The sequence below is a fragment of the Cervus elaphus genome, chromosome X (assembly GCF_910594005.1).
Source record: "Cervus elaphus chromosome X, mCerEla1.1, whole genome shotgun sequence".
NCBI classification, from domain to species: Eukaryota; Metazoa; Chordata; class Mammalia; order Artiodactyla; family Cervidae; genus Cervus; species Cervus elaphus.
The window spans coordinates 117785577-117929755 of NC_057848.1; the positions used below are offsets into that span (position 1 = coordinate 117785577).

Genomic DNA, 144179 nt, shown 5'->3' on the forward strand with positions numbered 1-144179 from the left:
AAAAACCCTCCAGAAAGCAGGAATAGAAGGAACATACCTCAACATATTAAAAGCTATATATGACAAAACCTCAGCAAACATTATCCTCAATGTGAAAACTTGAAAGCATTTCCCCTAAAGTCAGGAACAAGACAAGGGTGCCCACTCTCACTACTACTGTTCAACATAGTTTTGGAAATTTGGGCCACAGCAATCATAGCAGAAAAAGAAATAAAAGGAATCCAGATTGGAAAAGAAGTAAAACTCTCACTGTTTGCAGATGACATGGTCCTCCACATAGAAAACCTTAAAGACTCCACCAGAAAATTACTAGAGCTAATCAATGAATATAGTAAAGTTGCAGGATATAAAATTAACGCAGAGAAATCCCTTCATTCCTATACACTAACAATGAGAAAACAGAAAGAGAAATTAAGGAAACAATTCCATTCACCATTGCACCAAAAAGAATAAAATACTTAGGACTATATCTACCTAAAGAAACAAAAGACCTATGTATAGAAAACTATAAAACACTCGTGAAAGAAATCAAAGAGGACACAAATAGATGGAGAAACATACCACGTTCATGGGTCAAAAGAATCAATGTAGTGAAAATGAGTATACAACCCAAAGCAATCTATAGATTCAATGCAATCCCTATCAAGCTACCAACGGTATTTTTCAGAGAACTAGAACAAATAATTTCACAGTTTGCATGGAAATACAAAAAACCTCGAATAGCCAAAACAATCTTAAGAAAGAAGAATGGAACTGGATGAATCAACCTGCCTGACTTCAGTCTCTACTACAAAGCCACAGTCATCAAGACAGTATGGTACTGGCACAAAGACAGAAATATAGATCAATGGAACAGAATAGAAAGCCCAGAGATAAATCCACACACCTATGGACACCTTATCTTTGACAAAGGAAGCAAGAATATACAATGGTAAAAAGACAACATCTTTAACAAGTGGTGCTGGGAAAACTGGTCAACCACTTGTAAAAGAATGAAACTAGAACACTTTCTAACACCATACATAAAAATAAACTCAAAATGGATTAAAGATCTAAATGTAAGACCAGAAACTATAAAACTCCTAGAGGAGAACATAGGCAAAACACTCTCCGACATAAATCACAGCAGGATCCTCTATGAACCACCTCCCAGAATATTGGAAATAAAAGCAAAAATAAACAAATGGTACCTAATTAAAAGCTTCTGCACAACAAAGGAAACTATAAGCAAGGTGAAAAGACAGCCTTCAGAATGGGAGAAAATAATAGTAAATGAATCAATGGACAAAGAATTAATCTCAAAAATATACAAGCAACTCCTGCAGCTCAATTCCAGAAGAAGAAAAGACCCAATCAAAAAGTGGACCAAAGATCTAAACAGACATTTCTCCAAAGAAGACATACAGATGGCTAACAAACACATGAAAAGATGCTCAACATCACTCATTATCAGAGAAATGCAAATCAAAACCACAATGAGGTACCATTACACACCAGTCAGAATGGCTGCTATCCAAAAGTCTACAAGCAATAAATGCTGGAGAGGGTGTGGAGAAAAGGGAACCCTCTTACACTGTTGGTGGGAATGCAAACTGGTACAGCCGCTATGGAGAACAGTGTGGAAGTTTCTTAAAAAACTGGAAACAGAACTGCCATACGACCCAGCAGTCCCACTTCTGGGCATACACACCGAGGAAACCGGATCTGAAAGAGACACGTGCACCCCAATGTTCATCGCAGCACTGTTTATAATGGCCAGGACATGGAAGCAACCTAGATGTCCATCAGCAGATGACTGCATAAGAAAGCTGTGGTACATATACAAAATGGAATATTATTCAGCCATTAAAAAGAATACATTTGAATCAGTTCTAATGAGGTGGATGAAACTGGAGACTATTATACAGAGTGAAGTAAGCCAGAAAGAAAACACCAATACAGCATACTAACGCATATATATGGAATTTAGAAAGAAGGTAATGATAACCCTGTATGCGAGACAGCAAAAGAAACACAGATGTATTGAACAGTCTTTTGGACTCTATGGGAGAGGGCGAGGGTGGGATGATATGGGAGAATGGCATTGAAACATGTAAAATATCATATGTGAAACGAATCACCAGCCCAGGTTTGATGCATGATACAGGGTGCTCAGGGCTGGTGCACTGGGATGACCCAGAGGGATGGGATGGGGAGGGAGGTGGGAGGGGGGTTCATGGTGCGGAATACATGTAAAGTCATGGTGGATTCAAGTCAATGTATGGCAAAACCAATACAATACTGTAAAGTAAAATAAATAAAGTAATTAAAAAAAACTCTAGTTCCCTCCATGTTGCTACAAATGGCATTATTTCATTCTTTTTTGATGGGTGAGTACTATTCCATTTGGTATATATATTTATATAGCACACATCTTCTCTCTTCATTCATCTGTCTACATAGTCCTCATTTTTAGTAAATAATACAGTGAACATGGTGAATTGCAGAAATTTCAATTATATTTTCTTCTACAAAATGTTATATTATGTATTTGGCAATATGCATACTGTTTTATACTAGGATTAAAACTCATTAAGGACTTTGCTGGTGGCACAGTGGATAAGAATCCACTTGCCAATGGAGGGAACACAGGTTTGATCCCTGATCCGGAAAGATTCCTGGAGTAGGAGTAGGGGAATGTTGGATCTGAGCTATAGAGATCTGTGGTATTTATAGTGCCACAGTGGTGTCCTCAGTTTGTGGCTTGGGAGCAAGATAGAGAAATTATCTCCTAAGTGACACAACTGTGGGAGAGGGCAAAAATTCAGGATGGAAGAGTCCCCTTCTGAGATATACCACTGGAGGAATGGAGGAATGTGTAAGTCAGGGAGATTCATAAGCTACCAATGGTAAAAGAGCATTAGAGAAGAATGGGTGGTGTCAGACTGGTCATGAGGGAGTTCAGGATGTTTCAACACTCAGCACATACAGAGGGCTTCTCTCCAGTATGAACATTCACATGTACAATGAAGTGAGACTTTTGGGTAAAGATTTTCCCACAATCACTGCATTCATAAGGTTTTTCACCAGTATGAATTCTCTAATGTGTAATCAAGACTGACTTGTAAGTGAAGTCATTTCCACATTCACTATAAACATTATCTCTTTGTCCAGTCCAAGTCTTCTGGTGTACAAGGAGATCTGATCTTTAGTGAATACCTTCCCTTGTGGCTCATTGGTAAAGAATCTGCCTGCAATGTGAGAGACCTGGGTTTGATCCCTGGGTTGGGAAGATCCCTTGGAGAAGAAAGGCTACCCACTCCAGTATTCTGGCCTAGAGAATCCCATGGACTGTATAGTCCATGGGGTCACAAAGAGTCAGACAGGACTGTGTGACTTTCACTTTCCCACATCTGGTGTAGGTATGGGTTTTTTCTCTGTGTGAGTTTTTCTATGCTCATGCATTTATGATTTGGAAGGGAAAGATGTCCCATAGTCACTGCATTCATATGGTTTCTCTCCACTATGAATTCTTTGATGTGCAATCAAGTGGGTCTTCTGGATAAAAGCCTGCCTACATTCAGTACATATGCAGGGTTTCTCTCCTGTATGAATTCTCTGATGCAACCTCACTATTGACTGATGAGTGGAAGTTTCATCACATTCATTGCATTCATAGGGTTTTTCCACAGAATGACTAATCTGATGGACAAAGAGGTGTGGCTTCTGAGTGAAGACCTTTCCACATTCACTGCATACATAGGCTATCTTCCCAGTAGGAAATTTTCAATAAGGAATGTGTTCTTATTTCTGGCTGAGGGCTTTCCCACACTGATTAGGTTCACAGAATTTCTCATTTAGATGAGAATTAACATAGTATAGAAAAAGGAATCAGTAAAATTTGACTACAACCAATGATCTTCTGAAGGTTTTACTCATGGTACTTCTATTAGGACTTGTTAGTTTAACCTATACTTCAGACCATTTCCAAATGAATCACATTTAAGGTGTTGTTCTTATGAACTAACTGTGGGCTCATGTAAGTTATTTTTTCCAGTATACTTATGTTCACAATCTCTATACTTATTCAATGTGTTCTTACTGATGAAAGCAACATGACACAGAGGTCTATTTTGGTTTTCCTTATGTTTATCTGGTCATCATATGGCTACAGTTTTTTTAATTAAAAATGAATAACCAGTTTAATTAAAATGAAACAAGGAATAATTCCTCTTGAATTGACCTACTTTCTCATTGTGAAATGAAATTTTTACAATAATTATAAACTGTAAAATTTCAATCCCATGCTTCTCTTCTAAAAGGAGAAAAAGAAGGCAAAATTCAAACTTAGTTAGCCAAATATAGAGGAACTACATGCAACTTATCCAGGTTGGACACAGGGAATCCAGATGATGATGATGACAGAGAACACTCCTATGGTTCTTACTATATGCTATGTACTTATAGCTTTTAAGATATGCCAGGCACTGTTCTAAGTGACACTTAACTATGTACATACATATAAACTCATTTAATTCTCACAGAAAACATATGAGATAGACACTATTATGCATATTTTTAAAAGAGGAAACTAAAGCCCAAAGCAGGTAAATAATTTTTCCAAGGTGACATAGGTTATATGCAGGAGAGATTAAAATAAGGCAGCATGTCTCCACTTACATAGACTATCTGGTACCCATTTAGTTCTTCCAGCAGCTCAGCTTTACCCTAAGTAATGTACCAACTCACCTGGAAGGGGAAATCTGGTGATTTGTAGAAGATGAAATACAATAGGTTTTAAACATTAAACAGAATGAATAAGTTATGATATTAACCATATACCAAATTTTAAAATACTGAGCCTGATTGGATCATGAAATCCAATCTGTGTTCCTCTTTTGGTTAGGCCAAAATAGTGAAATCTAGAACTTTGTCTTATCCTTGCCAAACTTCACTATTCTTTCACTCCTATGCTGTACTCTATATCCACAAGCCTCATTTCATTTACTCTATAGATTGTAAGCATCCCAATTCATAGCCATGGATTGAGAACTTTTTCCAACTTTCTACTTCATTTAGTATATATGTACAAAATTCACTGGAGCCAAAAATACTTAGTTACAGCTACCACTGTTCAATGTAAAAAGTTAATACCTGTGCTGAAAATAATTATCTTTAGCATTCTGAGTCCACAGAATTACTTATCAGCACATAAATAGAGTCATCAGTCTGGAAACATAGCTAGACTATGAGTTTGCATTCTGCTAGTCATGAACATGTCTTCAAAAAATCCAGTTTATTTCCCAATCCAATAATTATTCACATACACTTCTTCCATTAATTTGGCTCTTTCTGCTCTTTGTGCCAGTTCAAAATATATATGTGATTCATAGATCAGTTAAGAGCATTATGCTATGAAAATAGTCCACAGTCTCACCACAACTTTAGGGAGACATAATTTTCTCTAAATTTTATTTATTTATTTATTTAAATTTTCTCTAAATTTTAAAAGCAGGCACTATCTTTGTGGCCCACCTTGATGCTTTTTGAGTATGAGTTGTCTGCTTCACTGGAGTGACTAATGAACAAGGCTGAATTCTTTTTTGTTTTCAAGCCATTTCCCCCTTCCCTCTAACAATCTGTTTCTTTGAACTCTTTTTGACACACTTTAAAAAAATAAACCCACTGAAACATCTCCACAAAACTATTAATGGCAGTACTTGAACTGGTTTCTTCATTTTTCCACTAGAAAATTTAAGAATAAAATATATTACTGTTCTTATTCTTAAAGATTTTTCATAGATAAAGGATGGAAAATAATCATATACCACCCAATCTAAAAACATTATTTGTAGAGAAATATTTCTGGAAGGAAATTAATAAATGATTAACACTGGTAGTCCCTGGGGAAGAGAACGGCAGAGCAGAGGTGAGAGTGAGATATTTTACTGTGTACTCTTTCACAATTTTTGATTTTCAAAGTTTGTGAATGTATTATCTCTCAAAAAAAGTTTAAGTTCAAAATTAAAGGGGGAAAGTTTTTACTTGTTCTGAGTTTCTTGGGATGGTGGGGGCGAGAAAAGGAAAAGAATATTAGATATTGGAATGATTAAAGGCCCAATTTCATGGAATAGCTGAAGCCTGTATCTAAATAGAGCTCTAAATAATCAAGAGCCTAGACACAGAGAAATTTCCTATGTAGGAAACAATAAGAAAACTGGAGTTAAACATGAGTTGTGGAAAATATACAGATATAAATTTGAGTTGGAAATAAAGGGTCTGCTGTCATTAAGAGGAAAGTTTAATTATCATGTGCTACATAATAGGGAATAACTGCAATTTTATTTCATAAGGCTAGTACAAGATAAATGTCATGGTTTAGGTAATTGGATCTGTCAGTAGCACCTAAAATGAACTTGTTAAAAATGGAATCTGTTAATCCCATTAAGAACAGAATAATCCAAACATGATAAAATATGAACTTGCTTTTGGGTGACATATATGGAACTTGAAAAAAAGGCATTTAAATAATATTTTAAAAAGGAAAAAAAATAGGATTGCAGAGTGAAGAATATTGAAGAGGAGAACAATATCTGATTTCGGCAATGATGATTCCAGTTAATAATATATTGAGAATGAAGGAACGGCACAGCTTTGAGAAATGTCGTTCTACATAGGTAAAATATGGTACTAGGGTACAGTTATAATGTAAGGACTAAAGGGATCACTATATGTGTCAGTAAAATAGGAAGAAAAAAAAAAAAAACGTGTTCAGAATGGATGGAACATCCCCTTAAGGAAGGGAAGAGCAGAGGACAGTAGACAGGGCCCTTCAGTTAGAGGGAATGGAAGGAAAAAAGTTTGTAAAAAGAAAACAAGGTACTCATCAACAAGGAAAAGACCAAAAAATCTACAGTTACAAATGGATAGAACAGTAAGAACAAGCACTTCAAAGAATGGAATCCCACATGGATAACAAATACAATTAACATGCAAAGTAGCTGATTATAAGAGAAACTGAAACACAAACACCACAAAGTTAGCAGCTGAGGATGAGACAGGGTGATGAACAACAGTATAGGATCTGATGTCAGTGTCGATATTAGTGAAACAAAATGAATCTGGTTCTAGATGACAGTTGAGAAGCTGCGGAGGAAATGGAAAGGGATTGGCAGGACCAAGAGCAGGACTTGGTGGTTTTGAAAGGAGGTAGATCCATGAAATCTGAATATATAAGGATAAAAAGTATGCTGGGGGTGTGGCAGGACAGAAGAAGCACAAAACAGTAGGGAAGGAAAAAGTAACTAAGAAATCAAGGTGTTTGAGAAGGTAGCGTGGCAAATGATCTAGAGCACAGGGATATGGGGAGAAGGGCAAACAGCACTCCAGCCAAAAAGCCAAGCAAAGAAGACAGTGGATATTGGCAAAGGTCATACTAGGAGATCATGTTTAAATATTAAAGGGGCTTCTGTCAACTTTAAGCAACTCTAAAAGTTTAGAGAATTTTTTTTACAGAAGCAATTTACAGTTTTTAATGAATCTGTAAATCAAAAAGCTCCCATTTCAAAATAAAAACAAATTCCAGATCATGTAGATGTTTATAGTGACTACTTTTATCTAAACATGTACACATGTTCACTTGTAAGATGTTAACTAAAATTCTGTGACAAATATGCTTTTTATTAATACCAAGAACATTATATAATTAATACAGAGTCCTAAGGATAATCTAGTCATCACTAAGTTTTTCTTAAGTCTTCACTTAAGATGCTGTTATTTCTAGCACAAGTAAGCAGGCAGTCTTTCATATGCTCAAACACTGGAATTTTTGATGCCACCATATCAGCTGGCTTGCAAACAAGAAGCCAACCGTTTTAAGAATGTTTTAAGTGAACAATTTGCAAACTCCAGGGATGGATAAACCCTCAGGATGTATTTACAACCATCACAACTGTGGCTGAAGACTGTGCATGCCCTTCTTCTGATAAGAGATCCCAAAGCAGTATAGTTCAAAACAAAAGATTTTAATGAAAAATTCGCATATGCACAATTTCTCCACCAATTTGTATGTGTCAACCATTTAGTGAACTTTTCCACTTGAAAAAATGGAATAGAAAACTGGACACCATGTTTCACTATCTCAGTTAATATTCACAATTAAAGAGGCTACAATTCAGGACACAGCATCAGCAGTGCTGATCAGAGCCAGTTTATAGTGAAATTAAGTCCTTTACACCAAGTAAATGGTTGTCAACAAGCACAGGCTAGTGTACATATGAACTCAAATTTCTAGATTTGGGGAGAAACAAATGCTGATCCAATTATCTGCTCTGCTTCTTCTGTTCCTTGAATCATGCTTGGAAACCTGTCACTTTACTTTTGGTTTTGTCAGTTTGCTTGCCTTTGGGGGTTTGGGCCTGCTGACCCTGACCACTTGAAGAGGCTGCCTGCTGTGCTGCTTTCTGCTTTAACATTGTCCAATCAAATGCATAGTCACGCTGGTAATCCAGGGTGCTGAAAAGAAGGCGGAATAGCAGCCTCAAGTACATGTAATCCGGGGCTTCCTCAAAGCGCAGCCCACGACAATACTTTAAGTACATGGCAAATTCTACAGGAAACCCATTACATAAACCTTCAACAGGTGTGGCCATCTTCTTTTCACAAATCTTTTCATATTTTTGTTTCATTGTTGCAGCCTTTAGTCCTTGCCATGGCAGGCTGGCTCTATTAAAATACATCAAAACATATCCTAATGATTACATGTCATCTCGCCGACTCTGTTCAATACCAAGATGTGTATTGATGCTAGCATAACGAGCAGTGCCAGTGAGATTTTTACCTACTCTGTATGGTATGTGCTGTCTTGTACTGTTATCTATGTACTTTTTGGCCAAACCAAAATCAATAAGGAATACCTTCTTCCACTGTTGCCCAGTGCCCATTAGGAAGTTATCTGGTTTAATGTCTCTGTGTATCAGATTCTTTGTATGCACATATTCTATTCTGTTGATCATCTGTTCAGCTAACATAAGTATAGTTTTCATTGTGAACCTTCTTGAACAGAAATTGAAAAGATCTTCGAGGCTGGGTCCAAGAAGATCCATGACTAGCACATTACAGTCCTCCTCCGGACCATACCACCGTATCTGGGGGATGCCAACCCCACCTTGAAGAATGTTATAGAGTTCACTCTCCTACAGTAATTGGGGTTGCCTCACCCTCTGAGATTCTAGCTTCACTGCCACTTCCTCGCGGTTGGTAATGCTGATCGCCAAATAAATGTCCCCGAAGGAGCCAGACCCGATCTTCCGTACCAGTTTATATTTCCCTCCGACAATGAAATCGGCCTTGGAGCCGCAGCAGCTTGCCATCCTGAGAGACAAAGATGGCGCTAGGGCTAAATCCCTACACCTCTAATGGAAGGATGGAGGCCCCTAGGGCTCGTCCACGGAGCAAGGCTGCGAAGGGCAGAAGGAAACAGAAAACGCTGGCTGTTTCTCAGCGTTAGAGGGCCCAGAATCGGCCAAGGGGAACCTGACCACCGCTACTGTCAGGTTTCTTTTCACCGGGCCGCAAATTGTTGAGGGGGGTTCTCACCGTTAGCAGGCTGAACCTCTGGCTTCTGGCGGCAGCCGCGGCCTCGCTTTCGTGGCGACTTCGGGGGCTGGTAAAGGGGAGCCGTGAAGTTAGGGTGGCGATACCACTGCCACAACTGCCACTGGCTCCCGTTAGGAGGGACCCCCGGTCACTCCGCTGACACCGCCATCTTGTTACTTCAGCTCTAGCTGACACAAAATTCCCCCAGTTCCCAGAAGCCGCTTCATGGCGCTGAGCACTCTGGGAAAGAAATCATCGGTAGGCCACAGCCCATGGGGTCGCAAAGAGTCGGACACAACTGAGCGACTTTGCTTTGCTTTGCTTAGAACCTTTAAGACAGGTTATCTTCACAGCCTTTAAAGGAATCAGCCTCTCCTAGAAAAACAGATCTACTCCACGTCCCCTATCTGCTCAGGTCACACTCACTCACCTGAGCAGCTGTGATGTGGGGTTTCCTCCTCCAATGTCCATGGGCCCTCTCCTGGTTCCAGCTTGAAGATGACCTCTGGTTTGGGAACTTGGTTCCCTGTGAACAGGACACGTTATAGGATTGGGTCCAGTTAACTGGGTTTCAGGGCCTTTCAACGACACTTCTATTGGCTCTTCAGGAAAGTAATCCCATTTTCCTGGGAATAGAGTAATAATCAAAGAAGTGTAAAAGGACTGAAGTATCTCAGGCAAATCAAAGATGGCACCATTACACACTTCAGATGCTCCAGAGCATTCAGCAGCTGAGAATGTAAGCAGCCTCTCTGAGGCCCTTGGCAGGTGCAGAGGGCAGCTGTGCTTACTTACCCATTGCACACAGTTGGCTGTAGGTCTCCAGTGTCGCATCCTGGCCCAGGCACCTCTGTACAGGGTCCAAGTGCTGCTACTCCTCCCTGCTGAAGTCCACAGTGACGTCCTGATGACCCCTGTTACAATACAGTCCCATTCAAGGTGACATGGTCAGCACTGGAGGATTGAGGGAAGAGGACTAGGAAGTTAGTTGTTTCTAATAATTTTCAACATGATATGGTGTGCTTATCAAATACCTAGTTATACCTAATATTTTTCAGGTTACAAATATCTGATATTAATTTCTCTTATTCATCATGTGTTAAATTCAATCAGTAAATCACTATTCAGAAATTAAGATTAAATTAGCTTTTCTAAATCTTCTAGTTCTTTTAGGAAATACCTAGAATTCATTTCTTAAACAGGTAGGTACCAGACATGCTGGGTTCTTTGGCCAGTGCTGTGTCCTAATTTGCTTCAGTTGTGTCTGTTTGTGACCCCATGGACCGTAGCCCACCAGGCTCCTCTGTCCGCTAGACTCTTCAGTTAAGAATACTGGAGTGGGTTGCCATTTCCTTCTCCAGGGGATCTTCCTGACCAGGGATCAGATCTGCATCTCCTGTATTGGCAGGCAGATTCTTATCACTAGCACCACCTAGGAAGCCCATCTGAGGCCTCAGCAAAAACAGTTAACATTCCTATTTCTTCCACTGGTTTTTCTGAGGCAATCTAGACTTTTTCTATCAAGCACCTACAAATCTTTACAGCCTCTACCTGCTGCCCAATTTCAAAGCCCCTTCCATGTTTTTAGGTCTTTCTTATAGCACTCCACTTCCCAATACAGAAAGCTGCAGTTTCCTAGGGCTGTTGTAACAAAGTACCACAAATCCAGTGGCTCATAACAAGAGAAATTTCTTGTCTTGCAGTTCTGGAAGCCAAGAGTCCAAAATCAAGATGTCAGCCAAGCCATGCTCTTTTTGAAGGTGGTAGGGAGGGGAGTGTTCCATGTCTCTCTCCTCATTTGTGGTGGTCTCAGGCATCTCTTGTCCTATAGATGCATCACTCCAATCACATGGTCATCTTTTCCTTGTGTGCCTCCACATGGTCTCTCTTGTGTGTTTTTGTGTCTCTGTGTCTAAACTTCCCTTTTTTATAACAATGCCAGTCATATTGGTTTAGGGCCCACCTAATGACCTTGTTTTAGCTTGATTACTTCTGGCAAGACCCTATTTCTAATTAAGGTCACATTCAGCTGATGGGGTTTATGTATGGATAAGTGTGAAAAGAAGGCTAAAGTGGCCCTGTTAAGCCAATTCAATGTACACTTGACCCTTGAACAACATGGTTTTGAGTTGTGTTGGTCCACTTATGCATGTATTTTTTTTTAAAAATCTGTTGAAAAATACTTGGGATTTGCAACAATTTATTTGAAAAATTTGCAGTGAACCTAGAAATATTTAAAAACTTAAGAAAATGTAAGGTATGTCCTGAATTCATAAAATATGTGGTCTCTTTTGCCATTTACTACCATAAAATATACAAAAATTTGTTATAAAAAGTTAAAATTTATCAAAACTTAAGCACATGCTTACACTACACGGCACTGTTTACAGTCAAGAGAAATGTAAGCACAAGGAAAAAGTCAGTAATATATTATAACTGCATAAATTTAACTGTGGTCCATACCATACTGCTGTCGACATTTCATAGCCATCTCCTTTTGTAATTGCAATGAGCTCAAGAGGTGCAGGTATCCACTTGAAACACCATGTGATATTAATCATCTCTGTGTGAGCAGTTTGTCTTTCCAATAAATTGTGTATTGGAGTAATAAGCCAATTCCTGTGGCTCTCATGTATTTTTCATCATTCTTAGTGCAATATTGTAAACCTTGAATAACACCATGAACCAAACCAAACCACTAGTGATGCTGGAAGTGCTCCCAAGAAGCAAAGAAAAGCCATGGTGTTACAATAAAAAATTGAATTCCTTGATATTTGCTATAGGTTGAGGTCTGCAGCTGTGGTTTCCCACCATTTCAGGACAAATGAATCCATCATAAGGACTATTGCTTAAAAAAAAAGAAGATTGGTGAAGCTGTCACTGCAGCTACACCAACAGGCATGAAAACCTGGCACTTTTTGTGAAATACCATATCTCATTCTGAAAATGCAGCTTTAAGGTAGATGCAGGATTGCCCTGAGAAAGGCATACCAAAAGACTCTCATATGATTCAAGCAAAAGCAAAGTCTTTCTACAACAACCTAAAGCAAAAGGAAGGTCAAGAATCTAAAGCTAGAGAATGTCTAGATAATTTTAAGAATTTAAAATGAAAATTTTAAAATTTAAAATTTAAGAATGGTCTGATAATTTTAAGGAAGAGGATTGGCTTTTAAAATGTCTATTATACAAAGTGAAGTAGTCAGAAAGAAAAATACCAATACAGTATATTAACACATATATATGGAATTTAGAAAGATGGTAACGATGACCCTATATGAAAGACAGTAAAAGAGACTCAGATATAAAGAACAGACTTTTGGACTCTGTGGGAGAAGGTGAGGGTGGGATGATTTGTGGGAGAAGGCGAGGGTGGGATGATTTGAGAGAATAGCATTGAAACATGTGTATTACCATATGTGAAATATATCACCAGTCCAAGTTCAATGCATGAAACAGGGCAGTCAAACCCCGTGCACTGGGACAACCCAGAGATTTGGGTGGAACCTAATTAAACTTAAAAGCTTTTGCACAACAAAGGAAACTATAAGCAAGGTGAAAAGACAGCCCTCAGATTGGGAGAAAATAATAGCAAACGAAGCAACAGACAATGGATTAATCTCAAAAATATACAAGCAGCACCTGCAGCTCAATTCCAGAAAAATAAATGACCCAATCAAAAAATGGGCCAAAGATCTAAACAGACATTTCTCCAAAGAAGACATACAGATGGCTAACAAACACATGAAAAGATGCTCAACATCACTCATCATCAGAGAAATGCAAATCAAAACCACAGTGAGGTACCATTACACGCCAGTCAGGATGGCTGCTATCCAAAAGTCTACAAGCAATAAATGCTGGAAAGGGTGTGGAGAAAAGGGAACCGTCTTACACTGTTGGTGGGAATGCAAAGTAGTACAGCCACTATGGAGAACAGTGTGGAGATTCCTTAAAAAACTGGAAATAGGACTGCCATATGACCCAGCAATCCCACTTCTGGGCATACACACTGAGGAAACCAGATCTGAAAGAGACACGTGCACCCCAATGTTCACTGCAGCACTGTTTATAATAGCCAGGACATGGAAGCAACCTAGATGTCCATCAGCAGACGAATGGATAAGGAAGCTGTGGTACATATACAAAATGGAATGCTATTCAGCCATTAAAAAGAATTCATTTGAATCAGTTCTAATGAGATGGATGAAACTGGAGCCCATTATACAGAGGGAAGTAAGCCAGCAAGATAAAGACCAATACAGTATACTAACAACGCATATATATGGAATTTAGAAAGATGGCAATGGTAACCCTATATGCAAAACAGAAAAAGAGACACAGATGTACAGAACAGACTTTGGGACTCTGTGGGAGAAGGCGAGGGTGGGATGTTTCGAGAGAACAGCATTGAAACATGTATATTATCAAGGGTGAAACAGATCACCAGGCCCAGGTTGGATGCATGAGACAAGTGCTCGGGGCTAGTGCACTGGGAAGACCCAGAGGGATTGGGTGGAGAGGGAGGTGGGAGGGGGGATCGGGATGGGGAACACATGTAAATCCATGGCTGATTCATGTCAATGTATGGCAAAAAAACCACTACAATATTGTAAAGCAATTAGCCTCCAACTAATAAAAATAAATGGGAAAAAAAAGAAAAGATAAGAGGAGAAGCAGCTTGTACCCACCAGGGGGCAGCAGATGAGTTCCAGATACCATGTAGAAAATCATTGAGGAGAGGGATATCTGACCGAACAGGTTTTGAATACAGACAAAAGTGCCCTATTCTGCCGGAAAAATGCCAGAAAGGGCATTTATCAGTGAGGAAGAAAAGCAAGCACCAGGATTTAAGGCAGTGACAGATAGGTTAACTCTACAGTTTTCTTCAAATGCAGTCGAATTTATATCTATATAGCATGTATAAAGATGCTAACTCCTGAGCCCTGAGTGTGTTAGTTGCTCAGTTGCATTTGACTCTTTGTGACCCTATGGATTGTAGCCCTCCAGGCTCCTCTGTCCTTGGGATTCACAACGCAAGGATACTGCGGTGGGTTGCCATTTCTTTCTCCAGGAGATATTCCTGACCTAGGGATCAAACATGGGTCTCTGGCATTTCAGACAGATTCTTTGCCATCTGAGCCACAAGGCAAGCCTTGAAGGGAAAAGATAAACACCAGCTGCCAGTCTTTTGATTGTACAACAAGAACCCCAAAAGAACCAGAACTCTTCCTGGATTGGTTCCATCAATGCTTTGTCCCTGAGGTCAGAAAGTACTTTGCCAGTAGAGGACTGCCTTTTAAAGTTGTTTTGACTTTGGACAATATCCCCTGGCCACTCGTAACCCAGGTGTTCAACCTGGAGGGCATTAAAGTGATTCAAGTGCCCCCAAACGATATATCTCTAGGTCAACCTCTAGATCAGGTGGTCACAAAGACTTTTAAGGCTCATTACACACAGTCCTCTATGGAAAGGATTGTCAACACTATGGAAGAGAACTCAAATAGAGAGGACATTGTTAAAGTTTGAAAGGATTACACTATTGAAAATGTCATTGTTGTTTTAGAAAAAGCCATGAAAATCATTAAGCCTGAAACAATAAACTTCTGTGGGAGCAAAGTCTCCAGATGTTGTGTATGACTTCACAGGATTTATGACAGAGCCCATCAAGGAAATCAGGAAAGAGATTGTGGATGCCACACACACACACACACACACACACACAAGGCAGGTGATAAAGTTTTCAAGATACAGATCCTGGGGAAATTCAAGTGCTAATAGACACCACGCCAGAGGAATTCACAGAAGACTACTTGATGGAGCTGAGAGCTTCCCATCCAGTGCCTGACAATGAGGAGGAAGAAGATGTAGAAGAAGCAGAGTCAGAAAACAAACTGACATTGGACAATCTGGCAGAAGTATTCTGACTCCTCTAGACTACTTTTGACTTCTTTTGTAACAGGGAATCTTCTGTGATACAGGCACTGAAACTAAAGCAAATGGTGGAAGAAGGGTTGGTACAGTATAGAAACATTTTTGGAAAAATGAAAACGCAAAAAAGTCAGATAGAGATCATGATGTGTTTCCATAAAGTTACACCATGTGTACCTGCCTCTCCTGCCTTCCCTTCCACTTCCTTCACCTCTGCTGCCCTGGAGACAGAGACAAACTCCTCCTTTTCTTCCTCCTCCCCAACCTACCCAACACGAAGATGAGCATGAAAACCTTCATGATGATCTACATCCACTTTAGCAAAGAATCGTCATGACTTATGGTTATGAAACATATCTGATGTGTATGTGTTTTGAGTGTCTTCATGTGAAAATCAAATAACTGTATGACAAGACACATTTGGAGATGTTTCTGTGCCATTCTTATCTCCTAGGTATGCATCATATAGAATATTGTGTGCAAGATGTAGTGCAGTGGACAGCCTATCCTTACATATACATGAGATGAGTGATATTTAATATAAAATAATTAGTGTGTTAGTTTTCTTACTGTTTCATGACTTTGCTCTCAAAGAATTACATTATTGTACAGTATGATGCTCTCACTCTCTTCTAAATGGAGAAACTGCATATGAGCCTGTTATCAGAGGTTTGTTTAAAGTAAAAATGCTCCCAATACTGTATTAAGAATATGACTGTAATACTGTATGCCACAAAATTTTTATAACCATTCATTAATGTATAGGCTAAGCTACCATGAAGCAATCATTTGGATTACACGAGGCTACCATAAAGCAATCTTATTGCTGCTTCTTCATTATCAGGGCATGAATCATAACTGTAAATAAATATGAATTTTTTACATTATCTTTTCATTTTTGATATCTAGTGTTAATAAAATGTAAAACATCTATAGTGTTTTGTATCATATAAAACAATATGGATAAAGGTACAGACAGATAATTCCTCTTGTAAACAGATGACATAAACTTACAGTATCAATAAATACAGGTCAGTACTGTGGATGTATTTTCTTTTCCTTATGGATTTTTTTTGGGGAGACACTGCCTTGTTTCTTTATTCCAGGCTTCTGGAGGGACAGTGATGGCATTCCCTGCCTTGACAGAAGGCAATACCTGGTCTTATAAAGACTACGCTAACTAACACTGCAAATCTAAATGAGACTTAGTTCTCTTAGAGGGACAGAACATCCAGGCACCCACTGTGGCTTCTGGAGGCTTTTGTGTAGCTACCCTGAGACAAGGCTGGAGGAGAGGCACAGGGTGGGAATGGCCTCTTTCCTGAGCTGTGCGGGTGGAGGCTCCAGTCCCCTTCTGCTCTTTACTGCTTTCCCAACAGGCCAAAATCACTCTCCTGCTGGCGGCCAGGGCACATGGAGGATACCCCCCACACCAGATAGTCTCGCAGGGGCGGGTTCTCTAGTAGGAACACTTCATAGCCTTCCACACCCTCAGTAATGGGAGACCAAGATTTTGTACTACCTTATCCAACAACCTGTTCTACAGATCCACCATCTTATCTAGCTGACTCAGTGGATTAATAGTGTATCAATAATTGGAATTGTCTCAGGGTGATGTGGATCCTGGTTTCCAAGCATCTAAAAACACTACAGACACTTGGGTTGTTTGCCACACACCTGTGCCCACTTGTGTGATTCGTGAGGCAGAGGTGACCTGCAGTTTGAACTCAGAAATTGTGAAAATCAAACTCCAAAGCAACCAAGCTATTAATAGCTCTTGTTGTGTGGGAAGTGGCTGGCAAGCCCAGACCTTCGTATTTGGCCTGCTACTCGTTTGGAAAATGACTTCTCTTTCTAGTGAGGATGGAAAGTCAGGCGGTCCAAGTAAAAGGCGAATGAGTCAAGTGTTCAGAAAGATATGGTCACCCTTCCTTCTGTGGGGGAATGTTACCTCCTGAATTCATCACAAAATATAGCTGACTGTTGCTGGCTATGGCCATCTCAGGAAAGATAAAACCCTTGCCGCATGAAATGAACTTAGGAAACCTGACACCAAAATCGTTTTTAAAAAGTGTAGGACAGCAAAACCTCCTGCACCACAACTGTAAGCTTCATGTGCCCGAGCTTGCACAGTCGCATCTAACTCTTCGTGACCCCATGGACTGTAGCCCACCAGGCTCCTCTGTCCATGGGATTCTCCAGACAAGAATACTGGAGTGAGTTGCCATTCCCTTCTTCAGGGGATCTTTCCATCACAAGGATCGAACCCACATCTCCTATGTCTCTTGCACTGCAGGTGGGTTCTTTACCACTGAGCCACGTGGTAAGCACCAACTCCCCTCCACCAGGTAAATAAACAGAACACCAAACCACAAAAGCTACCCAAGGGGCTGGTGGCTTGGGGTCAGAGAGTCGGACTCACAGCAGGGCAGAAGGAGCAGGTGTAAATGTGCTGGAAGGGTTGATTCTCCCACTTTGCCCCCTCAGGGCCTCCAGTTCTAACATTGCCCTGGGTGGATGTATCTATCTTGTCTGATACATAAGAGGTAGAGGCTGAACCCAACTCTCAGCTTCTTCTTGTGTTTCTCTTAGGGGAGGAAGGTGATGGCTTCAATCCCTCTGCCCCGGGTCAGAGGCAAAATTCTCTGAAACTCAGGCAGATGGGATGTGTGGGAGGTGGAGCATCTTCTCTTTGTGGAGGATGAGTGCGTGGACTCCTATATAAAGTTAGTTCTCTGAGCACATGGTCCCGAATCTTCTATCACCAACAGCTCATTGATTCTTGTCCCCTCTCCTTGATGAGGGGAGGGGGCTATGGAGGCCCGCGCTCCCTTTCTGGTTTTCAGCCAGTGTTCCCCAGAGAGGATGGGGACAGGTGTGGGCCCCACCCTTCCCAGGTTCTCCTCTCAAACCCCTGTCAGTGCAGCTGGATGAAAGCCTCCAGCTTTTAGGGAATGAAGCCCTTGTAGGGGATATTGTTCTTATCCAGGGTGCAGGCCGCAAGGCACTGTGGGGTCACATAGTTGAAGGGCTGAATGGTGTTCTTGGCCAACAGCTTCTCATGCAGCAACTCATAAGCTGTCTTCTTTAAGATGCTGGTGGCATCCACATGGGCCCCTGCCTCTATCAGGGTGTTCATGATCCCCAGGCAGTTGTTCTGCTTTGTGATGCACACTGGGGTGTTTGTTGTCAAATTCCTGGCTGTCTGGGTCAACTCCACAGTTGAGAGCACCTTTACCACCTGGAGAGAGGGAAATTTGCCCACCTAGAAGTGGCCCAATTTCGTGGTCAGTGGCCACTGCCATGTGCAGGAGTGAAGCCATTCTTGCTGCGAGGGGAGCAGTTAAGCAGACCGTCAGGTGCTTCATGTCTTCCTGGTTGGGCCTGCACTCCACTTTCTCCAGTAGGTAGAGCAGGTGGAGAATGATGGTCAGGGCCTTGGTGAACTGGGCCGAGTCCCTGAGCTCCTTGGGCCCACTCCACTTCCCAGACCCCACGCACAGCACCCATATTAGATCTGCAAAGCTGATTGGCAAGCCCAGACTGCCCTTGGCCAAGTGATTCTGTAGTACTAAGGAAAAGAGTTTATCAAAGAATAGGAAGCTTCTGGCGGTCAGAGGCTCCAAGTTGTTCTGCTACATGTCCAAGGCATTCTTCCACTAGTGGATGCAGCACTAGAAGCTGTCCAAGTTGGCCCAGTAATGCATATAGTAGGAAGAGTCCGGATGGGAGGGACCCAGGACCACTCTCAGATCAACAGTGCCTGCATGCCTATCTCATACTGTTGAGTGATGAGCGCCTCTGATTCTTCAGTGGTGTTCACCTCCCTGGAATATTCAGAGGTGAGGACCAGCTGGGGGCTCAGGTTTAGGCAGATACGTGCCCCCTGGTGATGTAGCTGCATGGCCACTACCAAGAGTTTCAGGACCCTAAGCAGATCCTGCTTCTTAGCCATGCAGGTGGCTCCCAGCAACTCCAAGGCTTTCAGGCGGCTTCCTGACTGGTGCTCAGGGGTTCCTCTGTGGAGGAGCTGCAGCAGCAGGTACACTGGGGCTGCACACGTGCCTGGCTGGTGGAGGGGCCTTTTGGGACCAGTCCTGGCTGTGAGTCCTCCCTAGCAGGCTGCTCCTGGCTGAGGTCTTCCACAATGCTGGTGTGGTCTGTTACGTGGGCCACCAGCAGCAGGGTCATGCCATAGCTGCCTCATTCCCTGTGGGCCTAGCACCTGCAGCAGCTTCAGGACACCCAGACTGCTGGCCTTGGTGCAGTCACACAGGGCCATGTTATGCTTGATGCTACACAGGTGCACCTGGGCGCCCTGCAGTAATAGGTAGTGGGTGATCTGGCAGTGGCCTGTGTAACAGGAGATCATGAGGAACGTGTACCCGCACTTGTTGGCCACCTCCAGGTCCACCTGGTGTTCACCCGCCGAGTAGCACACCACCTCCAGGTGCCTACAGAAGCAGAGCGCAGGGGCTTCGAGTAGGTGCAAGTGGCGCAGCTCACCAAGGCCCCACAGTGCAGCAGGCTCCGCACCAGGTCCAGGTGGTCAGTGGCTGAGGTGGCTCAGGGCGGCTGTGTGCCCTCGATGGTCTCGTCATTGTGAAGTGTACCAAGCTGCCTGCCTCCACGCTGGTGCCGCACTGGTCTGCTGGGTACTTGGCCACATCTAGGTGGCTGAAATGGGAGGTAATGACAAGTGGCATCCCCACCTTAACCCCCCACCTCCGTCCTCTGCTTGCCAACTAGCCCATCAGCTCGTCCACCTCCTCCTGGCTCCAGCCACTAAGCAGCATCTGAAGCATCTGAGGCTTGTCACTGCAGACTGTGCTGTATATGGCAGTGTGGAGGTCCACCATCTGGGCCTCCGCCAGGACATGAGCTGGCCACTGGAAGGGTTGGGGGGACAGGGGACCGAGGACTAGAGCCCAGAGGGGCAGGCTGCAAATTTCACCATCTCTCCCACTGCCATACTAGGTGTGTCTCCTTATGAATTTTCTTAATAACATTTTTTCCTCTGGCTTACTTTAAGAATACAGTATTTAGGGGCTTCCCTGGTGGCTCAGTGGTAAAGAATCTGCCTGGCAATTCAGGAGTGACTGGTTCCATCCCTGATCTGAGAAGATCCCACGTGTTGTGGAGCAAACAAACCTGCATGTGCCACACTATTGAACCAGTGTTCTAGAGCCTCAGAGCTTCAACGACTGAGCCCGCAAACCCTAGAAGCTGTGATCCACAACAACAGAAGCCACCACAATGAGAATGGTGCGGCCCGCCACTAGAGAGTAGACCCCGCTCACCCCAACTAGAGAACACCTCCATGCAGCAACAAAGACTCAGCACAGCCCCCTCCCCAAACACAAAACAAATAAAATTATTTTTAAGAAAGAATACATTATATAAGGCATGAGTGAGTATGCATTGCCAGTTGTGTCTGACTCTTGGTGGTCCCATCGACTGTAGCCTGCCAGGCTCCTCTGTCCATGGGATTTCCCAGGCAAGAATACTGGAGTGGGTTGCCATTTCCTCCTCCAGGGGATCTTCCCCACCCAAGGATCAAACCCACATATCTTGCTCATCTCCTGCCCTGGCAGTTGGATTCTTTACCACTAGTGCCCAGGTAATGGATATAACATACAAAATATGTGTTAATCAACTGTTTATGTTAACTGTAAGGCTTCCAGTCAACAGTAGACTATTAGTAGTGAAGTTTTGGAAGAGTCTAAAGTTATACTTAGATTCTTGACTCAGAGCGGGGGTTGGTGCCCCTAACCCCTACATTGTTCAAGGGTCAACAGAACTGTCATTGCTGCTTCCACAACCTAATACTTCACTGGGACAGTGTTTTGCATGTTTGTTCTAGGAATGCTGGATAAAGACCAAAGGAAATTCTCCAACTAAGGGACTGCCACGTTCAGAGAGATGACAGCAGAATGTGCAATTGACTCCCCAACCCATCTCCCTATCCTCTCCCAGGTGTCCGAAGAGAAACAGCAGAGAATCCCTGGAGGACAAAGAAGTCACAGCCTTCATTAGGACTAAAATGCAGCAGGTAGATGACGACAGTAAAGCATCAATACAATGGCCCAGTATGGCCAGTGGAAAAAACTAGCACGGGGTGCAGGCTCACTGTGGATTACCGCCAATGGAACGTATGTTGCTCCAGTGGCCCTGGCCACGGAGAGTTTGTGGCTGTAAACGAAAGGACAGCACAGACTGACGGCACTGGGAGTGCTGTGTCACTGCCTAGGCCTTCTTTTCTGTCCCACTGGACTTGGAAGACACTCCTCCATGGGGCTCTTGTGCTCCTACACATCTTGCTGAGTGTGACAGGAAAGCAAGGCCCCGAGTGCTGTTTCCCTGGCATGTCTCAGGTTTGTGCTTACAGCAAATGACTTGAAGGCTGGTTTCCAGGCTTCTCTTAGGCAGCAGGTTGCCCAGGCTCAGGGGTCTTTCCTGTAATGCAACTCAGTGCACATGCAGGCATTTGTCAAGTATGATCTGCGTCACATCTGTGGGGACTCAGGCTTAGGAAACTCACAGCCTTTTAAAACTCACAGCCGTTTTTTAAAAAAGGGAATCTTCCCTGTGGCTATAAGAGAAAGAGACCTTTCCCTCCTTCCCTTTTCTTAGAATATTTCCTTGAGAAAACTGGCATTTGTAAACCCTTCCTCTGCCCCTTGGATACATAAGTTAATCTTGAAAGGGTAAATAAGCCTTCTGTCAGCAAAACAAACCAGGAATAATTTTGTTTTGGGACTAGGAGCCATCTCCTTGAAATATAAACACCAAAGAAGACAGTGTTCTGTCTCTCTGTCATCCTGGGAGCTTAGCCTCATGGCCTGGCTCTAAGCTGGAACTCAGTTCAGTTCAATTCAGTCCTTCAGCCCTGTCCGACTCCTTGTGACCCCATGGTCTGCAGCATGCCAGGCTTCCCTGTCCATCACCAACTCCCAGGGCTTGCTCAAACTCATGTCCATTGAGTCAGTGATGCCATCCAACCATCTCATCCTCTGTTGTCCCCGTCTCCTACAGCCTTCAATCTTTCCCAGCAACAGGGTCTTTTCTAATGAGTCAGTTATTCACATCACATTGTTCACACCTATTCACATCAGGTGGCCAAAATATTGGAGCTTCAGCTGCAGCATCAGTCCTCCCAATGAATATTCAGGACTCATTTCCTTTAGGATGGACTGGTTGGATCTCCTGGCAGTCCAAGGGACTCTCAAGAGTCTTCTCCAACACCAAAGTTCAAAAGCATCAATTCTCTGCCCCTCAGCTCTCTTCATGATCCAATCCATACATTACTATTGGAAAAGCTATAGCTTTGACTAGATGGACCTTTGTGGGCAAAGTAATGTCTCTGATTTTTAATATGCTCTCTTGGATTGTCGTAGCTTTTCTTCCAAGGAGCAAGCATCTTTGAATTTTATGGCTTCAATCACCATCTGCAGTGATTTTGGAGCCCAAGAAAATAAAGTCTCTCATTGTTTCCATTGTTTCCCCATCTATTTGCCATGAAGTGGTGGGACCAGATGCCATCATCTTTGCTTCTTGAATGTTGAGTTTTAAGCCAGCTTTTTCACTCTCCTTTTCCACTTTCATGAAGAGCCTCTTTAGTTTCTCTTTGGTTTCTGCCTTAAGGGTGGTGTAATTTGTGCATCTGAAGTTATTGATATTTCTCCCAGCAATCTTGATTTCAGTTTGTGCTTCATCCAGCCAGGCATATCCCATGATGTACTCTGCATAGAAGTTTTTTTCTTATTTTATAAAATTATCACAGATATTTAATATGAAATGCTCAATATGCAGATTACTATACAATTGCAATAAGTTATTTAAAAATTTTTATATTGTAGAAGCAAGAGTTGGCAGTTTTTAAAATAATCTTATTTAGATATCATCTGCCTCATGGGAATTTTTTTTTAAATTATTTTTTGGAGGCTAATTACTTTACAATATCGTGGTGGTTTTGCCATGCATTCACATGAATCATCTATGGGTGTACATGTGTTCCCCATCCTGACCCTCCCTCCCACCCCCTTCCTCATCCCATCTCTCAGGGTCATCCCAGTGCACCAGCCCTGAGCACACTGCCTCATGCATCAAACCTGGACTGGCAACCCAGTTCACATATGTTAATATACATATGTTTCAATGCTATTCTCTCAAATCATCCCACCCTCACCTTCGCCCACAGAGTGCAACAGTCTGTTCTTTACATCTGTGTCTCTTTTGCTGTCTCGCATATAGGGTCATTGTTACCATCTTTCTAAATTCCATATATTGCATAGAAGTTAAATAAGCAGGGTGACAATATACAGCCTTCACATGTCCTTTCCCAAGTTTGAACCAGTCTATTGTTTCATGTCCAGTTCTAACTGTTGCTTCTTGACCTGCATACAGATTTCTCAGGAGGCAGGTCAGGTGGCCTGGTATTCCCATCTCTTAAAGAATTTTCCACAGTTTGTTGAGATCCACACAGCCAACGGCTTTAGCATAGTCAATAAAGCAGAAATACGTGTTTTTCTGGAATTCTCTTGCTTGTTTTATGATACAGCAGATGTTGGCAATTTGAACTCTGGTTCCTCTACCTTTTCTAAATCCAGCTTGAACATCTGCAAGTTCTCGGCTCATGTCCTGTTGAAGCCTCGCTTGGAGAATTGTGAGCATTACTTTGCTAGTGTTTGAGATGAGTGCAATTGTGTGGTAGTTTGAACATTCTTTGGCATTGCCTTTCTTTGGGATTGGAATGAAAACTGACCTTTTCCAGTCCTGTGGCCAGTATATATTATAAAACGGCCTTATTTTAGTTTTGTTTATTATATGGATTTGAAATAGTTAAATGTATTTTATATTATTATATAAATTCATGTATGTATATAAATATGTAAAATTGTATATTTATATATATGATTATATAAAAATAACTATTTTTGGAACAGGAAGTCATACACTCTAAGTAGAAAGAAGAAAATTAAAGTGACCTCTAACTCCATTATCACCTAACTATCAATTCTATTAACATTTTGATGTTTATGGTTTCAGACATTTTTTTCTGGGTATGTGCATGTGTGTCTGTCCATGAGAGTTTAACATATTACTAATATATGCACACTTAGTTTATATGAAAAATAGAATTGTTAGTTTACTTTTGTTTTTTGCTCTTTACACTAACTTACACAATTTCTCCATGCTGGCAAATATTTTTATATACAATATGAGTAGTGGCATAATATTGAGTTTTTGCATATATCATCATTTTTATAATCAATATACTGTTAATATAGGAATCATTTTAGGAATCAGTGAACTAAAATAGACTGGAATGGGTGAATTTAACTCACATGACCATTATATCTAACACTGTGGGCAAGAATCCCTTAGAAGAAATGGAGTAGCCCTCATAGTCCATATAAGAGTCTGATGTGCAGTATGTGGATGCAGTCTCAAAAATGATAGAATAATCTCTGTTCATTTTAAGGCAAACCAGTCAGTATCACAGTAATCCAAGTCTGTGCCCCAACCAGTAATGCTGAAAAAGCTGAAGTAGAACAGTTCTGTGAAGACCTACAAGACCTTCTAGAACTAACACCCAACTTCATTATAGGGGACTGGAATGCAAAAGCAGGAAGTCAGGAGATACCTGGAGTAACAGGCAAATTTGGCCTTGAAGGAGAAAACAAAGCAGGGCAAAGGCTAACAGAGTTTTGCCAAGAAAACGCACTGCTCGTAGCAAACTCACTCTTCCAACAACACAAGGGAAGACTCTACACATGGACATCACCAGATGGTCAATACCAAAAGCAGATTGATTATATTCTTTGCAGCCAAAGATAGAGAAGCTCTATATGGTCAGCCAAAACAAGACTGGGAGCTGACTGTGGCTCAGATCATGAACTCCTTCTTGCCATATTCAGACTTATATCGAAGAAAATAGGGAAAACCACTAGATCATTCAGGTTCAGCCTAAATCAAATCCCTTACAGTGGAAGTGACAAATAGATTCAAGGGATTAGATCTGATAGAGTGCCTGAAGAACTATGGACAGAGCTTCGTGACATTGTACAGGAGACAATGATCAAGACCATGCTCAAGAAAAAGAAATGCAAAAAGGCAAAATGGTAGTCTGAGGAGGCCTTACACGTAACTGAGGAAAGAAAAGAAGCTAAAGGCAAAGGAGAAAAGGAAAGGTATACCCACTAGAATGCAGATTTCCAAAGAATAGCAAGGAGAGATAAGAAAGCCTTCCTCAATGATCAATGCAAAGAAATAGAGGAAAACAATAGAATGGGAAAGACTAGAGATCTCTTCAAGAAAATTAGAAATACCAAGGGAACGTTTCATGCAAAGATGGGCACAATAAAGGACAGAAATTATATGGACCTAACAGAAGCAGAAGCTATTAAGAAGAGGTGGCAAGAATACACAGAAGAACTATACAAAAAAGATCTTCATGACCCAGATAACCACAAGGGTATGATCACTCACCTACAGCCAGACATCCTGGGATGTGAAGTCAAGTGGGCCTTAGGAAGCATCACTACGAACAAAGCTAGTGGAGGTGATGGAATTCTAGTTGAACTATTTCAAATCCTAAAAGATGATGCTGTGAAAGTGCTGCACTCAAATGACAGCAAATTTGGAAAACTCAGCAGTTGCCACAGGACTGGAAAAGTTCAGGTTTCATTCCAATCCCAAAGAAAGGCAATGCCAAAGAATGCTCAAACCGCTGCACAATTGCACTCATCTCCCACGCTGCCAAAGTAATGCTCAAAATTCTCCAAGCCAGGCTTCAACTGTATGTGAACCGTGAACTTTCAGATGTTCAAGCTGCATTTAGAAAAGGCAGATGAACTAAAGATCAAATTGCAACATCCGTTGGGTCATAGAAAAAGCAAGAGTGTTCCAGAAAAACATCTACTTCTGCTTTATTGACTATGCTAAAGCCTTTGACTGTGTGGATCAGAACTAACTGGAAAATTCTTCAAGAGATGGGAATAGCAGACCACCTGACCTGCTTCCTGGGAAATCTGTATGTAGGTTGAGAAGCAACAGTTAGAACTGGACATGCAAGGACACACTGGTTCCAAATTGGGAAAGGAGTACGCCAAAACTGTATACTGTCACCCTGCTTATTTAACTTCTATGCAGAGTACATCATGGGAAATGCCAAGCTCGATGAAGCACAAACTGGAATCAAGACTGCGGGGAGAAATATCAATAAATTCAGATGTGCAAATTACACCACCCTTAAGGCAGAAACCAAAGAGAAACTAAAGAGCCTCTTGAAGAAAGTGGAAAAGGAGAGTGAAAAAGCTGGCTTACAACTCAGCATCCAAAAAATGAGGTTCATGGCATCCTGTCCCATCACTTCATGGCAAAAAGTTGCGGAAACAATGGAAACAGTGAGAGACTTTATTTCTTGGGCTCTAAAATTACTGCAGATGGTGACTGAAGCCATAAAATTCAAGGACACTTGCTCCTTCGAAGAAAAGCTATGACAATCTAAGAGAACATATTAAAAATTAGCGAAATTACTTTGCCTACAAAGGTCTGTCTAGTCAAAGCTATGGTTTTTCCAGTAGTCATGTATGGATGTGAGAGTTGTACCATAAAGAGAGCTGAGGGGCAGAGAACTGATGCTTTTGAACTTTGGTGTTGGAGAAGACTCTTGAGAGTCCCTTGGACTACCAGGAGATCCAACCAGTCCATCCTAAAGGAAATGAGTCCTGAATATTCATTGGGAGGACTGATGCTGCAGCTGAAGCTCCAATACTTTGGCCACCTGATGTGAATAACTGACTCATTAGAAAAGACTCTGTTGCTGGGAAAGATTGAAGGCTGTAGGAGACGGGGACAACAGAGGATGAGATGGTTGCATGGCATCACCAGCTAGATGGACCTGAGTATTAGCAAGCTCTGGGAGTGGGTGATGGACAGGGCAGCCTGGTGTGCTGCTGTCCATGGGGTCACAGAAGTTGGACACAACTGAGCAAATGAACTGTGCTGATACTGTTAGTAAACATGTATGAAGGATAGTCCTGGTTTTGACAATTAATACCACTGTAGTTGCATTTCTGCATCTAAATCTTTGTGCATATACGTGGCTGATTTCTAGAAATTGAAGTCTTGGGTCAGGGTGTAAGGAAAGATATTTAGTGACTTGGGAGGAGATAGTTGGTACACTTGGTCCCAGTCAGAAACTTGCCTTTTCTAAGTGTCACACAGTCATATCAGTTGCAGATACAAAGCTTGTGACCATAGAAATGTGGTGCTCCTTGGGTCTACCACAGGATGTGACCCCCAGCTGAAGTGTGGGTGTTTTCAGGCTGGTGGATCTGATCTCTACAATGCTTCTGACTTCAGAGACCAAGCTCCTTCCCAATAAAAGCAGGAAATAAGCAAGTTTTTAATGAGCTATCATTAATTCATGTATTTGTGTTTTTTTGCATCCATTGCTTTCCCAGTGTCTTCAGGGGGCCTTTAAAAATCCCTGAAACAAAATGTCCAGGTATGACTCTATAAATTGAGGTCAGAGCAGATATAGAGAGAATGAACAAAGTCAGCACCAGCATCTATTTTGACTGTAGACATCTGTGCCCGATAGTCCTGCAGAGTAAATACAATTGAGCTATAAGTTTCTTTCTTACCTTCCTATTAGATGTAGCTGGAAAAGAAATGCAGTCATTTGCAAGAGTAACATTGGTCACAGGTAGAAAATATGCCAATTCTTCCAGGATAAATGTTTCCTGATAATTGAGTTTAAAAAACATGTTTGATCTCCTTATGGAGTGTAGCTGAGTTAACCTTATACTTTATCATCTAAATCAGGACACTTTAGAATGGGAAAGGGGCATCATTAATAACTGTGTTGGGGGACTATCCAACACACTCAGTGCTGAGGATCTGAGTTCAATCCCTGGTCAGGGACCTAAGACCTCACAAGCTGTGCAATGCAGCCATTAATAATAGTAATAATGGTTATACCAAACAACAGGTGTAAACTGGATGGCCTAATGAAAAAGACAGAGTGTTATCGACAGTAATCTTGTTGAAAGTGTATTATAGTAAGATCTGCCACAGCCGTCTTCTAGAAAATGGTTCTCACATATATATGTATCTCACATATTCTCTATCCATTCATTTGTCTATGTAGTCCTCATTTTTAGTAAAGAACAACTATTACTGCATGAACACTGAATTTCAGAAATCTCAATTATATTTTCTCCTACAAAATGTTATTTTATATCAGGTATTTAATAACAGGCATACTATGTTTTATACTAGGGTTAAAACTCATTTGGACTTCGCAAGTTGTCACAGTGGATAAGAATCCACTTGCCAACACAGGGGACACAGGGGACATAGGTTTGATTCCTGGTCCAGAAAGATTCCTGGAGTAGGAGTAGGGGGGGTGTTTGGATCTGAGTAGAGAGATCTGTGATATTTATAGTTCCACAGTGGTACCCTCAGTTTATTGCATGGGAGCAAGACAGAGAAATTATCTTCTAAGACATACAACTATGGGAGAGGGTGGAAATTTAGGATGGAACAGTCCCCCTTCTGAGATGTACCACTGGATGATTTGAGGAATGGGGAAGTCAGAGAGGTTCACAAGCTACCAATGATAAGATAGCATTAGAGAAGAATGGGGAGGTGTCAGAGTGGTCACGAGGGACTTCAGGGTATTTCACATTCAGTACATACAGAGGGTTTCCTTCCAGTAAGAACAGTCAGGTGTCCAATGAGGTGTGACTTCTGGGTAAAGATTTTCCCACAGTCACTGCATTCATAAGGCTTTTCACCAGTATGAATTCTCTGATATGTAATCAAGACTGACTTTTAAGTGAAGCCCTCTCCACATTCAGTTTAAACATAAGTTCTTTGTGTAGTCTGAGTCTTCTGGTGGATAAGGAGACTTGATCTTCTGGTGAAGACCTTCCCACATCTGTGCAGGTATGGGTTTCTACCCTGTGTGAGTTTTTCTATGCTCATGCATTTGATTTGGAAGGGAAAGATGTCCCACAGTCACTGCATTCATATGGCTTCTCTCCACTATGAATTTTTTGATGTGCAATCAAGTGGGTCTTCTGGATAAAAGCCTGCCTACATTCAGTGCATATGTAGGGTTTCACTCCTGTATGAATTCTCTGATGCAACCTCACTATTGACTGATGAGTGAAACTCTCATCACATTCATTGCATTCATAGGGTTTTCCCACAGAATCGGCTGGACAAAGAGGTGTGGCTTCTGAGTGAAGACCTTTCCACATTCACTGCATACATAGGCTACCTTCCCAGGAAGAAATTTTCAATGAGGAATGTGTTCTTATTTCTGGCTGAGGGCTTTCCCACACTGATTAGGTTCACAGAATTTCTCGTTTAGATGAGAATTAATATAGTTAGTATAGAAAAAGGAATCAGTAAAATTTGACTACAACCAATACGTCTCAAGGTTTTTCTTATGTTACTTCTATTAGGACTTGTAAGTTTAACCTACACTTCAAATCATTTCCAAATGAATCGCTTTAAGGGGTTGTTCTTAAGAACTAACTATGGGCTCATATAAGTTATTTTTCCAGTGTACTTACATTCACAGTCTCTATACTTATTCAATGTGTTCTTATTGAGGAAAGCAACATGACACAAATGTCTATTTTGGTTTTCCTTATATTTATCTGGTCATGATATTGTCACAGTTTTTATTTAAAATGAATAATCATTTTAATTAAAAAGAAACAATGAATAATTCCTCTTGAATTCATCCAGTTTCTCATTGTGAAATGAAGCTTTTACAGTAATCTACTGTATGATTTCAATCTCAGGTTTCTCTCTTTTAGGAGAAAAAGAAGGCAAAATTCAAACTTAGAACAGTTAGCCAAATATAGAGAAGCTACATGCAACCGATCCAGGTTGGACACAGGGAAAGCAGATGATGATGATGATGATGATGATGATGATGATGATGATGATGATGATAGAAAACACTCCTATGGTTCTTCATTTATGCTATGTACTTATAGTTTTTAGGACATAGCAGGCACTGTTCTATGTGACACAGAAGTGTGTACACACATATGAACTCATTTAATTCTCTCAGAAACCATGTGAGCTAGATACTATTACATATTATTTAAAAGAGGAAACTAAAGCCCAGAACAAGTAAATAATTTTCTCAAGATGATATGGGTCATATGCAGGAGAGATTAAAACAAGGCAGCATGTCTCCACTTACATAGACTCTGGTACGCATTTGGGGGCTTCCCTGGTGGCTCAGATGATTAAAGAATCCACCTGCTAATGCAGGGGACACAAGAGACATGGGTTCCATCGCTGAGTCAAGTAGATCCCCTGGAGAAGGGAATGGCAACCCACTCCAGTATTGTTGCCTGGGAAATCCCATGGACAGAGCAGCCAGGTGGGCACAGTCCACAGGGTCACAAAGAGTCGGACACGACTGAGTGACTAAACACGCACCTACATAGTACCCATTTAGTTCTTCCAACAGCTCAGCTTTACTCTAAGCAACGTACTGACTCACCTGGAAGGGAAAATCACTGATGCTTTGTACAGAAGATGAAATACAATAGGTTTTAATATTAAATAGAATGAATAAGTTATGCTATTATCCCATTATACCAAATTTTAAAATACTGAGCCTGATAGGATCATGAAATCCAGTTTGTTTTCCTCTTTTAGTTAGGCTAAAATAGTGAAATCTAGAACTATGTCTTATCTCTGCCAAACTTTACTATTCTTTCACTCCTATGGTGTACTCTTTATATCCACAAGCCTCATTTCATTTATTCTATAGATCTTAAGCATCCCAATTCGTAGGCATGGATTGAGACTTTTCCCAACTTTCTACTTCATTTAGTATATATGTACAAAATTCACTAGAGCCAATAATATTTAGTTACAGCCAACACTATTCAATGTAAACAGTTAATGCCTGTGCTGAAAATAATTATCTTTAACAGTCTGAGCCCATAGACTTCCTTATAAGCACACAAATAGAGTCATCAGTCTGGAAACATAGCTGTGAATGTGAGTTTGTATTCTGCCAGTCATGAAGGTGAAAGTCGCTCAGTCGTGTCCAACTCTTTGCAACTCCATGGACTGAACAGTCCATGGAATTTTCCAGGCCTGAATGCTGGAGTGGGTTGCCTTTTCCTTCTCCACGGGATCTTCCAAACCAAGGGATCAAACCCAGGCTTCCCGCATTGCAGGCAGATTCTTTACCAGCTGAGCCACAAGGGAAGCCCAAGAATACTGGAGTGGGTAGCCTATCTGTTCTTCAGAGGATCTTCCTGACCCAGGAATCAGGACACTGTCCCCTGCATTGCAGGTGGATTGTTTAACAACCGAGCTATGAGGGAAGCCACTAGTCATGAACGCGTCCTCAAAATGTCCAACTTATTCCCCAATCCAATAATTATTCACATACACTAATTCCATTAATTTGGCTCTTTCTGCTCTTTGTGACAGTTCAAAATATACATGTGATTCATAGATCAGTTAAGAGCACTGTGCTCTGAAAATTAGTCCACAGTCTCACCACAACTTTAGAGAGCCATAATTTTCTCTGCATTTTAAAAGCAGACATTATCTATGCTGTCCACCTTGATGCTTTCTGAGTGAGAGTTGTCTGCTTCACTAGAGTGATTAATGAACAAGTCTGAATTCTTTTTCGTTTTCAAGCCATTTCCCTCCTTCCTACTAACAATCTGTTTCTTTGAACTCTTTGTAACATGCTTTAAAAAAAAAAAAACCCACTGAAACATCTCCAAAAGACTATCAATGTCAGTACTTGAACTGGTTCCTCCATTTTTCTACTACAAAATTTAAGGATAAAATATTATTAATTTTTTATTCTTAAAGTTTTCTCATAGGTATAGGATAGAATATAATCATGTACCACACAATCTAAAAACATTATTTTTAAAGATATATTTCTGGAAAGAATGTACAAAATGATTAACATTGGTAGGCCCTGGGGAAGAGAACCGGGGAGTAGAGGTGAGAGTAAGATGTTTTAGTGTGTACTCTTTCACACATCTGAAATCAAAGTTTGTCAATGTGTCATCTCTCCAAAAATTTTAAATTAAAAATTAAAATAAAGGGGGAAAATTTTTATTTGCTCTGAGTTCTATGGGATGGTGGGGGTGAGAAAAGGAAAAGAATATTAGATACTGGAGTGATTAAGGGCCCAATTTTTTGGAACAGGTGAAGCCTGTATCTAAATAGAGCCCTAAATAATCAATAGCCTAGACACAGAGAGAAATTTCCTATGTAGGAAGCTTTAAGAAAACTGGAGTTAAACATGAGTTGTGGAAGATACAGAGATATACGTTTGAGTTGGCAATAAGGGGCCTGCTGTCATTAAGAGGAAAGTTTAATTATCATGTGCTACATAATAGGTAGTAAGTGCAATTTTATTTCATAAGGCTAGTACAAGATAAATGCCATGGTTTAGGCAATGAAATCTGTCAGTAGCACCTCAAATGAACTTGTCAAAAAATGGAATTAGTTATCCCATTAAGAACAGAATAATCCAATCAGGATACAATATGGACTTGTTTTGTGGTGACATAGATGGGACTTAAAAAAGGGGGGGGGGTCATTTAAATGACACTTTCAAAAAGAGAAAAAAAGAGGAATTGCAGAGTGAAGAATATTGGAGAACAATATCTGATTTGGGCAACGATGATTACAGTTAATATATTCAGAATGAAGGAAGTGCACAGCTGTGAGAAATGTCACTCTACACAGGTAAATTTTGGTACTAAGGTACAGTCATAATGCAAGGACTGAAGGGATCACTATATGAGTCAGTAGAATAGGAAAATAAAACGTGTTCAGAATGGATGGGAGATTCCCTTAAGGAAGGGAAGAGCAGAGGACAGTAGACAGGGCCCTTCAGCTAGAGGGAATGGAAGGAAAAAAGTTTGTAAAAAGAAAACAAGGTGCTCATCAACAAGGAAAACACAAAATATCTACAGTTACAAATGGATAGACCAATAAGAAGAAGCACTTCACAGAATGGAATCCCATGTGGATGACAGATACAATTAACATTCAAAGTAGCTGATTATAAGAGAAATTAAAACACCACAAAGTTAGCAGCTGAGAATGAGGTATAGGGTGATGAGCAAGAGTATAGGATCTGATGTCAGAGTTGAGATATGTAAAACAAAATGAGGTTGGCCTTAGATGACATTGGGAAGCTGGAGAGGAAATGGAAAGGGATTGGCAGGAGCAAGGGCAGAATTGATTCTTTTGCAAGGAAGCAGATCCATGAAATCCAAATACATAAGGACAAATAGTATGGTGGGTGGGGGGGGCAGGACAAAAGCAGCACAAAATAGTAGGGAAGGAAAAATATAACTAAGAAAGCAAGGTCCTGAGACGGTAGTGTGACATATGATCTAGAGTACAGGCCTGGGGGGAGAAGGGCAGAATACTCTCCTGCCAGAAAGCCAAAGAAGACAATGGGTCATACTAGGAGATGGCATTTAAGTATTAAAGGGGCTTCTGTTAACTCTGCCTAACCAACTCTAAAAGTTTAGAGACTTTTTTTTTTACAGAAACAGTTTTTTTTTTCTGTGATTATTATTATTATTATTTTTTTAATGTTTAAGATTATAAGGATTTTTATTTACCAAATAAGTTTGAGAAATTCCAATTTAAATGGGAAAATATAGGCATAAAATAATAAAATGCAAAATAGGATTATTTTTATTAGTTGGAGGCTAATTACTTTACAATACTGTAGTGGTTTTTGCCATACATTGACATGAATCAGCCATGGATTTACATGTGTTCCCCATCCTGAACCCCCCTCCCACCTCCCTCCCCATACAGTTTTTAATGAATCTGTAAATCATAAAGCTCTCATTTCCAAATAAAAACAAATTCCACATCATGTAGATGTTTATAGTGACTAGTTTATCTAAACATATATACAGGTAAGATGTTAACTAAAATTCTGTGACAAATATGCTTTTTCTTAAATACCAAGAACATTAGAGAATTAATGCAGAGTCCTGAGGATAATCTAGTAGTCACTAAGTTTTTCTTCAGTCTTCACTTAAGAGGCTGTTATTTCCAGCACAGGTAAGCAGGCACAGTCTTTCATATGATCAAACACTGGAATCTTTGACTGCCTCCATAACAACTGACTTGCAAACAAGTAGCCAATCACTCTAAGAATGTGTTAAGTGAACAACTTGCAAACCCCAGGGATGGATAAACCCTCAGAATGCATTAACAACCATAGCAACTGCAATGAGACCTCTCAAAGCAGTATAGTTCAAAATAAAGATTTTAATTAAAATTGGCATAGGCACAATTTTCCCACCCATTTGTGTATGTGAAGCATTTAGTGAACATTTCCACTCGAAAAAGTGAAACAGAAAACCGGATACCATGTTTGACTAACTACAGAGCCTTCAACTGAGGAGAGAATATCTCTGCTGACCAGAGCCAGTTTATAGGGAAATGAATTTGGTGCTCCAATCTTCTGCTTTGTGTCCTCTGTTCCTTGATTCATGCTTTGGAACCTTTGGCTTCACTTTTGGTTTCCTCAGATTGATTGCCTGCGGGGTGGGGGTTGGGCCTGCTGACCCTGCCCACTTGAAGAGGCAGCCTGCTGTTCTGCTTGCTGCTTTAACACTACCCAATCAAATGCATAGTCATATTGGTAATTCAGGGTCCTGAAAAGAAGGCGGAATAGCCGCCTCAGATATCTGTAATCCGGGGCTTCCTCAAAGGACAGCGCGCGACAATGCTTTAAGTACATGGCAAATTGTATAGGAAAGCCGTCACATAAAACATCAACAGGTGTGGTTATCTTCATATCGCTAATCTTTTCAAGTGTTTCCTTCATTGTTGCAGCCTGTAGTCCTTGCCATGGCAGGCTGGCTCTATTAAAATACATCAAAACATATCCTAATGATTCCATGTCATCTCGGCGACTCTGTCGACCAAGATGTGCAGTGATGCTAGCATAGAGAGGTGTGCCAGTGAGACTTTTACCCTTTTTGTACCGTATGTGTTGCCCCGTCCTGGGGTCTCTGTACTTCTTGGCCAAACCAAAATCGATAAGGAATAACTGCTTCCACTGCTGCCCAGTACCCATTAGGAAGTTTTCTGGTTTAATGTCTCTATGTATCAGATTGTGTGTATGCACATATTCGAGTCTACTGATCATCTGATCAGCTAACATAAGTACAGTTTTCATAGTGAACTTTCTTGAACAGAAATTGAAGAGGTCTTCAAGGCTGGGTCCCAGAAGATCCATGACGAGCACATTAGAGTCCGCTTCCTGACCAAACCACCGTATCTGGGGGATGCCAACCCCACCTTGAAGAAAATCATAGAGCTCCTTCTCATATACCAACCGGGGCTGCCTCGCATCCTGTGACTCTAGTTTTACCGCCACTTCTTCGTGGTTGGTGAGGTCTATCGCCGAGTAAACGTCCCCGAAGGAGCCACACCCGATCTCCCGAACCAGTTTATATCTCCCTCCGACAATGGAATCGGCCTTGAGTCCGCTGCTGCTCGCCATCCTGAGAGACAAAGACAGGATTGGGGTTAAGCTCCGACACCTCTAAGGGGACGATGGACGCCCCTCGGGCTCGTCCACGGAGCAAGGCCGTGAAGGCAGGCAGGAAACAGAAAACGCTGGCTGTTTCTCAGCGTTACAGGGCCCAGAATCGGCCGAGGGGACCCTGACCACCGCTACTGTCAGATGTCTTTTCACCAGCCCACCGACCGTTGAGGGGGTTCTCACCGTTAGCCGGCTGAGACTCTGGCTTCTGGCGACGACTTCAGGGCCTGGTAAAGGGGAGCTGTGAAGTTATGGCGGCGATACCACCGCCACCAGTGATGACGATTCCCGCCAGGAGGGACCCTTGTCACTCCGCCGGCGCTGCCATCTTGTTATAACGGCTGCAGCCAACACAAAGTGCCCCGAGTTCCCGGCAGGTGCTTCATGGCGCAGAGAATTCTGGGAAAGGAATCACGGGCGCTCTTAGAACCTTCAAGACAGGTTATCTTCAGAGTCTTTAGAAGGCATCAGCCTGTCCTAGAAAAACAGATCTACTCCACGTCCCCCAGCTACTCAGGTCACACATCTGAGCAGCCGTGATGTGGGGTTTCCTCCTCCAGTGTCCATGGGCCGTCTCCTTGCTCCAGCTTGAAGATGACCTCTGGTTTGCGAGCTTGGTTACCTGTGAACAGGACATGATACAGGATTGGGTCCAGTTAACTGGGTTTCAGGGCCTTTCAACCACGCCCCTATTTGCTCTTCAGGAAAGTAATCCCATTTCCCTGGGAATAGAGTAATAATCAAAGAAGTATAAAAGGACTGAAGTATCTCAGGCAAATCAAAGATGACACCATTATACACTTCAGATGCCCCAGAGCATTCAGCAGCTGAGAACGGAAGCAGCCTCCCTGAGGCCCCTGGAAAGTGCAGAGGGCAGCTGTGCTTACTGACCCATTGCACACAGTTGGCTGTAGGTCTCCAGTGTCGCATCCTGGCCCAGGCACCTCTGTACAGGGTCCAAGTGTTGCCACTCCTCCCTGCTGAAGTCTCCAGTGACGTCCTCGATGACCCCTGTTACAATACCATCCCATTCAAGGTGACATGGTCAGCACTCGTGGTTGGATGGAAGAGAACTAGGAAGTTAGTTGTCTTGAATGATTTTCGCTGTGATATGCTATGCTTATTAAATACCTAGTTATACCTAACATTGTGCAGGGTAAAAATATTTAAAGCTATTCATTTCTCTTATTCATCATGTGTTAAATTCAATCAGTAAATCATTATTCAGAAATTAAAATTAAATTAGCTTTTCTAAATCTTCTAGTTCTTTTAGGAAATACTTAGAATTCATTTCTTAAACAGGTAGGTATGAGACATGCTAGGTTCTTTGGCCAGTGCTGTGTGCTAATTCGCTTCAGTCCTATCCGACTCTTTGTAACCCCATGAACTGTAGCTTACCAGGCTCCTCTGTTAATGAGATAAATCCACATACCTATGGACACCTTATCCTTGACAACGGAGGCAAGGATATACAATGGAAAAAGTCAACCTCTTTAACAAGTGGTGTTGCGAAAACTGGCCAACCACTTGTAAAAGTATGAAACTAGAAAACTTTCTAACACCATACACAAAAATAAACTCAAAATGGATTAATGATCTAAATGTAAGACCAGAAACTATAAAACTCCTAGAGGAGAACATAGGCAAATCACTCTCCGACATAAATCACAGCGGGATCCTCTATGACCCACCTCCCAGAATATCGGAAATAAAAGCAAATATAAACAAATGGGACCTAATGAGACTTAAAAGCTTTTGCACAACATAGGAAACTATAAGCAAGGTGAAAAGACAGCCCTCAGAATGGGAGAAAATAATAGCAAATGAAGCAACAGACAAAGGATTAATCTCAAAAATATACAAGCAACTCCTGCAGCTCAATTCCAAAAAAATAAATGACCCAATCAAAAAATGGGCCAAAGAACTAAACAGACATTTCTCCAAAGAAGAGATACAGATGGCTAACAAACACATGATAAGATGCTCGACATCACTCATTATCAGAGAAATCCAAATCAAAACCACAATGAGGTACCATTACACGCCAGTCAGGATGGCTGCTATCCAACAGTCTACAAGCAATAAATGCTGGAAAAGGTGTGGAGAGAAGGGAACCCTCTTACACTATTGATGGGAATGCAAAGTAGTACAGCCACTATGGAGAACAGTGTGGAGATTCCTTTAAAAACTGGAAATAGAACTGCCATATGACCCAGCAATCCCACTCCTGGGCCTACACACCGAGGAAACTAGATCTGGAAGAGACACGTGCACCCCAATGTTCATCACAGCACTGTTTATAATAGCCAGGACATGGAAGCAACCTAGATGCCCATCAGCAGACAAATGGATAAGGAAGCTATGGTACATATACACTATGGAATATTACTCAGCCATTAAAAAGAATTCATTTGAATCAGTCCTAATGAGATGGATGAAACTGGAGCCCCTTATACAGAGTGAAGTAAGCCAGAAAGATAAAGAACATTACAGCATACTGACACATATATATGGAATTTAGAAAGATGGTAACGATAACCCTATATGCAAAACAGAAAAAGAGACACAGAAATACAGAACAGACTTTTGAACTCTGTGGGAGAATGTGAGGGTGGGATATTTCAAAAGAACAGCATGTATACTATCTATGGTGAAACAGATCACCAGCCCAGGTGGGATGCATGAGACAGGTGCTTGGGCCTGGTGCACTGGGAAGTCCCAGAGGAATCGGGTGGAGAGGGAGGTGGGAGGGGGGATCGGGATGGGGAATACGTGTAAATCCATGGCTGATTCAAGTCAATGTATGACAAAACCCACTGAAATGTTGTGAAGTAATTAGCCTCCAACTAATAAAAAAATAAAAAAAATTTAAAAAAAAGTTACCAGCTGCATTAGCCCCTAAAAGTGAGCCAGCTTGTCCTTAGAAACTTTCAAGTCAGGCATTGAATTCTAACTATGAAAGTCCTAGATGACATCTTCTTCTGCTATAAAGCTGTTTCACTACAGTGGAAATTTGTTGTTTGGTGTAGCCACTTTTATTAGTTATTTTAACTAGATCTTCTGGATAAGTTGCTGCAGCTTCTACATTAGCACTTGCTACTTCAACTTGCACTTTTATGGTCTGGAGACAGCTTTCATTAACCCTCATGATCCAACCTCTGCTGGATTCAGACTTTTCCTTTGCAGCCTCATTCAACCCTCTCAGGCTTCACAAAACAGAAGAGTTACAGCCTTGCTCTGAATTAAGCTTTGGCTTAAGAGCATGTTGTGGCTGGTTTGATCTTCTATCCAAAGCATGAAAACCTTCTCCATATCAGCAGTAAGGCTGTTTCTCTTTCTTATCATATGTGTTCACTGGAGCATCACTTTTAATTTCCTACAAGAACTTTGCCTTTGCATTCACAACTTCAGTAACTGGTATAAGAGGCCTAGCTTTCAGCCTGCCTCAAATTCTGATGCACCTTCCTCACTAAGTGTAATCATTTCTAGATTTTGATTTGAAGTGAGAGACTCTTCCTTTCACTTTAACACTTAGAGATAAATTGTAAGTTTATCAACTGGCCTAATTTTCAATATTATTATGTCTCAGGGAAAGAGAGGCCTGAGGAGAGGGAGCAGGACAGGAAGCAAGGCAGTTGGAACACATACAGTTATCATCTAAGTTTGCCAATCTAGTGTCATGGATTAGTAGACACATCAAAGATCACTGAGCATAGATCGTTATAACAAGTATCATAATAATGAAAAAGTTGGAAATATTGCAAAAATTACTGTAATGAGTCGCAGAGACAGGCAGTGAGCAAATGCTATTGGAAAAATGGTGCCAACAGACATGCTGAATGTCCAGTTGCACACGAACTGTCAATTTGTTTTAAAAAAAAAAAACCAAACCCACAGTACAGAAACAGACTCATAGACACAGAAAACAAGCTTAATGGTTACCAAAGTAGGAGGTGTTAATTGGGAGTATAGAATTAACAGATGTACATTACCATATATAAAAGACATGTGTACTCCAATGTTCATCGCAGCACTGTTTGTAATAGCCAGGACATGGAAGCAACCTAGATGTCCATCAACAGAGGAATGGATAAGAAAGTTGTGGTACATGTACACAATGGAATATTACTCAACCATTAAAAAGAATACATTTGAATCAGTTCTGAGGTGGATGAAACTGGAGCCTATTATACAGAGTGAAGTAAGCCAGAAAGAAAAACACCAATACAGAATACTAACGCATATATACGGAATTTAGAAAGATGGTAATGATAACCTTATATGCGAGACAGAAAAAGAGACACAGATGTACAGAACAGTCTTTTGGACTCTGTGGGAGAAGGCGAGGGTGGGATGATCTGAGAGAATAGCATCGAAACATGTACATTATCATACGTGAAACAGATTGCCATTCCAGGTTGGATGCATGAGACAGGTGCTCAGGGCTGGTGCACTGGGATGACCCAGAGGGATGGGACGGGGAGGAATGTGAGAGGGAGGTTCAGAATGGGGAACACATGTAAACTCATGGCTGATTCATGTCAATGTATGGCAAAAACCATTACAATATTGTAAAGTAATTAGCCTCCAACTGAAATAAATAAATTAAAAAAATGGGTGGGGGAGAAGAGGGAAAGGGTGAGATAAATGGAGAGGGTAGCATGGATGCATATACAGTAACACATGCCAATAGATAGCCAATGGGAATTTGTTCTATGCCTCAGGGAACTCAAACTGGGGCTCTGTAGTAACCTAAAGGGGTGGGAATAGGTGGGAGGTGGGAGGGAGACTTAAGAGGGAGGGGGCATATGTATACCTATGGTTAATATATGTTGATGTATGACAGAAATCAAACCAATATTGTAAAGCAATCAACCAATTAAAATAAATATAAAAATCGAAAGAAAAGCTTATCATATATAAAATAGACAAACAACATGCACCTACTATATAGCACAGGGAACTATATTCAATATCTTGTAATAAACTATAATGGAAAAAATTGAAAAAAAGAAAAAACTCGTGATATCTGTAAAGCACAATAAAGCAAAGCACAAGTAAAATGAGGGGAGTCTGTACTAAGATTTGGGGGAGGGCAGATGTGGCTCGCAACACTTCTTCAGACAATAGTTTCAGAGGTGAGCATCTATACTCAGGGAAAAAGGAGAGAAACTCATGACCAGTATGGGCAGAAGCCAGGCACATGGTGACAGCTTTGGCTGGTTGGTTGAGAAAGGAGCAGGAGGGGATGTGACGCTTGTTGCAAAAGAAGCTGAAATGTCTTACGGCTCAGTCCATCTACAGTCTACCATGTTTACCTCAGATCCACGGAGAAACCACAGCCAAAGGACTCAGAGGTTTCTGCAGTAGATCCTGCCTGCTATAGCTCAGCTTCTTGGGGAGATTTCACCAAGACAAACTTCCATAGGAAACCACAGATGAGGCAATGACTGGCATCCGGGCTCTACTGCCCTATACTGGATCCATAATGCTGATGAAGACGACCTGCTGCCAGGAGAGAAATTGACCCCAAAATTCTAGATAAATTCTTGAGGTCAGCCCCACTGCCCTGAAAAATTTCCCTAGCCTTTATCTTATAAGTGAGCAAAAACTTAAGATATAGAGGTATAGAGGGGCTTCAGGATGTGCTACCCCCAAACATGGCACCTTGGTGTATAGAATACTCTAAGCTGAAAGACTTTGAGAAAACAGCGGAAGCAGTGAGGTCACTCCAACCTTTCCCCCTGCCCTTCTTCCCTGAAGCAGGTCATTGAACCCCCAGGTGAGTGGTTCCCTGGCTACACCCAGACTAAAAGAGCATCCTTATCTCAGAAAATAAAGGGACTCTAAGACACAGTTTGTGCTAAGTCTCTCCCAGTTACTAAACTTATGTCATATTCTCTGACTTATCATATTCCTCCACAACCATTCAGTCTTCACCTAACCCAGCATAGAACTCCTCAGGTCTAAGTGTTGCTTTGGGTCTTCGTTCCCTTAACAAGGCTCCCACACCATGTAAAACTTACAAACTAATGTGTATGTTTTTCTTCTCTTAATCTGTCTCTGTCAGTTTAAATTTCCGCTTCAGCCAGGGACCCTAAGAAGTCAAGAAAACCTTTTTCTTCACCCACTGTAAAGAAAGTGGGTAGCACATGCCCTGAATTAAAGTGAGTATCTTTAAAAGTTGCTACTGCTCTAGTCTTCCCTTCAGGAATCACACACTATATTGAGAGTCCCTTGGACTGCAAGGAAATCAAACTAGTCAATGTTTAAACAAATCAACCCTAAATACTCATTGGAAGGACTGATGCTGAACCTAAAGCTCCAATACTTTGGCAACCTGATGTGAAGAGCTGACTCATTGGAAAAGACCCTGATGCTGGGAAAGACTGAAGAAAAAAGGAGAAGGGGGCAGCAGAGTATAAGATGAATAGATAGCACCACCGACTCAATGAACATGAATTTGAGCAAACTCTGGGAGATAGTGAAGGACAGAGGAGCCTGGCGTGCTGCAGTCCACGGGGTCACAAAGAGTTGGATACGAATTAGTGACTGAACAACAGGAACAACTGCACTAGTAATACCTGAGCTAGCCAATGGGCACAGCTAGAAAGCAATATGGCCATGGCTGCAGAATCAAGGCATCCTCAAATTTGAAAGAGGTGGCATCTGTCACAAGGACCTTGCTGCCCGATACAGAGCTCTGGGCATACTGAAAACATGAGATCCTTTGGTTGAGGCCCAAGCAGCTGTTGCATTGTTCAAAACTAAACATAAAGGTAAAGACCTGCCTTCTGGCATAGAGCCTCACTCTCACTCTACACGTTGTCCCTCCCTTCCCTTGTATTCTGAAATTGGCCATTTTGAAGCAATTATTGGGGTGGAACGGGGGCTCCCTGTTCCCAAGAGTGACCAAAGGCCATACACCCCCCTCTGAGTATTCTGGAGAACTTTGGAGAAGCGAGAGACTTGGACTTTTAAGGATCTGTTGGATACATGCACCTAGACCATTCTATCTGATCTGGAGGGATGAAAGAGCACCCAGATTCAGCTGATAGGGTTGAGGTATGGATAAGTGAAAAGGAATCTAAAGTCGCCCTGTTAAGTTAATTCAACGTACACTTGACCCCTGAGCAACATGGTTTTGAGCTGTATGGGTCCAATAATGCATATATTTTTTTCAAAAAATCTACTGAAAAAATTCTTGGGATTTGTAACAATTTATTTGAAAAATTTGCAGATGAATCATGTAACCTAGAAATATCGAAAAAATTAAGAAAATGTTAGGTACATCCTGAATTCATAAAATACATGTAGATAACGTTCTCTTTTAGGCATTTACTACCATAAAATATACACAAATCTATTATAAAAAGTTAGAATTTATCAAAACTTCAAGCACACGTGTACAGTACACAGTTCTGTTAACAGTCAAGAGAAATGTAAGCAATGGAAAAAGTCAGTAGGACATTATAACTGCATAAATTTAACTGTAGTCCATACCTATTATTGTAATCATTTCATAGCCAGCTCCTTTTGCAATTGCAATGAGCTCAAGACATGCAGGTATCCACTTAAAACACCATGTGATATTAATCATCTCTGTGTGAGCAATTTGTTTTTCCAAAAAATTGTGTGTTGAAGTAATAAGCCATCTCCCATGGTTTTCATGTATTTTTCATCATGCTTAGTGCAATATTGTAAACCTTGAATGACACCATGAACCAAACCAAACTGCTAGTGATGCTGGAAGTGCTCCCAAGAAGCAGAGAAAAGCCACAGCATTACAACAAAGAATTGAACTGCTTGATATTTGCTATAGGTTGATGGACAGGGAGGGCTGGCGTGCTGCGGTTCATGGGGTCGCAAAGAATCAGAGATGACTGAGCAACTGAACTGAACTGAGGTCTGCAGCTGTGGTTTTCCACCATTTCAAGACAAATGAATCCATCATAATGAATATTGCTTTTAAAAAAAGGAAATTTGTGGAGCTGTCATTGCAGCTATACCAACAGGCCTGAAAACCTTGCACATTTTGTGAAACACTGTATCAAATTTTGAAAATGCAGCTCTAATGTCATGCAGGATTTCTCTGAGAAAGGCATACCAAAAGCCTCTGTATGATTCAAGGAAAAGCAGTCTTTCTACAACAATCCAAAGCAAAAGGAAGGCGAAGAATCTAAAGCTGGAGAATGTAATGTCAGCAAAGAAAGGTCTGATAATTTCAAGAGAGGTTTGTTTGGCTTTTAAAATGTCAAGATAAGAGGAGAAGCAGCTTGTACCCACCAGGGGGCAGCAGATGAGTTCCAGCTACCATGTAGAAAAATCAGTGAGGAGAGGGGTATCTGCCTGAAGAGGTTTTGAATACTGACAAAAGTGCCCTATTCTGCCAGAAATATGTGGAAAAAAGACATTTATTAGTAAGGAAGACAAGCAAGCACCAGGATTGAAGGCAGGGACGTCAGGATTGACTGACGGACGATCAGTCGTGTCCGACTCTTTGCTACCCCATGGACTTTATAGTTCATGGAATTCTCGAGGCCAGAATATTGGAGTGGGTAGACTTTCTCTTCACCAGGGGATCTTCCCAACTCAGGGATCGAACCTAGGTCTCCCGTATTGCAGGTGGATTCTTTACCAGCTGAGTCACAAGGGAAGCCCAAGAATACTGGAGTGGGTAGCCTATTCCTTCTCTAGCGGATCTTCTCGACCCAGGAATTGAACCAAGGTCTCCTGCACTGCAGGTGGATTCTTTACCAACTGAACTATCAGGGAAGCGTTAAAATGTCAAGATAAGAGGAGAAGCAGCTTGTACCCACCAGGGGGCAGCAGATGAGTTCCAGATACCATGTAGGAAAATCACTGGGGATAGGGATAGCTGCCTGAACAGGTTTTTAATACAGTTAAACGAGCCCTATTCTGACAGAAATATGTGAAAAAAAGACATTTATTAGTAAGGAAGAGAAGAAAGCACCAGAATTGAAGGCACGGATGGATAAGCTAACTCTACTGTTTTCTTCAAATGCAGTCGAGTTTATGGTCTGGACTGCCCTTATCTATAAAGATACTAACTCCTGAACCCCGAGTGTTAGTCGCTCAGTTGCGTCTGACTCTTGGCGACCCTATGGATTGTAGCCCTCCAGGTTCCTCTGTCCTTGGGATTTATCAGGCAAGAATACTGGAGTGGGTTGCCATTTCTTTCTCCAGGGGTTCTTCCCGACCCAGGGATCAACCATGGGTCTCAGGCATTGCAGACAGATTCTTAGCCATCTGAGCCACAAGGCAAGCCTTGGAGGGAAAAGATAAACACCAGCTGCCAGTCTTTTGATTGTACAACAAGAACTCCTGAAGAACCAGAACTCTTTTCCTGGATTGGTTCCATCGATGCTTTGTCCCTGAGGTCAGAAAATATTTGGCTGGTAAGGGATTGCCTTTTAAAGTTGTTTTGACCTTGGACAATATCCCCTGACCACCCAGAACTCCAGCTGTTCAACACTGAAGGTGATAAAGTGATTCAAGTGACCCCAAACAATACATCTCTAGGTCAGCCTCTAGATCAGGTGGTCATAAGGACCTTTGAGGCTCATTACACACAGTCCTCTATGGAAAGGATTGTCAACACTATGGAAGAGAACTCAAATAGAGAGGACATCGTTGAAGTCTGTAAGGTTAACACTATTGAAGATGTCATTGTTGTTTTAGAAAAAGCCATGAAAATCACCAAGCCCGAAACAATAAACTTCTGTGGGAGCAAAGTCTCCAGATGTTGTGTATGACTTCACAGGATTTATGACAGAGCCCATCAAGGAAACCAGGAAAGAGATTGTGGATGCCACACACACACACACACACACACACACACACACACACAAGGCAGGTGATAAAGTTTTCAAGATACAGATCCTGGGGAAATTCAAGTGCTAATAGACACCACGCCAGAGGAATTCACAGAAGACTACTTGATGGAGCTGAGAGCTTCCCATCCAGTGCCTGACAATGAGGAGGAAGAAGATGTAGAAGAAGCAGAGTCAGAAAACAAACTGACATTAGACAATCTGGCAGAAGTGTTCTGACTCCTCTAGACTACTTTTGACTTCTCTTATAACAGGGAATCTTCTATGATACAGGAAGTGAAACTAAAGCAAATGGTGGAAGAAGGGTTGGTACAGTATAGAAACATTTTTGAAAAAATGAATAAGCAAAAGAACTCAGAGATCATGATGTGTTTCCATTAAGTTACACCATGTGTGCCTGCTTCTTCTGTCTTCCCTTCCACTTCCTTCACCTCTGCTGCCCTGGAGACAGAGAGACCAACTCCTCCTTTTCCTCCACCTCTCCAACCTACTCAACACAAAGACAAGCATGAAAACATTCATGATGATCTACACTCACTTTAGCAAAGAATCATCATGCCTTATGCTTATCAAACACATCTGATGTGTATGTGTTCTGAGTGTCTTCGTGTGAAAATCTAATACCTGTATGACAAGAAACATACGGAGATGTTTTTGTGTCATTCTCATCTCCTAAGTATGCATGATATAGAATATTGTGGGCAAGATGTAGTGCAGTGGATAGCCTATCCTCAAATAGGCATAAGATGAGCAATATTCAATATAAAATTATTAGTGTGTTAGTTTTCTTACTGTTTCACAAGTTTGCTATCAAAGAATTACATTATTGTACAGTATGATTCGCTAACTCTCTTGTAAATGGAGAAACTGCATATGAGCCTGTTATCAGAGGTGTTTTTTTAAGTAAAAATTCTTCCAAAAATGTATTAAGACTATGACTGTAATACTGTATGCCACAAAAGGTTTCTAAAAGTTCATTCATTAGTGTATAGGCTAAACTACCATGAAGCAATCATATTGATTACATGAGGCTACCATAATGCAATGATATTGCTGCTTCTTCATTAACAGTGCATTGGTCATCATAACTGTAAATAAATAGGAATTTCTTTTTCACATTATTTTTTCACTAATTTTTTTTTATTGAAGGATAATTGCTTTACAGAGTTTTGTTGTTTTCTGTCAAATCTCAACCTGAATCAGCCCTAGGTATACATATATCCCCTCTCTTTTGAACTTCCCTCCCATCTCTTTCCCATTCCACCCCTCTAGGTTCATACAGAGCCTTGGTTTGAGTGTCTTAGCCATACAGCAAATTCCCATTGGCTATCTATTTTACATATGGTAATGTAAGTTTCCATGTTACTCTTTCCATACATCTCACCCTCTCCTCCTGTCTCCCCAAGTCTGCAAGTCCATTTTCTATGTCTGTTTCTCCATTGCTGCCCTGTAAGAAAGCTCTTCAGTACCATTTTTCTAGATTCCATATATATGCATTAGAATATGATAGTTATCTTTCTCTTTCTGACTCACTTCACTCTGTATAATAGGTTCTAGGTTCATCCACCTCATTAGAACGGACTCAAAGGCATTCCTTTTTATGGCTGAATAATATTTCACACATGGACATCACCAGATGGTCGACATCGAGATCAGATTGATTATATTCTTTGCAGCCAAAGATGGAGAAGCTCTCTACTGTCAGCAAAAACAAGACCAGGAGCTGACTGTGGCTTGGATCATGAACTCCTTATTGCCAAATTCAGACTGAAATTGAAGAAAGTGTAGAAAACCACTAGACCATTCAGGTATGACCTAAATCAAATCCCTTGTGACTATACAGTGGAAGTGAGAAATAGATTTAAGGGACTAGATCTGACAGACAGAGTGCCTGATGAACTCTGGATACAGGTTCGTGACATTGTACAGGAGACAGGAATGAAGACCACCCCCAAGAAAAAGAAATGCAAAAAAAGCAAAATGGCTGTCTGAGGAGACCTTACAAATAGCTGTGAAAAGACGGGAAGTGAAAAGCAAAGGAGAAAAGGAAAGATATACCCATTTGAATGCGGAGTTCCAAAGAATAGCAAGGAGAGGTAAGAAAGCCTTCCTCAGCGATCAGGGCAAAGAAATAGAGGAAAACAACAGAATGGGAAAGACTAGAGATCTCTTCAAGAAAATTAGAGATACTGAGAGGGTAACAGGCAGGAAGGCCAGGAGTCTCCAAACGGAGGAAATAGGCTGCATGTGTCAGACATTTTTCTCTCTCTCAAGCGGCAGGAGGAAACAAAGCAGCAATATTTTTTCTGTTCTCTATATAAATTTTAAAAGGAGGTTTCTCTTAAAATACTGTGTTGCCACAGAGGAAACCAGATCTGAAAGAGACACATGCACCCCAATGTTCATCGCAGCACTGTTTATTATAGCCAGGACATGGAAGCAACCTAGATGCCCATCAGCAGACAAATGGATAAGGAAGCTGTGGTACATATACACCATGGAATATTACTCAGCCATTAAAAAGAATTCATTTGAATCAGTTCTAATGAGATGGATGAAACTGGAGCCCATTATACAGAGTGAAGTAAGCCAGAAAGATAAAGAACATTACAGCATACTAACACATATATATGGAATTTAGAAAGATGGTAATGATAACCCTATATGCAAAACAGAAAAAGAGACACAGATGTACAGAACAGACTTTTGGACTCTGTGGGAGAAGGCGAGGGTGGGATGTTTCGAGAGAACAGCATCGAAACGTGTATATTATCTATAGTGAAACAGATCACCAGTCCAGGTTGGATGCATGAGACAAGTGCTTGGGCCTGGTGTACTGGGAAGTCCCAGAGGAATCGGGTGGAGAGGGAGGTGGGAGGGGGGATCGGGATGGGGAATACATGTAAATCCATGGCTGATTCATGTCAATGTATGACAAAACCCACTTCAATATTGTAATTAGCCTCCAACTAATAAAAATAAATGAAAAAAAATACTGTGTTGCCATAGTGACACCTGGTTTCACCTGAAGTTAACTATTCTCAAACCTTGAGTTAACCATTGCATGTTTTTTATGGAAATGTTTGTCTTAAACTATGTCAATGTACTATGCATTCACCCCAGACTCTGTCTTCAAGTCGGTTCCACCTAATGGCTCAGAACCTACTTGACAAACCATTATGTTATACTCAGATATTGTTCCCCTAATCTACGTAAACGAAACTATTTGTATGGTAATCTGCCCCTCTACAAGATTCAAGTCAATCGTTTTATGGCCCGGGATGAATCATGTAGTGCCAAGAGTATCCCAAAATACATCTTATGGATGGGGGGCCTGGTGCCATTCTGAGTTTTAAGACATTCCTTTCTCTCATTAACAGACTGCCAGTGACTATATAACATCCAGCTGAAGACTAGCAGCGGGGTACTCTTTCTGCCCCCTTCTGATGCCTATGTCAGAAGTGTTCTCTATCTTCTCTATACTTTAATAAAACTTTATTACACAAAAGCTCTGAGCGATCAAGCCTCGTCTCTGGCCCCAGATTAAATCCTTCTTCCCTGGAGGCCAAGAATCCCGGCATCTTTTTGTTCAACAACCTTTCCTCTTGGGGCTTCATCCGGGATCCTTCCAGACAAGGTAAGGATGCTTGGAGTTCTAGTTCTTTGTTCTCCTAGCGAACACGTTTTCTACTGTACTTTACTAACACTATGGTGTGCTTGTGTGAATGAATGAAATGCCCTGCGAGAAGCAAGTGAAGTGCCCTGCTCTGCGGTTCCATGGTGATCTCGTATGGCTTATGCCAGAAACCTGCCGGGGGTTTATACCAACCTGCCAATGCCAAGAGGCACCCAACGTCTCCTTCTGGGACCAACCAGAAATGGGCAAAGCGTGTGGACTGAACTCTCCTTTCTCGGTCAAACATTTTGGTCTCTTTGACCATTTAATAATTCCTTGGGAATTAGAAGTACTAACCTAATCTATCGGATCATAGACGTTCAAGGGACTTGTGATCTATGCTGTTACTGTGTACTGTGACTTAAGTCCCAAACTTGGATTGGTAGTCAGGAAGTGCCTAGCCTCGCTAGGAGTCGAAAGTTCGGAAGCTGGATGGAGCTCTAGCTCCAAGAACATCTCTGAGGTTAAAGGTTACTCAGATTGGAACTACGGTGGGTTTTTTTCCTCTGGTAATGCTGGCTCTTAGTGGACCAGAGGAGGCTCTTATACTGGTGTGGTGATGCTTGCAAGGAACATCTCGGTTTCATCTTCATATTGGTCTTATTGTGGTCAGGAATATACTCAGGGTTGTGCACAGGCACCTAGGTGATGAATGTTTCCCCCAGCGGTCTTATCTTGGGAGGCATTCCAGAAGGTTATCCTGATTGCACCCCGGGTGGCATCAGAGGCAAGCAAGGTTTTAATGGTGAAGAGCTGGACGTCAGGTAGGGATGCCATCAGGTCTACCCCTGGTGCATCCCCACCCTGTCTCAGTGGTGGAACCGGGAGGGACGAGTATGATGCCTGAGTCAGTAAGGGACAGAGTAAGTCCGACCAAGAGAGAAAAGCTTTTGGTATAAAGTCTGTCTACACCCCCATCAAGAGCAGGGAGGGACGCCTCCAGTAGAAAGATGGCGCTGGTCACTTTTTTTTCCTCTCTTACAGATGGGAGCTAACAAATCCAGCCTCACTCCTTTGAACTGTATCCTGAAAATTTGGGATGGATTTGACCCCCAGGGCTTAAAGAAGACACAGCTGGTCTTCCTATATGATACTGCATGGCCGTGGTACCCACTGGAGGACGGCGAATGGTGGCCAGTTGGAGGGTCTCTTGAGTATAATACTGTTTTACAATTAGACCGGCTCTGTAGAAAACAAGGGAAACGTGATCTTAAAGGATAGATTTCTCACACAGTCGGCTCCAGATATTTGCCGTAAGCTATCAAAATGGGCGTATGGACCAAATCAGTCTTTAGATAATCTGTTACAACTGGCTCAGACAGTCTATTATGGTAGGGAATATGAGGAAAAGAAAGAAAGGCAGAGAAAGACAAAGGAACGGGTGGAAGTCTTCGCAATGGCTATGAAAACTGTTCTTAAACAGCCTGAGAAAAATGCCCAGAGGGACCCAGGGGAAAAGGGGTGGGCTTGCTATTACTGTGGAAAGGAGGGGCACCTCAAACGGGATTGCCCTCAGGCATCTAAGTCACCCCCGGCTCCATGCCCAGTCTGCAAAGGATCATACTGGAAGAGAGACTGCCCCCAGAGGTGTAGGTCTCAGGGCTCAGACTCTCAAGACAATCAGGACTGAATGTGCTGGGGGTCCCCACAAAAGCTCCCGTCCTAATTACACCTAAGGAACCCCAGGTATTAATAACTGTGGAAGGCCAATCCGTTGACTTCCTTTTAGATACTGGGGCAACTTACTCTATGCTTACTGAAGCCCCTGGCCCACTTTCTTCCCAATCTGCTTCCGTAATGAGACTGTCTGGATGAGCCAAAAGGTATTGTTTCAGTTATTCTTTATTTTGTAACTGGGATTCTGTGCTATTTTCACATGAGTTTCTGATCGTGCCAGAATCTCCCTCTCCCCTTTTGGGGAGGATATACTGAGCAAGGTCCATGCCTCTGTTTTCATGAATATGGAGCCCTCCCTTTCTCTCCCTTTAGTTGAAAAAAATGTAAATCCTAGCGCATGGGCTGATGGAAAATCTGTGGGTCGAGCACAAAATGCTATTCCTGTAGTTGTCAAGCTCAAAGACCCACACTTATTTCCACATAAGAAGCAGTATCCACTGAAACCTGAGGTTAAGGAAGGGTTAAAACCCATCATCAAAAATTTAAAGGAGCAGGGACTGTTAGTTCCCTGTAACAGTCCATGCAACACTCCTATTGTGGGTATAAAGAAATCAAATGGTAAATGGAGACTAGTTCAAGATTTATGAATAATAAATGAGGCTGTAGTTCCTTTACACCCCACGGTGCCTAATCCTCATACTCTATTGTCTGAAATTCCTGAAGCAGCCAAATATTTCTCAGTAATTGATTTGAAAGATGTCTTCTATTCAGTGCCTTTGGCAGAGGAAAGTCAACTTCTATTTGCCTTTGAAGACCCTATGCAGCCAGCTTCTCAGTTAACCTGGACAGTTTTGCCCCAGGAATTTCATGACAGTCCTCACTTATTTGGACAGTTTGTCACGGAGTCTCCAAAACTTCAATAGCTCTGAAGCGGTGGTGTTACAATATGTAGATGATATTTTGCTCTGTGGTGAGACAGAGGAAGCTTGTTCACAAGCCTCAGAAGATTTCTTAAACTTTCTGGCAGACTGCGGTTACAAGGCATCAAGAGAAAAGGCTCAGCTTTGTCAACAATCTGTTAGATATCTGGGCCTAATCATATCAGAAGGGATTAGGTCCATAGGCCCTGAGAGAATTAAACCTATACTAAACCATCCCCTACCTATGACTTTAAGACAATTGAGAGGATTTTTGGGAATTACAGGCTACTGTCCTATTTGGATTCCGGGTTATGGGGAACTTGCCCGGCCTTTATATAAACATATAGCTGAAACTCAGCAGGCCCAAACTGACAAACTGGTTTTGTCTCCAGATACTCAAAAGGCTTTTACGGTTCTTCAGACTGCTCTCCTGCAAGCTCCCGCTTTGAGCTTGCCCACAGGGTCAGAATTTAATTTGTTTGTCACTGAAAGAAAAGGTATGGGCTTGGGAGTTTTGACACAACCCGGAGGGCCTCACCAGTAACCTACTGCTTATCTAAGCAGAGAATTAGATGTAATTTCACGTGGGTGGCCCCACTGCCTAAGAGTAATTTGGGCAGCGGCTTTATTAGCACCTGAAGCTTTACAAAATAATTAATGGACGAAACATTACTGTACTGACCTCTCATGATGTGAGTGGAATCTTAAATTCTAAGGTTAATATTTGGATGACAGCAGTAGGCTTCTTAAATATCAGTCATTGTTAGAAGAACCAGTAACTAAGCTTAAAGTTTGTGTAAATTTAAATCCGACCACTTTCCTTCCTGAGAAGGAAAATGAAACACCTGATCACGATTGTTCCCAGTTCCTAACTTTAAACTATGCAGCTCGGGAGGATCTAACGGATACCCCATTAGACAATCCTGATATGGAAATATTTACAGATGGCAGTTCTTTTGTGGGATGGAAAGCATAAAGCATGTTATGCCATGATGACTGCTGAACAGGTTTTAGAAGCAAAATCTCTCCTCCAGGGAGCAAGTGCTCAGTTAGTGGACCTTGTGGCTCTGACCCAAGCTCTAGAGTTAAGCAAAGGACAGCGAGTAAATATCTACAAGGGTTCTAAGTATGCTTGTTTGACTTTTACATGCTCATGCTGCACTATGGAAAGAAAGAAAGTTTAAACAACAACAGGAGAACCTCTGGGGAATGGCCTTACCAGGTTATTCTTTCTTCTCCCACAGCTGTAAAACTGCCAGGAATTGATTCGTGGGTACATCACACTCAGTTAGGAGGTGGCACCCTGACCAGAACTAAGTGACTTAATTTTATGTCTTTACTTTCTGTGCTCTGACTTTGTACTTTTCAGATGAGTCTGATAATCTAGGTGAGCCTATTTCTGCTGACTCCAAAAATCCTGAGTCTGCCGTTTGATCCTCAAGACAATGCCTTCCTGTCCTGGGCTCACTTCTACGCTGCATTCCACAATCGGTCTAACTGCTGAGTCTGCGGAGTGCTCCCCTCTTCATCAGTGGAAGGCTTCCCATGGTGGACATCTCCACTTGAAGGAAAAGACTTTCTCCAAGTCTGCGAATACCTTCGACAACAATCATATGTGATGCCTCTTCTTCATCTGATGACATTTAACAACCCTAAAATGAACTTGTGCAACACTTTGAACTTTAACTATGGACATAGCATGACTTTTAATTTTGATTATACATTGTCTCGGTTTAATGACTATTTCGCTACACATAAGGCAAATAGGTCTAGATCTAATGGTTGTTTACCTGACATTTATCAAATATGGGATGAGGTTATATGGCTAACTCCTGAAAAAGGACGTCTAATATCTACTGCCCCTATATGCTGGGAACAAACAGAGCCATCCTCAAAAGTTAGCCAACAACTTAATTACAATGATTGGAAACAATTGGGATTTTTGCTTCAGGAAATATGCAGCGTAATCATTCCCGTGTTTTCCAACCCCATTTCTGGTCCTCCCTTTGTCTGGCCAGGCACTTATTGGGACTGGATATCTCAGTCACGCTGGTTTGCTCCAAATGGGACTTGTTGGATATGTGGCTCTTACCTATGGGCATGGCTTCCCCCTGGTTGGATAGGGAGATGCACCCTGGGTCTAGCCTTTACTCATGGCTTTATCTATTCAGAGCTTCCAGAAAAGCCTGCTAATTTACCCCACCTTAAAACTCGGTGGGCAAGGTCTATAATTCACTGGTATGATTATTTGGCTGCAGTTTGTGTCCCCTCTTTGGGAACTACAGATGTTATGCTACGAGTGGATGCTTTGACTAATTTTACTCAACAGGCATTACAAGAGTCTCAAAAAGCTATTTCAGCTCTTAATGCTGAACAAGCACAAATTAGAAAGGTGGTTTAACAAAACAGATTGGCTTTAGATATTCTGACAGCTGTGCAAGGAGGAACTTGTGCCACTATTCATACCCAGTGCTGTACATATATACCTGATATGAGCACTAATATTACTCATTTTACTAAACACATGAACAAGATGACTGGGGCTTTGGATACTGCTGAAACCTCAATTGCCTCACTTTGAGAGACATTAACTAGTTCCCCATGGTGGAAAACTATCTTAATTACAATAAGTCTGATTGTTTTGTTTTTGCTGTTTGCTTCCTGCATCTGTAACTGTGTAACTGGGTTTGTTTCTCGTCGCATGAAAACGTTTAAGATACAAATGGTTGCTCAAACTCCTGCTACTGCTGTAGCTTCTTCCAACTACTACTTGGGGCCCCTGGATCAGAAATCCTCAGTATGAGGGTTAAGAGAATATGTTGCCTCACCAATTTAGAGACAACGCCCCTTGTCAGCTCGGAAGCAGTTGTGGAACGAGAATGATGCCTCGTTTCCCTAGGCAACATAATTCTCCCAAAAGGAAAGGGGGGAATACGAGGGTAACAGGCAGGAAGGCCAGGGGTCTCCAAACGGAGGAAATAGGCTGCAAGTTTCAGACATTTTTCTCTCTCTCAAGCAACAGGAGGAAACAAACTAGCAATATTTTTTTCCTCCTCTATACAAATTTAGAAAGAGGTTTCTCTTAAAATACTGTGTTGCCATAATGACACCTGGTTTCACCTGAAGTTAACTATTCTCAAACCTTGAGTTAACCATTGCATGTTTTTTATGGAAATGTTTGTATTAAGCTATGTTAATGTACTATGCATTCACCCCAGATTGTCTTCAAGTCGGTTCCGCCTAATGTCTCAGAATCTACTTGACAAACCATTATGTTATACTTAGACATTGTTCTCCTAATCTATGTAAATGAAACTATTTTTATGGTAATCTGCCCTTCTACTAGATTCAAGTCAATCGTTTTATGGCCCGGGATGAATCGCCTGGTGCCAAGAGTATCCCAAAATACATCTTATGGATGGGGGGGCCTGGTGCCATTCTGAGTTTTAAGACATTAATATTTGTTCTTCATGTTTGATCTTTGTTAATTTGTTTAATATGTGTTTTGGGGTGTTTCACCTTGGGTTTATCCTGTTTGGGACTTCTGGTTTTCTTGGGCTTGGGTGACTATTTCCTTCCCCATTTTAGGGAAGTTTTTGACTATTATCTTCTCAAGTATTTTCTCATGGTCTTTCTGTTTTCTTCTGGGACTCCTATAATTTGAACGTTGGGGCATTTAACATTGTCCCAGAAGTCTCTGAGGTTGTCCTCATTTTTTCTTAATTCTGGTTTCTCTTTTCATCTCTGTTTCATTTATTTCTCCCGCTCTATCTTCTACCTCAGTTATCCAATCTTCTGCCTCCACTATTCTACTCTTGGTTCCCTCCAGAGTGTTTTTGATCTCATTTATTGCATTATTCATTATATATTGACTCTTTTTTACTTCTTTTAGGTGCTTGTTAAACATTTCCTGCATCTTCTCAATCCTTGTCTCCAGGCTATTTAACTGTAACTCCATTTTGCTTTCAAGATTTTTGACATTTTCACTATCATTATTTGGAATTCCTTATCAGGTGGATTCCCTATCTCTTCCTCTTTTGTTTGGTTTGGTGAGCATTTGTCTTTTTGCTTTACCTGCTGAATATTTCTCTGCCTTTTCATCTTGTTTATATTGTTGTCTTTGGGGGTGGCCTTTCCATATTCTGGCAGTTTGTGATTTCTCTTTGTTGTAGAGGTTCCTCACTGTGGATGGGGTTGGACGGGTGGCTTGTCAAGGTTTCCTGGTTAGGGAAGCTTGTGTTGGTGTTCTGGTGGGTGAAGCTGGATTTCTTCTCTCTGCAGTGCAATGGAGTGTCCAGTAGTGAGTTTTGAGATGTCAGTGGGTTTGGTGTGACTTTGGGCAGCCTGTACATTGAAGGGCAGGGCTATGTTCCTGTGTTGCTGGAGAATTTGCCTGGTATGTCTTGCTCTGGAACTTGTTGGCTTTTGGGTGGGGCTTAGTTTCAGTGTAGGTATGGAGGCTTTTGATGAGCTCTTATCGATTAATGTTCCCTGGAGTCAGGAGTTCTCTGGTGTTCTCAGGTTTTGGACTTAAGCCTCCTGCCTCTGGTTTTCAGTCTTATTCTTACAATAGCCTCAAGACTTCTCCATCTATACAGCACCAATGATAAAACATCTAGGTTAGTGATGGAAAGCTTCTCCACAGTGAGGGACACCCGGAGAGGTTCACAGAGTTACATGGAGAAGAGAAGAGGGAGCAGCGAGATAAAGGTGACCAGGATAAGAGGGGGAATCAAAAGGGGAGAGAGCAAACTAGCCAGTAATCAACTCCCTATGTGCTCTCCACAGTCTGGACCCCTAAGAGAGTTTCACGGAGTTACACAGAGAAGAGAAGAGGGAGGAAGGAGACAGAGGTGACCAGGAGGAGAAAAGGGAGAATCTAAAGGAGAGAGACAGATCCAGCCAGTAATCAGTTCCCTAAGTGTTCTCCACAGCCCAGAACCCACAAAGAGATACCAGAGTTGGGTATAGAAGAGAAGGGTGAGGGAGGAGATAAAGACGACCTCCTTTTGAAGACAATGGGCTTCCTTTCTGGATGCCTGATGTCCTCTGCCAGCATTCAGAAGCTGTTTTGTGGAATTTGCTCAGCGTTCACATGTTCTTTCAATGAATTTGTGGGGGAGAAAGTGGTATCCCCATCCTATTCCTCCGCCATCTTAGGACCACCTCCTATGCCCATTTTTTCAGGAGTTTTAATCATAAATGGGTGTTGAATTTTGTCAAAGGATTTTTCTACATCTATTGAGATCATCATATGGTTTTTACCTTTCAATTTCTTAATATGGTGTATCACATTGATTGACTTTGCATATATTGACGAATCCTTGCATCCCTGGAATAAACACAGCTTGATCATGGTGTACAAGCTTTTTGATATGTTGCTGAATTATATTTCCTAAAATTTTGTTGATGTCTATGTTTATCAGTGATATTGGCCTGTAGCTTTCTTTTTTTCTGTGTTGTCTTTGTCTGGTTTTTATATCAGGATGATGGTGGCCTCGTAGAATGAGTTTGGAAGTGCACCCTTCTTTCCTCTGCAATGTTTTGAAAGCATTTTAAGATAGGCATTAGTCCTGTTCTGAATGTTTGATAGAATTCTCCTATGAAGCCATCTGGTCCTGGGCTTTTGTTTTTTGGGAGATTTTGATCACAGCTTCAATTTCACTGCTTGTAATTTGGTTGTTTATAATTTATATTTCTTCCTGATTCAGTCTTGGAAGATGTACCTTTTGGAAGCTGGAACTTGGAAAATTCAATCTGTCCATTTCTTCCAGGTTATCCATTTTATTGCCATTAGTTCTTTACAACAGTCTCTTATTATCCTTTGTATTTCTGCATTCTCTGTTGCAACCTCTCCTTTTTCATTTCTAATTTTGTTGATTTGATTCTTCTCTCTTTTTTACCTTGATGAGTCTGGCCAAAGGTTTGTCCATTTTGTTAATCTTCTCAAAGAACCAGCTTTTCATTTTATCAATCTTTACTATTGTTTCTTTCACTTCTTTTTCATTTATTTCTGCTCTGATCTTTATGGGTTCTGTTCTTCTACTAATTTTGGTTTTTATTTTTTTCCTCTTTTCCCAGTTGCTTAGGTGTAAAGTTAGGTTGTGTATTTGATTTTTTTCTTGCTTCTTGGGGTAGGATTGTATTGCTATTAACTTCCTTCTTAGAGCTGCTTTTGCTGCATCCCATAGGTTTTGAGTTGTTGTGTTTTCATTGTCATTTGTTTCTAGGAATTTCTTTATTTCCCTTTTGATTTCTTTAGTAACCTGTTGGTTATTTATAGACGTGTTGTTTAATGTGTTTGTGTTTCTTACAGTTTTTTTTTTTTCCTTGTAGTTGATATCTAGTCTCCTAGCATTGTGGTCAGAGAAGATGCTTGATATGATTTCAATTTTCTTAAATTTACTGAGGTTTGATTTGTGACCCAAGATGTGGTCTATCCTGGAGAATCTTCCATGTGCCCTTGAGAAGAAGGTGTATTCTTCTGCATTTGGATGGAATGTCCTGAAGATACCAATGAGTTCCATCTCATCCAGTGTATCATTTACGACTTGTGTTTCCTTATAAATTTTCTGTTTTGATGATCTGTCCATTGGTGTGAGTGGGGTGTTAAAGTCTCCTACTATTATTGTGTTACTGTCAATTTCTCCCTTTATGTTTGTTACTGTTAGTCTTTCGTATTGAGGTGCTCCTGTGTTGGGTGCATAGATATTTACAATTGTTATGTCTTCTTAGATTGATTCCTTGATCATTATGTAGTATCCTTCCTTATCTCTTGTAATCTTCTTTATTTTAAGGTCAATTTTGTCTGATATGAGTATTGATACTCCAGCTTTCTTTTGCTTCCCATTTGCAAAGAATATATTTTTCCATCCTCTCACTTTCAGTGCATATGTGTCTTGAGGTCGGAAGTGGGTTTCTTGTAGACAACATATATATGGGTCTTGTTTTTGTATCCATTCAACCAGTCTGTGTCTTTTGGTTGGAGCAGTTAATCCATTTACATTTAAAGTAATTATTGGCCCATTTTTTGATTGGGTCATTTATTTTTCTGGAATTGAGCTGCAGGAGTTGCTTGTATATTTTTGAGATTAATCCTTTGCCTGTTGCTTCATTTGCTATTATTTTCTCCCAATCTGAGGGCTGTCTTTTCACCTTGCTTATAGTTTCCTTTGTTGTGCAAAAGCTTTTAAGTTTCATTAGGTCCCATTTGTTTATTTTTGGTTTTATTTCCAATATTCTGGGAGGTGGGTCATAGAGGATCCTGCTCTGATTTATGTCAGAGAGTGTTTTGCCCATGGATGAAACTGGAGCCCATTATACAGAGTGAAGTAAGCCAGATGTTAGTATAGCACACTGACATTAGTTATAGCATATTATAGCATACTAATGTTACTATAGCATACTAACACATATATATGGAATTTAGAAAGATAGTAATGATAACCCTATATGCAAAACAGAAAAAGAGACACAGATGTACAGAACAGACTTTGGGACTCTGTGGGAGAAGGCGAGGGTGGGATGTTTCGAGAGAACAGCATTGAAACATGTATATTATCTATAGTGAAACAGACCACCAGCCCAGGTTGGATGCATGAGACAAGTGCTCGGGCCTGGTGCACTGGGAAGACCCAGAGGGATCGGGTAGAGAGGGAGGTGGGAGGGGGAATGGGGATGGGGAATACATGTAAATCCATGGCTGATTCATGTCAATGTATGACAAAAACCACTACAATATTGTAAAGTAATTAGCCTCCAACTAATAAAAATAAATGAAAAAATAAATAAAAATAAAGTAATTATTGATATATATTTCCTATTTCCATTTTCTTAATTGTTTGGGGTTCATTTTTGTAGATCTTTTTACTTGTCTGTATTTCTTGACTATATAAGTCCCTTTAACATTTCTTGTAAAGCTGGTTTGGTCGCACTGAATTCTCTTAACTTTGCTTGTCTGAAAAGCATTTGATTTATGCATCAATTTTGAATGAGATCCTTGCTGGGTAGAGTAATCTTGGTTGTACATTTTTCCCTTTCAGTACTTTAAATATATCCTGCAATTCCCTTCAAGCCTGCAGAGTTTCTGCTGAAAGATCAGCTGTTAAAAGTATGGGGTTTCCCTTGTATGTTACTTGTTGCTTTTCCCTTGCTGCTTTTAATATTCTTTCTTTGTGTTTATTCTTTGTTAGTTTTATCAGTACATGTCTTGGCCTGTTTCTCCTTGGGTTCATCCTATATGGGACTCTTTGTGCTTCTTGGACTTGATTATTTCCTTTTCCATGTTGGGGAAATTTTGAACAATAATCTCTTCAAAAATTTTCTCATACCCTTTCTCTTTTCTTCTTCTGGGACCTCTATAATTTGAATGTTGGTGCATTTGATATGGTCCCAGAGGTCTCTGAGACTATCCTCAGTTATTTTCTTTCTTTTTGCATTATTCTGCTCTTCAGAAGTTATTTCCACCATTTTGTCTTCCAGCTCACTGATTTGTTCTTCTGCTTCAGATATTCTGCTATTGATTCTTTCCAGAGTATTTTTAATTTCAGTAATTGTGTTGTTTGTATGTTTATTCTTTAATTCTTCTAGGTTATAGTTAATTTATCCTTGAATTTTCTCCATTTTGTTTTCAAGGTTTGTGATTATCTTTACCATCTTGATTCTGAATTATTTTTCAGGTAGTTTTCCTATTTCCTCTTCATTTATTTGGACTTCTGCACTTCTAATTTGTTCCTTCATTTCTGTAATATTTCTCTGCCTTTTCATTACATAATTATTGTGTTTGAGGTCCCTTTTCCCAGGCTTCAAGTTTGAATTGCTTCTTTCTTTTGGTTTCTGCCCTCCTAAGGTTGGCCCAGTGGTTTATATAAGCTTTGTATAGGGTGAGATTTGTGCTGAGTTTTGTTATTGTTGTTGTTGTTTCTTTGCTTGCTTTTCCTCTGATGGGCAAGGCTGAGTGAGGTGGTAATCCTGTCTGCTGGTGATTGGGTTTGTATTTTTATTTTGTTTGCTGTTTAGATGAGGCATCCTGCACAGGGTGCTACTGGTGGTTGGGTAATGCTGGGTCTTGTATTCAAGTGGTTTCCTTTGAGTGAATTCTCACTATTTGATACTCCCTAGGGTTAGTTCTCTGGTAGTCTAGGGTCTTGTAGTCAGTGCTCCCACTCCAAAGGCTTGATCTCTGGTCAGGAACGAAGATTCCACAAGTAGTTTGTTATGGCATTAGGTGAGATTAAAACAAATACCCAAAAATGAGAACCAAAGATGAACCCCAGACAAATGGTAGTTGCAAAATCAGGCAAATAATAATGGAAATAATAGAATATACACATGTACATACACATCCATAAGCAAAGTCAAAACAGTCCAACTAAAATAAAGTACAGTAGATTGACTCAGCGAACAAAGCAAATCAAATATCATATTTACTGGTTAAGAACAGAACTAACTAAAGCACAAACTGGAAAACAAAAGTAAAGCAAGGTGCCAAGTGGGGAATAAAGCAATGAAAAGAAAACTAACAAATATGTTGTGAGGAAAGGAATGAAAGAAAAGAAAGGAAGAATAGATATGCAAAGTTAAATGGAAATAGATAAAGACATTTATATATATTAAAGATTAACTGCAAGGGGAAAAGAACAGTAGGAAAAGCAAACAAGGAAATAAATGCAGCAAAAATAATAATTGGTTTAAAAATTTAAAAAAGAGAAAAGAAAGAAGAAATGGAAAACTCCACAGAACTCCAAAAGTCCAACATAGAGGCAGAGGTTTATAACAGCAATTAAACTGTGATTGAGGGGGGAAAAAAGCTCAAAGGCTTAATTAGGTTTCATAATGCCAAAAAAACTGACAACTACAATGGGTGGAGTGGGGGGAAGGAAAACAAAAAAAAAGAAGAAAAAAATCCAAAAGGATATATTAGAACAAGTCAAAACATAAGAATAATAAATGCTTTTATTGAGTCACTGTTGTCAGAGTCCTTTCCCTCGCTGGGAGTCACAGTCCACCTCACCTCCCTAGGATGCCCTCCCACATTGTGCTGATCTCTGAACCTGCTGTGGGGGCAGCTCAGATTCTAGTCTGGCCCTACTCCTGTGTGTTCTTGTCTCCAATTTCCACAGCTATTAAAACTAGTGCGTTTTCTTTTGTGGGAGCTCTCAATGTCCTTTTATATATTTCATAGACACAGGGTCTGCCTGGTTGATCATGTGGATTTAATCTACAGCTTGTACAGTTGATGGGAAGGTTTTCAGTCTTCTTCCTTAGCCACACTGCCCCTGGGTTTCGATTGTGGTTTTATTTCCACCTCTGCATGTGGGTCATCCACTGGGAATTGCTCCTGAGGCTGCCCTGGAGGATTTGGGTTTGCCCCTGTGAGGTCCAGGTGTGGTGGTGGTGCAGCTGCTTGAGTCATAGGTGTTCTGTCAGCACCAGGTACTCAGGGGAGTTGGCAGCTAGGGCAGGAGGAAATATAGTGCACTAGAAGGGTATGGCAAAGTAATGTCTCTGCTTTTTTAATATGCTATCTAGGTTGGTCATAACTTTCCTTCCAAGAAGTAAGTGTCTTTTAATTTCATGGCTGCAATCACCATCTGCAGTGATTTTGGAGCCCCCCAAAATAAAGTCTTCCACTGTTTCCACTGTTTCCCCATCTATTTCCCATGAAGTGATGGGACCAGAGGCCATGATCTTAGTTTTCTGAATGTTGAGCTTGATGTCAACTTTTTCACTCTCCTCTTTCACTTTCATCAAGAGGCTTTTCAGTTCCTCTTCAGTTTCTGCCATAAGGGTGGTGTCATCTGCATATGTGAGGTTATGATATTTCTCCCAGCAATCTTGATTCCAGCTTGTGCTTCTTCCAGCCCAGCATTTCTCATGATGTACTCTGCATATAAGTTAAATAAACAAGGTGTCAATATACAGTCTTGACGTACTCTTTTTCTATTTGGAGACATTACTTTGCCAACAAAGGTCCATATAGTCAAGGCTATGGTTTTTCCAGTGGTCATGTATGGATGTGAGAGTTGGAATGTGAAGAAAGCTGAGTGCTGAGAAACTGATGCTTTTTTCCTCAATTAGTTTTATTAGTTGGAGGTCACTTACTTTACAATATTGTAGTGGGTTTTGCAATACATTGACATGAATCAGACATGGATTTACATGTGTTCACCATCCCGATCCCTCCTCCCATCTGCTACTCCATCCCATCACTCTGAGTCTTCCAAGTGCACCAGCCCTGAGCACTTGTCTCATGCATCCAATCTGGGCTGGCTATCTGTTTCACCATAGATAGTATACTTGTTTCAATGCTATTCTCTCAGAACATCCCAGCCTCGCCTTCTCCCACAGAGTCCAAAAGTCTGTTCTGTACATCTGTGTTTCTTTTTCTGTTTTGCATATAGGGTTAGCGTTACCATCTTTTCAAATTCCATATATATGCGTTAGTATACTGTAATGGTCTTTATCTTTCTGGCTTACTTCACTCTGTATAATGGGCTTCAGTTTCATCCATCTCATTAGAACTGATTCAAATGAATTCTTTTTAATGGCTGAGTAATATTCCATGGTGTATATGTACCACAGCTTCCTTATCCATTCATCCGCTGATGGGCATGTAGGCTGCTTCCATGTCCTGGCTATTATAAACAGTGCTGCGATGAACATTGGGGTGCACGTGTCTCTTTCAGATCTGGTTTCCTTGGTGTGTATGTCCAGCAGTGGGATTGCTGGGTCATATGACAGTTCTAGTTCCAGTTTTTTAAGAAATCTCCACACTGTTCTCCATAGCGGCTGTACTAGTTTGCATTCCCACCAACAGTGTAAGAGGGTTCCCTTTTCTCCACACCCTCTGCAGCATTTATTGCTTCTAGACTTTTGGATAGCAGCCATTCTGACTGGTGTGTAATGGTACCTCATTGTGGTTTTGATTTGCATTTCTCTGATAATGAGTGATGTTGAGCATCTTTTCATGTGTTTGTTAGCCATCTGTATCTCTTCTTTGGAGAAATGTCTGTTTAGTTCTTTGGTTCATTTTTTTATTGGGTCATTTATTTTTCTGGAATTGAGCTGCAGGAGTTGCTTGTATATTTTTGAGATTAATCCTTTGTCTGTTTCTTCAATTGCTATTATTTTCTCCCATTCTGAGGGTTGTCTTTTCAGCTTGCTTATAGTTTCCTTTGTTGTGCAGAAGCTTTTAAGTTTCATTAGATCCCATTTGTTTAGTTTTGCTTTTATTTCCAATATTCTGGGAGGTGGGTCATAGAGGATCCTGCTGTGATTTATGTCGGAGAGTGTTTTGCCTATGTTCTCCTCTAGGAGTTTTATAGTGTCTGGTCTTACACTTAGATCTTTAATCCATTTTGAGTTTATTTTTGTGTATGGTGTTAGAAAGTGTTCTAGTTTCATTCTTTTACAAGTGGTTGACCAGTTTTCCCAGCACCACTTGTTAAAGAGGTTGTCTTCTTTTCCATTGTATATCCTTGCCTTCTTTGTTGAAGATAAGGTATCCATAGGTTCGTGGATTTATCTCTGGGCTTTCTATTCTGTTCCATTGATCTATATTTCTGTCTTTGTGCCAGTACCATACTGTCTTGATGACTGTGGCTTTGTAGTATTGTCTGAAGTCAGGCAGGTTGATTCCTCCAGTTCCATTCTTCTTTCTCAAGATTGCTTTGGCTATTCGAGGTTTTTTGTATTTCCATACAAATCGTGAAATTATTTGTTCTAGTTCTGTGAACAATACCGTTAGTAGCTTGATAGGGATTGCATTGAACCTATAGATTGCTTTGGGTAGTATAGCCATTTTGACAATATTGATTCTTCCAATCCATGAACACGGTATGTTTCTCCATCTGTTTGTGTCCTCTTTGATTTCTTTCATGAGTGTTTTATAGTTTTCTATGTATAGGGTCTTTCGTTTCTTTAGATAGATATACACCTCAGTATTTTATTCTTTTTGTTGCAATGGTGAATGGTATTGTTTCCTTAATTTCTCTTTCTGTTTTCTCATTGTTAGTGTATAGGAATGCAAGGGATTTCCTTGTGTTAATTTTATATCCTGCAACTTTACTATATTCATTAATTAGCTCTAGTAATTTTCTGGTAGAGTCTTTAGGGTTTTCTATGTAGAGGATCATGTCATCTGCAAACAGTGAGAGTTTCACTTCTTCTTTTCCAATCTGGATTCCTTTTACTTCTTTTTCTGCTCTGATTGCGGTGGCCAAAACTTCCAACACTATGTTGAATAGTAGTGGTGAGAGTGGGCACCCTTGTCTTGTTCCTGATTTCAGGGGAAATGCTTTCAGTTTTTCACCATTGAGGATAATGTTTGCTGTGGATTTGTCACATATAGCTTTTATTTATTTATTTTTTTAATTTCCATTTGTCTTTATTTTTTTTTAAATTTTTTTATTAGTTGGAGGCTAATTACTTCACAACATTTCAGTGGGTTTTGTCATACATTGACATGAATCAGCCATAGATTTACACGTATTCCCCATCCCAATCCCCCTTCCCACCTCCCTCTCCACCCGATTCCTCTGGGTCTTCCCAGTGCACCAGGCCCGAGCACTTGTCTCATGCATCCCACCTGGGCTGGTGATCTGTTTCACCATAGATAGTATACATGCTGTTCTTTTGAAACATCCCACCCTCACCTTCTCCCACAGAGTTCAAAAGTCTGTTCTGTATTTCTGTGTCTCTTTTTCTGTTTTGCATATAGGGTTATCGTTACCATCTTTCTAGATTCCATATATATGTGTTAGTATGCTGTAATGTTCTTTATCTTTCTGGCTTACTTCACTCTGTATAAGGGGCTCCAGTTTCATCCATCTCATTAGGACTGATTCAAATGAATTCTTTTTAATGGCTGAGTAATATTCCATGGTGTATATGTACCACAGCTTCCTTATCCATTCATCTGCTGATGGGCATCTAGGTTGCTTCCATGTCCTGGCTATTATAAACAGTGCTGCGATGAACATTGGGGTGCACGTGTCTCTTTCAGATCTCGTTTCCTCAGTGTGTATGCCCAGAAGTGGGATTGCTGGGTCATATGGCAGTTCTATTTCCAGTTTTTTAAGGAATCTCCACACTGTTTTCCATAGTGGCTGTACTAGTTTGCATTCCCACCAACAGTGTAAGAGGGTTCCCTTTTCTCCACACCCTCTGCAGCATTTATTGCTTGTAGACTTTTGGATAGCAGCCATCCTGACTGGCATGTAATGGTACCTCATTGTGGTTTTGATTTGCATTTCTCTAATAATGAGTGATGTTGAGCATCTTTTCATGTGTTTGTTAGCCATCTGTATCTCTTCTTTGGAGAAATGTCTGTTTAGTTCTCTGGCCCATTTTTTGATTGGGTTATTTATTTTTCTGGAATTGACCTGCAGGAGTTGCTTGTATATTTTTGAGATTAATCCTTTGTCTGTTTCTTCAATTGCTATTATTATCTCCCAATCTGAGGGCTGTCTTTTCACCTTACTTATAGTTTCCTTTGTAGTGCAAAAGCTTTTAAGTTTCATTAGATCCCATTTGTTTAGTTTTGCTTTTATTTCCAATATTCTGGGAGGTGGGTCATAGAGGATCTTGCTGTGATTTATGTCGGAGAGTGTTTTGCCTATGTTCTCCTCTAGGAGTTTTATAGTGTCTGGTCTTACACTTAGATCTTTAATCCATTTTGAGTTTATTTTTGTGTATGGTGTTAGAAAGTGTTCTAGTTTCATTCTTTTACAAGTGGTTGACCAGTTTTCCCAGCACCACTTGTTAAAGAGGTTGTCTTCTTTTCCATTGTATATCCTTGCCTCCTTTGTCAAAGATAAGGTGTCCATAGGTTCGTGGATTTATCTCTGGGCTTTCTATTCTGTTCCATTGATCTATATTTCTGTCTTTGTGCCAGTACCATACTGTCTTGATGACTGTGGCTTTGTAGTATTGTCTGAAGTCAGGCAGGTTGATTCCTCCAGTTCCATTCTTCTTTGTCAAGATTACTTTGGCTATTCGAGTTTTTTTGTATTTCCATACAAATTGTGAAATTATTTGTTCTAGTTCTGTGAAAAATACCGTTGGTAGCTTGATAGGGATTGCATTGAACCTATAGATTGCTTTGGGTAGAATAGCCATTTTGACAATATTGATTCTTCCAATCCATGAACACGGTATGTTTCTCCATCTGTTTGTGTCCTCTTTGATTTCTTTCATGAGTGTTTTATAGTTTTCTATGTATAGGTCTTTTGTTTCTTTAGGTAGATATACTCCTAAGTATTTTATTCTTTTTGTTGCAATGGTGAATGGTATTGTTTCCTTAATTTCTCTTTCTGTTTTTTCATTGTTAGTATATAGGAATGCAAGGGATTTCTGTGTGTTAATTTTATATCCTGCAACTTTACTATATTCATTGATTAGCTCTAGTAATTTTCTGGTAGAGTCTTTAGGGTTTTCTATGCAGAGGATCATGTCATCTGCAAACAGTGAGAGTTTTACTTCTTCTTTTCCTATCTGGATTCCTTTTACTTCTTTTTCTGCTCTGATTGCTGTGGCCAAAACTTCCAACACTATGTTGAATAGTAGTGGTGAGAGTGGGCACCCTTGTCTTGTTCCTGATTTCAGGGGAAATGCTTTCAATTTTTCACCATTGAGGGTGATACTTGCTGTGGGTTTGTCATATATAGCTTTTATTATGTTAAGGTATGTTCCTTCTATTCCTGCTTTCTGGAGACTTTTAATCATAAATGTATGTTGATTTTTGTCAAAGGATTTTTCTGCATCTATTGAGATAATCATATGTTTTTTATCTTTCAATTTGTTAATATGGTGTATTACGTTGATTGATTTGCGGATATTAAAGAATCCTTGCATTCCTGGGATAAAGCCCACTTGGTCATGATGTATGATCTTTTTAATATATGGTTGGATTCTGCTTCCTAGAATTTTGTTAAGGATTTTTGCATCTATGTTCATCAGTGATATTGGCCTGTAGTTTTCTTTTTTTGTGGCATCTTTGTCTGGTTTTGGTATTAGGGTGATGGTGGCCTCATAGAATGAGTTTGGAAGTTTGCCTTCTTCTGCAATTGTCTGGAAGAGTTTGAGTAAGATAGGTGTTAGCTCTTCTCGAAATTTTTGGTAGAATTCAGCTGTGAAGCCATCTGGTCCTGGGCTTTTGTTTGCTGGAAGATTTCTGATTACAGTTTCGATTTCCTTGCTTGTGCTGGGTCTGTTAAGATCTTCTATTTCTTCCTGGTTCAGTTTTGGAAAGTTATACTTTTCTAAGAATTTTTCCATTTCATCCAAGTTGTCCATTTTATTGGCATAGAGCTGCTGGTAGTAGTCTCTTATGATCCTTTGTATTTCAGTGTTGTCTGTTGTGATCTCTCCATTTTCATTTCTAATTTTGTTAATTTGGTTCTTCTCCCTTTGTTTCTTAATGAGTCTTGCTATTGGTTTGTTAATTTTGTTTATTTTTTCAAAAAACCAGCCTTTAGCTTTGTTAATTTTTGCTATGGTCTCTTTAGTTTTTTTGCATTTATTTCTGCCCTAATTTTTAAGATTTCTTTCCTTCTACTAACCCTAGGGTTCTTCATTTCTTCCTTCTCTAGTTGCTTCAGGTGTAGAGTTAGGTTATTTATTTTACTTTTTTCTTGTTTCTTGATGTAAGCCTGTAATGCTATGAACCTTCCCCTTAGCACTGCTTTTACAGTGTCCCATAGGTTTTGGGTTGTTGTGTTTTCATTTTCATTCATTTCTATGCATATTTTGATTTCTTCTATGATTTGTTGGTTATTCAGAAGCGTGTTATGTAGCCTCCATATGTTTGAATTTTTAACAATTTTTTTTCCTGTAATTGAGATCTAATCTTACTGCACTGTGGTCAGAAAAGATGACTGGAATGATTTCAATTTTTTTGAATTTACCAAGACTAGATTTATGGCCCAGGATGTGATCTATTCTGGAGAAGGTTCCGTGTGCACTTGAGAAAAAGGTGAAGTTGATTGTTTTGGGGTGAAATGTCCTATAGATATCAATTAGGTCTAGCTGGTCCATTGTGTCATTTAAAGTTTGTGTTTCCTTGTTAATTTTCTGTTTAGTTGATCTATTCATAGTTGTGAGTGGGGTATTAAAGTCTCCCACTATTATTGTGTTACTATTAATTTCCTCTTTCATACTCGTTGGCCTTACATATTGCGGTGCTCCTATGTTGGGTGCATATATATTTATAATTGTTATATCTTCTTCTTGGATTGATCCTTTGATTTTTATGTAGTGTCCTTCTTTGTCTCTTTTCACGGCCTTTATTTGAAAGTCTATTTTATCTGATATGAGTATTGCTACTCCTGCTTTCTTTTGGTCTCCGTTTGCATGAAATATTTTTTTCCAGCCCTTCACTTTCAGTCTGTATGTGTCCCTTGTTTTGAGGTGGGTCTCTTGTAGATAGCATATATAGGGGTCTTGTTTTTGTATCCATTCAGCCAGTCTTTGTCTTTTGGTTGGGGCATTCAACCCATTTACATTTAAGGTAATTATTGATAGGTATGGTCCCGTTGCCATTTACTTTGTTGTTTTGGGTTCACGTTTATACACCCTTTCTGTGTTTCCTGTCTAGAGAAGATCCTGTAGCATTTGTTGGAGAGCTGGTTTGGTGGTGCTGAATTCTCTCAGCTTTTGCTTGTCTGTAAAGCTTTTGAGTTCTCCTTCATATCTGAATGAGATCCTTGCTGGGTACAGTAATCTGGGTTGTAGGTTATTCTCTTTCATTACTTTAAGTATGTCTTGCCATTCCCTTCTGGCCTGAAGAGTTTCTATTGAAAGATCAGCTGTTATCCTTATGGGAGTCCCTTTGTGTGTTATTTGTTGTTTCTCCCTTGCTGCTTTTAATATTTGTTCTTTGTGTTTGATCTTTGTTAATTTGATTAATATGTGTCTTGGGGTGTTTTGCCTTGGGTTTATCCTGTTTGGGACTCTCTGGGTTTCTTGGACTTGGGTGGCTATTTCCTTCCCCATTTTAGGGAAGTTTTCAGCTATTATCTCCTCGAGTATCTTCTCATGGCCTTTCTTTTTGTCTTCTTCTTCTGGGACTCCTATGATTCAAATGTTGGGGCATTTCACATTGTCCCAGAGGTCCCTGAGGTTGTCCTCATTTCTTTTGATTCTTTTTTCTTTTTTCCTCTCTGCTTCATTTATTTCCACCATTTTATCTTCTACCTCACTTATCCTATCTTCTGCCTCCATTATTCTACTCTTGGTTCCCTCCAGAGTGTTTTTTGTCTCATTTATTGCATTATTCATTTTTAATTGACTCTTTTTTATTTCTTCTAGGTCCTTATTAAACATTTCACGCATCTTCTCAATCTTTGTCTCCAGGCTATTTATCTGTAACTCCATTTTGTTTTCAAGATTTTGTATCATTTTTATTATCATTATTCTAAATTCTTTTTCAGGTAGATTCCCTATTTCCTCCTCTTTTGTTTGACTTGGTGGGCATTTTTCATGTTCCTTTACCTGTTCGGTATTTCTCTGCCTTTTCATCTTGTTTAGATTGCTGTGTCTGGAGTGGGCTTTCTGTATTCTGGTGGTCTGTGGTTCCCTTTTATTGTGGAGGTTTCACCCAGTGGGTGGGGTTGGACGACTGGCTTGTCAAGGTTTCCTGGTTAGGGAAGCTTGCGTCAGTGTTCTGGTGTGTGGAACTGGATTTCTTCTCTCTGGAGTGCAATGGAGCATCCAGTAGTGAGTTTTGAGGTGGATCTATGTGTTTGGTGTGACTTTGGGCAGCCTGTATGTCGACATTCAGTGCTATGTTCCTGCATTGCTGGAGAATTTGCATGGCATGTCTTGCTCTGAAACTTATTGGCTCTTGGGTGGTGGTTGGTTTCAGTGTAGGTATGGAGGCTTTTGGGTGATCTCTTCTTACTTAATGTTCCCTGTAGTCAGGAGTTTTCTGGTGTTCTCAGGTTTTGGGCTTAAGTCTCCTGCCTCTGTATTTCAGTCTTATTCTTCCAGTAGCCTCAAGACTTCTCCAGCTATGCAGCACTGATAATAAAACTTCTAGGTTAATGGTGAAAAGATTCTCCACAGTGAGGGACACCCAGAGAAGTTCACAGAGTTACATGAAGAACAAGAGAGGGAGGGGGGAGGTAGAAATGAGCAGGAGGAGAAAAAGTGGGACTCAAGGGGAGAGAGACAGATCTACACAGTACTCTTTTCCCCAAGTGTTCTCCGTAGACCAGAACACCCACAGAGATTCACAGAATTGGACTGAGAAGAGAAGGGGGAGGGAGGAAATAGAGGTGATCTGGGGGAGAAAAAGGCGAGTCAAAAGGGAGATAGAGTAAGCATCACACTCCTGAGTAAAGATGGGTACTGAAGGTTGGATTCTTAAATGTCCAAAATTGATATGAAATACTGAAAAGCAAAGATTAAAAATCTAGAGTAGAGGTTAGACTCTTTAAAATACAATATTAAAAACAGAAACAAAAACACAAAAAATTTAAGAAATATATTTGAAGTTCACTTTAAAAATAGGGTCTTTTCTTTGCAAGGTTATAGTGAAATGAAAATGAAGATTAAGGGGTAATATAGGAGTAATAGTGGACTTCTAAAAGAAAATTTAAAAAATTAAAAAAATTTTTAAATTAAAAAGAAAAATAGTAAAAATATACGAAAATTGATATGAAAATTAAGGAGTAATAGAGGGGTAATAGAGGACTTTAAAAGAAAATAAAAGAAAAGAAAAAAAAGAAAAAAGTTTTTTTAATTAAAAAAGTAAAAATATATGAAAATGAAATTTAAAGAGTAATAGAAGAGTAATAGAGGACTTTAAAAGAAAATAGAAAATGAAAATTAAGGAGTAATAGAGGAGTAATAGGGAATTTTAAAAGTAAAAAAAAGGAGAAAATTTTTAGTTAAAAAAATAGTAAAAATATATCTAGGAAATTCTCTGAAGCTGTTGTGGGCAGTGTGTGTTTGGTTCAGTTTCAGATAGCTCCTTGTTCCAGCTTACACTTCTTGATATCTATAGGCCCCTTCCGGTGTAGTCGGTGTTAACTACAGGGACTTTAATCTGTTGCACCTGTCACTTCTGAAGCAGTTCCCTTTGCTTATTTGGCTTCTGTTTGCAGGTCTGTTCAATGTCTAATTTCCGCCCTGACACAAGTGGGTGGAGGTGGTCTCTTGTTTAGGTTCGCTTGTTCAGTCGTGCTGCGGGGAGGGAGGGGCACTGCAGACAAATATCACTGGCCTGTGTGAGGAGTACTCACAGTGTTCTGGCCACACTGGGTTGTCCCCGCTTGCTGCGTGTGTGCTTTCCCCGTCTACACTGCTCAGGCTCTAGGCTGCCCTATAGGGAGTGGGCCCTGTGTTGCGTGCAGTTCCAGTTTTCGGGTACTCCACAAAAGCGCTGACTCGGTTGGGCCTGCGTTTTGTGCCTTCCCCGGCCCAAGCAGCTCAGGCAGCCAGGAGCTTGATGAGTGCACTCTCCCCGGGTGCGGTGCGCCTTATCCCCTCCGCAGTCCCAGCCTCAGTTTCTGTGCGCGCCGGTCCGGTGCGCCTTGTGTCTGTTCTGGGGAGCTGGTCTCTAGCTGCGACCCTCCCGGCAGATGTCAACCATCCAGAATCTCAGGAAGTCTTTGGTTAGAAACTGGAAGCCTGTTTGCAGTTTGGTAGGGGATGTCTCTCTGGGGCCTAGTTTGCCCCTTTCCCCTCCCTCCTGCCTCCTGCCTCTGGCGGGGGATGGGCCGGTCCACAGCCAGCTAGCTCTTCTCTGGAATTGCTCAGTCCTTCCTTTGTTCCTAAGCAATGCCGCCCCCTCCTCTCCGTTCAGCCCCCATTTGCTGGTGGCGGATGCGAGTGTCTGGGGTACTTTTCTGCTGGGAGTTGCTTTTAGGCAAGTAATCTGTGGGTTTTATTTATTTTTCCTCCCAGTTAGGTTGCCCTCCGAGATTCATAAACTTCCCCCGGACCCGCCAGTGTGAGGGTTTCCTGGTGTTTGGAAACTTCCTCTATTACGACTCCCTTCCTGGGACGGGTCTCCACCCCTAACTTTTTTTTTTTTTTTGTCATACATTGATATGAATCAGCCATAGATTTACACGTATTCCCCATCCCGATCCCCCCTCCCACCTCCCTCTCCACCCGATTCCTCTGGGTCTTCCCAGTGCACCAGGCCCGAGCACTTGTCTCATGCATCCCACCTGGGCTGGTGATCTGTTTCACCATAGATAGTATACATGCTGTTCTTTTGAAACATCCCACCCTCACCTTCTCCCACAGAGTTCCAAAGTCTGTTCTGTATTTCTGTGTCTCTTTTTCTGTTTTGCATATAGGGTTATCGTTACCATCTTTCTAAATACCACCCCTAACTTTTTTATCTCTCTTTTTATCTTTTATATTTTGTCCTACATCCTTTCGAAGACAATGGGCTGCTTTTCTGGGCACCTGGTGTCCCTTGCTTGTGATCAGAAGTTGTTTTGTGGAGTTTGCTCAGCGTTCAAATGTTCTTTTGATGAATTTTTAGGGGAAAAGTGATCTCGTCCTATTCCTCTGCCATCTTATCTCCGCCTCCCAAAATCTTTTTTTCAAACGTGTAGGGCAGCAAAACTTCCTGCAACACACCTGTAAGCTGCCTGTGCCTGAGTGTGCACACTTGCATCTAACTCTTTGCAACACCATGGACTATAGCCCACCAAGCTTCTCTCTCCATGGTATTCTCTGGGCAAGAATGCTGGAGTGAGTGGTCATTCCCTTCTCCAGGGGATCTTCCCGACACAGGGATCCAACCTGCATCTCCTGTGTCTCTTGCTTGAAGGTGGATTATTTACCACAGAGCCACCTGGTGAGCACTAGCTCCCCTCCCCCAGGTAAATAAACAGAACACCAAGTCACAAAAGCTACCCAAGGGGCTGGTGGCTTGGGGGCAGAGAGTTGGACCCACAACAGGGCAGAAGGAGCAGGTGAGAATGTGCTGGAAAGGTGGATTCTCCCACTTTGCCCTCTCAGGGGCCCCAGTTCTAACACTGCCCTGGGTGGCTGGGTCTATCCTGTCTGATAGGTCAGAGGTAGAGGCTGAACCCAACTCTCAGCTTCTACATGTGTTTCTAGTAGGGGAGGAAGGCAATGGCTTCAATCTCTCTGCCCCAGGTCAGAGGCAAGATTCTCTAAAACTCAGGCAGATGGGATGTGTGGGAGGTTGAGAATCTTCTTGTGGAGGATGAGTGCAGGGACTCATAGAAAGCCAATTCTCTGAGCACGTGGTCTGGAAGCTTCTACCACCAACATCTCATTGATTCTTGTCCCCTCTCTCTGATGAGGGGAGGGGGCCATGGAGGCCCATGAGCTCTTGCCTGGTTTCCAACCACCACAAGTGTTCCCCAGAGAGGGCGAGGACAGGTGTGGGCCCTGCCCATCCTGGGTTTTCCTCTCACACCCGTTTCTGTGCAGCTGGATGAAAGCTTCCAGCTCTTAGGGAGTGAAGCCATTGTATGGGATCTTGTTCTTGTCCAGGGTGCAAGTTGCAATGCACTACAGGGTCACGTGGTTGAAGGGCTGAATGGTGCTCTTGGCCAGCAGCTTCTCATGCAGTAATAGCTCGTAGACTGTCTTCTTGAAAGTACTGATGGCATCCACGTGTGCCCCCACCTCTGTCAGGGCATTTGTGATCCCCAGGCAGTTGTTCTGCTTTGCAATGTGCACTGGCGTGTTGTTATCAAACTCCCAGCTGTCTGCGTCAGCCCCACAGTCGAGGGTACCTTGACCACCTGGAGGGAGGGGGATCTGCCCACCTAGAAGTGGCCCTCATTTGTGGTCTGTGTCCACTGCCATGTGCAGAAGTGAAGACATTCTGGCTGTGATTGTTGCGGCTCACCAAGGCCCCCCAGTGCAGCAGGCTCCGCACCACGTCCAGGTGATCAGCTGCCGAGGTGGCCCACGGCAGCTGTGCACCCTCGATGCTCTCGTCATTGAAGTGTATGGAGCCGCCAGCAACCATGCTGGCACCACTCGGGTCCTCCGGGTACTCAACTATATCTAGCTGGCTGCAATGGGAGGTGATGACAAGCAGTGTGCCAACTTTAACCCCCCACCCCTGTCCCCCTCTGGCCAACTAGCCCGTCAGCTCATCCAGCTCCTCCCTGCTCTGGCTGCTGGGCAGCCTCTGAAGCATCTGAAGCTTGTTAACATGGCCTGTGTTGTATACGGTGGTGTAGAGGTCTACCATTTGGGCCTCCGCCAGGACATGGGCTGGCCACCCAAAGGTTTGGGGGGACAGGGGCCCAAGGACTAGAGCCCAGAGGGGCAGGCTGCAAATTTCACCATCTCTCCCACTGCCATACTAGGTGTGTCTCCTTATGAATTTTCTTAATAACATTTTTTCCTCTGGCTCACCTTAAGAATACAGTATTTAGGGGCTTCCCTGGAGGCTCAGTGGTAAAGAATCTGCCTGGCAATTCAGGAGTGACTGGTGCCATCAATGATCTGAGAAGATCCCACGTGTTGTGGAGCAAATAAACCCACGTGTGCCACAACTATTGATCCAGTGTTCTAGAGCCTCAGAGCTTCAACGACTGAGCCCGCAAACCCTAGAAGCTGTGATCCACAACAACAGAAGCCACCACAATGAGAAGGGTGCGGCCTGCCACTAGAGAGTAGACCCCGCTCATCCCAACTAGAGAACACCTCCATGCAGCAACAAAGACTTAGCACAGTCCCCCCACCAAACACAAAACATATAAAATCATTTTTTAAAAAGGATACAGTATATAAGGTATGAGTGAGTGTGCATTGTCAGTTGTGTCTGACTCTTGGTGGTCCCATCGACTGTAGCCTGCCAGGCTCCTCTGTCCATGGGATTTCCCAGGCTAGAATACCAGAGTGGGTTGCCATTTCCTCCTCCAGGGGATCTTCCCCACCCAAGGATCAAACCCACGTATCTTGCTCATCTCCTGCCCTGGCAGTTGGATTCTTTACCACTAGTGCCCAGGTAATGGATATAACATATAAAATATGTGTTAATCAACTGTTTATGTTAACTGTAAGGCTTCCAGTCAACAGTAGACTATTAGTAGTGAGGTTTTGGAAGAGTCTAAAGTTATACTTGGATTCTTGACTCAGAGCGGGGGTTGGTGCCGCTAACCCCCACATTGTTCAAGGGTCAACAGAACTGTCATTGTTGCTTCCACAACCTAATACTTCACTGGGACAGTGTTTTGCATGCTTGTTCTAGGAATGCTGGATAAAGACCAAAGGGAATTCTCCGGTTCAGGGACTGCCACGTGCAGAGAAATGACAGCAGAGCATGCAATTGACTCCCCAACGCATTTCCCTCATCCTCTCCCAGGTGTCCGAAGAGAAACAGCAGAGAATCCCTGGAGGACAAAGAAGTCACAGCCTTCATTAGGACTAAAATGCAGCAGGTAGATGACGACAGTAAAGCATCAATACAATGGCCCAGTATGGCCAGTGGAAAAAACTAGCACGGGGTGCAGGCTCACTGTGGATTACCGCCAATGGAACGTATGTTGCTCCAGTGGCCCTGGCCACTGGAGAGTTTGTGGCTGTAAACGAACGGACAGCACAGACTGACGGCACTGGGAGTGCTGTGTCACTGCCTAGGCCTTCTTTTCTGTCCCACTGGACTTGGAAGACACTCCTCCATGGGGCACTTGTGCTCCTACACATCTTGCTGAGTGTGACAGGAAAGCAAGGCCCCGAGTGCTGTTTCCCTGGCATGTCTCAGGTTTGTGCTTACAGCAAATGACTTGAAGGCTGGTTTCCAGGCTGCTCTTAGGCAGCAGGTTGCCCAGGCTCAGGTTCAGGCAACTCAGTGCACATGCAGGCATTTGTCAAGCATGATCTGTGTCACATCTGTGGGGACTCAGGCTTAGGAAACTCACAGCCTTTTAAAACTCACAGCTGTTTTAAAAAAAGGGAATCTTCCCTGTGGCTATAAGAGAAAGAGACCTTTCCCTCCTTCCCTTTTCTTAGAATATTTCCTTGAGAAAACTGGCATTTGTAAACCCTTCCTCTGCCCCTTGGATACATAAGTTAATCTTGAAAGGGTAAATAAGCCTTCTGTCAGCAAAACAGCCCAAGAATAATTTTGTTTTGGGACTAGGAGCCATCTCCTTGAAATATAAACACCAAAGAAGACAGTGTTCTGTCTCTCTGTCATCCTGGGAGCTTAGCCTCATGGCCTGGCTCTAAGCTGGAACTCAGTTCAGTTCAGTTCAGTTCAGTCCCTCAGTCCTGTCCGACTCCTTATGACCCCATGGGCTGCAGCATGCCAGGCTTCCCTGTCCATCACCAACTCCCAGGGCTTGCTCAAACTCTTGTCCATCGAGTCAGTGATGCCATCCAACCATCTCATCCTCTGTTGTCCCCTTCTCCTACAGCCTTCAATCTTTCCCAGCAACAGGGTCTTTTCTAATAAGTCAGTTATTCACATCAGGTGGCCAAAGTATTGGAGCTTCAGCTGCAGCATCAGTCCTTCCAATGAATATTCAGGACTCATTTCCTTTAGGATGGACTGGTTGGATCTCCTGGCAGTCCAAGGGACTCTCAAGAGTCTTCTCCAACACCAAAGTTCAAAAGCATCAATTCTCTGCCCCTCAGCTCTCTTTATGGTCCAACTCTCACATCCATACATGACTACTGGAATAACCATAGCTTTGACTAGACAGACCTTCGTGGGCAAAGTAGTCTCTGATTTTTAATATGCGCTCTTGGATTGTCATAGCTTTTCTTCCAAAGAGCAAGCACCTTTGAATTTTGTAGCTGCAGTCACCATCTGCAGTGATTTTGGAGCTCAAGAAAATAAAGTCTCTCACTGTTTCCATTGTTTCCCCATCTATTTGCCATGAAGTGGTGGGACCAGATGCCGTTATCTTCGTTTCTTGAGTGTTGAGTTTTAAGCCAGCTTTTTCACTCTCCTTTTCCACGTTCATCAAGAGGCTCACTAGTTTCTCTTTGGTTTCTGCCTTAAGGGTGGTGTAATTTGTGCATCTGAAGTTATTGATATTTCTCCCGGCAATCTTGATTCCAGTTTGTGCTTCATCCAGCCAGGCATTTCCCATGATGTACTCTGCATAGAAGTTTTTTTTTTCTTATTTTATAAAATTATCACAGATATTTAATATGAAATGCTCAATATGCAGATTACTATACAATTGCAATAAGTTATTTAAAAAATTTTAAATTGTAGAAGCAAGAGCTGGCAGTTTTTAAAATAATCTTATTTAGATATCATCTGCCTCATGGGAATTTCTTTTTTTTAAATAATTTTTTGGAGGCTAATTAGTTTACAATATCATGGTGATTTTGCCATGCATTCACATGAATCAGCCATGGGTGTACATGTGTTCCCCGTCGTGACCCTCCCTCCCACCCCCTTCCCCATCGCATCTCTCAGGGTCATCCCAGTGTACCAAACCTGAGAACCCTGCCTCATGCATCAAACCTGGACTGGCGATCTAGTTCACATATGTTAATATACATGTTTCAATGCTATTCTCTCAAATCATCCCACCCTCACCTTCGCCCACAGAGTGCAACAGTCTGTTCTTTACATCTGTGTCTCTTTTGCTGTGTCGCATATAGGGTCATTGTTACCATCTTTCTAAATTCCATATATTGCATAGAAGTTAAATAAGCAGGGTGACAATATACAGCCTTCACATGTCCTTTCCCAAGTTTGAACCAGTCTATTGTTTCATGTCCAGTTCTAACTGTTGCTTCTTGACCTGCATACAGATTTCTCAGGAGGCAGGTCAGGTGGCCTGGTATTCCCATCTCTTAAAGAATTTTCCGCAGTTTGTTGAGATCCACACAGCCAACGGCTTTAGCATAGTCAATAAAGCAGAAATACGTGTTTTTCTGGAATTCTCTTGCTTGTTTTATGATACAGCAGATGTTGGCAATTTGAACTCTGGTTCCTCTACCTTTTCTAAATCCAGCTTGACCATCTGCAAGTTCTCGGCTCATGTCCTGTTGAAGCCTCGCTTGGAGAATTGTGAGCATTACTTTGCTAGTGTTTGAGATGAGTGCAATTGTGTGGTAGTTTGAACATTCTTTGGCATTGCCTTTCTTTGGGATTGGAATGAAAACTGACTTTTTCCAGTCCTGTGGCCGCTGCTGAGTTTTCCAAATTTGCTGACATATTGATTGCAGCACTTTCACAGCATCATCTTTTAAGATTTGAAATAGCTCAGCTGGAATTCCATCACCTCCACTAGCTTTGTTGATAACGATGCTTCCAAAGACCCACTTGACTTCACTTTCCAGGATATCTGACTCTAGGTGAGTGATCACACTATCGTGGTTATCTGGGTCATTAACATCTGTTTTGTATAGTTCTTCTGTGTACTCTTGCCACCCCTTCTTAATATCTCTGCTTCTGTTAGGTCCATACCATTTCTGCCTTTTATTGTGCACAATTTTGCATGAAATGTTCCCTTGGTATGTTTAATTTTCCTGAAGACATCTCTAGTCTTTCCCTTTCTATTGTTTCCCTCTACGTCTTTGCATTGATCACTTAGGAAGGCTTTCTTCTCTTTCCTTGATACCTGCTTGTCATAAGAGAGAGGAGAAGTCTGACTTTGCCTTTGGATAAAGGCAATTAACTGGCACAGATGCCACTCCCATTTCCAGCAGAGCTTAGGATGAACTATGATCGAATGTAGAGAAAATGGTGGTCTCATGTCCTCTTGCAGGACCACTAGTTGTCATTCTTCTTAACAACATTCAGGTACTGGACTGTATCTGCTCAGTTAAGCAAAAGGTTGATTTCTTGCTACCTTTGTGGTCTGATTAGCAGATTGCCCATGATGCCAATCAGCCTGGTTTAATACTCAGGAATGAAATCATTCTGTTTCTATTCTCCATTTGTCGAGAAGATGTCCTGGGCTTTCAGGAGATTGTATTTTTAATTTTCTCAGTTTGTTGATGAGGACAGGATGGCCTGAAAGTTCCTGAACTGAGCAGACCAGAGAAGGTGAATTATAAAATGCCTCACTCTTAGCACTTTGCTCTTTTCAAATACGACCTGGATAGATCTCACTCTCCAAATTCTAGATTTTCTCTTTGAGTAAGCATGCATAATACAGGACCTAAAAATCCATCAGGGTCACCATCAGCTTTAATGGTGGGAAAGATGGGAAACCCAGATGTTGCCTGCAGATCTTCTCTCTTGAATGGCCAACACAGCTCTATATGACATTTGGAAGGGGAAATGCAGGCTTATATTGGCCTGAGCATACTTCCATTAATTTGGATGAATTAACATATATGGTGGTTTTTAGAAGAACCTCTTGCCCAGTTTTTCCTGGTGGTTCAGATGATAAAGAATCTGCTAGCAATGCAGAAGACCTGGGTTTGATCCCTGGGTCAGGAAGATCCCTTTGAGAAGGGAATGGCAACCCACTCCAGTATTCTTGCCTGGAGAATCCCACGGACAGAGGAGCCTGGCAGGCTGGGGTCCATGGTGTTGCAAAGAGGTGGACACTGACTGGTCGACTAACACTTGCACTTTCATCTCCAGTAAAGGACATACTTGAGTTTACAGGATGAATATCATCCTAGGAAGAAGGTTAAACATTATTTGGGAAGATGTAGGAAAATGGAAGAGGAAATGGGAGAACTAAAGTCACTTTCTCTTTCTCCAAACCCTCCTCCTCCTTTCTCTGCTGTCTCCCTTTATTTTGGTCCCTTTCCATGGCATCTCTTCATCTTCATGCCTCAGTCCGACTTCTAGTAAGGGCGAAACGATGATCTTCAAGATAGGCGGTTAAGTCGATTTCCCTGCAAAGAAGGACAAGGAGACAGTAATGAATTATCTGCCCTGTGTGAGATGTGTGTGTCTCATGCCCTAGCTGTGATTCCATTTCAGGCTTAGCCTAGATCTCGACCTTCAAGAGTATTTTCTTACCTACAAACTATATAGCTAGGAAAGCAGAGATGATAAAGCAATACTATTAAGGAGTAACTGGGAACTTTAATAAAAGACTGTCCCCACCCCACCTCCCATGGTGGCTACAGGATGGAGAGTGGTTGCAGCAGTCACTGGAATAGACAAAAAAAAGTGGTGTTAGGCTGAAAAACACAATGTGGGAAAGGAAACCCAAGAGTCGTCTAATTCTACATTTTTCCTGACTCAATGACAAGACAGTTAGCCTTCCCTTACCACTTTGCCAATAAAGCTGATGCCATTAAGTGGCTACCCAGACTTGAAAGAGTACAAATCTACATGCTGTTCAATTTCCCTACATTATTCACAGAGGGATTCTTTTCCTGGGTCCGGGAAAGACCCACAGAAGTTTGCACAAGTACCTGGCAGTGTGTTTTCAGTTTACAGCCCCAAACATGGGATGTGCCCTGATAGCTGCACAGAATTCTGCATGCAGCAGGCTTTGGTTGTTTGATGGAGCAGGCATGTCAGGACCGGAAAGCAACCCACCATATCAGGGGGACAGGTGGCCAAAAGACTCAGACTATATGCCACCTCCCAAAACCATGGAAGAACTAACGGCTTGAGGGACCCACTGAGAGGCCTGCAGGTGGCCATAGTTGAAGCCCTCTGACGATAAGTGAGCTAGGAGAAATCACAGCAGTGTATTCAGAAAACTAGTGATTTCTTTGTTGATTTTCATTGGCAGTTTTTTGAGGCTTTCCACAACTTACTGGCATGGATCCAGAGGCAGTTCAAAATCATGCACTAGTCTTATCTACATTTGTTTCAACCTAGAACAGATTATTACATAAAACTTAGCAGCAGCTGCTCAATTTGGGGGCATGCTAGAGAAAAAAGAAGGAGAAAAGGAGCAGTTAAACATCACTGTGTTAGCCACTTGGTTACACCTATTTTCTAAGGGAAGAACTCCTACTCTGGATAGCATGTGAAGGGAGCCAAGTTAGGTGGGAAGACTGTATGTCATTATTACATTATGCCAAGACACTGGACGAGGGACTGGAGAGAGACTCCTGAGAATGCAGACCCTGCAGGAACAAGGGAATCAGGAAAGCCCAGGATGAAACCCTCAGCTAGGGAATAATAGGCAAAAGACTCAAAGTCAACAGATTGAGGGAATCTTGGAGGTGGAAACTGGTGAACCACAAGTTGCAATAACTTGTCCTGAGGCTAATCTATGCTTGTCTTTTCTGGTAAATGTTCATGCTGCAGAAGACTCTTGAGAGCCGCTTGGTCTACAAGGAGATCAAACCAGCGAATCCTAAAGGAAATCATCAATGAATATTCATTGGAAGGACTGATGATGAAGCTGAAGCTTCAAAGGCATGATGTGGACAGGATCAGGAGCAGGGTGGGCAAGATCAGGGGCAGGATGTGGGTGGGCTCAGAGGCAAAAGTGGGTGAATTTGGGGCAGGGTTTGTATGAGGAGCTGCCAGGGAAGCCCACTTGGGTGGGACTGGGAGAAAGTGTGGCCTGGGTTCAGGATGAAACCACCCTTCTCTTCATCTTTAGCATCTCACTTTCAATCTCTCCCCAGAGCCACAAGGCTCTTCTGTGATGTTTACAACCCACAGAGTAAGAGGTACTATAAGCAACTCCCGGTGTTAGGCCCCGAGCACTCAATGGACCCCAAGGTGAGACTTTTCCTTCTCTATCTCATGACCTTCCATTTCCCCTCCCCCTTCTCCCTACCTGACCACCTTCTTCTTCTGGTTCTCTGTGCTTGAATTGCCTCCTATTCCTTCTTCCCTCTGCCTGACTACTTTCATACCTACTGACCAATCTCAGTGGGTCCCCTCCTTGCTTTCTGACTTCCCCTACACTCCCCCACCTTAGTGATCAATCATCTTCTAGTCTTTTTCTTTCTACGTGGCTGCGGTTTCTTTATTGATAAACTCCTTGCCTGACCACACCTCCCAACATTTCTCTTTCTGCCTGTCTAGCCTCCATTCCTCTGCTCCTCAGTATAACCATCCCATTCCCCCTGTCTCCTTGCTTGCCCATCTACTTTCTTTTCCCAGCCCCTGCCTGACATTCCACCCCAACCATCCCTGAAAGGCCACCCTCAATTCCTCTCTTCTGAATTTCTGACTTCCCTTCATTTTTTTTTATTCTTCCTGCCTCACTTCCCCAGTCACCTTCTCACCACTTCCCATCTCCAAAATCCCTTCTTCTTTGTTTGATCAGCCCTCATTGCTCCACACTCCTGACCCCATTCCTCACCTCCTCTATGTTTTACCAACTCCATTCATCTCCTGTGGTCCAGCTAGTAAAGAATCCACACGCAATGTGGGAGACCTCAGTTCAATCCCTGGTTTGGGAAGATCCCCTGGAGAAGGTAAAGGCTACCTACTCCAGTATTCTGGCCTAGAAAATTCCATGGGTCCATGGGGTCACAAAGAGTTGGACATGACTGGGCGACTGTCACTCACATTCATGTACTTCTTCCTGTCAGACTTCCCCTCCATCCTTCCTCTCCTTCCTGTTTGATCTCTTTCTACTCTTCCATCCATCCTACCCGATCACACCCGTTCCTACATCCCAGCTTAACTTCTTCCTTCATCCTTCATGCTTGATCATAGCCCCTGTGTCCCCTTCTTCTTTACCTAGTAATCACTGAATTCCTCTCTTCCTTCCTGCTAGGTCATGTCCCATCCCTCTCCTTCTGCCTGACTGCCCTCCAATCCCCCTCTTCCTCTCAAACCTGCCTGATCCCCCTTCACAGCCACCCCCATCCATACCTCTACATCATTCTTTCTGCCCACAGGCTCCAGATGATGAGTTGTGTGGTTGTCCACTATGCACAATGTCTTTGAGGTCACTGATGATTTCTCTCATCTCCCAAATGCTTCTGCAACCTCCACTATTGCTGGGCGAAGCTGAGGCGTGCTGAAGTGGACCTAGAGTGTGTTCGTGTGGTAGGTTACAAGGCTGAGTGTGGCTGAGGGGCAGCATAGGATCCTACAAGCCCCTTCTCACACTTACCCCCACAGTTGCATGAGCTCGTTGAGCAGGATTACAAGGTGCACACAGCCATGATGAATCGGACAGGACTGCTGGCCCTGATGCTTCACCAAGCAACGCAGCATGATCCACTCACCCTGACCTATGCTCCAGAGTAGACAGCTGAGCTCTGCTCAACTGAGGTCCTATGCCCGATACCTGGTGCAAGAGAGCCACTACGAACTTCTCACACACCCGTTCCTCTAACCATGTCTTTCTCAGGGCATCTCAAAGTTTCTCTGTGCTTCTCTGTTCCCCATTTAGTATCCTGTCTCTATGCCTCCTTAAGGTGGACTGGTCTTTACAACTTCCCCATTTCTGTCCTTTCTCTTATTCCCTGGTTCTCTCTTTCCTGAACCTGGGCAGGGCCAAAGGATCTGCCCTGTGCTCAACGCCCACTGGCCAGAGTTTTGTTTAGAAACTTGAGATTGGCAAGACATTTTAGTATCTCCTGGTGGCCCCTAATCCAGTCTCTGTGCCCACAAACTCAATTCCAAGCCTCCAGCGGTGGTGGGTGACAGTGCAGCTTTACTTGGGTGGCAGGCCCATTTGGAGTTGGCTGAGAAGTGCTCCACACTCAGCTCAGTTTGTCCTTTTCTGTCAAGGGAGAGGTGAGGTTACAAACTGGGTACCAGTGACCCTGAGTCCCCCATCCCAGGCCATCAGGTCTGTCATTGTCACCTGATTTGTGCACTTTGACCAACTTCTGTATAACTGTTGGCATTCCCCAGGCCAGAGGTGCTGGAAAAATGTTGCAATGGAGGGAAAAGGTGATGATTCCATTTTGGGACACTGAGCAGAGTTCAAGGTGTCAATGCAATCGTGCCCTTGCCCCTGCCCATCTTATTCCACCCCTCACCACACCATGAGGTCCCAGCCCTTCTGTCAGCCTTGGCCCCTGTCAGTGCAGTCCTGGTCTATGCACATGCCACCGCCCTCCCCTCCCCACCCCACCCCAGATCTCTGATCCTGTCTTGTTCTCCTCTTCCCACTACCCTTCTCTGGGTCTACTCTCTTGAGCTGGCTCTGTCTACCTAATGCCTGTAAGGTTGCCAGAAGAGGATGGGACCTCTGCCACATCTGCCTTTGCAAGAAACTGCCAGGCCAGTGGAGGTGTGTCCAGTAAGGCTGCCTGTGGGGACTGGTATGCCGCAAATGAGAGACTTCAACTACTCTTCCTGTTCTTTTTATACTCACTAGACCCTCAGAGATTTTTTTTTTTTTTTAGTAATTTTCACTACTGTTTTTTTTTTTTTTTTTTTTTGCATAGACTCAGATATTTCACCTACATATTTCAGGATGTTGCTCTAGACTTACACCTCATATTCCACCATAACTAGTATATTAGTTATCTAATGCACTACCTTGGAGAAGGAAATGGTAACCCACTCTGGTCTTCTTGCCTGGAGATTCCATGGTCAGAGGAGCTTGCCAGGTTACAGTCCATGGAGTCACAAGAGTCGGGCATGACTTAGTGACTAAACCACCACCACCACCAATGTGCTATGTATCTGGTGCCATATCTCCTCTTTTTATTCCAGGTATTGTATTTTTTTCTTTAACTTGATCATATTTTCTAGGAGCTAATCCATATAAATAATTATAAGATTAAATTTTAGTTTTACTTATTCTCCCTACGTTGATATTTATGTGAATTTTCATTTTGTTAATTGCCACCTTGATTTTTTTGTTTTGTGTTTGATTTTTTATGTTTGCTTCATTTTGTTCTTTCGTGAATTGAATTCCTAACATTATTAATTTTGTTTTCCAGTCTATTATAGTAGCAAAAGATTTGAAACTATACACTTTTTTCTAATGCAGCTGTATCTCATAAACTCTGGTCTGAAAAGTGCAAGTTCAGAATTGATTTCTCACTCTGATTCTACCTATTGAAGAATGTTTCTTAGTTTCTAACTGGTTAAGAAATTTTGGCAATTTTTCCTTTCTATATTTGTAATTATGATTCTACTGTGATCAGACAATGTAGCTTGTTGAATCCAAACTCAAAATATTACTCAATATTTTCTTTGTGGCCCAGATTACTCAAGTGAGTTTCATAAAACTTTCAAGGATATAAGAAAATATATTTTCTGCTAGGTTCAGGTTACTCAGTAGGACTTTTCTATCTAGTTTGACAGTTATTGCTTCTTTACTCTGACTTTTGTCTTTTTGTCTGCTCCAGTTGTTATGTTATCAAAAGATAGAATAAATGATGTAATATTTTAAAACAAATTTCTCTTTGTAGTTGTGCTTTTGGCAGGTAGAGGTGGGAAATCCTAAAGTACGTATCTTAGGCTATTTTGCACAATGCCACTATGGGTTTTCTTTGTTTTGCTTGTTTAGTCCTTTTGACCTTGAATTTACTTTGCCAAGTACATTATCACTGCTTCTTTTATGTTGCAACCACTAACCTTGTGTGTGGGTTTCCCCAGTGAATCAGTGGTATAGAATCCACCTGCAATGCAGGAGAGGTGGGTTCGATCCCTGGGCTGGGAAGATCCCCTGGAGTAGGAAATGGCACTCCACGCCAGTATTGTTGCCTGAAAAATTCCATGGACAGAAGAGCCTGGGGGCTACAGTCCAGGACTTGCAAAGAGTCAGACATGATTGAGCAACTGAGCATGCACCACCTTGTGTATCATTGCCTAAACCTTTTTTGTATTTTTCTCATTGATTAACATATACTTCTTTTCAACTATATATATGGTTTGCTCTCATTGCACACTTGTGTCTTCTGATTTAGTCCATTTAAATATGTATAAGTATGATAATCTTGTCTTTTGTATTCTATTCTCCTTATTATCAATTTTACTGTTTCCTAAATGCAACTTTTTTCCTTTCTTCTTCCTAATACTTTGACGCTTCTGTTCATTTTTGCCCCTCCCCTTACCTCATTAATGCTTTTCATGTTTACTAACTGTACAATTATATACTGTGTCACTTCTAACAGGCATCATTTCTGTCTTCTCTCTTATTTGATCAGAATATAATTAACCTTTCTTGGTAGGCAAAGATATTTATCACCCATATTTGCCTCAGGATGATGAACAGTATTATTTTTGTGTTTTTCTAGAAATATTAAAGCTGTTCTTTTGAAGAGTGTATTTTTCTTAGGTTAAGTCAATTCTGCTTCAAGAAAACTTACTTAGTATTTATATTCAAAGTTCCCAATTACTTTCTTTAGGTATCATAATTTAAGTCTAGCTATACGAATGGGCAATTGCAGGTCTATGTTTTACCACAACAGTTATTGCTAAGCATTGTTTTCCTCTCTTATTTTGAGATCTATCTTCTCATTCACTATTCTTTTGTTTAGAATACTTCCTCTAGTGTTTTCATCAAATAGAGTAAACTGGTGGAATAGTCTTCAAATTATTTAATGTCTGAACCTGTTGGTCTTTTGCTCTAAGGAGTGTTTTTTTGGGAGTGGGTATAGGATCTCTGCGTTAGAGTCCTTCTTTTTAACTACATTTTTATTTTTGTATTGGAGTATAGCAGATTAATAATGTTGTGATAGTTTCAGGTGAAAAACAAAGGGACTCAGCCATACATATATATGTATCCAAGAGTCCTTCTTTATTGATGGCCTATGAGAAGTGGCTTCTAAGATGACTCCCAATGATCCCAGACTCCTGGTATTGAAGGCTTTGTGTAATTCCCTCCGTTTGTGTGACTCACTTTTAAGCAGTGAAGTGAGTCCTTTAACACTCCTCACCTTTAACATTGAGGAGATGCCACCTTGTGATTAGCTTACAAGAGATTTAGCTTCTGTCTTGCCAACAGGCTCTCTTCCTTGTGGACTCAGTGAACCAACTTGCATGTTGGGGAAGCCTATATAGCAGGGAACTCAGGATTGCCTTTGACAGATAGTAGGAAACTGAGGCTCTCAGTCCAAGAGCCCAAATGAACTGGATCCTGCAAACAACCACGTAAATGAGCTTGGAAGAACATCCTTCCCCAGGTGAGCCTTCGGATGAGGCCCCAAGTCTAGCTGAGAGCTTGATTGCAGCCACATGAGAGACCCTGAAACAGAGGATCAAGCTACGCTGTGCCTAGGATTTTGACCCACATAAACTATGAGATAATTAGTGTGTGTTGTTTTAGACAACTAAGTTTATGGGAATGTGGAGACAGATAGGGCCTGGAGGGTCAGTGATTTTGTGAAAGATACTAGGTTGGTTTCTGAAATGAAAACCATAGCATCCATCAGGTAAGTCCAGTGTTTAGCTGCTCAATGAGTCCATTTTAGAAACTATGTGGGTCATTAATTGGCAGTCTGGGAAGATGGATGGTTGGAAACCTGCATGGGATGTGGCACTGCTGTACTTGTGTTGGTTATTATTCAATGATGTCATAGTCATCACTGTGGCTTAATAATATGAACAGGCTGGCCAAGCTAGTGATTAGGGGACTTTGAAGTGTCCTCTGGCAGTTCCTGTAGTCCATCCATGGGTGGATTCTGCTGGTCAGTGATTGATTGGCAGCGAGAGGAATCAGGGGTATAGTTCCAGGGATGTGAGGTGTGCAGAGACTAATTTTTTTGAGTTGGTCAGTCACTGGGGGACTTGGTGCACACCTGGATCCCAGTGAGTAAGAAAGGAGGGAGGATGAGTTTGAGTTTTCGCCTTGGTCAGAAGAGGGAAATTTAGATAGGTTGCTGTGGATGTGCACTGAAATATGCAGAAGCTCAGTTTATGCCCACTAGATGTCCTCCTTCAGCCTGAGCATTTTGAAGATGATGGATAATAGGAATATTGTTTATTGGGAGCCGACCCAGTATGGGGTATAGAATCACAGACTAACTTTGGAGTCAGCTGATCTTGGCTTCCGTATTTCCTGGTCTTTCTACTTGCTAGTAGTGGGACCTTAGGATAACTGACTTAGCCTCACTGTGCTTCAACAGCTTCTGCTGTCAAATGGTTCTAATGATAATCATTGTCATGTGGCTGGCAAGGTTACAGTGAAAATTAAATGAGGAGCCTGTTATTGATCAGCAGGGCCTCAGGGCAGGGCAAGTGTGTCACAGGAGGGGCAGATTCCAGACTTGTTGCCCCTGAGATGAATCACCATCCCACTGCTGAGCGTGAGTACCACGTGGCTGGTGTCTCACATCCAGAGCCCTGCCGATTTCAGTGAAAAATGTGATGTCATTGATGGAGCAACGGTGGGATGAAGGGTGAGCACCATAGCCTGGGAGAGGGAGATGTCCAGGGTATCTGCAGGCAGGAATGTCCAGGTAGGGGTGACCAGCAGCCCCAGCCTGGGAGACATTGCCCCCTGATGTCCAGCACTCCCCACTGGCTCTGTGCAAATGCTCAGCTGATCACCACCGGCTTTTCCATTTTCCTGATACTTGAGGATTTGCTAATTTTCCCTCTACCCTGATCTAGGGCAGAAATTGCCCCACCCCCTTTTGGAACTTGGAGGATGGCCAGGTCTTAGGGTGCGCACAGTCTCTAGGGCCCTTCTAGTTCTTCCTCCTCTTCTCAAAGATGAATAAAGTGGCCTGAGAAGGTACATGAGTTGGCCAGGTTCCTGGGGTTGTGACAGTAATGAACTTGAGCCAGGTCCCCTGACTGTGTGTTTCACCCTTCCCACACTCCAGCCAAGACCAGCTTTCGCACTAAATTTCTGCTTGAAATTTTGGAAACAGAGGAGGATGAGGGAGCCAGAGCCTGCCCCACTGCTGCCTTCTTCTGAGAGTCCTGAGTCTGCTGTCAACTCCGGGGACAGGCTGGTTGTCACAGGGGCTCATTAAGACACTATATATTATAAAACTGCATTACTTTAGTTTTGTTTATCATATGGATTTAAAATAGTTAAATGTATTTTATATATAAATTCATGTATGTATATAAATATGTAAAAATGTATATTTATATGTGATTATATAGAAATAGCTTTATTTATTTATTTATTTTTTTAGAAATAGCTTTATTTTTGAAAGAGGAAGTCATACACTCTAAATAGAAAGAAGAAAATTAAAGTGACCTCTAACTCTATTATCACCGAACTATCAATTCTATTAACATTTTTGATGTTTATGGTTTCAGACATTTTTTTCTGGGTATGTGCATGTGTATCTGTTCATGAGTGTTTAATATATTATTAATATATGCACACTTAGTTTATATGAAAACTAGAAATGTTTGTTTACCTTCATTTTTTGCTCATTACACTAACTTACACATTTCTCCATGTCGGCAAATTTTTTTGTATACAATTTGAGCAGTGGCATAATATTGAGTTTTTGCATGTATCACCATTTTTATAACCAATATACTGTTAATACAGGAATCATTTTAGGAATCAGTGAACTAAAATAGACTGGAATGGGTGAATTTAACTCACATGACCATTATATCTAACACTGTGGGCAAGAATCCCTTAGAAGAAATGGAGTAGCCCTCATAGTCCATATAAGAGTCTGATGTGCAGTATGTGGATGCAGTCTCAAAAATGACAGAATAATCTGTTCATTTCAAGGCAAACCAGTCAGCATCACAGTAATCCAAGTCTATGCCCCAACCAGTAATGCTGAAGAAGCTGAAGTTGAACAGTTCTATGAAGACCTACAAGACCTTCTAGAACTAACACCCAAGAAAGATGTCCTTTTCATTATAGGGGACTGGAATGCAAAAGCAGGAAGTCAGGAGATACCTGGAGTAACAGGCAAATTTGGCCTTGAAGGAGAAAACAAAGCAGGGCAAAGGCTAACAGAGTTTTGCCAAGAAAACGCACTGCTCATAGCAGACACACTCTTCCAACAACACAAGAGAAGACTCTACACATGGACATCACCAGATGGTCAATACCAAAAGCAGATTGATTATATTCTTTGCAGCCAAAGATGGAGAAGCTCTATATGGTCAGCCAAAACAAGACTGGGAGCTGACTGTGGCTCAGATCATGAACTCCTTCTTGCCAAATTCAGACTTACATCAAAGAAAGTAGGGAAAACCACTTGACCATTCAGGTTCGACCTAAATCAAATCCCTTAGGATTATCAGTGGAAGTGACAAATAGATTCTAGGGATTAGATCTGACAGAGTGCCTGAAGAACTATGGACAGAGCTTTGTGACACTGTACAGGAGACACTGATCAAGACCATGCTCAAGAAAAAGAAATGCAAAAAGGCAAAATGGTAGTCTGAGGAGGCCTTACATGTAACTGAGGAAAGAAAAGAAGCTAAAGGCAAAAGAGAAAAGGAAAGGTATACCCACTAGAATGCAGATTTCCAAAGAATAGCAAGGAGAGATAAGAAAGCCTTCCTCAATGATCAATGCAAAGAAATAGAGGAAAACAATAGAATGGGAAAGACTAGAGATCTCTTCAAGAAAATTAGAAATACCAAGGGAACGTTTCATGCAAAGATGGGCACAATAAAGGACAGAAATGATATGGACCTAACAGAAGCAGAAGCTATTAAGAAGAGGTGTATTAAGGTGTATTAAGAATACACAGAACTATACAAAAAAGATCTTCATGACCCAGATAACCACGAGGGTATGATCACTCACCTACAGCCAGACATCCTGGGATGTGAAGTCAAGTGGGCCTTAGGAAGCATCACTACGAACAAAGCTAGTGGAGGTGATGGAATTCTAGTTGAACTATTTCAAATCCTAAAAGATGATGCTGTGAAAGTGCTGCACTCAATTGCCATCAAATTTGGAAAACTCAGCAGTGGCCACAGGACTGGAAAAGTTCAGGTTTCATTCCAATCCCAAAGAAAGGCAATGCCAAAGAATGCTCAAACCGCTGCACAATTGCACTCATCTCCCACGCTGCCAAAGTAATGCTCAAAATTCTCCAAGCCAGGCTTCAACTGTATGTGAACCGTGAACTTCCAGATGTTCAAGCTGCATTTAGAAAAGGCAGACGAACAAGAGATCAAATTGCAATATCCGTTGGGTCATAGAAAAAGCAAGAGTGTTCCAGAAAAACATCTACTTCTGCTTTATTGACTATGCTAAAGCCTTTGACTGTGTGGATCAGAACTAACTGGAAAATTCTTCAAGAGATGGGAATAGCAGACCACCTGACCTGCTTCCTGGGAAATCTGTATGTAGGTTGAGAAGCAACAGTTAGAACTGGACATGCAAGAACACACTGGTTCCAAATTGGGAAAGGAGTACGCCAAAACTGTATACTGTCACCCTGCTTATTTAACTTCTATGCAGAGTACATCATGGGAAATGCCAAGCTCGATGAAGCACAAACTGGAATCAAGACTGCGGGGAGAAATATCAATAACTTCAGATGCGCAAATTACATCACCCTTAAGGCAGAAACCAAAGAGAAACTAAAGAGCCTCTTGAAGAAAGTGGAAAAGGAGAGTGAAAAAGCTGGCTTACAACTCAGCATCCAAAAAATGAGGTTCATGGCATCCTGTCCCATCACTTCATGGCAAAAAGATGGGAAAAAAATGGAAACAGTGAGAGACATTATCTCTCGGGCTCCAAAATCACTGCAGATGGTGACTGAAGCCATAAAATTCAAGGACACTTGCTCCTTCGAAGAAAAGCTATGACAATCTAAGAGAGCATATTAAAAATTAGCGAAATTACTTTGCCTACAAAGGTCTGTCTAGTCAAAGCTATGGTTTTTCCAGTAGTCATGTATGGATGTGAGAGTTGTACCATAAAGAGAGCTGAGGGGCAGCGAATTGACGCTTTTGAACTTTGGTGTTGGAGAAGACTCTTGAGAGTCCCTTGGACTGCCAGGAGATTCAACCAGTCCATCCTAAAGGATATGAGTCCTGAATATTCATTGGAAAGACTGATGCTGCAGTTGACGCTCCAATACTTTGGCCACCTGATGTGAATAACTGACTTATTAGAAAAGACCCTGTTGCTAGGAAAGATTGAAAGCTGTAGGAGAAGGGGACAACAGAGGATGAGATGGTTGCATGGCATCACCAGCTAGATGGACATGAGGTTTAGCAAGCTCTGGGAGTGGGTGACGGACAGGGCAGCCTGGTGTGCTGCAGTCCATGGGGTCACAAAAGTTGGACACGACTGAGCAAATGAACTAACTGTACTGATACTGTTAGTAAACATGTATGAAGGATAGTCCTGGTTTTGACAATTAATACCAATGTAGTTGTATTTCTGCATCTAAATCCTTGTGCATATACATGACTGATTTCTAGAAATTGAAGTCTTGGGTCAGGGTGTAAGGAGAGATATTTAATGACTTAGGAGGGGGTGGTTGGTACACTTGGTCCCAGTGAGAAACCTAAAGTGAGAATGAACAAAGTCAGCACCAGCATCTATTTTGACTGTAGACATCTGTGCCCGATAGTCCTGCAGAGTAAATAAAATTGAGTTATACGTTTCTTTCTTACCTTCCTATTAGATGCAGCTGGAAAAGAAATGCAGTCATTTGCAAGATTTACATTGGTCACAGGTAGAAAATATGCCAATTCTTCCAGGATAAATGTTTCCTGATAATTGAGTTTAAAAAACATGTTTGATCTCCTTATGGAGTGTAGCTGAGTTAACCTTATACTTTATCATCTAAATCAAGACACTTTAGAATGGGAAAGGGGCATCATTAATAACTGTGTTGGGGGACTATCCAACACACTCAGTGCTGAGGATCTGAGTTCAATCCCTGGTCAGGGACCTAAGACCTCACAAGCTGTGCAATGCAGCCATTAATAATAGTAATAATGGTTATACCAAACAACAGGTGTAAACTGGACGGCCTAATGAAAAAGACAGAGTGTTATCGACAGTAATCTTGTTGAAAGTGTATTATAGTAAGATCTGCCACAGCCATCTTCTAGAAAATGGTTCTCACATATATATGTATCTCACATATTCTCTATCCATTCATTTGTCTATGTAGTCCTCATTTTTAGTAAAGAACAACTATTACTGCATGCACACTGAACTTCAGAAATCTCAATTATATTTTCTCCTACAAAATGTTATTTTATATTAGGTATTTAATAACGGGCATACTATCTGTTTTATACTAGGGTTAAAACTCATTTGGACTTCACAAGTTGGCACAGTGGCTAAGAATCCACTTGCCAACACAGGGGACACAGGGGACACAGGTTTGATTCCTGGTCCAGAAAGATTCCTGGAGTAGGAGTAGGGGGGGTGTTTGGATCTGAGTAGAGAGATCTGTGATATTTATAGTGCCATGGGGGTACCCTCAGTTTATTGCATGGGAGCAAGACAGAGAAATTATCTTCTAAGACATACAACTATGGGAGAGGGTGGAAATTTAGGATGGAACAGTCCCCCTTCTGAGATGTACCACTGGATGATTTGAGGAATGGGGAAGTCAGAGAGGTTCACAAGCTACCAATGATAAGATAGCATTAGAGAAGAATGGGGAGGTGTCAGAGTGGTCACGAGGGACTTCAGGGTATTTCACATTCAGTACATACAGAGGGTTTCCTTCCAGTAAGAACATTCAGGTGTACTATGAGGTGTGACTTCTGGGTAAAGATTTTCCCACAGTCACTGCATTCATAAGGCTTTTCACCAGTATGAATTCTCTGATATGTAATCAAGACTGACTTTTAAGTGAAGCCCTCTCCACATTCAGTTTAAACATAAGTTCTTTGTGTAGTCCGTGTCTTCTGGTGTATGAGGAGATTTGATCTTTTGGCAAAGACCTTCCCACATCTTGTGCAGGTATGGGTTTTTACCCTGTGTGAGTTTTTCTATGCTCATGCATTTGATTTGGAAGGGCAAGATGTCCCACAGTCACTGCATTCATATGGCTTCTCTCCATTATGAATTTTTTGATCTGCAATCAAGTGGGTCTTCTGGATAAAAGCCTGCCTACATTCAGTGCATATGCAGGGTTTCACTCCTGTATGAATTCTCTGATGCAACCTCACTATGGACTGATGAGTGAAACTCTCATCACATTCATTGCATTCATAGGGTTTTCCCACAGAATCGGCTGGACAAAGAGGTGTGGCTTCTGAGTGAAGACCTTTCCACATTCACTGCATACATAGGCTACCTTCCCGGTAAGAAATTTTCAATGAGGAATGTGTTCTTGTTTCTGGCTGAGGGCTTCCCCACACTGATTAGGTTCACAGAATTTCTCATTTAGATGAGAATTAACATAGTATAGAAAAAGGAATCAGTAAAATTTGACTACAATCAATAATTGTCTCAAGGTTTTTCTTATGTTACTTCTATTAGGACTTGTAAGTTTAACCTATACTTCAAACCAGTTCCAAATGAATCACTTTAAGGGGTTGTTCTTATGAACTAACTATGGGCTCATATAAGTTATGTTTCCAGTGTACTTACATTCACAGTCTCTATACTTATTCAATGTGTTCTTAATGATGAAAGCAACATGACACAAAGGTCTATTTTGGTTTTCCTTTTATTTATCTGGTCATGATATTGTCACAGTTTTTATTTAAAATGAATAATCATTTTAATTAAAAAGAAACAATGAATAATTCCTCTTGAATTCATCCAGTTTCTCATTGTGAAATGAAGCTTTTACGGTAATCTACTGTATGATTTCAATCTCAGGTTTCTCTCTTTTAGGAGAAAAAGAAGGCAAAATTCAAACCTAGAACAGTTAGCCAAATATAGAGGAGCCACATGCAACTGATCCAGGTTGGACACAGGGAAAGCAGATGATGAGGAGGAGGAGGAGGATGATGTGATAGGAAACACTCTTATTGTTCTTTATTTATGCTATGTACTTATAGTTTTTAGGACATAGCAGGCACTGTTCTATGTGACACAGAAGTATGTACACACATGAACTCATTTAATTCTTTCAGAAACCATATGAGCTAGATACTATTATACATTGTTTAAAAGAGGAAACTAAAGCCCAGAACAAGTAAATAATTTTCTCAAGATGATATGGGTTATATGCAGGAGATTAAAACAAGGCAGCATGTCTCCACTTACATAGACTCTGGTACGCATTTGGGGGCTTCCCTGGTGGCTCAGATGATAAAGAATCCACCTGCTAATGCAGGAGACACAAGAGACACGGGTTCCATCCCTGGGTCGGGAAGATCCCCTGAAGAAGGGAACGGCAACCCACTCCAGTATTGTTGCCCGGGAAATCCCATGGACAGAGCAGCCAAGTGGGCTACAATCCACGGGGTCACAAGAGTCGGACACGACTGAGTGACTAAACACGAACCTACATAGTACCCATGTAGTTCTTCCAACAGCTCAGCTTTACCCTAAGCAACGTACCAACTCACCTGGAAGGGAAAATCACTGATGCTTTGTACAGAAGATGAAATACAACAGGTTTTAATATTAAATAGAATGAATAAGTTATGCTATTATCCCATTATACCAAATTTTAAAATACTGAGTCTGATAGGATCATGAAATCCAGTTTGTTTTCCTCTTTTAGTTAGGCTAAAATAGTGAAATCTAGAACTTTGTCTTATCCCTGCCAAACTTCACTATTCTTTCACTCCTATGATGTACTCTTTATATCCACAAGCCTCATTTCATTTATTCTATAGATCCTAAGCATCCCGATTCGTAGGCATGGATTGAGACTTTTCCCAACTTTCTACTTCATTTAGTATGTATGTACAAAATTCACTAGAGCCAATAATATTTAGTTACAGCCAACACTATTCAATGTAAACAGTTAATGCCTGTGCTGAAAATAATTATCTTTAACAGTCTGAGCCCATAGACTTCCTTATAAGCACACAAATAGTCATCAGTCTGGAAACATAGCTGTGAATGTGAGTTTGTATTCTGCCAGTCATGAAAGTGAAAGTCGCTCAGTCGTGTCCAACTCTTTGCAACTCCATGGACTGAACAGTCCATGGAACTTTCCAGGCCTGAATGCTGGAGTGGGTTGCCTTTTCCTTCTCCACGGGATCTTCAAAAACAAGGGATCGAACCCAGGTCTCCGGCATTGCAGGCAGATTCTTTACCAGCTGAGCCACAAGGGAAGCCCAAGAATACTGGAGTAGGTAGCCTATCTGTTCTTCAGAGGATCTTCCTGACCCAGGAATCAGGACACTGTCCCCTGCATTGCAGGTGGATTGTTTAACAACCGAGCTATGAGGGAAGCCACTAGTCATGAACGCGTCCTCAAAATGTCCAACTTATTCCCCAATCCAATAATTATTCACATACATTAATTCCATTAATTTGGCTCTTTCTGCTCTTTGTGACAGTTCAAAATATACATGTGATTCATAGATCAGTTAAGAGCACTGTGCTCTGAAAATTAGTCCACAGTCTCACCACAACTTTAGAGAGCCATGATTTTCTCTGCATTTTAAAAGCAGACATTATCTATGCTGTCCACCTTGATGCTTTCTGAGTGAGAGTTGTCTGCTTCACTAGAGTGATTAATGAACAAGTCTGAATTCTTTTTCGTTTTCAAGCCATTTCCCCCCTTCCTACTAACAATCTGTTTCTTTGAACTCTTTTTAACATGCTTTTTAAAAAAAAAAACCCACTGAAACATCTCCAAAACACTATCAATGTCAGTACTTGAACTGGTTCCTCCATTTTTCTACTACAAAATTTAAGGATAAAATATTATTAATTTTTTATTCTTAAAGTTTTCTCATAGGTATTGGATAGAATATAATCATGTACCACACAATCTAAAAACATTATTTTTAAAGATATATTTCTGGAAAGAAAGTACAAAATGATTAACATTGGTAGGCCCTGGGGAAGAGAACTGGGGAGTAGAGGTGAGAGTAAGATGTTTTAGTGTGTACTCTTTCACACATCTGAATTTCAAAGTTTGTCAATGTGTCATCTCTCCAAAAATTTTAAATTAAAAATTAAAATAAAGGGGGAAAGTTTTTATTTGCTCTGAGTTCTATGGGATGGTGGGGGTGAGAAAAGGAAAAGAATATTAGATACTGGAGTGATTAAGGGCCCAATTTTATGGAACAGGTGAAGCCTGTATCTAAATAGAACCCTAAATAATCAATAGCCTAGATACAGAGAGAAATTTCCTATGTAGGAAGCTTTAAGAAAACTGGAGTTAAACATGAGTTGTGGAAGATATAGAGATATACGTTTGAGTTGGCAATAAGGGGCCAGCTGTCATTAAGAGGAAAGTTTAATTATCATGTGCTACATAATAGGTAGTAAGTGCAATTTTATTTCATAAGGCTAGTACAAGATAAATGTCATGGTTTAGGGCAATGAAATCTGTCAGTAGCACCTCAAATGAACTTGTCAAAAAATGGAATTAGTTATCCCATTAAGAACAGAATAATCCAATCAGGATACAATATGGACTTGTTTTGTGGTGACATAGATGGGACTTAAAAAAGAGGGGGGGCACTTAAATAACACTTTCAAAAAGAGAAAAAAAGAGGAATTGCAGAGTGAAGAAAATTAGAGAACAATATCTGATTTGGGCAATGATGATTACAGTTAATATACTGAGAATGAAGGAAGTGCACAGCTGTGAGAAATGTCACTCTACACAGGTAAATTTTGGTACTAAGGTACAGTCATAATGCAAGGACTGAAGGGATCACTATATGAGTCAGTAGAATGGGAAAATAAAACGTGTTCAGAATGGATGGAAGATTCCCTTAAGGAAGGGAAGAGCAGAGGACAGTAGACAGGGCCCTTCAGCTAGAGGGAATGGAAGGGGAAAAGTTTGTAAAAAGAAAACAAGGTACTCACCAACAAGGAAAACACAAAATATCTACAGATACAAAGGGATAGAACAATAAGAACAAGCACTTCACAGAATGGAATCCCACGTGGATAACAGATGCCATTAACATTCAAAGTAGCTGATTATAAGAGAAATTGAAACACCACAAAGTTAGCAGCTGAGGATGAGGTATAGGGTGATGAGCAAGAGTATAGGATCTGATGTCAGAGCTGACATATGTAAAACAAAATGAGGCTGGTGTTAGATGACATTGAGAAGCTGGAGAGGAAACGGAAAGGGATTGGCAGGAGCAAGGGCAGAATTGGTTCTTTGCAAGGAAGCAGATCCATGAAATCCAAATACATGAGGTCAAAAGCTATGGTGGTGGTGGGGGGGTGGACAGGTCAAAAGCAGCAAAAAATAGTAGGGAAGGAAAAAAATAACTAAGAAAGCAAGGTCCTGAGACGGTAGTGTGGCATATGGTCTAGACTACAGGGCTGGGGGAAGAAGGGCAGAATACTCTCCTGCCAGAAAGCCAAAGAAGACAATGGGTCATACTAGGAGATGGCATTTAAGTATGAAAGGGGCTTCTGTTAACTCTGCCTAACCAACTCTAAAAGTTTAGAGACTTTTTTTTTTTTTTACAGAAACAGTTTTATTTTTTTCTGTGATTATTTTTATTAGTTGGAGGCTAATTACTTTACAATATTGTAGTGGTTTTTGCCATACATTGACATGAATCAGCCATGGATTTACATGTGTTCCCCATCCTGAACCCCCCTCCCACCTCCCTCCCCATACAGTTTTTAATGAATCTGTAAATCATAAAGCTCTCATTTCCAAATAAAAACAAATTCCAGATCATGTAGATGTTTATAGTGACTAGTTTATCTAAACATATATACAGGTTCAGTTGTAAGATGTTAACTAAAATTCTGTGACAAGTATGTTTTTTCTTAAATACCAAGAACACTAGAGAATTAATGCAGAGTCCTAAGGATAATCTAGTAGTCACTAAGTTAAGTCTTCACTTAAGAGGCTGTTATTTCTAGCACAGGCAAACATCAAACACTGGAATCTTTGATTGCTACCGTAATAGCTAGCTTGCAAACAAGAAGCCAACCATATTAAGAATGTTTCAAGTGAACAACTTGCAAACCCCAGGGACGGACAAACCCTTAGAATGCATTAACAACCATAGCAACTGCACAGGCTCTTCTGAAATGAGACCTCTCAAAGCAGTATAGTTCAAAATAAAAGATTTTAATTAAAATCAGCATAGGCACAATTTTCCCATCAATTTGTGTAAGGGACGTGTTTGGGCCTGTACAAGAGCAAAAGGAGGCTTATTAGAATACAATCCTGGAAGAAACAGGAACAGGAGCAGGTACAGCTAACTCTTTTGACAGTGAGACTTTGAATAATAAACTTAAGTGTTTTGGAATAATTAAAAAAGCACATAATACAACTGCAAACTGGATGGAATCATGTCATGCAAAATGTTTAAAAGCTGTGGAACCTCAAGTCAAATAAAAATTGAGAACATATGGGAATTGGACTGATTTGGACTACTGCAAGCAGTGGCTCAGAGGCTGGGTTCTTCCTTAAGACTTAAAATAATTAAGTGAAAGTGAAAGTCGCTCAGTCATGTCCAACTCTTTGTGATCCCATGGACTATGCAGTCCATGGAATTCTCTAGGCCAGAATACTGGAGTGGGTAGCCTTTCCCTTCTCCAGGGGATCTTCCCAACCCAGGGATCAAACCCAGGTCTCCCGCATTGCAGGTGGATTCTTTACCAGCTGAGCCACAAGGGAAGCCCCAAAATAATTAAAGCAAATACATTAAGCACTACAAGTTCAATCTGTACCCTTCAAAGAGTGTTTCATAATAATATACTAGAAATGACTATGGGTGTCTTTGTGTTTTGCATCTGGGAAATACTATCTGGGGAGATGGAACCATTACTGCATTGCTAAATTATGTATGTGCGATGCTAATTATTGAAAGACAAGAATTCAGGAGAAATTCATTGGACCTTATAAGAAAAAACTCAATTAAAAATTAACTATCAGGCCTCCAGAGAGCTACTCCTTGGGCTTGGATTGGGTAAGACTTCATAAGTTTTGTTTGATTTTTTTTAGCTGTTCTGTCATGTCCCACTCTTTGTGACCCCATGGACTGTAGCCTGCCACGTTTCTCTGTCCATGGAATTTTCCAGGCAAGAATACTGGAGTGGGTTGCCATTTCTTTAGGAACTACAAAGTAGTACTTAAATAAGTAATCATTTGAAAGAGCAAGCAACAAAGATAACATAACAATTTATAAAAGTAACATATGAGTAACAGAGAACTTTTTCACAATTGCTAATCAAGAAATGTGCTATAACCACTGGTAAAACATATTTAAAGGTTTTTTTCTCCAACATGTATATTGCACTTTTTAAAAAATTGTGGTACAGTTGCTTTACAATGTTGTATTAGTTTCCTCTGTAAAACAAACTGAATCAGCTATATGTATACATATATTCCCTTCCTTTTGGACCTTGCTTCCACAGCCTTCCCCCAATCCCATCCATCTAGGTCATCACAGAGCACCGAGCTGAGCTCCCTGTGCTATAGAGTAGGTTGTTTGCACTGACTTTATTTTTTTTATTCCCCTCTCCCCCAGTGTAAACTTTATTATACGGCTTTCCTCCTTACACCTAGTTGACACCTGCAATATCTGTAAACAAAAACCCTAGTTAACAAAGATAGGAGTGGACAGACAGTATTGTACCATAAGCTATCGTAGTGGAGGTCCCTTCAAACAGTAGACATATTTGTGCTGTCAGAAGAGAACATGATGTTTCTGATCCTTGCAGCTGTCGGAAGAGAGGTATCAGGAGGTGCAAAGATACCTTAGAAAGGTAAACTTTCTCTCTGGTTTTTCAACTATTTTCAATCTGATAAAGGTAAATGGTCTCTCTCTTTTTTTTTTCTTTTCTAAATTTATTTATTTTAATTGGAGGCTAATTACTTTACAACACTGTAGTGGTTTTTGCCAAACACTGACATGATTCAGCCACGGGCGCATATGTGTTCCCCATCCAGAATCCCCCTCCCACCTCCCTCCCCATCCCATCCCCCAGGGTCATCCCACTGCACCAGCCCTGAGCACCCTGTCTCATGCATCGAACCTGGACTGGTGATCCGCTTCACATGATAATATACACCTTTCAACACTACCCTCTCAAATCATCCCACCCTCGCCTTCTCCCACAGAGTCCAAAAGACTGTTCTTTAAATCTGTGTCTCTTTTGCTGTCTCGCATATAGGGTCATTGTTACCATCTTTCTAAATTCCATACATATGCATTAGTATACTGTATTGGTGTTTTTCTTTCTGACTTGCTTCACTCTGTATAATAAGCTCTAGTTTCATCCACCTCATTAGAAATGATTCAAATGCATTCTTTTTAATGGCTGAGTAACATTCCATTCTGTATATGTACCACAGCATTCTTATCCATTCGTCTGCTGATGGACATCTAGGTAGCTTCCATGTCCTGGCTATTGTAAACAGTACTGTGATGAACACTGGGGTACATGTGTCTCTTTCAATTCTGGTTTCCTCAGTGTGTATGCCCAGCAGTGGGACTGCTGGGTCGTATGGCAGTTCTATTTCCAGTTTTTTAAGGAATCTCCACACTGGTCTCCCTAGTGGCTGTGCTAGTTTGCATTTCCACCAACAACGTAAGAGGGTTCCTTTTTCTCGGCATCCTCCCCAGCATTTATTGTTTGTAGACTTTTGGATCGCAGCCATTCTGACTGGCATGAGATGGTACCTCATTGTGGATTTGATTTTCACTTCTCTGATAATAAGTGATGCTGAGCATCTTTTCATGTGTTTGTTAGCCAGCTGTATGTCTTCTTTGGAGCATTGTTTGTTTAGTTTTTTGGCCCATGTTTTGATTGGGTCATTTATTTTTCTGGAATTGAGCTGCAGGAGCTGCTTGTATATTTTTAATTAATTCTTTGTCAATTGCTTTGTTTGCTATTATTTTCTCCCATTCTGAAGGCTGCACTGACTTTTTTTTTTTTTTTTTTTACACTTAAAACAGTTTATTTGAGGGCTTGCACTGACTTTTAAAATTCACCCTATGGTGATTTTCCTAACTACTTTATTTTGCTATTATACGGACTTGCTAGATATTTAGGTGGCAGCACACTGCCCAGACAAAGGTAGAAATTACCATGGAGATAATCAGAAAAATGTGCTGTTATTATTAAAGGGAAAGTGCAAGGATTTTTAAAAATGGAATTTTCCCTGTTACTGAAAGAGATCTCCCTTTTCTTAGAGTATTTCCTTGAGAAAACTGGTATTTGTAAATGTTTCCTCTGCCACTTACATGTATATTAAAATATATGTAAATCTTTTAAACAGTTAAATAAGCCTTTTGTCAGCATTGTAACCCAGGAATGTTTTTCTTAAGGACCTGGGATTTTCTTAAGGGTCTTCTTAAGGGCCACCTCACTGACATGTAAACATTAAGGAAGATGGTACCCTATCTCCCTGTCACCTTATCCTAGGTGTCTGGCTCTAAGCTGGAACTCTCTGATTGTCATAGAGAAAAGAGAAATTCAATTTTGCCTTTGGATAAAGGCAATTAACTAGCACAGATAGCCACTCCCATTATCAGCTGAACTTAGGATGAACTACAAAAGAATGTAGGACAAATCATCCGGTTAAGTCCTCTTGCATGAAGACTTGATAAATTATCATGTGTCTTGAAAACCAGCATGTAATGGACTCTATATGCTCTGTCACAGAAAAGGATGAATGAGATTTCCTTCTGTCTGTGCAATCTCTTTAGCTAACTGCTTGTGATGCACACTGTGGTCTGCTTTGATGCTTGTGTGCTGTGCTGTGTTTAGTCTCTCAGTTGTGTCCAACTCTTTGTGACCCCATAGACCGCAGCCCACTAGGCCCCTCTTTCCATGGGGAATCTCCAGGCAAGAAAACTGGAGTGAGATGCCATGCCCTCCCAGGGGATCTTCCCAACCCAGGGATCGAATCCAGGTCTCCCATATTGCAGGTAGATTCTTTACCATCTGAGCCACCAGGGAAGCCTAAGAATACTGGAGTGGGTAGCCTATTTCTTCTCTGGGGGACTTCCCCACTCAGGAATCGAACTGGGGTCTGCTGCATTGCAGGTGGATTCTTTACCAGTTGAGCTACCCAGGAAGCCCTGCTTTGATGCTTATTCAATAACAAAACCATTTTCTTTCTATTTTATATTTGAAGAGATTTCATGGGTTGCCAAGAGCTTTAACTTTTTTTCCCCTAAAATGCAAACATGCTGACTATGGCTACTGATTTTTCTGCAACTATGAAGTATCCCATCCCTGACTCAGGGGTCTCATGGCCTCTGTCAACATACTTGAAACTGTGGCACACCAGCATGTTAGCTTAAAATCTCCACCCCTTCACAGTTCTTCACACCAAGCACCATGACCAGTTGGCATTCACATGGCAAGACCTTCCATACACGCTGGCAGTGCTTTCCCAGGGGTAATGAGAGCACCATCAGTGAGTGGGTCAGACTTTAGCAAGACTGCCTCTACCCTCTGCTGTCCAACCTTTTCACTGTATAGATGAAGTCTTGGTTAGCCAGTCAGAAGCCTTAGTCTCATTGGCTCCACCCATAGTATTATCATGCCTTTGCCACATCAGAGGTGGCTGGTAAGCCCTGACAAAATGCAAATAAAGTGTCTGGGACCTCTGGATGGATTCATGATGCTCCATTCCTCTTGCAGTCAAAGAAGACCTACCTCTTTGAACCCTACGCCAAAAAAAGGAAGTCCAGCACCATCCTGGGCTCTTTGGGAAAAGGAGACAGTATGTGCCTTGCCTGGACATTCTACTAGATCCTTCATATTTGCTAAACTGCGATGTCCTTTGAGTGGGGCCAAACCAATGGGCCAGTGTAGGATGCTATCTGGCATGCTGTGACACATTCTCTGCTCTCTATCTTCAGGGTCCTCAAAGCCACGGTGACCCTGCTGAGTTACCAGTCTGTGTAACTGACGGTGTTGCCTGTTGGGGCCAGTAGCAAAGGGAAGCCCATCTGGAAAAGCTCCTTAGGGTACCAGCTTTTCTTCTTCCTTACACAGCTACTACCTACACCCCCTATGAAAAGCAGCTATTAGCTTTCCACTGGGCCCTTGTCCAAACTGAACACCTGACCCATGGAGTCCATCTAGCCTGAGAGTCCCATCTGGGGGTAGGTCAATTCAGACTTGATGACTGACAAGGTGGGAAGGACCCAACAAGCCTCCATTTGTCAAACGGAAAGAGTATATTCAAGAGCACAGCTGGCCCGGCTCCAGCAGCATCTTGGCTTCAGAGGAAAATGGGACAGCTATCCCTTTGGGGGAAAATTTATTTCCCACTCTGCCAACCATAGAGCAAGGCTGCTGGGCTTTGTGGGGCACTTGATTCATAGACGATTCCTCAAATGCCTGAACCTGATCCACTAACCACTGGGCTTAGCTGGAATCTAACATTCTACTCTGGGCTCTGTGGCTCTTCAACCTTAGCAGAACTGAGAATAGATGTGAGCGCTCCCTTCAGCAGGCAGAATTCAAGGTTATTCTTATAACTCTGGCCAATACTCCCTTTGATAATCTACTGACTCTGAAGCTACAGCCAACATCCAGTTGTTCAGTCTCCCACTTGGAAGACTACTGGCTGGGAGGCTGGATGGCCCTCTGTAGTATGGTGAGTCATGGAAACAAATCGAGGCTGCTAACTGAATGGTCTGGGTCACCTATGTAGGTCTCATGGTAAGGGTCCATTCTCTGATGCCACTGACTAGAATCATACTGTTGATGGAGCTCTCAGGGCCCAGATCACTGCTATTGCTTTTCTGCATCCATCATCACGTGGACATGGCAACAAACACATCCATCATCACAGACTGGGCACAAATTACAAGACTATACCTTTCTGATGCAGAAGTTACCATGGCCGGCCAAACTGTGACTCCTTCTAAAAAATGGTCTGTTGGAATGAGGAAGAGAACACTGCATGAATTGTGGGCCTGCCTGCTCCTGGAACACAGCATCGCATCTCAAGAACCCGTTCTCAGGGATTTCACTGTATGCTGTTGCATACAACTGTTGATATTTTTTCACGTTGAAGTGTTGCTACTTCAGTCTGCTCAGCTGACGCCAGCCACTCCACTGCGGCCCTTAGAATTAATCAGTGTCAGGTATTCAGCATCCTGGACTATTTATTTGCAGCCTGAGAGTGGTACGCCTTTTACTGCAAAAGTCATGTAATGATAGGCTGATAGTCAAGGTATCTGATGGACTTCCACACTCACTACCATCCACTGGCATCTGGTATGGTCAAGCACTGGAATGGCCTCCTCAAACATGGACTCAAATTAGGAACTGATCAATCAAACCTATGTAGTAGGAGCCCTAAAAACAATAATTGGTACCCTCAGGAGAAAATATGGCAGCCCAGACAGTTCAGTGTGACTAAATGCTGCCTTAGGGGATACTAGAAATGCATAAAAACAACACAGTGCAAATGCCAGTGCTAAAACAACACAGGACAGAATAGAGCTCTGATTCAGTGGGTTCCTGTTAAGGGGAACACAGGAGGAAGTTCAGCATCCATAAACCCGGAGCCTGGCTGGGGGCAAGCCCCTTGAGCTTTTTATCAGTTAAAGAAACAGGGAAAATAAGCTAGTTGATGAGAGAAAGTTCTTCTTTATAGAAACATTCCAGCCAATAAATCCAGAAGGAATGACAGAATTAGAACATCACGATTTTGTAACTCCTAGTGAATTAATGATCTAGGCAATGATAAAAATCAATCATCAGATAAAAAACTAATGAGGAACCTAATAAAGAATGGATCAGGCTAACAACCTCTAATATCACAGAAAGAATCAACCAAACATTTCCTGGAAATTTTCAGATAATTCTTTGGCAGACTCTCCAGGATGAAATTACAAAGAGGCTTTTACTTTCTATGTATTATTAAGCACTTTTTGCAATAATAATGATCATTGGAAAAATAAAATTTATATGTTTAAAAAAAATTTTAAATGGACTCCAAAGGATTTCAGAGTCTACCACCCTTACCTGCTTCTGGTTCATACACCCTATTATGGCAGTTGGGTCAATGAATATGGCTGGAAAGGAATCAGCTCTTTTCAGCTACTCCCTGGGTAGTTAATTAAGATCAGGGGTTACAGGGACATATTTTGACAATGTGGGATCCTCTGTTGAACATCCTGGGTATAATCTTTCTTTTACCGAGTGACCTAGACCAGCCTGGCTGCTAACCCTCTGGATGGCAGCCCAGCCAGCAGTGGGGGAGCCTGAGAGACTGAAATTTAATTCTGGTTCAGCTACCTGGATTCTCTCGTTGGATGGACACTGTCCTAGATCAAAAGACTAATTACTACTTGGTTCAGCACACTGCTTACTATGTCCCCCTACAGCAACCCACACAGGCCAAAGTACACAACCTAACAGATCTCTGTGAATTCATGAAAAACGTCCTTGTCTCTCTTGTACATGATCCATTCAGATAAAAGGTCTGGTAAGTAGTAGGAGAAAATTGGGGGGTTAGGTGAATTCATAGCTACTAGAATGGGCCATAATGATTTTGTGTCAGTAAAAGACGAGCAACAACACAGAACCTGAAGAGGAAACACCTTAGACCTCAGAAGTACAGGAAAGTGAAAGGCATTAATGATCTTTGCCTTTCAGAACCACCCCCTGGAGCCTTCCTCACAAAGAAGAGTAATCCGAGACTTAGCCCACCTATTTATTAGAATCAACTATAAATGCAAAGGAATTAGAATCATATAGACTATGACCATTAGATCAATAGAAGAGAATAAGGTTTATAAACACACACACAATTATATATTATAATGTGTGTATATATGATGAAGTGCGGCATGTTAGTATATATTATAATGTGTGTATATATGATGAAATGTGGCATGTTAGTGGGGAAACTATAGGTTATTCAACAAATAGTGATGGGACAAATATGTAACCATGTTGAAGAAAATGAAGACTGATCCCCAGCTAAGACTTTACAACAACCATCAAAAATCCAGACGGTCACAGAAGTAAAAGCAAAACCAAAGACATGAAAGCACTAAAAAGAAAATGCAGAGGACTTTCCCGGTAGTCTGGTGGTTAAGATGCCCTGCTCTCAATTCACGGGGCACAGGTTTGATCCCTGGTCAGGGAACTAAGATCCTGCATGCCACATGGCATGACCGCCCCCCCTCCCCCCAAAAAAAAGACAGAAGGAAAAAAAAAAGAAAATTGCAGGAATTTTTTTTAAAATATAGATGAGCAATAGGGAAGGCCATCTACTTATGGCACAAAACTTGGAGGACACAAAAGATTGATAAGCACAATTTTGTGAATCGCATGAGAAAATGTCAGAATTTTTCTTTTAAAAGACAATTGAGAAGTTGAGGGAAAATATTTGGGACACACATAAAAGACAAAGAGCCACTGTCTTTAAATATATAAATAGCAACAACCTAATAGAAAAATGGGCAAAGGAAATTTAAAATCAGCTTAGAAAAAATAATATAAATGGGTTTTTAAACACAATTACATGTATTCAACATCAGTCATGATACAAGACATGCAAATTAGATCTGTAGTAAGATACCATATTTTAACCTATTACATGGGCCAAAAAGAAAAATATGACAAGACGCTGTTCTGTCTTGAGTATGCTGAAAACAGGCATTCTTATACAATTGAAAAAACCCACAAAGAAGGTCATTTTGCTATAACAATCAAAAATCAACCCAGGGATGGAACCCAGGTCTCCTGCATTGCAGGTGGATTCATTACCATCTGAGCCACCAGGGAAGCCTGGAAATGTCTTAAATGTCTGTTAACAGGGGGCTGGTTATATTGTGATATATCCATATAATTGAATAAGATTCATCCTTGAAAAGAATAAGGCAACTTCTTACATTTATTTATTTAATTATCTATACATTTAATTATCACTAAGACTTCTTAATAAATGAGAAAAGTGTTAGAAGTTTAGAAATGGATACAGCAGTGTTTGTGTGTGTATGTGTGTGTGTGTGTGTGTGTGTGTGTGTGTGTGTGTGTGTCCTTGTAGCTGCCCTTGGAAAGGGTATATGGGAGATTAAGGTCAAAATTGGAGGGCATGTATTCTCTTTCAAAAGATTTTTACAAAATATAATATTCACACAAAAATTCACGCAACCTGAATATTTGGCCTAACTAATTATTCAAGGCAAATACCTACCTAATTCCCACTCTGGCCTGGAAACAGAACATTGCCAGCTCTTTGCCCAGGAGCCTCCTCATGCCTGAGGTCAAAGAGTTGGACACGACTGGGCGACTGAACAACAACAACCTGGTACACTAGCCAAGGATTTATCTTGGGTATTTTCTAGAAGAGTTTCTTCATATGGTCTACACATGCTTTGATGAAGAAAGCTAAACTGTTTTCCAAAGAGACTGTACCAGTTTACACTCCCACCAGCAGTCTATGGACTGCTCATATGAGATAATACATCAGCAACTATATGTGCTGAGATGACTATATGAGCTACTGATACAAACCCTTATCCTTGCTAACAGTTGTCATTGTCAGGCTTCTTAATTTTAGCCATTCTGGTGGAGGTATGGTAGGATTACATTGTGGTTTCACTTTTGCATTTCCCTGATTTCCCTGCATTTCCCTGAGTACCGTCTCAGGTGTTACTAGCCATTTGGATTTCTTCCTTTGCCACACACCTATTCAAATAACCCCTCTGACTACAGGGTCATCTGCTTTTTCTTACTGTTCTACTGTTCTTTATGCATCCTGGGTACAAGTCCTCTCTTGTCTGTCTCTTCTTCCACTCTGTGGCTTGTGATTTTCTTTTCAATGGAAATAAGTTGTCATAGAAGTCAGGAGAGTAATTATGTTTGGAAGTAAGGAAATTCTGGAATGCTAACAATGGACATTTTCTAGACCTACACAGTGAAAAATTACTGAGCTGTACATGTCTGTTTTGCACACTTTTCTGCACATATGTTATATTTCACAACAAAAATATTTTTTAAAAGATAGGCTGAATCTAGGACCCACTAACTCCATCCCTATGTATACAGTCAAGAGAGGGTGGACACACATACATGACATGAACAAAAACATTCATGGCAGCATGGTTTATAACTCACATTCTATTTTACCAAAAGATTTAAAATTACCAAAAACTGATAAGAATTTGTTTTATGGGATACCTTTCCTGAACTAAAAAAAGAAAAAATAACAGTGTGCGCTCAACTGTTTTTACTTACATAAAGAAATTCATGCAGAGAAAACTAACTTGGTTATATGTATTAAAGAGAGGTAAACAGCGAGTTCACTGGTGGTCCAGTGGTTAAGACTCTATGCTTCCACTGCAGGGGGCATGGGTTCAATCCCTGGTCAGGGGACTAAGATCCCACATGCCCCATAGTGCAGCCAAAAACTAAATAAAAATAAAAAAATAAAGAGAAGTGAATAGATAGGAAAAAGATAAGAGAATTTAGACTGTATATAGCTTTTCATATTTTAAAATGTTATATATATTTAAAATTTTTATTTTTCACTGGGAAGACCCAGAGGAATCAGGTGGAGAGGGAGGTGGGAGGGGGGATTGGGATGGGGAATACATGTAACTTCATGGCTGATTCATGTCAATGTATGACAAAACCCACTGCAATGTTGTGAAGTAATTAGCCTCCAACTAATAAAAATAAATGAAAAAAAATTTTTATTTTTGAGCCATCTGACTATATTATCATTTAAAAATTAAATTTAAAAACTATTACTAATATAAGAATGATAAGATACTAAACAAAAATTCTGAAAAGAAAAAGAGCTATTTAAAACAAAAACATGGGCTTCCCTGGTGGCTCAGTAGTAAAGAATTCACCTGCCATTGCAGGAGACATGGGTTCAGTCCCCGGTCCAGGAAGATTCCACATGCCACAAAGAAACTAGGCCCGTATGCCACAACCATTGAGCCTGTGCTCTAGAGCCCAGGAACTGCAGCTACTGAAGCCCATGCACCCTAGATCGCCTCCTCCACAGCAAGAGAAGCCACTGCAATGACAAGCCCAAGCACTGCAAGTAGAGAGTAGCCCCCACTCACTGCAACTACAGAAAGCCCTTGTAAAGCAACAAAGATCCAACACAGCCTAAACAAACAAATAAATAAAATTATAAATATATAAACATATGTATAGTTGTTATCATAATAGAGGCCATCTTGGGCTTCCGCACTGACCCTGCCTAGGGCTATACTGTGTAGTAAGTCTCTTCTCTGTCACCAAGGGCTTTGTATGGATAGTTAATAGATATTGCTTAATGATCATTAGATCTTGTGGCCTCTAGGCTCTATTAGTCTTTAAATAATAATGAAGACCTTCACTGAGGTATTCCCAGTGCCCATAAGACTACTTGCCCATTCGTAAATCTTGACTTAGGAATGCACGTACCCCACTCAGACTCTGGGTTAACTGTGAAATTGTCCCAATCGTCCCTCAGCTGTGTAGGAGGCAGTTGTGAATACTTCTGGTTCATCGACCCCCTGATCCCACACTGTGAGTAAGTTACCTATAACAATAAACTGATCCATTGATTATATGGAGTTGCCTGCCTCACTTTTCAGTCTCAAGATACCATCCCAGTATCTTTGAGTATCCCTCCATCTTCGAAAAATATAGAATAGCATTAATGAGAGACACAGAAGATGATTTGGGAGATAAAGTTAAAAAAAAAACTTTTAGGAAGGAGAGCAAAAGAGAAAGAAATGGAAATCAGTAGAGCAAAGAATTTAAAATATGGAGGATCAATAACTGAAATAAGAGATTTTTTGAAAAGCAGAAAAAAATGTGTGTATGAGTGGGAAAAGGACTAGACTGGAAACAGGTTTGTAAAATTCTACACAAAAATGATTTCCAACCTAGAATTCTACACTCAGCCTGCCGGGCCAGCCGGAAGATTTCAGCGAGCAACACGACGCGTTCCTTTAGGCTAAGAAATAAGGAGACAGAACAGATGGGGTCGAGAGGATCGCTGCAGTCAATGATGATTCTTTATTTCTCAGGGTTACATATATACTAAACCAAGAAGAGAGGCATCCCAAAGAAAATTCTTCCCCATGTACATCATCTTTAAGATAACAATCACCAGAGCTCTCTCAAGGCGCCAAAGGCATCCTACTTATCTTAAGGGCAGTCGTGCAAAGCCATCTATCTGCACCTTGTGTGCATTCAAGGCTCACTAATGGTCTGTTAGGAGTTAACTTGGATAGTAAATTTCAGAGGGGTGGCGGGACAGAGAGCTATGTCTGTGAACAGACCCTTGATAATCAATCAAGGCAGCTCCCAGAGTCAGCTCTTTCAAGCCGCTCCCCGCATCAGCCAAAAAGATAAATTTATTATCAGGTCAAATAAACATATTTCCATGGTATTTATTACTTTTTTATTTCTATAAATGTATTTACACAGTTAAATATATATTACATAAATACATTTTACATGACATTTTCAGATATGCAAAGCTTCGTAAAGTTCACTTGTCATGCATCCATTTTCAAGGACATACTGAAGGATGTACCCCACCCCCCAAATTAGGGGGTAAACCAAGAAGGAGGAAGACACAGGATCTAGGAAACAGGAAGGAAAAAACTGGATTCTCAGGGAAGGGAATCTGATACAAGACAGAGGTAAAAAGGATTTCCTGATAGATGGTGAAGAGTAGACACCAAAATCATAGCTGTGCATGAACGTGAGAGAGCAACCAGACAAGCCTTCAGCAAGTCAACAAGGTCCAGGGAAGATTTTTTCAAAGAGAAGACACTGATACCCAGAGTTGAGATAGCACTCCCCACTATTACTTGCTGTGTTAACTTAGGCCAGATAGTTTTTCTCTATGCCCCAGTTTCCCCTTGGAAAAGGAAATGTCAATCCACTCCAGCATTCTTGCCTGGAAAATTTCATGGAGAGAGGAGCCTGGGGGGCTATAGTCCATGGAGCTTCAAAGAGTTGGATACGACTCAGCAACTAAACAACAAACAACAGTTTCCCCTTATATAAAATGAGAATAACAATGGTACCTACTTCTCCAGATTGTAACAAAGATGAGTTAGTAGATGTAGTGTGTGTTTAACAGTGCTGGGCTCATAGTAAACATGGTATGAGTATTTATAAGTAATGTCACTATGTGAGTGTCTGACTCTTTGCAACCCCATGGACTGTAGCCCACCAGGCTCCTCTGTCCATGGGATTCTCAAGGCAAGAATACTGCAGTGGGTTGCTAGTCCCTTCTCCAGGGAATCTTCCTGACCAAGGAAGTGAACCTGAGTCTCACACTGCAGGCAGATTCCTTAACGTCTATGTCTGAACATACAGAGAGGAGATTTAAATAACTAGAAAGAATTTTGAGTTGAATTATTGATATGTATATAGTAAAGCAAAGAAATGATCAATCCATTGAAAAATAGTTAATTCCAGGGTAAAGTAAAAGTTGTGAAGAAACCGTAAGCATGGATACTACATGACTCAACTATAAACAGTCACAATAATAAACACGATAGATCTAATCAGAACAGTGATAGGTAGAGGCAAATGTGTATATGAGTGGAGGTGCATGGAAAAGCTAAATCTCTACCTTCCATAGTGGAAAGTCAATAGATAATGTTCAAAACTAAAAAGAAATCCATTAAAAAGTTTAAGAGAGCTTGCTTCTAGGGAGCTGGAATCTGGGAGAAACAAATCAGGGAAGAGTCATTGTTTTAAGAAGACTTTGAGAACTCTTTGGCACCTTTTGTCACTTATAACTAAACTAGAAGCTAATTTCAAATTACAAAGTGGCAAAAAAATATTCACAGAAATATTGGGTTAACCAAAAAGTTCATTTGGGTTTTTTCCATAACATCGTACAGAAAACCCCAAACAAACTTTTTGGCCAACCCAATATATAAGAATGATAAAAGATTATTAACCTTACTCTTCAAAAAAACTCTGTAAAAATCCTTAAGTTAATATAAATAAATCAACAATGGACAGAAAGAAATTCACATACATAAATCAGCAATAAAAATCCCCTGATTATGTTGCCTGATTAAAAAAAAAGTCATATAAATTAAAATAATGAGATATTATCTTTCATTCTGGAGAATTTCTGTCCCTGGGTGCCTCTTCCTACTCCTTACCTCACAGGAGTTGTCCCGTGCCCCTGTAGTCAGCAGCACTCTGATTGCCTGGCATCTTCCTGCTGGGCTTTACCCCCCGGTTCTCTTACTGACAACTCTGCCCTTCCCAGGAACCCGAGGTCAGGTGGGCACCTGTGGACTTAACCACAGCTGCTGATGCTGGAAATGGAAGATCTTGCAGCCTTTACCACAGGGTCTGTCCCAAGGGCTAAGCAGAGATTCCAAGAAACCTGGAAAGACAGTGTTCACGTGGTCAGTTATTCTGCATTCACCCCATAAGTGCTTCCTGAGAGCACCAAAGTATTGTTATGGCACGGAATACTGTGGAGTAGACAGTCACATCAACCTATTCAACCTATTGAACCTATTCACATCAACCTATTCAAGTCATTCATCAAAAGGGAATATGAGTGTGACCATGAGACTTAGACTAAAACTAACAAAAGCTTCATTTCTAGCTCTGTCATCCTTTAGCTATATGAATATGAAAATGTTTCTTCAGGTTTTCTTTTCCCTAAAACAAATCAAAAATATTTATTTCAAGGGACTGTGAGAATTAAATGAGTTGATGTTTTTAAGGAACTCAGCAACAGACAGGCCCAGATAAATATTTAATTCATATTAGCAAGTATGGTTATTACAAGGAATCATGTAATATGAAGAAGGAGATATCTCATTTAATGTGTACATCAATCACATTATTTGTGTCCTGCTGTAATTATTATTATCTCACAGTATGCATATAGAAACAGAGGTTCAGTGATGTTAAATTGAAGTCAGTCTACCTGGCTTCAAAGCTCACGTTCTCAATGGTATACCACATGGTACCTTATATGTGGGAGGCTCAAAATAAACATGGTTCTATTATTAAACAGATGTTGAAAACATTATAATTTGGAAAAAAATGTTAAGTAAAGTTTCTTAAGACAGAAGATATATGCCATAAGGAAATTACTAACAGTCTGGGACTAAAATTTTTAATTACCACAAAAACATGCAGAGGGAAAAACTGTTTCTTCTGTTGAGGGAAATAGGGAGGGGAAGGTGTCTCCCTGTCCAAGCTGAGGTACAATATCATTATGATCAACTAATCCAGGCACTACAGATTTAGTCATCCTTGTTGGGAAAGGGAAAATACCACATAAAATTAGGAGAAACTTAAAAAAAAGGAAGTTAAGAAACAAGATGAAAAAGAAACAAGAAAGTAAACAAAATTAAAAGTAAAATAAAATGAAAAGTATGAATAGGTTAAATTTTAAACACGAAAAGATGACATTGTGTCAGAGAAAGAGAGAATATGCTTTCTTTTCTTATGCTTATAGAACTTTTTACACAATTCTATCAAATAACATGGCCAGAAAAAAACCTGGTAGATGTCTGAATGTTGGGAATGGACATCTTATAGTATAAGATGTTATACTATAGTATATACTTATATACTATATATATACTTATATATAGTATATAAGCATATAGTATATAAGATGTTATCTTCTAGTATAAGATGTTCAACGTCATTATGCCTTAGGAAATACAATCAAAACCAAAAATGTTCTATTCATTAGTAAACCATTTCATATACACTAGGATGGCTAAAAAAAAGACAGTAACTAACATTGGTGAGATGTGAATAAATTTGAGCTCTCAGACATTACTGGTAAAATTTTAAAATAGTACAGCCACTCTGAAAAATAGATTGGGCAGTTCCTCAAAATGCTATCCATATACAGTCATCGTATGACCCAGCAGTTCTACTCCTAGTATCTACCAAGAGAAATGAAAGGCCATGTCCACTCCAGAACTTGTGCACAAATATTCACAGCAGTATTAGTCATAGTAGCCAAAAAGAGGAAACCACTTAAATGTCGACCAACTGATGAACAGATAAACAAAATTTGGTGTGTGCATACAATGGAATATTATTTGGCAATAAAAAAGAAGTACCAATACATGCTATAACATAAATGAACCTTGAAATCATTATCTTAAGGGAAAGAAGTCAGTCACAAAAGACCACATATTTCATGATTCCATATATATGAAATGTCCAGAATAGGCAAACACATGAGACAGAAAACTGATTAGAAGTTCCCTAGGGCTGGGGATGTAGGGTGGCATGAATGATGAATGTCTGCTAATGCGTGAAAAGTTTCTTTCTGGGGTATTGAAAACGTTCTAAAATTATACTGTGGTGTTGACTAAACAACCGTACACTTTAAATTGATGAATTTTAAGGTATTGAATATATATATATAGTATGTCTCTTTTATATAACTAAATAAATAAATCTGCTTTAAAAGAAAAAGAAAGTGAAAGTTGCTCAGTCGTGTCCAACTCTTTGTGACCATGTGGACTATCCAGTCCATGGAATTCTCCAGGCCAGAATACTGGAGTGGGTAGCCTTTCCCTTCTCCAGGGGATTTCCCCAACCCAGGGATCAAACCCAGGTCTCCCACATTGCAGGCAGATTCTTTACCCGCTGAGCCACAAGGGAAAGAGAAAAAAGAAAAAGAACACTTTCCTAAATAACCCAGGATCAAAGTCATGAATACGTTCCCTAACTTCACGTTTGAAGACCCCAAGTTCGAAGTTGTCGAGAAACCGCAGTCTTGAAGCAGTAATGTAAAACTGATCTGGTAATTTGTCCTAGTTGAGCTGTACAGCTACCCAGAAGTAACAGAATAAACATACATTTCACAGCAAAAAAAAAAAAAAACAAAGTCAGAAATCAATACAAAGGCTACACAATTTTTACCAGAAGTCATGGAACATGCTAAAGTTGTATACAGAGTGAGATGTATATATTTTAATGGCTTTATTTTTAAATAAAAATAAATATAACAGGTGCAGATGGCATTACCTGGAGCTTGAGCAGCTGCATGAGGGTATCAAAGACCATGGCCATGGACAAACTAAGAGGGCAGAAGTCCAAGAATGTATTCCATAGAGCCAGCCAAAAAACTTTAAGGTAAAAAATACAGCAAAACCAGTTACCACTAATTTAAAGAAAATAAATATTGTGAGAGATGAAAAATCTAATAGAGTGGGAAAATCTTCTGTAGGTATACAAAAGGAACTTGCACATTTCTCAAAAAGTTTTTATCTTTAATCTCTATAGAAACAGCTGATTTTTCAGCAGTGTCATAAAAATGAACCAGTTAACAGTGGTGAAGCTACAAGATTAATGGCTCAGCTGTAATACACTGGTGATGTATCAAATTGCCCCCAAAGACCAACAAAGTAAATATTCTATACAAATAAATAGATAAAACAAAAGAGAGATACATGTGTCTTTTTCAACCCTGGTTTCCTCAGGGTATATGAGGTGGATGAACCTAGAACCTATTATACAGAGTGAAGTGAGTCAGAAAGAGAAAGATAAATATCATATTCTAACGCACACATACAGAATCTAGAAAAATGGTTCTGAAGAATTTATTTACAGGGAAACAATGGAGAAACAGACATAGAGAACAGACTTAAGGACATGGGGAAAGGGGAGGAGAGGGTGAGATGTATGGAAAGAGTAACACGGAAACTTACACTACCATATGTAACATAGATAGCCGCCGGGAATTTGCTGTGTGGCTCAGGAAACTCAAACAGGGGCTCTGTATCTACCTAGAGAGGTGGGATGGGGAGGGAGATGGACGGAGATTCAAAAGGGAGGGGATGCACGTATACCTATCTATGGCTGATTCATGTTGAGGTTTGACAGAATACAACAAAATTCTATAAAGCAATTACCCTTCAATAAAATAATAAATAAAAAGTGAACAAGAACAAAAGAGAGCTAAATATTCACTCTGAAACATAGGAAAGAAAAAACAAAATTAAGCAACCCCCCCAAAAGGAAAACAGTAATTAAGAAAAACCTTAAATAAATCAAATGAATATAACAGGAGTTTAAAGAAAACAAAGACCTGGTCCTTTAAAACGACCAATGTCACAGATAACTCCCTAGCAAATGAGATAAAGAGTTAAACAACATATATATTCTCTCTATCTCTCTCTCACACACACACACACACACACACACACACACATACACGCACATATATACAGAGAGAGACTACAGAATGAGAATCATTCCCAGATAAGGCAGTGTTTCAAAGTAGTTATTGTAGGATATTATGCATAACTGTATAGCAACATAGTTTATATTGATGTGAAACAGGTGCTTCCCCAGCAAAATTTAAATTTACAAAGTTAATACAGGAAGATACAGATGGAACAGAATAATGAATGTGGAAGAGACCGGGGGGCGGGGCGGGGAAATGACATAACAACAAATACAAATAGAAAGACTCAAAGTTAAAAAGAAAAGGCACGGTCCACAGATCTCAGGGCCTAAGGAACAACTGTAGTGAGTTCCCTGGGTTTCCTTTTCCCTTGCATGTATCACAAACAGGCCACTAGAGAAGCTTATAACTCAAAACCATCAACAGGCACAGACAACAAAGCTCTAAGAAAAGCCTGCACCCCTTAATCAAAGGACCAAGAAAAGAGTCCTAACTGAACATATCCATCCTACTCCAGCCAAACACTAATAGAACACGCATTCTCTTCAAGCACCTGTGTGACACTCTCCAGGGTCATAAAACAAATTGAAATCATACAGCTTATGTTCTCTGATTATAATAGCATCAAACTAGAAATCAATAACATGTAACAGGAAAGTTGCCAAACTTTGGAAATTAAACAATACATTTCTATATAACCCATGGATCAAAGAGGAAGTCTCAAGGGAAATTAAAAAGTAATGAATGAAAATGAAAATACAACATATCACAATTTGGGATGCAGATAAAGCAGTGTTGAAAGGTAAATTTATAATCCTAAATGTTTATATTAGAAAAGAATTAAGGTATTAAATCAATTAGGTAAGCTCCCACCATAAGATACTAGAAAAAGAAGAGCAAAGAAAACCCAAAGCAATCAAAAAGAAGCAAGTAATAAATGTAAGAGTGGAAATCAATAAAATTGAAAATAGAGAAAAATCAATGAAACTAAAAGCCGGTTTGTTGAAAAGACAATGAAATTGGTAATCCTCTAGCAAGACTGACAAAGATAAAAAGAGAGAAGACACAAATTACCAATATCAGAAATGAAACAGGAGATGTAACTATAGATTCTGTAGTCATTGAAAGTAAGGGAATATCACACACCACTTTATGCACATAAATTCAACAACATGGGTGAAATAGTCCAATTTTCTCACAAAACATAGACTCCTACAATTTACCCACTATTAAATATGTAGGTACTCTGAACAGACACTAAATAGATAACTTGAACAGTTATTTAACTACTGCAGAAATTGAAGACATAATCAAAAGCTTCCAAAAGGAAATTTCCAGGCCCAGATGGTTTCACTGGAGAATTCTACTGAACATTAAAAGAAAAAATATCATCTACATAATCTCTTTCAGAAAATAGAAGAGGAGAGAACACTTCCTAACTCAGTTACTGAGATAAGTATTATCCTAATACTAAAACCAAAGACAGGACAGAAAAAGAAAACTACAGACCAATGTCTGTCACAAACTTGGACACAAAAATCCTCAAAAAAGCATTAATTAATAATTCCTGCAATATAAAAAAAGAATTATACACCACAGGCAAGTGAAGTTTATTCCAGGAATGTAAGGCTGGTTCAATATTCAAAAATCAGTAAGTGGATTCCCCCATATTAACAGGCTAAAGAAGAAAAATCATATAAATTCATACGGTATTGACAAAATTCAATGTACGTTCACGATAAAAGCAGACAGACACATAGACAAATGGAACATAACAATGAATCTAGAAGTAGCTGCACAAAAGCATGGCAAATTTATTTTTGACAAAGGTACAAAAGGAGTCAGTGGAGGAACTGCAGTCTTTTTAACAAACAGTGCTTAAGTAACTGAACATCAAATATATGCACCTCGATCTAAGACTCACCGCTTCATACAAAACAACTCAAATTGGGTCATGAACAGCGGAAGAAGAAATGAATAAAATCATTATCACAGTGGAGACTTAATCTCTCCTTTCTCTGTAAGAGAAGAAACAAACAAAAAAGTAAAAATTTTGTACAACACAATTGACAGCTAAACAATTAAATATTATTTTTGAATTATACATGGAACATTCATTAAAAATTCACCAAGGACTAGGCCATGAGTCCCCTCAGATTTCAAGAAATGAGCTTCATGCAGACATTTTTCTAACCAAAGAAAACTTAGAAGTCTAGTAAAAAGATAAACTTTTGTGAAATGAAAGCGCACTTCTAAATAATTCATGGACCAAAAAAAAAAAAAAATCCACTCTTAGAAAACACGTAGAATATAAAGCACCGAACCCTGTGGGTCTCAGAGTGAACTTTAAGATCTTAACATTGATAGGAGAAAAGAGGAAAGCCTGAAAAATAAGCGAATCATCCAGCTATATCCAGACAACCGACTCCATCACTGACCAGACAGAATTCCGCAACACTCACCCTCCCCGGGTCCCCTTTACCTTCACACCGCTAGGACACAGAGCACCGGGATCCTCTTCACAACAACTATCAAATCGCGGCCGAAAACTGCAGGCGCTTCCGGTCACCACCCCTAGCACCGCCCCTTCTCGGGGTTTGGGTGGGAGGTTCACACACGAAGGGGCGTGGCTCTGCACAGGCGCAAAACCGCGTTCGAAGCCGCAGTCAACCAACAGTCAACATCGCCATGTTACGGAGTCGAAGTTTTGGGGCATTCAGTGCCCATCGGCAGCGTGGTCAGGCGGGGAACGTGGCCGCGCCAGAGGTGCGATTCCCCGTGGGGTACGCCATGTTGGAGGAGTGTCCATTCCGTACAGAGGATGAGGAAGCCTCTACTCACGTTGCGGAGCGGTGGCCCTGCCTCACAGGTGGTGGGGAGCAAGAATGGGGGCGTTTCTCTGGCGGGCTTCTTGGAGAAAGGGTCTTTGGCTCTGAACTCTATGGATCTGTGTAATGATGTTCAGAGAAGCTGAGAGGCCTCTGGAAAGACACGGAGATGCCAATGGCTATTATCTCCTGGCAGATAACAGGGGATGAGAAGTCGGACTGCTTGCAGGCTCCTCCTGGAACATACCACGAGGGGCGAAAGGGAAGAAATCAGGGACCTATAGGCCCTCCTAGGATATAGCACTGGAGGAAAAGGGGAAGGAGTCAGTGTAAGCTTCCCCTCTGCTGGGCTTGTGGGGTTGGCTGTGGGATTTGGATGCTCCCAAATCGACATTATCGACATACCCACTCCAGCCACTCCAGCTAAAAGAAGTTTATACCAATTAAAAAAAATTTTTCCCTTACTCTAATACAATATGTCAATAAAAATATTTTAGGAAAAATTGCTTTTATTTTTTCATAAAATAAAATGTATATAGTAATAGTGCCCTTACTTTGCAAATGTAGCTTTAAGACAAGACCGCTTCTGCCCTTTAACCAGTTTGTTGCCCCTTGTCACCTCCAGTAAGGAAATCCTGGAGATGCCCTTGCCCTCTGGGAGATGTCACTGGGGCAGATGAAGAAGAAGTCATGCTGCCTTTCTCCTGGGAATGCCTATGTATTTTTCAAAATCAAGTTCCAATATCTCCTTCATGGAATCCTCCTGACAGAGGTAGAGGGCTCTGTATCCCACTGCAGGCCCTTCTGAATCCTCAAGTATGGAAGGTGTTTGGAGGAGCTCAGGTGTGAACTTGCTGGATGCTCTCAGTCTAGTGACATTCCATCTGGGCCTCGGTTTAACAATATGGAATATACGGGTGTCCTATTCCAATTAGCCTAAGAACATCTGGGATTAATCTGTAGTCTGACAAATTTATCAGTCAGTGAGGGAGACCACACACCAGAGGATCCAAGGAGTGGTTCACTAAACAAAAGAAAAAAATGGAGTTATGAAATTCTGAGGAATGGTGAAGTTCAGATGAAATGTGAATGAAGCAGTGTTTTGGTAAACTCAAAGCAAAGCAGGGCTGTATGTGGACTATAAAGTGAATTCAGAATCCTGTTTCCTTGGAAACCATAAAGTTAAGATAGATATGGAATTTTCTATCTAGATACCCCCTGTCTCTGCACTGGGGTTGGAAACCTTAGCTGCTCTTTTGTGTGTAAGTGACTTAAAATCTTCAGCAAGAGTGGGATGTTTTATCTATACTGATATCAAACAGTTTCTGATACTTTATGATTGTAGAGAACAAAGTTTCTCAGTGAGTGAAAAAGCAGCAGTCCCTCAAAGCAGGAGTTCTTTATGGCATTACAGATACAGGACATCCTTGAAAGAAATAATGTTTCCTATTAATTTTCATCTGACTTTATCTGTGTCTGTTCCCCCAGCCTTATGAATGGCAGAGCATACTTTTACATTCTTAGCTAATTTTTACTTTCTTAGATGGTTAGAGTCTCTGATTATCCCAGATTCTCTTTCTGCCCCTATAGTCTTGGTCTGGGTGTTTGTTGAATGAATACATGAAAGAAGAAATGGAATCAGTGGAAGCATGTTTGGTATGCATACTAGTCTAATACAGCACCAGGAATCATTGTTAATGTCAGTGTCATAATAGTACTATGGTTATGTTTTTAAAAAGCTAAGTCGATTAGACTATTTCAGAGAAGAAAGACGGAGCCAATAATCATATGAAGAGATGTTCAAAGTCATTAGTGATCAGGGAAATACAAATAATGAGATAACATTTTACACCCATTCAACTTGCAGAAATTATGTCTGACAAAACAGACTGTTGGAGAGGATATATAAATACACGATCTTCTTGCCCTGTTGAAGGAATATAAATCAGTGTGACCACTTCAGAAGATAGTTGGCATTTCTTCCTACAGTGAATATTTACAGTCCTCACATTCTATCCTGTCCGTGCTTAGGAATATATCTAAGAGAACCACTTTGCACATGAAACATAGAATATGCATGGTATCTTGTTCATGATAGCAAAACCTGGAAACAAAAGTGAATGGAATCAAAATGAATGAACCAGAACAGTACCCAACAATAGGGATGAATTTAAGGGGAAAAAAAAAACAGACTGTGATTCCCGAAATAGTATAAAAAGCGTAACACACTTTTATAAAATTAAAAAGAATTATTTAGGATGTTGTATAGTTGTGATAAAATTATATTAAAAGGAAATAAAAAATCAGTGAACTTGGTATTTAGGATGATGTTTACCTCAGTTGAGGACAGGCAGGGCCAGGAATTGAGGAAACACGTGGTTAGATGGAATTATTGTTAAGGCCATACCTTTTCTTTTGGGTGGTAGGTGCATCAGTGCTAATCATATTATTAAAACTAACTTAATGTTTCAGTTAGTCTGGAAAATTAAACTGTGGATGGTGAGATGGACAGGGAAGCCGGGAATGCTGCAGTCCATGGGGTCGTGAAGACTCAGGCACGACTTGGTGACTGAACAACAACAACAAACTTAGATAAATATCTAAATGTAAAAAGAGAAAATCTGCATGGAGAAAAGTACAGTTCTGTCCTTGAATGGGCTAAGAAAATCTTTGGCCCCAGCCCAGAGACGCCACCCAGTGGTGGGATGACCAAGAAGGCAGGCACTCCATGGCCTTGACACTTACTGTGGCCCCTGCCAAAGGTGCTCTGCCTCTAAGGCTCACCCCGTCACACCACTCATGTACTTGCTCAAATGTCTTTTTTTCTTTTTAAAAAAATTTATATTGAAATGCAGTTGATTAGCAATGTTGTATTAGTTTCAAGTGCACAGTAAAGTGATTCAGTTATACAGTCATTATTTTTACATTCTCTTCTATTACAGGTTATTACAAGATACTGAATATAGTTAGTTCTCTGTGCTATCTATATAGTAGGTGCCTGTTGCTTATCTATTTTATGTATGGTAATGTGCATCTGTTAATCCCATACTCCCAATTAATCCCTCCCACTTTAAAAGTGAAAGTGAAAGTCAGTCAGTGGTGCTGAGTCTTTGTGACCCCACAGACTATACAGTCCATGAAATTCTCCAGGCCAGAATACTGGAGTGGGTAGCCTTTGCCTTTTCCAGGGGATCATCCCAACCCAGGGATCAAACCCACGTCTCCTGCATTGCAGGCGGATTCTTTACCAGCTGAGCCACAAGGGAAGCCCTCCCACTTTGGTAGCCATTAATTTTGAATCACCTGGTAAATAGGCCAGAGTAGCTCATTCAGATGAGGACTGTGTTGCTTCTGGTGTCCAAAGAGGCCCTAGGTGTTTTCCCTTCTTTTTGCTTATGGAAGAGCCAGATGCAAAACTTATTCTTCAAGAGGTTAGAAGGAGTATCTCCACAAGCCCCCCCACCACTGGACCCCTAGTAATCTCACTGAGATAGAAGGCCCCTACATTTATTTTCAGATTCATTTCCCGTCTTCTGACACACAAATATCTTATCCACAAGTCTAGAGTAGTCACTCACTCTTATCCATTAGGTCTAATCAGCATAATATCCATGTAATGGACCAATGTGGGGTTCCCAGGTGGCGCCGGTGGTAAAGAACCTGCCTGCCAATGCAACAGATGTAAGGGACATGGGTTCAATCCCTGGGTTGGGAAGATCCCCTGGAGGAGGTCACAGCAACCCGCTCCAATATTCTTACCTGGAGAATCCCATGGACAGAGGAGCCTGGCAGGCTACAGTCCATAGTGTCACAAAGAGCCAGACATGATTAAAGTGACTGAGCATGAAGACATGTGATGTGATGTCTTGTGGAAGGGAAAGTTGACCAAAATCCCTACAAACTAAATTATGACATAGGACTGGAGAGTTGATCTACCTCTGAGGTAGGACAGTGAAGGTATATAGCTGGCCTTGCCAATGAAAGAAAACTGCTTTTGCTGGTCTTTACTAACAGTACTGATTTTTAAAAAGGCATTTACCAGGTAAGTATCTACATGCCAAATATCAAAGGATGTGTTCATTTGGTCAAGCAACAAAACTATCTGGTATAGCAGCTGCTGTTGGAGACACGACCTGGTTAAGTTTATGATAATCCACTGTCCTTCTCCAAGATCCGTTTGTCTTCTGCACAACGTGACAAATAGGCACATTGAATGAGGGTGTAGTGGAACCACCATCCCTGCATCTTGTAATAACTTACAATGGAAGAGAATGTAAAAATAATGACTGTATAACTGAATCACTTTCCTGTGCACTTGAAACTAACACAACATGGCTAATTAACTGCATTTCAATAGTTTTTTTAAAAAGAAAAAAAAAAGACATTTGAGCAGGTGCATGAGTGGTGTGACGGGGTGAGCCTTGGAGGCAGAGCACCTTTGACAGAGACCACAGAAAGCGTCAAGGCCTTACTTTTCTCAATTGCCTTCCTCTATTAAGAAATAAAAGCTGTCTTTATCGGTAAAAGAAAAAAAAAAAAAAAGACAGAAAGAAACTGTCAAGGCCACGGAGCACCTGCCTTCTTGATCATTCCACCACTGGGTGGCGTCTCTGGGCTGGGGCCAAAGATTTTCTTAGCCCATTCAAGGACAGGACTGTACTTTTCTCCATGCAGACTTTCTCTTTTTACATTTAGATATTTATCTAACAGCTTGTCATTGTTCAGTCGCCAAGTCGTGTCCAAGTCTTCACTACCCCATAGACTGCTGCACACCAGGCTTACCTGTCCATCTCACCATCTAACAGTTTAATTTTCCTGATTAATATAGTAGAGCTTTGTTCTTTATTTTACTTATAGTATTGTGTATAATTTAATCTCAAACTTCCAATTTAACCCTCTTCCCCACCTCCCTTTGGTAACCATAAATTTGTTTTCTACATCTGTAAGTTTATTTCTGTTTTGTAAATAAGTTCATTTGTATCATGTTTTTAAAATCCACATATAAGATATTATCACTCAAATGTGTTTTCCTCAGATGTTTTTCTTCCCTGACCTATCCCACAACTCTCTAACTCCTCACTATGCATTTGTTTTCTTCATAGCCTCCCTTTTTATCAGAAATTATCTTATTCATTTCCTGTTTGCTCATTTCTGTTCATGCTGATACTGCAGTGATTTCTGCTTCTCACATGTGTATTCAGATGCTTTATTTTTAGTATCTTTACCACACATGTAGAGAGCAACAAAACTCTGTATGTGCTGTATTCATTTTGTTAAAAGATTAATTATTCCCTCTAAAAGACTGCAAGCATCTCTGGATGACACGACTAGTTATAAATTTGATTTTGTAGGGTAATGCAGAAAATACTAGAGATGGAGAACTTCTGAGTATATAAGACCCTATTTATTCATTCAACAATAATCTGTTGATCACTGCTCTTGATACTTGATGTTTGGTTGAACAAAGCAACCCCCAAACTCCTAACTTCCTGGACCTGACATTCTGATGAAGAAGAAAGGCAATAAACATTGTTAAAAGGTGATAACTTCTAAAAAGAGTTGGATAGGACAGAGTGATGTGAATTGAAAGTGCTGGAGAACTGCCACTTTAAATAGGAAGAGCAGTCTCCTCTTAAACTCTACCACTGGCTGCCCTGCATTCTGGAGCAGGCCAGTCTCAAGTCTTCACGAGTATGTGGGCATCTAGTTGAAAACAAGGAAGAATGCAAGGTCAGAATATTTTCACATCTGCAGCTAAGGATGTAACAATGAGTACCTTTTTGTCCTACAGTAGATGCAAGGAGTGGCCTTATCCAATGACTCAGTGGTAAAGAATCCACCTGCAGTGTAGGAGACGAAGGAGACTTGGGTTTGATCCCTGGGTCAGGAAGATCCCCTGGAGGAGGAAATGGCAACCCACTCCAGTATTCTTGCCTGGAGAATCCCACGGACAGAGGAACCTGGTGGGCTACAGTTCATGGGGTCACAAAGACTCAGACACAACTGAGTGACTGAGCACACACACACACACACACACACACACACACACACGCAAGGAGTAATACCCAGGTGAAAAATATTTTACAGTATTTACTGAGCAGGGTTTCCTGGTGGCTCAGTTGGTCAAAAAATCCGCCTGCATTGCAGGAGACCACCTGCAATGTGGGAGACCTGGATTTGATCCTTGGGTTGGAAAGGTCCCCTGGAGCAGGAAGTGGCAACCCACGCCAGTATTCTTGCTGGGGAACCCCATGGACAGAGGAGCCTGGCAGACTATATTTCATGGGGTAGCAAAGAGTCAGATACGACTTAACAACTAAACCACCACCACTGAGCAAGGACCTCTGAACCAACAGCTACGATTATTTACATGTGTCAGCAGATACAAAGCAATGATAGTTTATTTAATTTACACGCAGATTTCTAATGGAAAAATTTCACACTATTATTGGGTAGTCACAAAGTGTAGCCCTCTACTGCCCAGAATGTAGAACTGGGGCCCAAAACAGATGTGACTGGTCTAAGGGCACAAAGATATAAAGAACACCAGAGCACAGGGCCAGATCATTTCAAATAGGATAATTATTAGATTTTATTTTATGAGGAATTATGAATAATAAAATGTCCTAGAAGATGTTTTTATTGACATATTACATTAGACAGAGAAAGCATCCATTGGTCGTATCAATTTATAACTAATTTTGGGGGAGTTCTTTGGTGGTCTTGTGGTCAGAATTCCAGGCTTTAGCTGCCATAGTCCAGGTTCAATCACTGCTTGGGGAACTGAGATCCCACAAACCACACACCAGGGCCAAAACATAAATAAATAAACTAATTTTTGTTGATAGCACTAACTATTTCTTTTGGAGGGACTGGTGTTGATCTTGGCGAGGCAGAAGAGAACAGTGGCATGAAATGAGATCTTAATTCCCTGCCCACGGATTGAACCTGGGTATCCTGGATGAAAACCAGGAATCCTAGCCACCAAACCAGCAAGGGCTAGAGGCTAGAAGCTAATTTTCCCTGGATCTTTGTCCCCAGTGGAAAACGCGTTTATCACGGAGGCAGAAACTGTAAATGCAGGTGCAAAGCTTATTATTAGAGACATAGCACAACAAGTGGGAGAGCACATAGAGAAACAGTTTGTTTATTTGAGCTAGAAGCAAGGCGGAGATGCATACCCGGAGAGAAAGGGTGTGGGCGTCCCCCCTAGTGAGGAGAAGCACAGTAAAGAGGTGGCTAAGTCATTTATATAGGTCAGTTCTTCTGGGTCCTTGGTCTTCCTTCAGGCCAATTACCTGGTTCCTTTTTTCACACCTGAGGTACCCTGGAACCCTCTTCTGGGGTGTGCACATACCCCTCAGCCAAGATGGATCTCGAAGTGAAGGCTTCTGGAAGGAGCAAGACTCATTATGGCCTATAGTTATCCCCCTGACTTTTGACTTCAAGGAGCCTTTCTGTGCATGTGCAGTGTCTCCCTTGTCCTTTACTCAGAAAGGGTTTTTGCCTGTCTTTGTCCTTGCCAAAGTTTTTCATGAGAAACACTGGACTGGAGGAAGCACAAGCTGGAATCAAGATTGCCGGGAGAAATATCAATAACCTCAGATATGAAGATGAGACCACCCTTATGGCAGAAAGTGAAGAAGAACAAAAGAGCCTCTTGATGAAAGTGAAAGAGGAGAGGGAAAAAGTTGGCTTGAAGCTCAACATTCAGAAAAACTAAGATCATGGCATCCAGTCCCATCACTTCATGGCAAATAGATGGGGAAACAGTGGCTGACTTTATTTTGGGGGGGGCTCCAAAATCACAGCAGATGGTGATTGCAGCCATGAAATCAAAAGACGCTTACTCCTTGGAAGGAAAGTTATGACCAACCTAGAGAGCATATTAAAAAGCAGAGACATTACTTTGTCAACAAAGGTCCGTCTAGTCAAGGCTGTGGTTTTTCCAGTGGTCATGTATGGATGTGAGAGTTGAACTATAAAGAAAGCTGAGCGCCGAAGAATTGATGCTTTTGAACTGTGGTGTTGGAGAAGACTCTTGAGAGTCCCTTGGACTGCAAGGAGATTCAACCAGTCCATCCTAAAGGAAATGAGTCCTGAATATTCATTGGAAGGACTGATGCTGAAGCTGAAACTCCAATACTTTGGCCTCCTGATGCGAAAAGCTGACTCATTTGAAAAGACCCTGATGCTGGGACGGATTGAGGACAGGAGAAGGGGACGATGGAGGATGAGATGGTTGGGTGGCATCATTGACTCAATGGACATGGGTTTGGGTGGATTCCAGGAATTGGTGATGGACAGGGAGGTGTGGTGTGCTGCAGTTCGTGGGGTCGCAAGGAGTCAGACATGACTGAGGGACTGAAATGAACTCAACTGTCCTTGCCATGATTATTCCCTGGAGATGTTTACAGGAGACAAAGACTGGCTGTTTACCCTGTTTCTGTTACTTCCTTTTCTTAGAGCCAACAGGGGACTGATTGTATAGTCCTCAACCAGAGCCCACCTATCTCTTGCATCAGGAAACACAAAGAAGAGACTGGCTAAATGTGAATTTCCAACCTGGAGCGCATGTATCTCCTACCTCAAATCTCCTACTTCAGTGTGGGGGCAAATTGAGATCACTGCCAATGCTCCCACCCTGACTTCTCTCCTCTCCCTTCTTGATATGGGGATGGGGGAAGGCCACAGTACTGCTCCTACTATCCCTTCTACAACACTCCATAGTATAGCCCAGGGGAGGATACCATCCTGACATATTTTCCCTTAACTCCAGTGGCATTGTTGCCAAAATCCCAGCCTCTGTTTGAGAGTCAATTCCTAGGCAGGTTGATAAGAAGTCTGAGGTCCCCGAGGAGGAGAAAGGGGTCTGGGGCTCTCAAAGTGGGGATAGGGGTCTGGAATTCTCAAGGAGGAGGATAGGATAAACATCTGTTTTTTCTCTACATTCCTTAGTCTTTAGTGACATAAAACATTTTTTTCTTTAAGCCCGGAACTGATGATTACACAACAAACAACTCAGTTTAAACTCTGTACTAAGGATTATATAACAACGTATCCTGCTTGAGGACAGTTTCTCCTTCCTGGTGGGTCTAGTAAGATCTTTACAACCTGGAGAGATTCTTTTGATTTATTGTAATAACTAATTTTAAAAGTATATTACTCCCTTGCTAACACTAGCCGGGGGGGGGGGGCACTCTGTCCCCCTTCCGATGTCTATGTCAGAAGATTTCTCTGTCCCTTCTCATGCTGTCGACCAAGAGAAAAAAAAAAAGGTGTACAACTTGAGGGTTGTGAGTTAAATTTTATTTGGGGCAAAATGAGCACCACAGGCCAGGAGGCAGCATTTCAGATCGCTCTGAGAGACTGCTCCAAAGCGGCAGTGGGGGAAAATCAATCTATAAGGTTTTGGTGAAGGGGCAGTTCAATGCCATGAAGTACTCATTTTACAAACGGTTTTTGTTAGTCATGAGGATCTGATGTCACCACGAAGGGATTTACTGCTTCTCTAGATATGAGGAGATGTAAGGATTGAGATCATAAAATCTGTTCCTAAAAACATCCAACTATCTAAAGACCTGTCCCACCAGATTCCCTGGAGCACAGTGCCTCACTCCACCCTGACCTCCCTCAGGGGTTGTTGAAGGTCAACAGCTATAAGCAGCACCGGGTTCAATCTCTGTAGAGGCAGATGGCAAATGCGTTTGTTGTTCAGTCATTGGCAATGCTCTTGGTAAGTGCCAATTTGTAGTTGACAATACTTTAATAAAAACTCTGCTACACAAAAGCTCTTGAGTGATCAAGCCTGGTTCCTGGGCCCGAAGCTAACTCTCCTTCAGAGATCAAGAATCCGACACCGTTCACCATAAGCTATCATCTTGGGAGCTCGTCCAGGATCTTCAGGACAAGGTAAGAACACTCAGAGTTCTAGCCTCTCTGCTTTCTCAGTACACACGTGTTCTGCTTTACTAACTCAACGGTGTGCTTGTGTGAATGAATGACACTCCCTGTGGGAAGCGAGCATTGAGCCTTGCTCTACGGTTTCACAAGGCCTCGTAATGATTGAAGGCAGCCCCCCAAAGGGGAGACTTATCGGGGTTTTAACCGACCTGCCAATGCAAAGAGACACCCAACATCCCTGCGAGGGGAGCAGGCAGAAATGGGCGAAGCATGTGGACTGAACTTTCCTTGGTCGGTAAACTTTTCCTGGTCTCTTTGACCACTTCATAATTGCGTGGGGAATTAGAACTACTAAGCTAATCTGTCAGATCGTAGACTTTCAAGGGACTTGTGATCCATGCTGTTATTGTGTACTTTTACTTAGACCCCATGTATGGAAGCACTTTGCCTTGCTAGACTAGGCAAGCCTTGCTAGAAAGGTACTAGGAACATGTATGGAGCGAGGTGGAACTCTACCTCCAGGAATGTCTTTCAGGCTGGAGATCATTCCTACCCTTTCTCCCCAATCCACTCCCTTTTTTTTTTCCAGTGGGTTTTGTCATACATTGATATGAATCAGCCATAGATTTACACGTATTCCCCATCCCGATCCCCCCTCCCACCTCCGTCTCCACCCGATTCCTCTGGGTCTTCCCAGTGCACCAGGCCGGAGCACTTGTCTCATGCATCCCACCTGGGCTGGTGATCTGTTTCACCGTAGATAATATACATGCTGTTCTTTCAAAACATCCCACCCTCACCTTCTCCCACAGAGTTCAAAAGTCTGTTCTGTATTTCTGTGTCTCTTTTTCTGTTTTGCATATAGGGTTATCGTTACCATCTTTGTAAATTCCATATATATGTGTTAGTACACTCCCTTTTTAAGTCAGGGAATTTTAACTTGTATAAAATCTTTAAAGGTATATCTTCTCTTTTCTATCAAGCATGATTAAATTTATATTTTCTTCATATGCATCTCTATTCCTGCCCTGGAAATAAACATAGAGAATGGACATATGGATGGGGGGAAGGGAGGGTGGGACAAATTGGGAGATTAGGATTCAGATATATACACACCGTGTGTGTGTGTATGCGTGAGTGTGTGATCACATGCATGCGATCAGTCATGTCTGACTGTGACCCCATGGACTGTAGCCTACCAGGCTCCTCTATCCATGGGATCTTCCAGGCAAGAATACTGGAGTGGGTTGCTATTTCCTGCTCATCTAGGTCATCACAGAGCACCAAGCTAAGGTTCCTGTGTTTTATAGCAGGTTCTCAGCCATAGCTATAGATGGTTAATGGGAACCTGCTATAAAGCAGAGAAACCTCAGCTTGGTTCTATGTGATGACTTAGATGGGTGGGATTAGAGGGTGGGAGGGAGGTCCAAGAGGGAGGGGATATATGTATACATATAGCTGATTTGATTCATTGTACAGCAGAAACTAATACAACATTGTAAAGCAATTATATTAAAATAAAAATGTTAATATTATCTCTATTATTCCTTTAGAGACATGCCCTCTCCTTTTAGTTTTCTTCAGCAAGACAAACAGTTATACTTCTTGACCTTTCAAGATAATTTTTTATTATGGGCCATTTATATTTTCTTTAGGTTTCTGCTTAAAAAGACACCTAGTATTTTTAATTTAAAATTCCCAGTCATGTTTTCTTCCTCTGTTATGATTATACACACACTTACATATATATGTTTCCTGTTGTTTTCAATGATCTCATGATGACAAAGTGAACTTGTGTCTGTGTGTGTATATATATACCCATTGTTTTGTTCTTTTGAGATCTCACTTCTGATTCAATTTTCTTTTCATTTAAAGGCTTCCTTGAATGTTTTCTTTCAATATGGTAAATCGATGAAGCACTTCAAATTATTTCATGTCTAAAACTAACCTTCTTTGACTCTGGCTGAGAAAAGGGGTATCTTTGGGAAGGATATAGGCTGCTAACATTGAATTCCTTCTCTCTCCATGGTCCATAAATGTTAAATGACTCTGGATTCCAGTGTTGTAAGAGAAGTCTGATACTGAGAAGATGCATGCAAGAGAAAATCAAATTTAAGACTGGATCCTGGGCTTCACTGGAGGCTCAATGGGAAAGAATCCTCCTGCCAGTGCATGAGATGTAGGTTTGATCCCTGGTCGGGAAAGATCCCACATGCCATAAAGCCCATGTGCCACAACTGTTGAGCCTGTGTTCTAGAGCCCGGGAGCCACAATTACTAAAGCCAGAGCGCCCCACAGTCCATGCTCTGAAACAAGAGAAACCACTGCAGAAACTCTCACACCACAACTAGAGAAAAGCCCAAGCAGCAGCGAAGACCCAGAACAGCCAAAAATAAAATTTAAGATAAATTAATCATCTGACAGTGGAGGATAAGGTTACCCAACATTAAGGAAACCAAAATTGTAGAATAATGATGAAAGCGGAAGTGAAAGTCACTCAGTCGTGTCCAACTCTTTGCGACCCCATGGACTATACAGTCCATTGAATTCTCCAGGCCAGAATACTGGAGTGGGTAGCCTTTCCCTTCTCCAGGGGATCTTCCCAACCCAGGGATCGAACCCAGGTCTCCTGCATTGCAGGCGGATTCTTTACCAGCTGAGCCACAACCACCATTCTAATACTCCTATTGAACATAGGAATTCAATAATGGCTTGATAATGACAAAAAGAATGGCTCCCACTCCTCTCAATGCATCAGAATCTCTTGTAGAGTTTTTACAAACAAAGATGCCTGGGCCCGCAGATACTCAGTTACACTTGTTCAGGAGCGGAACTCTGCATAAGCATTCTTAGAAGATCCTAGCAAAAAAAAGAAAAGAATAAAATAAAAAAAAAAAAAGAAGATCCTAGCTTGATACTGATGTGTAGGCATAGTTAGGAACCACTGATTTCAGGCCTAATGGTGTCAGTAACGGGAAGTCCTGCTGGGTTACTAATTTGTCAACAGCCAATTTGCATTTGAGGGAACTCTTAACAAACAATACTTGGGCATTTTGGCAGGGAAGTAATGATGTCTTTTTGGAATTGTTGATTGTAGAAGTTAGTGATTAAGGCCTCTGCAAGATAATGATTGAAGGGCTGATGTGGTCAGTGAGTAACTAACAGCATTGGAGCTTTAGCAACTGGAGACTTCTGAAGGGTCTTATTTTGAAAATACCTGGGATCAGTGATTTGGGGTCCTATCGGTATCAGGAATTGTGATCATGTGGAGTAAGTTAATTGGGGCCTGGAAGATCAGCATCTGGCCTCTCCTTGAGTCCATTTCAGATACTGTAAGGATGAGTTATTGGCTGTCTAGCCAGACCAATGATTGGATTCCTGGTAGGAGTATGTTATTGGAATCGTGTGCTGGGGATTATTTGAGGGGCCTTTGAAAGCCAGGCTAATTTCCCTCTTGGAAAAGTAATTTACAATGCACATGAATTAATATTAAGAGCCTGGGCCCTGACGATGTTTGGTTAGTTTTGTTAGATTTTCAGTAGCACTCTGCATTTGATGTGGTTCAGTCAGTCACTGGTGGCTTGTGCTATCAGCCAGAGGTAACAGTGACATGCTCTCAGGGATCTGGGACCTCAGGTAACCAATTATCAATAGATGAGAGCAGATGAGGGATTGGACATTTGATGCAGTATTATATAGTGGCTGAGACTGTGAATTTTGGAACAGATCTGGCTTGCATCCTGTCTTTCCACTTGTTTTGCGATGTTAGTGCACATGCAGAGAAGGCAATGGCACCCCACTCCAGTGCTCTTGCCTGGAAAATCCCATGGATAGGGAGCCTGGTGGTCTGCAGTCCATGGGGTTGCTAAGAGTCAGACATGACTGAGTGACTTCACTTTCACTTTTCACTTTGATGCATTGGAGAAGGAAATGGCAACCCAGTCCAGTGTTCTTGCCTGGAGAATCCCAGGGATGGGGGAGCCTGGTGGGCTGCCATCTACAGGGTCGCACAGAGTCGAACACGACTGAAGCAACTTAGCAGCAGCAGCAGCAGTGCACATGACTTTAAAATCACCAAGTCTCTATTTTCTTATCTGTAAAATGGGTAGAATAATAATAGTTGGAACTAATTGTCAGAATTGTGAAAGTTAAATGAGTTGCCTTGATATGTGCCTTTTAATTGTAATTTAATTGACCAGTAATTACTAATATTTAGTCAATGCTTAACTTTGACTGTGTGAAGCACAACAAACTCTGGAAAGTTCTTAAAGAGCTGGGAATATCAGACCACCTTACCTGCCTCCTGAGAAACCTGTATGCAGGTCAAGAAGCAACAGTTAGAACTGGACATGGAACAATGGACTGGTTCCAAATTGGGAAAGGAGTTTGACAAGGCTGTATATTGTCACCCTGCTCATTTCTTCCCCAGGAGAAATATCAACAACCTCAGATGTGCACATGATACCACCCTAATGGCAGAAAGCGAAGAGGAACTAAAGAGCCTCTTGATGAGGGTGAAAGAAGAGAGTGAAAAAGCTGTCTTAAAACTCTACATTCAAAAAACTAAGATCATGGCACCTGGTCCCATCATTTCATGGCAAATAGATTCGGAAACAATGTAAACAGTGACAGACTTTATTTTCTTGAGCTTGAAAATGACTGCAGATGATGGCTGCAGCCATGAAATTAAAAGACACTAGCTCCTTGGAAGAAAAACTTTGACAAATCTAGAAGTGAAGTGAAGTGAAAGTCACTCACTCGTGTCCGACTCTCTGCAACCCCATGGACTGTACAGTCCATGGAATTCTCCAGGCCAGAATACTGGAGTGGGTAGCCTTTCCCTTCTCCAGGGGATCTTCCCAACCCAGGGATCGAATCCAGGTCTCCCACATTGCAGGTAGATTACTTACCAGCTGAGTCACAAGGGAAGCCCATGACAAATCTAGAAAGTGTATTAAAAAGTAGAGACATCACTTTGTTGCCAAAGGTCCATATAGTCTAAGCTGTGGTTATTTCCAGTAGTCATATACAGATGTGAGAGTTGGACCATCAAGAAGGCTGAGCACTGAAGAACTGATGCTTTTGATATGTGGTCCTGAAAAAGACTCTTGAGAATCCCTTCGATTGCAAGGAGATCAAACCAGTCAATCCTAAAGGAAATCAGTCCTGAATATTCATTGGAAGGACTGATGCTGAAGCTGAAGTTCCAATACTTTGGCCACCTGATGCAAAGAGCTGACTCATTGGAAAAGACCCTGATGCTGGGAAACATTCAAGGCAAAAGAAGAGGGTGACAGGATAAGATGGTTGGATGGCATAACCAACTCAATGGACATGAGTTTGAGCAAACTCTGGAAGATAGTGAAGGATAGGGAAGCCTGGCATGCTGCAGTCCATGGGGTCACAAGGAGTTGGACATGACATGACATGAATAACACCACACCCATTACCATTACAAGTACATTTCATGTACTTAAAAAAATTTTGTTTTGATGTAGACCACCATTAAAGTCTTTGTTGAATGTGTTTCCATATTGCCTCTGTTCTTTAAAAAGATTTATTCATTTTCTTATTTGGCTGTGGTGGGTCTTCATTGCTGCATGCAGACTTTCTCTAGTGGTGGCGATTGGGGGCTACTCTCCAGGTGTGGTGTGACAGCTTCTCATTGCAGTGGCTTCTCTTGTTGTGGAGCACAGGCTCTAGGTGCATGGGCTTCAGCAGTTGCATGGTGGGCTCAGGAGTTGCGGTTCTCAGACTCTAGAGCACAGGCTCAGTAGTTGTGGCATGTGGGCTTAGTCTCTCCAAGGCATATGGGATCTTCCCCAACCAGGGATTGAACTGGTGTCCCTCACATTGCAAGGCAGATTCTTAACCACTGGACCATCAGGGAAGCCCTTGCTTCTGTTTTATATTTTTTGGTTGCAAAGCACCTGGGATTTTAACTCTCTGACCAGGGATTGAACCCACACCCCTGCATTGGAAGGTGAAATCACAACCACTGGATTACCAGGGAAGCCCCCCATGTACTTTATTTCACTCCTTAAGATATGCATGTTTTCTTGGCTTTAGAACTTGTGTCAACAAGTAACTTCTTCATAGTCTCCCAGCTAACATGTGAGAGTCTTGGGATTCAAACCTTCGCTAAGTTTTGTCCAAATTTTATAATCTTCCCTGTATTCCACCTTGACTATGAAGCAGAGTGGTTTTTTCCTCAAATTTTCTCTTCAATAGTATCCAATCTAGTTAGCTACTCCTTAGTGCCTGCACGAAGTGTTTGTGGGGTGAGTGTTAAATAGCTGAGCATGTGGGCACTGTCTCTCCAGGTTTCTTGGGGTCTCTGCAGAGCCCCTAGGCCAGACCCCATGGTGAAGGCTGCAGAATCTCCCTTCTGGCCCCAGCAGTTCTGGTTGAAAACACAGGTGCCCACCTGACCTGGGGTTCCCAGTTGTCAGCAAGACAGCCTGGGGCCTGGAGCCCAGCAAGAAGATGCCAGCCAACTGGAGCAGTCCCCAGTGGTCCCCAGCCCTGGCTACAGAGGGACAAGGCAGTGTGTGTGAGGTGATGAGGGAGAGGGCTCCAGCGACAGGAATTCTGTAAGGAGATGACCCTGACCTGGCACTAGGGACTCAGGGCAAGGGCAGGTGGGGCAGATTCCAGACTTGCTGCCCCTGAGATTCATCACCGTCCCCCTGCTGAGGGTGAGAAACACATGGCTGGTGTCCCACATCCATTTCATGTCTTTTCCTATAAGGGCACTAACTCTATTCATGAGGACTCCAACCTCATGACCTAATTACCTCCCAAAGGTCCCATCTCCTAGACCATCACCTTGAGGGTAAGGATTTCAATCTATGAAATCTGGGGAGGGGAAGACACAGACATTCAGGGCATAGTACCCAGTTTCACCCCAGTGGTAACATCTTGTCAAACTATGATCACAACCAACATATTGACATTGATAGAAAACACTGCTCTTATTCTTATGTTCCCATTTTTACATGTATTCATTTGTGTATGTGTGTTTGGTTTCATTCTGTTTTTGCCCCCTGATGTCCAGCACTCCCCACTGGCTCTGTGCACATGCTCAGCTGATCGCCACCAGAGCTTCCTTTTTCCTGATCCTTGGGGATTTGCTGACTTCCCCTCCACCCTGATCTAGGGCAGAAAAATCCCATTTTGGGGAACTTAGAGGATGGCAGGGTAGTAGGGTGAGCACAGTCTCTAGGGCCCTTCTAGTTCTTCCTCGTCCTCCTAAAAATGAATTAAATGGCCTGAGAAGGTACATGAGTTGGCAAGGTTTCTGGGCTTGTAACAGTAGTGGACTGGAGCCAGGTCTCCTGACGGTGTCCTCTACCCTCCCCACACTCCAGCCAAGACCAGCTTTCCCGCTAAAAGTTCCCCTTGAAATTCTGTAGACAGAGGAAGACGAGGGAGACTGCCCCTGCCCCACAGCTCCCTCTGCTGACGGTCCTGAGTCTGCTCAACGCCAGACACTGGCGATTGTCACAGGGGCTCAGCTCAGTGAGAGAGTATATATAACAAAACTGCATTACGTTAGTTTTGTTTATTATATGGATATGGAGTAGTTAAATGTGTTTTATATTTTTATATAAAATCATATAAATATATAAAATGTTTATTTATATATATGAATATATTAAAAAGTTTTATATTTGTAACATAGAGTGTAACATTTGTAACTTAGAGTGTAAAGTTCTCAGCTCTAAGTAGAAAGAAGAAACTTAAAATGACCTCTAACTCTAGAACGAACATCCCCAAAATATGTCCTTTTCATTATAGGGGACTGGAATGCAAAAGTAGGAAGTCAAGAGATACCTGGAGTAACAGGCAAATTTGGCCTTGGAGTACAGAATGAAGCAGGTTAAAGGCTAATAGAGTTTTGCCAAGAGAACGCATTGGTCATAGCAAACACCTTCCTCCAGCAACACAAGAGAAGACTCTGCACATGGACCTCACCAGATGGTCAGTACTGAAATCAGATTGATTATATTCTTTGCAGCCAAAGATGGAGAAGCTCTATAGAGTCAGCAAAAACAAGACCTGTAGCTGACTGTGGCTCAGATCATGAACTCCTTATTGCCAAATTCAGACTTAAATTGAAGAAAGTAGGGAAAACCAATAGACTATTCAGGTATGACCTAAATCAAATCCCCTACAATTATACAGTGGAAGTGACAATTAGATTCAAGGGATTAAATCTGATAGAGTGCCTGAAGAACTATAGACAGAGGTTCGTGACATTGTACAGGAGGCACCGATCAAGACCAACCCCAAGTAAAAGAAATGCAAAAAGGCAAAATGGTATCCTGAGGAGGCATTACAAATATCTGAGAAAAGAAGAGAAGCTAAAGGCAAAGGAGAAAAGGAAAGATATACCCATTTGAATGCAGAGTTCCAGAGAATAGCAAGGAGAGATAAGAAAGCCTTCCTCAGTGATCAATGTAAAGAAATAGAGGAAAACAACTGAATGAGAAAGACGAGAGATCCCTTCAAGAAAATTAGAGCTACCAAGGGAACATTTCATGTAAAGATGGGCACAATAAAGGACAGAAGTGGTATGGACGGAACAGAAGCAGAAGGTATTAAGAAGAGGTGACAAGAATACACAGAAGAACTGTACAAAAAAGATCTTCATGACCCAGATAACCACGATGGTGTGATCACTCACCTAGAGCCAGACATCCTGGAATGCGAAGGCAAGTGGGCCTTAGGAAGCATCACTACGAACAAAGCTATTGGAGCTGAATAGTGGAATTCCAATTGAGCTATTTCAAATCCTGAAAGATGATGCTGTGAAAGTGCTGCACTCAATATGCCAGCACATTTGGAAAACTCAGCAGTGGCCACAGGACTGGAAAAGATCAGTTTTCATTCCAAAGAAAGGCAATGCCAAAGAATGCTCAAACTACTGCACAATTGCACTCATTTCACATGCTAGCAAAGTTATGCTCAAAATTCTCCAAGCCAGGCTTCAACCGTGAACTTCCAGATGTTCAAGTTGGATTAGGCAAAGAAGACGAATCAGAGATCAAATTGCCAACATCTGCTGGATCATTGAAAAAGCAAGGGAGTTCCAGAAAAACACCTACTTCTGCTTTATTGACTATGCCAAAGCCTTTGACTGTGTGGATGAAAACAAACTGAGGAAAATTCTTCAAGGGATGGGAATACCAGACCACCTGACCTGCCTCCTGAGAAATCTATATGCAGGTCAAGAAGCAGCAGTTAGAACTGGACATAGAAGTACAGACTGGTGCCAAATCAGGAAAGGAGTCTGTCAGGGCTGTATATTGTCACCCTGCTTATTTAACTTATATGCAGAGTACAGCATGAGAAACGCTGGAATGAAGATTCATCATAAGAATGAAGCACAAGCTGGAATCAAGATTTCCGGGAGAAACATCAATAACCTCAGATATACAGATGACACCACCCTTATGGCAGAAAGCTAAGAATTATTAAAGAGCCTCTTGATGAAAGTGAAAGAGGAGAGTGAAAAATGTTTGGGCTAAAATTCAACATTCAGAAAACTAAGATCATGGCATCTGGTCCCATCAGTTCAGTTCAGTTCAGTTGCTCAGTCGTGTCTGACTCTTTTTTTTAATATGCTCTCTAGGTTGGTCATAACTTTCCTTCCAAGGAGCCAAGTGTCTTTTAATTTCATGGCTGCAATCACCATCTGCAGTGATTTTGGAGCCCAGAAAAATAAAATCAGCCACTGTTTCCCCTGTTTCCCCATCACTTCATGGCAAATAGATGGGGAAAACAGTGGCAGACTTTATTTGGGCTCCAAAATCACTGCAGATTGTGGCTACAGCCATGAAAGAAAAAGACACTTGCTCCTTGGAAGAAAAGTTATGACCAACCTAGACAGTAAAAAGCATAGACATTACTTTGCCAACAAAGGTCCGTCTAGTCAAAGCTATGGTTTTTCCAGTAGTCTTGTATGGATGTGAGAGTTGGGACTATAAAAAAGCTGAGTGCCAAAGAATTGATGCTTCTGAACTGTGGTGTTGGAGAAGACTCTTGAGAGTCCCTTGGGTAGCAAGGAGATCCAACCAGTCTATCCTAAAAGAAATCAGTCCTGAATATTCATTGGAAGGGCTGATGCTGAAGCTGAAACTCCAACACTTTGGCCACCTGATGGGAAGAACTGACTCATTTGAAAAGACCCTGATTCTGGGAAAGATTGAAGGTGGGAGGAGAAGGGGACGACAGAGGATGAGATGGTTGGATGGCATCATTGACTCATGAACATGAGTTTCAGTAAACTCCAGGAGTTGGTGATGGATAAGGGGTCCTGGCGTGTTGCACTCCATGGGGTTGCAAGTAGTCAGACATGACTGAACGACTGAACTGACTGAACTGAATTGAACTAACTCTATTACCTCCTAACTATCACTTCTACTAACATATTGATGTTTATGCTTTCAGGCATTTTTTTCTGGGTATGGGCTTCAGTGTTTCTGCTCATGAGTTTTTAATATATTAATATATGCACACACTTTAAATGAAAACTAGCATGACTGAAGTGACTTAGCAGTAGCAGCAGAACTGTTTACCATTTTTTCTCTTTACTGTAACTTAAATATTTCTGTCAGCAAATATTTTTGTGTACAATTTTAACCATTTCTTAATATTGAGTTTTTGCATGTAGTGTAATTTTTGATACCAAGATACTGTTAGTAAACATGTATGAAGGATAGTTTTGGTTTTGACAATTAACACCACTGTAGCGACAGTCCTGCATTTAAAATTTGTGCATATACATGACTGTTTTATATAAATTGAAGTCTTGGATCAGGGTGTAAGGACAGACACTTAACAACTTAGGAGCGGATAGTCGTACACTTGGTCCCAGCGAGAAACCTGCCTTTTCTAAGTGTCACACAATCATATCAGTTACAGATACACAGCTTGTGGCCACAGAAATGTGGAGCTCCTTGGGTCTCCTATAGGATGCGACCCCCAGCTGAAGTGTGGGTGTTTCCAGGTTGGTGGATCTGATCTCTACAATGCTCCTGACTTCATAGACCCAAGCCACTTCCCAATAATAGCAGGAAATAACCAAGTTTTTAATGAGTTATTATTATATGCATGTATTTGTTTTTTTGCACCCATTGCTTTCCCAGTGTCTGTAGGGGACCTTTAAGAATCTCTGAAGCAAAATGCCCAGGTATGACTCTATAAATTTAGGTCAGAGGAGATATAGAGAGAATGAACAAAGTCAGCACCAGGATCTATTTTGACTGTAGACATTTGTGCCTGATAGTCCTGCAGAGTAATTAAAATTGAGCTATAAGTTTCTTTCTTACCTTCTTATCAGATGTAGCTGGAAAAGATATAGAGTCATTTGTAAGATTTTCTTTGGTCACAGGTATAAAATATGCCAATTCTTTCAAGGTAAATGTTTTACAATAATTGGATTTCAAAAACATGTTTGATCTCCTTATGGAGTGTAGATGTGTTAACCTTATACTTTATCATCTAAATCAGGACACTTTAGAATGGGAAAGAGGCATCATTAACAATTATGCTGGGGAACTTCCTTCCTGGAGGTCCAGTAGTTAGGACTCTGTGGTCTTACTGCTGAGGATCCGGGTTCAGTTTCTGGTCAGGGAACTAAGATCTTGCAAGCTGTACATTGCAGCCTTTAATAATAGTAATAATGGTTATACCAAATAACAGGTGTAAACTGGAAAAGGGGTCGGTCTAATGAAAAAGACAGAGTGTTGTCGATAGTAATTTTGTCATGACTGTATTATAGTAGGGTTTGACACAGCCATCTTTTTGATAATGGTTCTCACAGTATGTTCCTTGGATTAGCAGAGGCAGCATCATTTGAGAGATTGGCAGAAATGCAAATTCTCAGACTTTTGGGTATGAGGTTTAGCAATATGTGTGCTGACGCACCCTCTAGGAGATTCTGATACATGTTCAAGTTTGAGAACCACTGGCTTAGGACCAGCTAAAAGTGCTGAGGACATAGGGCCAAAGCAGAACTCAGTGGATAAGGTTCTTCATGTGCACACCTCACTGACGATTTCATTTCATATAAGTGCAAACCATCCTACATTGGAATTTTCCTCTGGAACTTTTGACACTACTTGGGCCTTAGGTAGGTCAAAGTGAAAAAAACTATATTTATATCAAAATGCCACTACTGTACACTTTAAGTATATATAATTTTTAATTTATCAGCCACTCCTGCCTAAAACTGGAAAATTTTTTAAATGTTTAAAAATTGGTCTTAGAATATGCCATTTTCAGTCTGGAATTAAAATTCTGTGCAAGGACTCAGTTTATGGTCAGTTTCTCTTTTAATGTTGTTTTTAAAAATCTCCATTTAAAATATGTTATGATGAAATATAAAATACAGTTGCAACAGTGAGTATTATTCTTCAAAGGTACAAAACTTAGTTCATATATCTTCCCTGCATATATAATCCCTCCATGGCGATCCGTTAGACGAAGGAAACAATGCTAGCTTTTTCTATGATGGAAGCTGGCATTTGTCCTCAGATTTTTAATTCATTTTGCTTCCCTGAATGTCACATATACCCTTCTTTGACATCATTTGTTTTTTAAACTTCTACACTTTTGCACTTTTCATTACATTCCTTGTCATCCAATTTAAGCTTCTCCAACACTGGTAAACTCCCTCCCATGGAGAATTTACCTTTCTTACCTACCTGTATTTGCTTTTCACATTTCAGGGTTGCTAAAGGGCCAAGTGTGTGTGTGATATAGTTCTCCCTACTCAGTTCCCAGCATAACATCTGGTACTCTACTGCCTAAGAAAGGTGCTTCTAGTGGTTCTCAAACTAGCTGGAGGACTTGAGGGCTTAATTTAGTCCTCATTTTTATCAATATTTTTCAATATTGATCAATATTTTGACTGATAAATTGATTCATATTTATCAATATTTTTATTGAAGTATAGTTGATTTATTAATACAATATTGTGTTAATTTCTGCTGTATGCCATTTTAAAGTATTCTTTTCCATTATAGTTTTTCACAGGATATTGAATAATGTTCCCTGTTCTATGAAGTAGGACCTTGTTGGTAGTCCATTGGATATATACTAGTTTGTATTTGCTAATCCCAAATTCCCAATCCATCCCTCTCCCTTCCCCTCTCCCTTGCCTAAGACAAGTCTGTCCTCTGTGTCTCTCTGTGAGCCTGTTTCTATTTTGTAGGAAGTTCATTTATGTCATGTTCTCAGTTCAGTTCAATTCAGTCACTCAGTCATGTCCAACTCTTTGCGACCCCATGGACTGCAGCACACCAGGCCTCCCTGTCCATCACCAACTCCTGGAGTTTACTCAAACTCATGTCCATCGAGTCTGTGATGCTATCCAACCATCTCATCCTCTGT

At 41.2% G+C, this 144179-nt stretch overlaps 1 protein-coding gene, 1 long non-coding RNA gene and 3 pseudogenes across 2 annotated transcripts; 1 reads left to right on the forward strand and 4 right to left on the reverse strand.

The window, feature by feature from the left end:
* Nucleotides 1-8284: 8284 nt before the first annotated feature.
* LOC122689608 lies at nt 8285-9356 on the reverse strand (annotated as a pseudogene).
* Nucleotides 9357-18421: 9065 nt separating this feature from the next.
* On the reverse strand, nt 18422-75385 carry LOC122690454 (annotated as a pseudogene).
* LOC122689558 (casein kinase I-like) lies at nt 35093-36079 on the reverse strand. The gene has a single exon (XM_043896118.1). The coding sequence runs from the start codon at nt 36074-36076 to the stop codon at nt 35093-35095; it is 984 nt and encodes a 327-aa protein (XP_043752053.1). The 5' UTR covers nt 36077-36079.
* Nucleotides 75386-112252: 36867 nt separating the features above from the next.
* LOC122690228 lies at nt 112253-121280 on the reverse strand. Its single transcript, XR_006340016.1, has 3 exons — nt 120530-121280; nt 119972-120065; nt 112253-114255 (listed from the first exon to the last, which is right to left on the reverse strand). It is a non-coding gene; the product is annotated as an uncharacterized LOC122690228 (long non-coding RNA).
* On the forward strand, nt 116923-117325 carry LOC122690227 (annotated as a pseudogene).
* Nucleotides 121281-144179: the final 22899 nt, after the last annotated feature.

Bases quoted from the DNA above. Each gene is read 5' to 3' on its own strand.
- LOC122689558 (XM_043896118.1), bottom strand. From the start codon at position 36,076: ATGGCGAGCAGCAGCGGACTCAAGGCCGATTCCATTGTCGGAGGGAGA.